At 39.8% G+C, this 144179-nt stretch overlaps 6 protein-coding genes and 2 long non-coding RNA genes across 23 annotated transcripts in view; 4 read left to right on the forward strand and 4 right to left on the reverse strand.

Annotated features, from left to right (window-relative positions):
* The first annotated feature begins 4776 nt into the window (after positions 1–4776).
* map7b (microtubule-associated protein 7b) lies at positions 4777–31051 on the forward strand. Of its 9 annotated transcripts, none has more exons than XM_051408121.1 (20): positions 4777–4919; positions 17752–17916; positions 18042–18119; positions 18846–19009; positions 19960–20077; positions 20617–20718; positions 21182–21292; positions 22147–22242; positions 23457–23576; positions 24894–25066; positions 25994–26133; positions 26371–26600; positions 26737–26887; positions 26988–27147; positions 27388–27492; positions 27573–27623; positions 27719–27752; positions 27895–28012; positions 28103–28281; positions 29134–31051. In XM_051408121.1, the coding sequence occupies exons 1-20, from the start codon at positions 4874–4876 to the stop codon at positions 29142–29144; spliced, it is 2352 nt and encodes a 783-aa protein (XP_051264081.1). In that variant the 5' UTR covers positions 4777–4873; the 3' UTR covers positions 29145–31051. The 9 variants fall into 9 exon arrangements, with proteins under 9 accessions (XP_051264081.1, XP_051264076.1, XP_051264075.1 ...); XM_051408116.1 differs by lacking the exon at positions 4777–4919 and adding an exon at positions 9188–10234 and having other exon boundaries at positions 27898–28012; XM_051408115.1 differs by lacking the exon at positions 4777–4919 and adding an exon at positions 9192–10234.
* Positions 31052–31143: 92 nt separating this feature from the next.
* armc1l (armadillo repeat containing 1, like) lies at positions 31144–34324 on the reverse strand. Its single transcript, XM_051408147.1, has 7 exons — positions 34217–34324; positions 33541–33719; positions 32886–32977; positions 32502–32685; positions 32279–32395; positions 31936–32010; positions 31144–31807 (listed from the first exon to the last, which is right to left on the reverse strand). The coding sequence occupies exons 1-7, from the start codon at positions 34275–34277 to the stop codon at positions 31616–31618; spliced, it is 900 nt and encodes a 299-aa protein (XP_051264107.1). The 5' UTR covers positions 34278–34324; the 3' UTR covers positions 31144–31615.
* Positions 34325–34393: 69 nt separating this feature from the next.
* mtfr2 (mitochondrial fission regulator 2) lies at positions 34394–40362 on the forward strand. Its single transcript, XM_051408144.1, has 8 exons — positions 34394–34556; positions 35767–35953; positions 36269–36373; positions 37054–37178; positions 38112–38320; positions 38449–38755; positions 38935–39115; positions 39776–40362. Exons 2-8 carry the CDS (start codon positions 35882–35884, stop codon positions 39818–39820), a joined length of 1044 nt encoding a protein of 347 aa, XP_051264104.1. The 5' UTR covers positions 34394–34556; positions 35767–35881; the 3' UTR covers positions 39821–40362.
* Positions 40363–46470: 6108 nt separating this feature from the next.
* LOC127367909 (uncharacterized) lies at positions 46471–50287 on the reverse strand. Its single transcript, XR_007885561.1, has 5 exons — positions 50012–50287; positions 49191–49225; positions 48985–49056; positions 47684–47768; positions 46471–46971 (listed from the first exon to the last, which is right to left on the reverse strand). It is a non-coding gene; the product is annotated as an uncharacterized LOC127367909 (long non-coding RNA).
* A 3714-nt stretch (positions 50288–54001) lies between these two features.
* LOC127367908 (uncharacterized) lies at positions 54002–67029 on the reverse strand. 3 transcript variants are annotated; one of them, XR_007885560.1, is made up of 14 exons: positions 66749–67029; positions 66582–66648; positions 65715–65801; positions 65559–65605; positions 64259–64333; positions 63123–64022; positions 62248–62329; positions 58961–60397; positions 58470–58549; positions 57757–57804; positions 57607–57635; positions 57383–57475; positions 56383–56463; positions 54002–55656 (listed from the first exon to the last, which is right to left on the reverse strand). It is a non-coding gene; the product is annotated as an uncharacterized LOC127367908 (long non-coding RNA). The 3 variants fall into 3 exon arrangements; XR_007885558.1 differs by having other exon boundaries at positions 66582–67028; XR_007885559.1 differs by lacking the exon at positions 58961–60397 and having other exon boundaries at positions 66582–67009.
* A 3927-nt stretch (positions 67030–70956) lies between these two features.
* Positions 70957–91707, forward strand: LOC127368479 (cAMP-specific 3',5'-cyclic phosphodiesterase 7B-like). Of its 3 annotated transcripts, XM_051409329.1 has the most exons (14): positions 70957–71257; positions 74395–74455; positions 77976–78596; positions 82240–82329; positions 83298–83461; positions 83590–83653; positions 84131–84226; positions 85355–85455; positions 86631–86762; positions 86885–86976; positions 87457–87601; positions 87711–87807; positions 88204–88284; positions 88398–91707. In XM_051409329.1, the coding sequence occupies exons 3-14, from the start codon at positions 78269–78271 to the stop codon at positions 88613–88615; spliced, it is 1608 nt and encodes a 535-aa protein (XP_051265289.1). In that variant the 5' UTR covers positions 70957–71257; positions 74395–74455; positions 77976–78268; the 3' UTR covers positions 88616–91707. The 3 variants fall into 3 exon arrangements, with proteins under 3 accessions (XP_051265289.1, XP_051265293.1, XP_051265292.1); XM_051409333.1 differs by lacking the exon at positions 77976–78596; XM_051409332.1 differs by lacking the exons at positions 74395–74455; positions 77976–78596.
* Positions 91708–122878: 31171 nt separating this feature from the next.
* myb (v-myb avian myeloblastosis viral oncogene homolog) lies at positions 122879–132064 on the reverse strand. Of its 3 annotated transcripts, XM_051409266.1 has the most exons (16): positions 131898–132064; positions 129682–129799; positions 129378–129449; positions 129082–129174; positions 127870–128090; positions 127396–127621; positions 127209–127277; positions 126978–127082; positions 126191–126469; positions 125843–126019; positions 125421–125539; positions 125206–125320; positions 125005–125100; positions 124632–124730; positions 124388–124471; positions 122879–124292 (listed from the first exon to the last, which is right to left on the reverse strand). In XM_051409266.1, exons 1-16 carry the CDS (start codon positions 131918–131920, stop codon positions 124179–124181), a joined length of 2010 nt encoding a protein of 669 aa, XP_051265226.1. In that variant the 5' UTR covers positions 131921–132064; the 3' UTR covers positions 122879–124178. The 3 variants fall into 3 exon arrangements, with proteins under 3 accessions (XP_051265226.1, XP_051265225.1, XP_051265224.1); XM_051409265.1 differs by lacking the exon at positions 125843–126019 and having other exon boundaries at positions 131898–132063; XM_051409264.1 differs by lacking the exon at positions 125843–126019 and having other exon boundaries at positions 122879–124289; positions 131898–131935.
* A 5916-nt stretch (positions 132065–137980) lies between these two features.
* hbs1l (HBS1-like translational GTPase) overlaps positions 137981–144179 on the forward strand; it is a 20162-nt gene continuing 13963 nt past the window's right edge. Inside the window, exons 1-5 of one of the 2 annotated variants that reach the window (XM_051408466.1) lie at positions 137981–138163; positions 138805–138873; positions 139020–139151; positions 139311–139562; positions 140449–143095. In XM_051408466.1, coding sequence (XP_051264426.1) covers positions 138121–138163; positions 138805–138873; positions 139020–139151; positions 139311–139562; positions 140449–142004 — 2052 coding nt within the window. In that variant the 5' untranslated portion in view covers positions 137981–138120 and the 3' untranslated portion in view covers positions 142005–143095. Of the gene's footprint in view, positions 138164–138804; positions 138874–139019; positions 139152–139310; positions 139563–140448; positions 143096–144179 lie in introns of those variants that run through there. The other variant, XM_051408467.1, reaches the window with a different exon arrangement.

Genomic DNA, 144179 nt, shown 5'->3' on the forward strand with positions numbered 1-144179 from the left:
ATGTCTCTGCAAGCTTGTTGAGATTAATTTTTTGCAGCCTATGCATTGTTTACCTCATTATCTTCTAGATTTTTTTATACTTGCTCATCACCACATAATTAGCTGCCATGCTCTCCATCAACTGCGTTACAGAGCATGCTTAATTGACCTAGTGCAAAATGTAAATGCAAAGTTTAATTTACATGACTCTGGCTTGACATGGCTTGTTTTTGAATGTTTCTTGATTGTTGCTCATTTAGCCATTTGTATTTAATGTTATATAGAGAAGACTTATCTATAATACTTGAAACCAGGCTTTAAGGGGCTTTAATGCTATGTCTCTCTGGATATAAAAAGATGCAGTTTGTCTCTGGATTGTTGATCCTGCTTGTTAAACCAGCCTACTTAATCTAGAAATGTATCTGACTTCCACCCTGATGCCTACAGGCCCATGCTCTGGGTCCTGTGCACGTGCGCACACACAAACGCATAAGCACTCAAATTAATCCAAATAAATGAGCGAGGAGTAAAGCAGCCGCTTTTCCTCAAAATCAATCAGTTCCTCGATCTGCTTATTCCTCAGCCCACCCCCCCAGCCTTCGCTGATCTTCCATGAAGAGCCCTGAGCGTTAATCAAAAGAGGATAAGCATCCCAAAGTGGAAAAGTCTGACATCCGTTCCCTTAAAAATCTTGTACACATTTAGGTCAAAATCTTTGTGTGTCTTCCCTCCCTTCAGTCCAGCAGGTAAAATACTCTACGCCACGCAGAGACTCACTGTGTATATTCTTCTGATGATGTGGGTTTATGCGTGTGTAGGGAGAATCTCAAGACCCCTCTCCCTTGGGACCCAATTACAGACAGTTCGGGTAGGCTTTCATCACGCACATGTGAACGCAGTCAAACACACACGAGCTTGAACGTCACCCCAGGCTTTAACCACCACCTACTATCTTAACCCTTTACCTCATGACTGACCTTCACAGCTTCTGACACAAACAGCAAAGACAAAAACACACATTGAACACTAAAGAGGAGAAGCAATGTGGCTTTGTCTGGAGGGTGTTTGGTCTGAAAAATAAGTAGAGGGGGTGAGGGGCTTGGGTTAAACCTCATAGGAGAGGGTTGAATGAGTTCCCTGCTTGCAATCCCCAACCCTGACAGGAACTACGCAGTCTGTGTTTGTCTGTCTGTCAGTGTCTTAGTCTGGAAGTAAAAACAAATATATCTAAGTATTGGCCTGTAGCCAATATCTCCTCCCTCCACCTCCTCCATCAGAGGAATTGCCAAACAGCTGGTTGCCATGGCTTCAGTTTTCTGTGCACCAATCAGTAGCCATTTTACTGGGGGTCCAGAGGGGGGTAAGCCTGCACAGTCTGGCAAATAGCAGTGATATGAGCGGAGATTAGCATACATTCAGCCAGGAACAGTAAATCCTTGCTCAAATATCACTGGGTTAGTTGAAATAACAGTGGTCTGTTTTATTTTTGCTTCACGTCTAATTTTGTCTAATTGAAGTGCTCCTTTGTTGAAGTGAAATGTCTGTTATATTTCTATGTGCTCTGTTATTCATTGACATTTGTGGCAAACACCAGATTTTGGGTTTGGTGAATTGATAAATGTATGGCAATGTGACATTCATGCTTAAATATTCTGGGCATTAAACAATGCTTTTTAAATGTTTAATAGGTCTGCAATTAGCTGATAGTGGTGATTTAAACATTGTATTGATGTATCAATGAAGCCTAATAAGAAAGGTATTGAACTCCCATAAAAGCATTGAGTAAATTTTTGATGAGTCAAAAATGTTCAATGTAAGCAGAGGGCGACCTCTGCTGGTCATGTAATAATAATACATTCAACATGGAGAGAGTGATTTTAGGGTTGTCAGTTTAGCTTTCATTGTATTACTATAAATCTGTTCTCACTGTCAAATGAAAAGCATGTATCTTAAAATTGATGACTTTGAATTGTTCATACAAACTCACAGATAAGCTGGTCCTTTTTTGGTTGAAAAAAATATCCAACTTGTTAATAACTAGATAATAAAACAATTTGATTGACAGAAAGCTGCATTGTCACAAAGCTGAAAACGGGGCTGTTACTCTGGGAGATACGGTTTCACATTACAGCGATGACTTCACATATACACAGACGTCCGCTGAGCAGATGATATTTACAAACATATCATATCAATATCAATCAATCATTCATAATTGTCAAGATAAAGCTGTAACAGAGCATATCTTTATCTTTAGTACTGGAACACAAGACAAAGCAATGTGTTGAAACCCCAACACCCCCCGGTCTGCACACAGCTGTTTTCACTTATACTGTCTGATTAGACTGTGCTTGACTGACTACCGGACTCTCGCGTTCACATTGTTGCACCTGGGGGGACGGGACTACTTACGCTGTTACTATAGGTCCTTTTCATGGAGGACATTTTGACATTTCACAGTAGAAAGAGCACAGGTGTAAATAATCAAATTAATGATGTCTGAATTCCATTTAGCTGAGTAAGCTTCAGGATTCTGGTATTGTGCATGCTGGCCCACTGTCACGGCTTACAGAGACACTTAAATAGAACAGAGTCATCGTTAATGTTATTAGCAACACCTGTGCTTCTCCTGCTATCGGCTGGAAATGCGACAGTGTGGCTGTGTGGGCCTTAAAGTAAACATTTCATTTAAATTTCACCATTTTTTTTTGATAATTCCCCTTTTAACCTGTTCTGATATCCAGCCTGCTGTGTATTATGAGTCTGCAAAATGTAAATTTTCTTTGCTTACACTGTGTGAGATAATAAAAAAAGGAGGAGAATATAATGACTGCTGTAAGAAGTATTAATGTGTGGGTTACACTGAAGGTTTCCTATGGTGAACACCAGCTATTATTATTGCAAGGAACAAATTTTGGCCTTTTGTGTTTTTTTCCCCCTCTTGTAGATGTAAATTGCAGCCATTAAAACATTTGAACTGAAAAAACCTTTTCAACTTTTATTATCTTTTGTAAATCTCATATGTTAAAGAATATTTTGGGGCTCTCATTAGCATATACTTGCTGTTAGGATTTGCAGGCAAAGTTGAATTCCTGATTTTAAAAGGCCCTGGGAGGCCTTTGAGTTTGTGTTAGCCATAAATAACAGATTTGTCCTTATAATATTTCTAATATTCTACTTTCTCCTTTTTGTTGGTGCTATACGTTTGTGTCATATGCAGTGGTGGATTGTAACTAAAGTATATGTTCACAAAGTATTGTACTTCCATTTTTTAATATAACTATTTCCATTGTGTGCTACTCTCTACTCCCCTACAATTCAGTGGGAATATTGTACTTTTTACCCAATTACATTTATTTGATAACTAGTTACTTTGCAGATCTAGACTAGTAATACATCTAGGCCCAATTTATTACTATAGGATACACAGTAGTATATAAAGTAGTTGATACCAGCCCAACCTTTGCAAGCTGCAACATTATAGTGATACACATAATGCATCACTATTAATAATCCAACAATATAGGCTACATTATTCTGATTGGCTATCCTGCATAGTGACACTGTAACAGTGTATTCTACACTGTGGTATTTATACTTTTACTTAACACATCTGAATACTTATTTCACTACTGGTCATATGTTTATTGTATGAGTTTATGCTTGATTTAGTGTAACAGAGCTGTCTTCTTTTTGGCTCAATAAACTAAATGAATAAGTAAATTACATTGATGGGTGAATTAAGGGTGATTGGGACAGTTTTAGACTTGTGGAACCTTTCTTGCCGTAAATTAAAACCATTAGCCCAACACATGATATATTTATGTAATACTGAAGATGTTAACTACCCATTTAAAGATGAAATAAGGTTATATCATATTCCAAGGAAGCGTGGCATACCATTTTGTCTAAATTGACCCAATTTGTTTTTGGTGTAACATTTGGGTGATAGCACATCTTATCATTATTTAGGCTAGTGTAATCATATAGGTCACACAATTTAATTCATACTTGATATAATTTCACATGCACTGTCTTCCTGTTCATCATTATGAATGAAGACTCCATGTTCATTTCTGTTCAGATGTATTACTGGCTTCAGGTTTAAAAATACGTCCACAATTCATTCAGTATAAAGCTACCTGACATCACTGTCATCACAACCCCCGTCCTCCCACTCCCTGCCTTAATTTATTCCCCCTAATTTCACATTTAATTGCAGTAAAAAAATATCCTGTCTTCCTGCATCTCTCTTTCTGTCTCACATGTGCTGCTCTACTGCAGTAAATTACTCAGGATTAGTTAATATGGGTTCAGAGGTCAAGGCTAAATTTAGTGTTAGGTTTGGTTTGTGTAGCTTCAACAAAATTCAGCTAGTCCATGAACATTTTTGTTTTGAAACCAATAATCTACAGCCTGCGGAGCATAAACCTCCCACAATGCCAGTAGATGTCAGCACAATAGCCTACTTTAGACAGACCTGAGGCAATGTAGTTTCACTTATGCGCCTTGCTCCATCTTAAATTTACCAAGCAGTCTTTTTTTTTTTAAAGCAGTACTACTATCATTATTCAAACAGAGATTAGCCAAATATCTTAGTTAGGTAGGCACAAATACAAATTCTACACTTTAACAGGTAACACTTATTGGGTTATAAGGTGCCTTTAATGCCCAATATGAAGTAAATGTGGGAATGACTGGGACTAATAGTGGGAGAAAAGTTTATTTGGCCTCTAACGTGAGATTATAAACACACTATTGCGCTTCCTAGATTAAGTATTGGCCGGTGTCGTCCCCCACCTGTCCGGGGGAGGGTGCCCGGCCTGTCTCAGGATCCCTCCCGCAGGTCCCTCCGGTTCCTGCCGTTGATCCCTCTCAGCTGACGTCAGGAGAAATGGCGGACCAGGATGGCAGCGACGCATCTCCTCCCGAGTCCCAAGGTGAGTTCCTACCGACAGAAAAGTTGACTGTATTAAACTTTTTACCCAAACAAACTGTGATTTAAAACTATTAGGCACTGCTCAGCGCAGGGTCTTCAGTTCGGCTTGTGTTTGAACGCTGACGGTGAATTACAGAAGAGACTGAAGTACACGGAGCCGGGACGGTCACGGGAGTGGGATTAACGATCAACCGACTCACCCAACCGGTTGCTTTACGTTCAATAAAAACACGACAAGTTCTCTAAACTACCCACATAACTGTTTTTAGTTTGACCGTAGTCGTTAAAAGACATTTCGAGCTCCTCCTGCGCTGACAGACACCTGTTGCTGACATTTTGTCAACTCGTCGAAGAGCGCTCCTTCAGCCGACGTGACAGGTGAATTCATGGAAATGACCAGAAAGCTGGTTCTTCGGGTGGCAGTAGCTGGCTTTATAATGTGTCTTCAGGCTACAATTTTGTTCTCAGACTTTTTCAAGTGTTTTTAAACATGTTTTATTCTGTCCACAGTCTGGACAAGCGTGTTAACTCCTCAAACTTTAGTGGAGCACCGGACAACCGCACACCTGTGGTCCAGACTGTTAATTTATGGTTTCGCGGCTGTCGTCATTTATTGTACTGATGTTAGGACTGAAAATGGCTACTCATAGCTTCACTACTCTCCGTTTAAGCTGCTTTTTCTATTAGCCTTTTTGTCCGGTGGCATGTCATTTTAATCCTTATATGTTATATAAAAACCTAAAAGCAAAATAAAATGGGCGTGTTTGGTTTGGTAGCTGCTGTCAGTCTAATCATTTGCATTTTAAGAGCAAAGCCTCAAAGCATTGACCACTTATCACCACTGGTGTCGCCAAAATCAAATAAACAAGAATAATGTGAATAATTTTTTTTCTTTAAATTATATATAATTTAGTGCTGAATCTAAAAAGGGGCAGGTGCAGTGGTGGTGCACAATTCTCAGTTATTTGAAAAGTGGAAGCCTATTTGCATGTTTTGCCTCAGTTGTATACAATAATGGCACAACAGGTGTTGTCCATTAGCTGTTAATGGCAAAATACCTGCTGTGACATCACCCATTGGGTTTGTTATCAGAGCAGTGCAACAAGCCTGACTCTGTACGCTGGTCTGTTGTTGTTTCTGGGGTTTGAGCATTTGAGCTACTGACTGGAAAATGTTTTTTTTTTTTTTAGTTTGTTTAACTTTTGAATATTAATCACCTTTTATTTAAAAAAATTTTCCTATGGTAGTGAAAATCTCTGACATGTGATAGTAAGAACTAGCTTCACTATTGCTTCAGAACTATAGAAAGTGAGACTAAAGTTTGAGATGAAATGTTAAGATCGTATTTTGTCAGGGAGTCTTTCATATAGATGTATTAGCCTAGTTCATGATGGGAGAAGAGCGGTTTCTGATTTGAAGATCCCTTGTGACATTCAGTTAGGGATGTGGAACTACGGATTATTTTCATAATCGATTAATCTGTCGATTGTTTTCTCGATCAATCTATTAGTTTGGCCCATAAAATGTTAGAAAATGGTGAGAAAAGAACCTTGACCACTGTTTCCTAAACCTAATATGATGTTCTTGAATGTCTTGTTTTGTCCACAACCCAAATATATTTAGTTTACTGTCATAGTGAGCTAAAGAAACCAGAAAATATTCTATAAATATGGAGTAAATAAAAATATTGTCCGTCTAATTCGACTCTGCTGCCAACCCTTGGCATCCATTTTCGGTAACATGATGCTTTCAAGCTTTTCAGTTCTGTTTCTAGCTTAATATTCATAAACAACCTCCACATGCATTATTTATCTTATATTCCCATGCTGCTGTGAGCTTTAAGATTCACAATGCGCTGCACCACTGCACCTTTTACCACAAGACTGAACCTGGCTCTGATGTTGTGATCACGGTCCTGAGGGATTATCAGCAGTTCTATCAAAACTGCGATCTTCCACTCACACAATGCTTCGCATATCTTTTCTCACTCTGTGGCAAAACCGGTTTCAATATCTCTTTCTATATCAGCTGTTTGATTTCTTACTTGTTGCTAATGCAGGACACATCTGAGCTTGGTCATGTTACCGACTGTGAATGTATTCCAGTTTACCTGCATACGCCTTCCCTTCAGGCATGGCCTTTTTTATTTTTTACCATTTCATTAAATGGCCCTTGTTTACGTGATTAAAAAACTTTTACATATCTTGTTTCATCCTGCTGGTGTGTTCTGCCTACAGCAATCTTTTCTTGAACTGTGTTGGTTGAAGTTTTGAGATCTATACTGAGCCCCGAGCCTTTCTGCTCATTGTTTCACCTGTACTGTAACAGTAGTACTGCTCACACATGCCCTGACTGGCAAGAAGGACAGCCTTCCCTGCAGCCCCTCTTCACCTGCACCACCATGATGATAATATTTCCTAATCCTCTCCGTTTAGTCATCTTGTCCACATCATGTGGGTTGTTGCATTTTCTTGCAATCAGCACTAGTTAGCCCTATTTGTAATACAAGCAATACGCTTTTTGGCTGGACGACAACAAGTGGGCCAAGCCCTACATACGCGACAGTCCGTGACTTGAGATTAAGTTACATCATTGGTCCAGTCGAGTGTTGGAGTTTCCTGTTTGGCCGTTGCTCTTTAAAAATGAATATGCACGAACGAGCCTGGCTGTTTATATCAGAAGTACAGTTCTCTGTCCCGGTAAACAAGCGATGCTGCTCCTTTACACTATACTAATCACACATACAGTGGATCTCAATATAACCTCAGAAATTATGTATTCATGGAGCAGGTGTCGCTTCTTCTGTAGCAATAAAGTTAAAAGGAACATCCTGTGATGATTCAGATTTTGGTATTTTATTATGATTATTTGAAAGGTGTCCTGTGGCACCTTCTGTAACGATTTGGTGCTTTACAACTAAAACTGAATTGTTGTATTTTATACTGTGTTAAACATCATGTCACTGAGGGCCCCAGCTTGGGAAACGCAGATAAGAATTTGCTTTTAGCTAGGTCTGTATCTCACTATAAGACAAACTGATTAGCACTACCAAATACTAAAAATATGCATGTGGCAAAAGCTTTTTTAATTCATTTGTTGACAGTGGTGATTAAGAAGTAACAATAAACTCACATTTATTAGTAATGTCAGTATGCATCTGTTTAGTGTTTATGCAACAGTCAAAATATTTGATCTGTTCTCGTGTCTGCATCTTTCTTATACACATAGGTGTGAGAAGGGTGTGTAGCCTAGCCTATCCGGTTTAAGTCGGAGTGTAGGATTACAGCATTACTCTATCCTGTAGGGACAAAGATCAGATTGCTCTTTCATGAATACGGGTATGTGTGTTTGTACAGCATGTGTTCCCTAAGGAGATAAGGAACAAAGTTTTTATGATAAATGTTTGAAGGGTCTAAGAATTGGATGTGTTCTTTAGTAAATACTCTGTACCAAGATGTTGTCTATATTGGCATCAAAAAAGTTGACCTTAGGCCAACTACAAGAAAAAGTGCACCTGTAATGTTTCAGCTAAGGTCAGTGGTTGTGTCTGCAATCATTTAGTTGCCCTGCTGTCTTCAGCCAGAGTGTCTTGGTGGCATGAAGATCTCAAGCTGTCATGCTGGTTGTTTAGTCTCTGTGTGTATTTGTTTAAGTAGATGGGAGATAACGGCACAAGCAAATGCCACATGGTTGTTCAGGCTGATGTTTGCACTGTTATTGGACAGGCCTCCTATAATATGGCCTGTAATGATTTCAATAACTTTATTGCCCCATCATTTCTCTCTTCCTTCCATGGCACCTGTCCTACTGTGTGTTTCTGCCAGGTTCAAATGCTCAGCACGTCTTCTCTTTTTGCTTTCTTTATTTCTCACCCTTTCAGATCCAGTGCATTTACACATGCAATGTATGAAATGGAAGTAAAACAAGACTTACATATCCATTAAAGCATTGCAAGTGCAACAATACTGCTCAGTGCTCAGATATAAACACTGATGCACTGCATATTTCTGTGTGCTATTCCTGTAAAGAGCCAGCAAGACATGAATGAAAAGGTTTCCATATTTACTGTACAGCTGTGGTATGGCAAATAGCTGATGGCTCTTTAAGTGCAGAATGGGGCGGGGACATATAGCCTACCATGTGCTCTATGAACACACCCCTTCCACAGAGGCAGCTCCAGTACTGCATTGTTTGCTTTGGTGTGTGCATAGGAGTGCATCCCGAGTTGCGTGTGTGTGTGTGTGTGTACATTACATTAAAGTGTGCCCGTACTCTGCTCTTTCGCTTTCCCACTGCGTCATTGGTCCATGTGCTGCTGTTGTCAGGGAAACCCTTTACCGGTACCGGCTCACCTTCCACCGCTGGATTTGCACTGAATATTTTAACGGCCCTGCTGCCCTCTGTTACCCGTGTGTCTGTGGGTCTGTGTGTGCGTGTGTGTGTGTGTACTGTACAGTCAGTGCCTGTGTGATGTGATGCTTCTGACAAGTTTGCATTCACAGAATAGGCCTAGCAATAGAGAGGCGAGGAGGGAAAATGGGGCTGCAGTAACAGTAGTGACAGCAGCAGCCGCATCTCTTGAGGAGTGAGGAAGTCCAGAGAAGGGCAATTTTTCCAGCTCTCAACCGAGCCAGTCTTTTGGATTAAGTCTTCTTTTCTAAGCCAGACTACAAGAGCTCATCCTCAGACTCGGTCGCACTCTCTCTGTCTTTCACTCTTTCTCTATGCCTGGCACTGCCATCGCAGTGTGGACATGCCACAGTGAACAGCTCTGTTTGACTGTTTCTCCACTGTCCCTCACCAACTCTGCACGTTTTTCTTTACTCTTTTCTTTACCTACCTCATTTCATAATTTCATTTCCTCCATCTCTCCTGCCATTTTTGTTCTGTCCTGTTCCTTCTCTCTTCCTCTCCCTTCTTTCTGTTGTCTCAGACACAGAGCAGCAATGTGCATCCAGTGGAATTAGCTTTTAGCAATAGCTGTTAACTGTCCACGTCTTCACTGAGAAGAAGGCTTTTAGGGGTGACCCCATCCACCACCATCGTCTGGCATCCACCACTTGCCCCCCCACCTACCACTGCAGGGTGAGATGGGCAGGGGTTGGGTGAGTTAGCCACAGGCTCGAGGGTTAGCAACAGGGCAGGCGATGCCAGAAAGTAAAGGACGAGAACAAGGAGGAGGTGGAAGTGGCTGCACACGGGGCAAGCGGAAGCTGAGGAAGGGAGGCAGCCGTTCAGCAATCCCCGCTCTCTTCACCATCACTGAGGAAGAGGAGGGGCAGAGACGGAGAGATGCTTGCAGGAGGAAGAAAAGAGGTATGGAGGGAAAGGATAGAGGGCAACTGACAGGGTTGTAAAGTGGAGATCACAATGAATTTGCATGCTCTGGTACTGGTGCTGCTTGAGCTTCATTTAAACTATTACATTTTGTGTGTGTGTAAGTGAGCGAGGGCATTAGTATCTGGGACAGAGAGGCAACTGGGCCAGAGAGATTTTTAACCTGTCTCTGGAGACTCACAGGAGTATTGAAAACAGATCTTTATTTTGTGGAACCTTGAAGACAATTGTACATGTGTATGTGTTATTGGGATGTGATGAATATGTGTCAGGAGCTTGGACACTAAGAAGTAATTGCGTTATACTGCTATGCATCAGTGAGCGTATGTGTGTATCTATTTGCGTGTGTGTGTGTGTGTGCGCGCACTGTTTGCTCTTGCAGAGGAAAACTCCTCTTAACCCATCAAGCTTAGCCATCTGGAGACAGGTGGCTGACAGGTCTGATGAGAAAGCAGTGTGTGTGTGTGTGTGTGTGTGTGTGTGTGTGGTGTGTGGAAACCAGCTGACAAGGCAAGATTGGGTCAACACAAGGGCAGCAGATGAGAGTGAAGGTGCAGTCCACTTCACACGTGCATGTGGTTATAATGCATCAGTAAGCAGAGCGGTCAGTCAACCGGACAGCTTGTACCTGCAGTCACAGCAGGTATAAATGTGGAAACTAATTTAACTGATCTTCTGCTGTTCTTTTGGGTTTATTCTAGAACTTTAAATATCTCTATTTATTTACATTTTCATTTATTTGTTCAGTTACAGTAATCCATTTAGAGTATGTATTAGTAGTGAACTAACGGGAGTGAAAAAGCTATAGGCAATGTTTTATGGGTTTGTAGTATTACAGACTAGATCTGAAAGTCACTGGATTTATGGTTTGGGCAAATGTGGGTCAGCTAACACGAATAATAAATTGGTCAAGGTCCTCTGAATCTACGATATGCTGCTGCCCTTTAAAACTCTGGCAAACAGGTTGTGCAGTGACACTTTAGTGACACAATTGAGCAACTGTAGTTTAACACAATTCTTATGTACTTTATGTTCATTCATCCTCCTTTCACATTTTTTTTAATGGTTTTCTGTTGGTTCAAGTGCTATTATAAAGTTTAACGTGTGAAATAGATTGATTGAGGAAGGGTTGGTTCTTTGACTCAGGGAGACAGGAAGGTGATCAGATATTAATGTTTAATGAATTTAATCAGCTTTAGTCATCCAGTCTTACTCAGCTCTAAGCCAACCTCATCAAATGAAACAAAATTATTTGCCTCTATACTAACAACTAGTATACAAAGAAAAATATAAGATAATTGGTCTGATTATGAAACTAAATAATTACATTTCCTTCTAGCGTAAGTGTATGGTTTGTCCATTCTGGGTTCCTGTATCAACATGGCGGCCTCTGTAGATAAGAAAGCTAATTTTCAGGTAACAAAACACAATGGTTCTTTTATTTAGGTGATTGTACACTAATTAAAACGTATCTTTGAATATTATATTCCGTTTCTGCCAATAGATCCTCCTAAATGTTACACACTGGACCTTTTTTTAAATGTGTGACACTTTATTTAAAAATGACAGTTATGCTGTGTTACTGTCTTTATTTCAAAGATGCCAAGTGAATGTATTATGTGTCAGGCTGTTTTGTCAAGTTCAACCGTAACCTACATATCAAATGATCTGGATAGAAATACTGCAGTCTTTTTCCTCAGCTACAAAAAAAAAAACACTTTTATATGTATAAAAGCATGACCTGGTTTGCAGTGTTTGGATGGATACATTATGTTAATAGTTGCTTGGATGAGCTGAGATGTAGTTTTGATTTATATTAATTGAGTAAACTTGCTTTTTTTGTGTCTGACTTGTCTTGTCTTTTTTAGTGTTAAAAGCCATACTGAGTGACTCTATATATACCTCCTATCATCTGAGCTGAAACTTGTACCTGTCCTGTGCAACAAATGCAGTAGCACCCTCCTCTCAGACAGGAGGACTCCTACTACCCCCTGCCCCCTTTTGCGTCTCTGTTGGCTGGAGCTTAGCGTTTAGCTTAGCATTAGCAGCAGCTAATCCTCTCAGGCTGCAGGGGAGGCAGGAGCCGCACAGTGTGCTCGCCTGCTACCCACTGGCCTGGACAGCACAGCATTAATCGCTAACTCTGACCATTTAATCTGACTGCCAATGAAGGCAGATAGATTGGGGGTGGGGAGCGTGTTCGCGCTCACACACACCAGCACTACGGGAGGGAGGGGCAGATTAAACAGTCACACTCTCCCTGTGTCCCACTCTCTGTCTCTTTTACACACACACACACACACACACACACACACACACACACACACACACACACACACACACACACACAAACACACACACACACATAAACACACACACACTTATGGACAAAAGGATGGGGGTTGGAGAGTCGCCACAACCTGTCTCACACTCAGTCGGCTCTCAGCGACAGTGACACCGACCAGAGCTGACCCCTCTCCATTTCTCCCTTCCTGCTTTCCCCTTTACTCTGAAAAACTTGAGTTTTCGGTGTCCGTTTTTCGGGGTTGTTGTTTGGAATTTCTTCTTTTAGCTTTCTCCTTCATGCCCTTCACTGCACCATGGACTTTGGATTCGAGCTTATCTTCCACTGTGTAGGATGTTTTCAGGAAGTAGGAATGTTGATTCTGGCCCTCCGATCTGACTAGTCGGAGTGGGACGCCAACCAGGGGTTAAACAGGTCTCATCCTGGGATTGACACCCCTGAAATCATGAACCAAAATCCAGGTAAAGACTTGCGAATTGGTCCCAGGACTCCTGCATATTTTATTGATCTATCGACACAGGTTGAACATTGTGCCGGGTAGGAAGTGAACACGAGTACAGTGCAGTCTGTAAGTAACAGGACCGTTTTGTTTTGGCTCTGTACTCTGAAATGACTTGAAATAAAACATGGCTATGGCGTTAAAGTACAGGCATTCATCTTTAAGGTAAGGGTGTTTACATCCACTGCAGTCCTTAAGCATCAGACAGATCCTACACTGTCAACCCAATATAGATTTGAAAACCCCAAACACTCTTAAGCTATTGTTTGTTACAGTGTGTTGTGAAAGTTTGTCTAGTTTCTTTTTCTCATTAGAAGAATTTGGAGTTTCAATATTGTTGCACTTGTTCTGTGGCATAGATAACCACGTATTTCTTTGGTTTATTAAAAATGGAGGAACCTCATGTATAAGCATGGCAAAAGGTGGTCAAGGTCTTTAGAGGTTCACTCGTGGACATTTCTCACAGCTAGCACTGTGCTCCAACTGAAATAGTCTTTGGTGTTTGAAAGGTTGTTAAATGGCTGTCTAGTGCTTACAGGCAAATATACTCGCTGCTGTTTGAGGTTTGTGTGTTTAATGACCTCTACAACAGATGAATGAGGCTGTGAGAGGCAGCAGGAGGAAACAACTGCACCAGAAACAAGTTCACCACATTACATGATGGTGTATTAGGAGACAATGAACTGTTATAAAAGTATAAAAATGCTGTCCCATTTTGCCTGTGCACATGTTGTAGAGATATGGAAGCAGATAAAGGAGAGATGATGTGGAAAAATGACTCCTAGATCACTCCTAGTCTAATCCTGCATTCAGAGCATTCATCTCTGTCTTGCCAATACACAGCTCTGCCTAATCTGCACACAGCCTCATCTGCAACCCCGAGCCACAGGACACCATTTGACCTCAACTGACCTCCTCTCCTGTATGTAGGAATGGCCTCAGTTCTGGGTTTTCTATGTATTTGGTAGACTCTGTTTAGGCAATGTAAAGTGATATCCGCAGACTTCGTTTTAAATTCAGAGTGGGAAGCACTTGGCACAGAATGAGTAAAGCAAAGCTGAAATGGCTGTAGGGTTGTTACACACAAACACCCACACATTCATACATCTGACATGGCATCATTTATTCAACATACACATACTGAGAATAGCCCACATCTAGCTATTCAAAGATAAAGGAAATCATTATCCAACACAATGTTGTACAATAAAAGTTTGCAGTCTTTTCATGCTACACACATAGAACAATAGATTTATTTTAAATTTACATTAGAATAACAATACAATTTCATTCATAATCATAAACATACATTTTAAAGCAGCACAGGGCATACGTCTGTGAACAATGACAGTGACAGTATTTGGTTACCTCCCTAAGAAATTGAGAAGTGCAGCCCATCGCCTGCAACTCTACCTGTAATCGCTCACTGTGGTTGCTCCTTGTTTCATTACTTCCTGCTATATTACAAACTAATCAGCTGTCAAAAAAATTTGCATTTCTTGTGAATACTACTTAATAATAAAAGTCAACTTGTGGTTCACCAGTTAAATAGCTCGATACAGCATTTTCCTGTGAGTTTCGCCACAGACACCCTCGTAATATTTTAAGTATAAAAATATTTAAATACTTTAATCATTTCATTCTGCAGGCTGGATGGGAAGCTTTGGTTGACCTGATGTGGCCTACGGGCCGCCAGTTGAGGACCACTGCTTTTAAAGCACACACCTGCTTTCATTGGTATCCCTCTTTGTTAGTCATATGTGTGCTCTGTTTTTCTAGATGTATCATATTACTACTGCCTGCTCAAAAGATCCGAGGTTCCCACAAGAATTTGCAGACAGTTTCTGTGGGAGTGGGTCTTTAGATTATATTGACCATGAATCATTTCAGTGCTAGATGTATGCATGCTGCTTTTCTAATAATACTGTTATATTTTATGAATTCATTGTAAATGTAGCAATTTCTTTCTTTACCAGTCTCCATTTGTCTATATCACGCTTGTTCTCTTCTGTGTCCTTGTGTTTCTGTGCCAGACGTTTCAAAGAAGGGAACTGTTCCTTATTTGTGTGGTTCAGAGCATTCCCAACTCTTTTCACTGAAGTGCTCCAGTTCAAGCTGTCAAATTGAGGAAAGTAGTTCTGCCCTTAGCCTGTCACCACTAGCTTATTGTGTAGTGGCCCTCTCAGCTTGTCAGAAGGTGCACTTCATCAGTCACTAGAAGTTAACTTGCATAAATGGAAAGAGCTCCTCAATTTGTGTCTTTTTGTTATGGCTTTTTGCCTTCATTGAATAGGACAGCTGAAGATTGGAGAGAGAGAGAGAGAGGGGGGGGGGGGGGGGGGGGGGGGGGGGGGGGGGGGGGGGGGGGGGGGGGGGGGGGGGGGGGGGGGGGGGGGGGGGGGGGGGGGGGGGGGGGGGGGGGGGGGGGGGGGGGGGGGGGGGGGGGGGGGGGGGGGGGGGGGGGGGGAGAGAGAAGTTTGGATTCAAAACTGCCACTGGCTTGGTACATAGGGGCCAGCTCTACCAGACGAGCTATAGGGCACCCCAGGGTGTGTCTTTTTGATACACGTTTCTTCAAATTCCCAGTGTAGTATTTGACTGCAGCACAATAAACTCCTCTCTCCATGAGCTAATCTTTTGTTTAAGGAAAATGATTTTAGGGAAAGGAATACATTGACCAGACATTATTATAACCTGGCCCAGCCCCACCTTTCCTGTTATAACAATAGCCATTATGAAACCAGTTCCAAGGCTTGTGCACCTGAGGCTGGGTAGACCTGTTAATACTTGTGCACAGACCTCTGTTGATGTCCCATAGACTGCGACATGCAATACCACTGCAGCTATGACCTCACATCTTTTGTCTTTGTCCAACATGTCCTTTGTGAAATTACCGTAAAACATCTCTTTTTGCCTTTTGTTGGTTGCAGCGGCCCAAAAGTCCAGTAATTTCATAACTGCTCAGCAGTGCAGCAAGTAAAAAAAATATATATAAAAGTGCAAACTCCATCCACTGTGATGAAGGCCAGAAAAAAGGTAGTAAGTGTACTCTTGAGTTAAGATTGTTTCGTCAAAGATACAATTTGAATACAGATGTTTGGTCTGTCCTCCTAGGCCTTCATCTGTTCCTAGCTTTTCCAAATTTCGATTCATTAACTCGAATTCAGTTAAGATATTATTTAGTCTATATGACAAACAGCAATAGCAGTATATACAGTATAACACATGACTCAGTACAGCAGTTCTCAGTCCTTTGTGTCTGAATACACTTTAAGTGACGCATAAATATCTCAGGCTAATCTGATCAAACAAAACTCAGCTGAGGGTGAACGTCAGTAGTAGCATTTCATTATGCATAATGGAGATGCAGTTTACTTTCTGATTGTTACATTTAAACCCAGTGCACTTGAGCTTGTTCATCCAGGTGTAAGAGTGTCCACTGTGGATATGAAACTTGAACTTTGCTCCTCTTCTATCGGCATCATTAATTCCCCTGCTGAGCTAACATGTCACTGAAGTGAAGAGATAAAGAAACCATGTCTAAAAATAAAGAATAGGGTGTGTAGCTTGTGCTATTTCAGGTAGATTCCACGTGTTGTAGTATGTCGGTTTAGTCTGGCTCTGGGGAAACCATTTAATTTAGTCTTCGACTTTCTGGGACATATTGGTCTCTGTGGAGACCTAACTCTCGCTGACATGTCAAGAACCCTGTCTGCAGATTGTGATAATGTTTGCCACTATAATACCGTTTGGCCTTGACTAATTAAGCCAGCGTTTTACCCCATTTTACAGCATTTGGGAAAGGCTCATCTGTTTGTGCATTAGGCCCAATGTTAAGCTCTGTGCCTGTGTCCAGGAGGCTGCCCTGAAAGTGCTGAGTCACCCTGAGCCTGATACCACCATTAATCAATAGCCTCGCTCTGAGCTGAGTGAAAACACTGCAACACACCGGGAACGTTTGAGGATACAGGGAACACAATATATATCATCTTACCCCATTTTGTTTCCTGTCAGGTTATACTGCACAAGCCCTAAATGTTGCCAAAAATAGAGCTTGAGAGTACAGTAGAGGCAGCACATGCCGACTGCCAGGCTGAAGGTGGTTTACTTTAGGTTTGTTTGGGCACCCTCTTCTTAATCAGTATTTTTCATTCACATAATTTGTCTTGTTCAGTTCCTCTTTTACTCGCATATTGTTTTTCTCACTCTTTTTTTTGATACATCACACACACACACACTATTCTAGACCTCCTGGCACCTTATGGCCTGTGACAACACATATTGTAAATTTGTATTTTCATCTATGTTCATATTAAAAGAAAATGATCCAATAGCTAAAAGAAGAGGTTGATACTGTATAAATGATCAAACACTCTGTATTCTTCCAGTAAAAGTATAACTTTAGAGCCAGAAGTGAAAGGACATCAGTCAGCAATTGCTTTCTTATTTATATTGCAGTTATTTGTACAAATCAGTTGCTAACAAGAAAGAGATATCCCTATGCTGTATCGGAGAGACAGAAGTCAATAGCATTGAATAAATACTGTCTTCATGTTCGAAATGATGCATTAACATTGTCAGTGATGGATCTTCCTAATGTACGGTTCTCTGTTGGTCTCTTGTTTCCCCTCGTGGTTGCTTTCTCAAAAAGTTTTTGTTTTTGACACTTGTCTGGTTTGTCTTTTTCCCCAGCGTCTTACTCCCAGTATAAATCGGAGGATGGCAGAACGTCTTCAGCCACCCGCCCCAGCTCTGCGGGCTCTGGGCAGACCTACACTCCCACCCTGACCCCTACCCCCACCCCGACTCGCACCACCACCAGCAACAGCCCCAGTAACAATGCTGCCACGAAAACAGGCAAGTCACACTGGCATAACAATATACAGGGAAATATTTCTCTGAAGTTAAAACAATCATAATAAGACATTAAACTCAGTTGTGGAGTAGTTGACTCTGCTGTTTAACAGTTATTTGTGTTGCAGACTCATTACTCTTCAACAAGATTGACGAGAGACAGAGATTAGCGCGTGAGCGCCGAGGGGAGCGTGAGAAACAGAATGGTGGGTATTCTTTAACTGTGTGTGTGTGTGTGTGTGTGTGTGTGTGTGTGTGTGTGTGTGTGTGTGTGTGTGTGAGAGGGGGGGGAGAGAGTGTGAGTGTGTGTTTGAGAGAGAGAGACAGAGAGTAGACTGTATGTTAATGTGTAAAAGGCTTTAAATGCATCCCTCACTTTCCTTTTTGTCTTTCTGTGTGTAGCTGTGGAAATGTGCCCGTTTCTCTGGTTGTTACATAAAGTCTAGGCAGAAGCCAGGCACCCCCCCGTTGCCATGGCACCAATGTTACATAATGGGTCAGGCCATGGGGCAGGGTTTAGCGAGGCTAATGTTTTGGATGTGTGCAAGTGACACATCCTCATGAACAGGCTAACGCATATTAACAACTGGGTTTTTAGAAGGTCTTGGCATATTTATGTTTGTATGTTTTCATTTTTGAAGTGTGTTTGTGTTCATAGTATTGTGCAGTGGTCAAACCTCTGGCCCCAGCTGAGGGTCAGAGGGATTTGTGTTGAGAGCTCAAGTCTAGTCACATGATCTCCAGCTGACCCATCACACTGTTGCTGTAAGCCTGTGTGTGTGTCCATGTGGGATGTGTTTGTTCATATGTATGATTTCTTTTCTTTTTTCTCGCATGCGAGCCCATGTGAACACACTAATGCACGTGCATCAAGTCATTATTAACTGTGTTTTAACTGTGTTTGTGTGTGCTTGTGCATGCACCATGCTCAGCTGTCAAGGAGGCCCAGTGGCAGGCGCGTGAAGAGCGTGCTAGGCAGCACTATGAGAAGCAATTGGAGGAGAGGAGGAGAAGGCTAGAGGAGCAGAGGATAAAGGAGGACAAGAGACGGGCTGCCGTGGAAGAGAAACGACGGCAGAAACTGGAGGAAGACAAGGTCTGACTAACATGGCCTTTTACACACTTGTGCATCATGATCTTGTCACTCCTCGCGTAAACACACATGCACGGACAACTTCAGTGCAACAACAATAATTCTCATCGTCACGAACAGGCTAATAAATGTCTGTATTTAAACGCTTCATGCACCTTCCCTCAGTGGGAAACTTATACAGAAATACATATTTCTTGTTTCTTGTTTTGTTTTTGAACCTTTGATTTGGGCTTGATTTCAGAAGTTAATGAAGCTTGTCAAAGGCTATAAGTTGAGGTGAGAAGAGCAGTTGGTGACCACCATGAATTGAGGCTTATGTTTTTTTTTAAGTAATTATCCTAAAACTTCACCACCAAAACAAGGAAAAATTATTATTAAGGCAAGGCAAGGCAAGGCAAGGCAAATGTATGTATATAGCACATTTCAGATCCAAGGGAACCCAAAGTGCATTACAGAGTCCCCGAGCAATGGGAATAACACACTAAACACTAGAATATTTCAAGTGAAAAGTTGGACATTAACTGTGTGGAGTTTTGTTTAGTCTGAGGTTTTTTGGAGCCAACAATGCCTTTGCATAATGTCCTATTAAAGGAGTTTTACGTCTCCTGTTGGGGAGTTTGGAAATCACGTCAGAGGGAGTTCATGCTCTAATTAGGTTATTGATTTAATGAACTTTGGAACGATGATCAGTTGAGAGACCCACAGAATAGTTCTGACGTTAGTGTGTTGTCGCAGTGTTTTTTGGCATTGCAGCAGCCTAGAAAATGTCTTAATTCTGGGTACTAAAAAGATAAACTGCTTTCCTTTTTAGCATGTTGCGTAATCACAATTTGATTTTATCTGCCAGGTACTTGTACAACTGATGTCCATTCAGAGAAAATGATCAATAATCTGCTCCAGTCTTTGTTCATGCTGATTACGTGACAGTATTGTTGTTGTTTTTGTGACTGAAGGCTCGTCATGAGGCGGTGATACGTCGGACATTGGAAAGGAGCCAGAGAACCAGGCAGAAGCCCAACCGATGGTCTTGGGGAGGGGCACTGAACACAAACACTCCCAGCACACCAGCCGGTACTTTCACACATCACACACCTACGTACAGTATCTGCAGTACACTACTCTGTCCCACAGGTATTACAGTACGTTGACATGTAAGTGACATGTTGCCCTACAGTCTTCCAGTTTGTTTGAGAATATTTTTGAGTATTGTTGAGCCAGTATTGTGTTCCTCCTGAAAGTACCAGTGCTTTTAGTTTTATTGAACACTTATGATATTTCATCTCCCTGATCACTGACAGTGTGTCTCCTGTGTAAATATGTCTACCAGCCTCTGCGTGTCAGAATTGTTCTGCCATGTTTGTATATGAACTTTTCAGATCCCCTGGCCTCTGTTGTTACTGCTGACTCACACCCTGCTCTGCCTCTCCCCCTCTCTCTCTCTTCCTTATTCTCAAACTCTCTCTCGCTCTCTCTCTCTCGCTCTCTCTCTCTCTCTCTCTCTCTCTCTCTCTCTCTCTCTCTCTCTCTCTCTTACCCCCGCTCTCGGATCTCCCTCTATCTCCTGTCCACTCTTTGTTTCTCTGCCATTGTCCTTTCCCCTCCTGGTCCAGGTTTTGTCGAGTCGGCTTTCCTCTATCCACTCGACCTTGCTGGACTGGAGCACATGCAGAGTGCTTTCAGTCTCTACCGCAGATACGGAATGACCTCCCAATGTGAATATTATAGCACTGTGTCAGTTAGCCAGCCAGTGTTAGACCGCTGGCTCTAGCACTGTAACTGTCCAGCCCCGTTTTTAGCTCACTGGCATTAGTGTAAATGTAGGCCAATGTGAATGGCATGATTAGTGTTTGTTGTTTTATTTGCATGTAGCAATCCAGTTTTTACTTTAAAATTATATCCCGAGACACAGGATCTGTCATTCAAACCATTTTAGCTTAATTTTTAGATGACATAAGACCCATTTAGCACTAATTCATTTTCTAATATGTTTCTCCCTTTAGCAACACGTTGGTAGATTTTCCATTTCTAACCTGATTTAACCAAAATAGACTATAGTGACCCTCCAAAGAGAGATTGCTGGCTCTAGCTGTCTTTCCTCCCATGTTCTTTATCTCTAAGTCCACCTATTTAACATGCCATTCAATTGCTTTTATCATGTTTCTTCTTTGTCTCTAGATGCTGACAGGCGGTCAGTGTCCACGATGAATTTATCCAAACACACAGACCCTGTTATTACCAAGCGTCTCTCCTCTTCCTCTGCCACACTCCTACACTCACCAGATCGAGGTAATGGAAATGAACATTACACAAGTAAATGTAAAGAAGAGTAGTAAAGAAACACAAGTATTATTCATTATAGTATCCACTTGTGATGGTCTGCCTTTGGCTGCACCTTATGTAATTTGTGTTTGTTGACTAAATGCGATTTAGGGGAGCAGTGACATTGATGTGGACAAAAAATGGAACGTTGGAACAACAGTTCAGCATTTTAATACTTATTCCCTTTTGTGCCAAGAATTAGATGAAAAGACTGGTATTACTCCTATGTATTTATGGTAAATTTAAAGCTACAGACAGTTAGCTTAGCTTAGGATAAAAAGGGGGGGAAACTGCTAGAGTCAACTTAAACCTGAATGTAAAAAAGCAGCCTACCACCACCTCTAAAGCGAGTATATCAATGACAAGTTGTGGTTTTATGAAGGTCTTGTGAGATTGCCAGGCAGCTGAGTCTCCAGGAAGTCACTGTGCCCAGCCAAGAAATGGTAAACCCTCTAAAACCACTACCTGCTGTTTTTACTACAACTTTTGTACGGATTAAATAAACAAAATATAATTTTGTAAATTAGTAAGTGGCAGGGGTGCTGGTAGGTTTTAGTTACCTTTAGACTGAACCAGGCTATTTCCCGCCTTTTTTTCTTTATGCTAAGCTAAGTTAACAGGGCCTCTGCTGAATCTTCATATTCAACGGCAGTTATAAGACCTGGTATTCTCCTCATCTAATTCTCAACATAATTCCCAGAATGTCAGACAATCTTCTTTTTCTTTCTTCAGTTTCTTTTGAAATATATATATATACATTTTTAAATGCTACTCTAACAAATAGATCACATATTTCTTTAATTTTCATATGTTGCTGACAGGCTTACAGATGAGAACAGCCTCCTCTCCTGTCATTAGCAAAGCTCAGTCCAAACCCCGACTACACCAGGGAAAGACCACCCAGCACAAAAACACAGGTGTTTTCTGGGAACTTTTGCAGTTTGGTCCCACATATTCTGTGTTACACACTATGTTGCAAAGCAAAAAGATCATGGGCTAGAGACTGTTGAGGAATTCCAAAGAAACTGTGATTACCATGCATACTGTCCAACTCCAATTAAGAAAACACTGGTAGTCCTAAGAAGACCTACATACAGAATGATGTGTACAATATTCATAGTATGATAATCAAATCCAGGGTCCCCACTCGGCTAATAGCATATACTATTCCGTACATGTGCATGCGTTAGCACTTCTCTGTATTTCATCAGAGGGATCAAGTTTTTTTTTTCCTCTAGCGTGACCCCTTTCTCTAATCCTCTGTAGGATAATCTTTTTGTTTTTGTGGGAACACTGTAACGCTGTTTTTATCCCAGCTGACAAATCAACACCCACATTTCAACAATTGGACATACACATAATTATACATGTAAAATGTAATCATGTGCCACATTTTATGCTGCCAAGACAAATTCAAAGAGAAACATCACACATTTAATTAGTGTAACACAAACTCTGAACTTCTTTGCACAGTTTCCAGCCCATTTGTATCTTCCCCTCTCACTCTGAAACCTGCAACCTGTTCTCTGCTTCATTATCAAAGTGAGCAATGCTGCATGTTTTGCCTGATTATCTGGTTATCAAGAAGATTAATTAATTGTTGCTTTGTCTATAGCAGATAATTAGCTATACATTATGTGCACTATTACAACATCCCTACCCAGGTACCAAGGACTCTGCATGGCCAAATATTTGAACTTACTTGCATAAAAGCTTTCGGCCTTCCTTAAAATTTTTTGCCAGGTTAATTCACAGATTTCTTGAAGCAGGCTTAAGTGAAGACTATTGTCTTAAAAAGCAGATGCAATATGTCTTTCTTTCCTCACTGTTTTTGAATGCTCTCCTCCCTGTGTTTGCTCTTGGTTTGTGCTTCACTCGAGGCCTTTTGCTTCCTTTTTATAATTAACAAACTGGTGCATGCAGGTGTAGGTGTAACAAAGCGGCCTGTGCATGGTTACCACTTCACTTTAGCCCTTGCCTACACTGCTATGCAGTGTGGGGGAAGGAATGGGTAACAAATACAGTAATTGTGCATCATTTGTAATCTGCTTTGACTGATTGCTTAGGCTAATCAGTGGGTGGTTAATAGTTTTAGTCGTTATCAAACCTCAAATGTTACGTGTGTGTTCAGGCCTGCGCCGTCTTCCATTGACGCCATGGGAGAGCAACGTGGTGAACCGCCTGCAGCAGCCAACACACTCCTACTTGGCTCGTAGCCGCAGTGCCATGAGTCTGTCTGGAGACCAAACAGGTAATGTATACACATCCCATATGAGAGACCCCTCCTGGCTCTTACGGCCAGTAACCAGTGAAATGGATGAGTTTGTCAAGTGCGCACAAAACAGGGAATCACAACTCATGTGTTTGTGCTGCTTATATATTTGGTCTCTTGACTAGAACCGTTTTGGATGTTAATCAGATTTGGCCAGACTTAAAGCATTACACCGTCTGAAACTTCCTTCACCAGCCTGTATCAGGCACTCAAAGCTCACACACACACACACACACACACACACACACACACACACACACACACACACACACACACACACACACACACACACACACACAACAACAACACACCCACACAAGCTGTTCAGGAAGTATTCCCCTATAGATATCATTCCCTGTCTCCCTCTATTGTTACCATGGCAACAATGACTAGATTGTGTGTGTGTGTGTGGCGTGCATGCATGCGTGCGTGCGTTCAACCAACTCTTGTGTATTTCTAACTGTTTCCATTGTTTAAAGGAAGTTTGTTTTTCTTGTGTGTTTTTTGGAATAATCACACTCAACTACACAAGATCACACTCACATTTACTCACACAACACAATCATATGTCTTTCTCTACCCTGCGCATGTATATATTCAAGACTGTCTGCAGTGTGTGAAGTTGCACTTCTTGCGTATGTTTTGTGTATTTTGCTGCATGCTCACTTCTGTGTGGTGTTGGTGTCTAATGCATCCATTATCAGTATTTTTGTCTGACTGAATGACAAAGTAGAGATGCTTCCACCACTGGGAGTTTTTAGAGTGAGGATTGGTTTTCCAAACCACTCCTATCTAGATGCCTTAAAGAAGTCATATAGCACAAAGTGAATGGAACATTTTCCATATTGTGTTGTGGTTTTTAAAGTTGGCAAAACAACATTTTCTCAGTCTTTAACCTGACCAATCAACCCTACTAAATACTTCTCTTAAAACACAACGTTAATTTCTTTGACCTACAATTCCCAAGTGATGGTTGCAGTATATTAGCTTGTATAGTTGCTGGGCTTCCAGTCAGTAGCACTAATGCCTTCTTTTTCTTCTTCTCTGTTTCTACCAAACATCTTCTTTTCAATCCTCTCAATCCTCCGCTGGTCCTACCAAACTCACGGCTTCCATTTATTAATTCATCTGACATCCTTGTCATTCCTGCCTCTTTCCCGATCGCTTGCTCCGTTCTCCTGCTCCATTCTCCTGTTTATCAAACCCTCACACTCTGACGTTCCATAAATCCTCACACTGCCCTGATCAATGCCTTCCTCAAAACGCTCCGAACTCCCACCTCGTACATCACCCTAGCCATGCCTGTGTGTCCTCGCTCAGTGTCCTGCCACCCCATGGGCTCCATGTCCTTCAAGGCCCTGCAGGCCCAGCCACTTCCTCACTGCCGCAGCCATGAGAGAAACCTTAGCAGGGAGACGGCCTCGTCTTCCTCCAAGACTGCCCGCAGGAGGACCATCGGCGGCCCACAGGTGGGTTATGTCATCAACCTGCATCTGCGTTTGACTGAATATTTTGATAATGTAAAAATAATTTAACCTTATCTTATAACCTCCTTGATTTTATTTGCTTTAAATATCTGATCTTGATGTTGACAGATTGTCTCTGTGAGCCTGTGCATGAGCAACTGTGGTGCACACACATCATTTTTTGGGCGTTTTATTATGCGCACACTCACAATTGATTTACTGCTTTTTGCTCCTCTTCCTCTTATTCATCATTTTCATGTTGATGATGTCCCAAATCAGTCAGACACAATATATCAGAGTATCTGTATTGCTCTGCTCCTTACACTCACACACCACTGTACCCACTGTCCATCTGTCTGCTGCTGTGTCGCAGCTTATTCCATTAAGGTCTTAGAAGGAGGACATCTTCTGTACTTTCTATTCCACACAGTGACCACACAAACACATTCCTAATCTAGACCCAATCCAGCATACCTGTGATATACCGGTTATACCACTCATACCACTCATGTGCCATAATGTCTAGGCACAGTGTACTGTAGGTTAGTAATGACGTGAGTGAGGGTTTGGTTCCCTTCACATCAAACTACAATCGTTTTCATCTTCTCTGCAAATAGGAGATAATAGATATCTTGTGAGTGGGAGTGAGAAAAGGTTGACTTTTTAATTCTGGCAGTTACAGTAGGGTAATTTATGTTAGTGTCGCTGCTTGGTGCCAGAGGTTATGCACAGCCAAAGGAAGGATGTCTGAGTCTAATCCTGTTACTGATCATCTTCCTCTACCGTTAGTAGGGCACCTGAATCTGGGCACCTTCTGTACTACCTGATTACTTTGTGTGTTGCGTAGGACACTTCAATGAAGAGAAATCCTGCCCATTTTGAATAGTAATCTTTCATCTCTTTGTTTCCCTCCATCTCCTGTACCAATAGCATAAGGACCGTGATAATGTCAGGAAGTCATGGAGCAATCTGTCACTCCCATTGGCTCCCATATTGACTTTGCCCCCCAACAAGCACTCCTCCTCTCCAGGCAAGAAGAACAGCAAAGAGACAGCACCCTCTCCTGGCAGGTAGGAGAACGCCCATATGACAGCTGATTAAGTGAGGTACATAAGCAGATTTGTGATATACTGGAGCAGGAAGAGGGTGTCACAGCTTTGCAAGGTTTTGGGCAAGTATATATGTGACTGTTTTTTCATGCTGAGCTTATTTTACTACTGTTGAATAAAGGTAAGATAACAAAGTTCCATGAAAACTATTTTAGCCAGTAATTTGTAGCCAAATGCTAATTTCCTTCCTGCACACAGGCCTCCACAAAAGTCAGCAGGGCGGCCCCCGACCCCCAAACTGCTGAAGTCTCCGGGGCCAGAGGACCCTGGAAACCTTCGACCTTTCAGGATCACACCCGAAATCCCTCAACCCACCAGAGCTCAAGAAGAGGAGGAGAAAGAGCAGGTCCTCAGTCCTCCTCAGCCTCGACCCCAGCCACTAGGTCAGAACAAGACCAACAGTGAGCAGACACCAGCAGCAGCCAGCGGTCAGTTACCACTTTCCAACACCTAATGTGCAATTATCACGGTTTTTACTGGCTGAATAAGCTGGGAATGGTAAACTGCTTTTTCTAATGTTCGTTAGGATTATCAGCTTATAATTTAAATTAAAATGCTTTCTAGAGAGTGTAAGCAGTCCTCCAGCCTACAAGCCCTCAGCAGGCACCACAGATCCAGAGGAGGCGAGTCGTATCATGGCTGAGAATCGTCGACTGGCCCGCGAGCAGAGAGAGAAAGAGGAAGAGGAGCGCAGGCAACAGGAGGAGCAGGGAAGGTACGCTGACATGTCAATATGTGTGACAGTGCAAGGAGTTGGATAATACTGGTGTATGTATCTACATCCTTGGCTGTGATTCATTTTCGTGTCTGTACAGGTTAGCGAAGGAGGAGATGGCTCGCCGTAAGGCAGAAGAGCGAGCAAAGAGAGAGGAGGAGGCGCAACGTCAGGCAGAGGAGAGAAAGAGAAAGGAGGAAGAGGAGAGAAAGGAGGAGGAAGAGAGACTACAGAAAGAGAGAGAGGAGGCAGAGAGACAGGTCAGAGAAAGTGTATAAGTGAACTTGGCAGACCTACCCTAGAAATCTGTCAATCTCACAATAAAATAAGTGTGTGTGTGTGTGTGTGTGTGTGTGTGTGTGTGTGTGTGTGTGTGTGTGTGTGTGTGTGTGTGTGTGTGTGTGTGTGTGTGTGTGTGTGTGTGTGTGTGTGTGTGTGTGTGTGTGTGTGTGTGTGTGTGTGTGTGTGTGTGTGTGTGTGTGTGTGTGTGTGTGTTTTAGAAAGAGGAGGAAGAGTCTCGACAGAGAGAGGAGGCAGAGCGACTGAGGCAGGAGAGAGAGAAACACTTCCAGAAAGAGGAGGCTGAACGCCTGGAGAGGAAAAAGGTGATGCATGTTCACGCACATATGTAATATTTCATATTATTCCTCATGCACAGTGCATGTAAAACTCTTCTTCTCATCAGCGTCTGGAGGAGATCATGAAGAGAACAAGACGTTCAGACACAGCAGAGAAGGTAACGGCTAAAAGAAATACCATGAACTAACTAACCATGAGTAGTCTATGTTGTTCTAGAGTATTCATTCTCTTTCTATTATTTCCCATCTCTAGAAAGTTGTCCCTAACAGGAATGGAGACAATACAGGTAACTAATGTTTTCTATAATCATACATTTCTACATTCTTCCATTATTTTGATAAACGACTGCAGAATTATTACTGTCGTTCCTGTGTCATATATCCACTCTAGTCGTTCTGACTGCTGTGTTGATTTTCTCTTATCTTTAGCAGCTCCTAGCCCATCTGCAGTGACTGTGTCACCGACACACAATAGCAACAGCAACGGTCGCCAATCTGACCCCGACCCAGACCCCAACCCCACCGCACTGAGCCATCCTGACCAGACGTAAATGTTATGCAAATCGTCACATTAATCCATGACTGTAGTGAGGGTAACAGTTTGAATAATTCTCCTTTCCATCCTCTGTTTTTCCAGGGAGAACGGGGAGTTTGAGGAGGTGATTGTTCTGCCTTCACAGTCCAGGTTGTCTCCTCCTGAGGGAGAGGAGCAGCAGCAGCAGGAGGAAGAGAGAGTTCCTGTCGTAGCCTTCCGGGAGAACGGTCTCCTAAAGCCCCAAAGTGGAATAGAGGACATATCAGCCCAGCAGGGACCAGGTCTATAAGCATTCTCTTTCTGTCTCTTTCTGCACTTGCTTCTATTAATTTTCATCATCATTAATTTATTCTCTTGATATATTTACAGAGGATGTCGCTCACTGTGTTTAGCTTTTGGTGTGAGTTACTGCTGAGCCTGTGAAAATCTTTGTATTTTGTCTACTGTGGCTCTGGAAGGAGCTTTCCAGAGTTTGTGAAAATATCTTGGTGTGAGCTTGAGACTTATCATTTTTGCTAGAAAACCTGCAATAAACATTTCTGGTGTGGTGATGTGTGCCTAATCACATGGAGGATCTAATCAAACCATATTAAGTTGCATTATGGGAAATGTAGGATCCAACTTCTCTGGACCATCACCCGTACTAAAGACTGAAAATGAAGATACCTCAGCCTCTGCTGCATTGACTCAATAGACTTAAACCTTTGTTTTGATGCTTCTCACATGACAGGTGCAAGTTTATCACACATTTCCTGTTTTCTAACTGTGTGGCTTTTACTTTTATTTCTTCGCTGTTTCTCCTCCTGGTCTTCATCTGTCCTTTTTCTTAACTCTGAGCGTCACACACGGTACCTCCATTGTTAGCTGAAATGGGCAGTTGGCTTCATTTACATTGCAATTTACATTTGTGAAATTTGGCAGATGGTGCTTTCCAGAGCAACTTAAAATACTAGTCAGTGTTCAATTTTAAGACCATCAGACCAGGTAAAAAGAAAGACATTTTGGCAGTCATCAAATCATCCTAGTAACAAGTAAAAGAGGAGGTACAGGTTATGTAACATTAATGTGTTGGACTAAGTAGCTTCAGCGCATACAGTTTTTCAGCTGGCGTTCTTCTCTGTTGCTGTTTTCAGATGTTGCCTGATGCCCCGATAGACCGAGATGATTCCACGCCTAGAGAGACAGGAAGTGAGACGGTCAGAGAGAGGTAACACAGAGTTGTTGGACTAAATCAAAGGAAGGAGTCGCAGCATCACAGCCAAGACCCTCCCCACGACAGAAGAGCACTGAAGCCATTTCCCAAAGATGGTGTCTCCAAAGATCTACCTAATGCATCTCCAGAGAGAAGTTACTCGTCCCTCAACAAACTCTATGGGGGACAGATCCGTCTCCCTGTCTCCGAACATGATTACACTCGGTCATAATGTTCCGTGTACAGCCCCAACTACCCCTCATTCTGAAGCAAAAGTCCTGAAATCACAAGAGGGCTTTGAAAGCCTATTCCACCTTGTGACTCTCTTGTGATGTGTGCGTTTCTGTGTGTGTGTGAATGAGAGACTAATAATAATGTAAACTGAGATCAGCTGTAAAGTCTTCAGCCCTGATACTTGAAGAGTTTTTTTTCTGTCGCTGTTGAACACACTGTAATCAGACTGACAAAATCAGTGACGTTTATAACTGGAACTCGCACAACAGGCTCCGAATTACAAGGTCTCATTAACGCATTTCCTCTCTTTATCTGGAATCTCGTAATTGTAATGTTTCAACATTGCTTCTGAAATGTTACACCAGAGATGGGATGTAGGAGTGATATCAGTGCATGAAGTTGTATTAAGACTGCAGGAAAGTTCATGTCATGTAATATATTTTTGCTGTGTCTACAGTGTTTAAGACTGGAGGTTATTATTGGGGTGAGGCAGGGGCGTTGGAGCATCATGGAGTTTGAGTTAAATAATGAGAAAATGAAAATACTGTTGTCTCAGTTGAGAATTAGGTTGTAAACTTATGATTTTTTTGTTTAGTTTTATTTAATTGCTGTACAGATAAAAATGTGATTCTTTGTTTCGTCCTCATCCTTACTTTACTTTCTGCTCAAATTGAGAAAAAAAAAGAAAATCTGCTTTGACGTCAAGTCTTTCATTTGTCAGTGCTGCATGCTACGTCCTGTCGCACCGTGTAACCTGGTGGGCAGTGTTGGAGGACTCCACTGTAGCTTAGCTGCCTTGTGTTAATTTTTGTTTTGGCCAAAGTACAAAATGGATTAAAATAATTATGAATTATTGTTAACTCTGCAGATCTGATCTTTTTGATGAAGGATTTAAGAATAAATGCTGCTTATTTTGATGTTCCTTTGCCTTACCGCATCGTATGAAGAATGAGGTGACTTGTCTGTACTCATCCTCACTGAAATGAAGATATACGCATTCCCAGTATGGCATTCTGGCCACGCCCATAATCTCCAGTGGCTTTCTTTTCTTGATGTGTTAAAAGTATGAAAGATCATGCTAAAAATGCTGTGTGAGTCTGTCTGTTATATCGTCATACAAGAGCTATGTCATGTTCATACAGGTTTTCATGACAGGGATTCAAGTAAAACCCTGCAACCCAAACATTACACTTCTGTGATATTCCATCTTTTCTCATCTTTCTTCGCATTCTGTTCTGAAACTTTGCACTTACTTTCCTCTTCATGTTCAAATCTTGCCGTTCTACCAAAATGGAAGGAAACTTCAGAAGGATTAAGCATGTCTTTGGTTATGTAGTGCTGGTTTCTGCCAGTAGTACATAGCATTGTTATCAACATGGTAACTTGAAAATGTATTGCTTTAACAGAAGCAAAATCACTTGTAAATGACATTATACATAGATATCCTATAAATTGTTTAAAAGTTGATATATTTTACTAAGACTGACGAGGCTTTGAAAATTAACAAGCCCTTTACTTCCGAAGAGGGGCTGTGTATGAGATCATTGAACCACTGTAAAAATGAAATCACTGTACAACTGTTGCAGCCGTACTGTTTCGCAAGTTAGTAAAACTTTTTGAATTGATTACCTATTCACTGATGTTGTATGTGTGCAATGATTGTCATCCTTTATCCAAATACAGAAAAATAATGGGGAAATTCACAGTGCACATTGAATACATGTAATACTTTGTAGTTTTATTTTAGCATAAAATACAACTACTAACAAACACAGCAGGATACACAGACTTTCCCCAACTGTATAGAAAAGTAGCACTTTTTTATTTTACACGCAGATAGAAAATGGACAGTTTGAAAAGTCAGACAGAAAATATTTACATTTAATAGGAATTTTGTGTAGAAAACATTCCAGAGACAAAATATTTTTTCAAGTGTGTGTGTGCCTTCAATCCACTAAGTAAGCACCACAGAGGTAAAACGAGAAGTGATTTTGCACGTTGATAATGTGTAGTTTTTCAGAAGAATTGATGGCAAGTTGGTGAAATTCAGTCCATTCACACGTAGTCAGGATGTTTGCCTGCAATGTGTAAACATCCAGTAATGTCCACTCCAGTAACACACAGCAGTAGGGGAATTCTTATAACAACTTTGCATCACTGCATCTCCGGGAATCAAACTTGCACCGGTTTCACCAGTAGAAGGTTTTGGTGAGGAAGCTGGCAGCAGTGTTGAGCCAGCTTCCACTAGAATCTTCCTTGGCTGTTGTGCGGGAAATTGCTCGGTCAACCTCTCTCTCTGGGCTGTCGTCCTCAGGGAGGTAGTCTGGTATAGCCGAGTTTTGCTGCACCTCCACTCCAGATGAGCTCAAAGGGATAAAAACCTGAAGAGAGAAGTTGAAAGTTCAGTGTGAACACAGTTCCACAATTATGGGTTTATTCTCCCTTGGATAAAATAGTATACGGTCAAGTCTTTTACAGTCAAAAGGCATGCTCTATGAGCACTACTCACCTCTTCTCCTGCCTCATTCTTTACCACCTGTTGGGCTGACAACACCTTAGTGGCAGCAATGGCCGATGCCAGACTCTGCAAATTAAGAAAATCAGAGGAGGAGGTGACTGGAATTAATCAACCAAGGTCAACGAGAGATCAGGTATACTTTTTTCCCTCCACATTCCTGCATTGTGTGGTGTGTGTGTGTGTGTGTGTGTGTGTGTGTATATCAATGGCTTTGACAATCCAATAATACAAATGTTGAATATGACTAGAGGGATAAACTCATATTTTGACAGACCGGTTGCTTCTTGAGCTGACACTGATAATAAATGTTTGTCTTTGTGTTTTTGTGTATTACCTCAGTGGGCAGGTCTGAACGGATGCGGACGGTGCATCTCTTGGAAGCCATCTGGAAGGTGAAGCTGATCACCCCTCTGACCTTCAGAAGAGCCTCCTCACACAAGCCTCGCTGGTCCTTGATAAGCGAGGGTGACTGTATTAGTTCATTTTCTGGGAATAACAACAATCGCTACTGTCATGCATAGGAGAGAGTGAGTGTGTGTGTGTGTCAGCCTACTCACAGTGCTGTCAAGCCCCTGGATGTGCAGAGTGACAGACTTGGCCTTCTTGTTGGAGGAGTTGATAAAGAACTGGGATTTCTTTCTCTTCTCCCTCTCAGGTGTGCGTGGCACAGGATTTGCAGGTGCGCTCAGAATGTCCAACACCTCCTGGGCCAATGCTGTGATGTCAACAGACAGGCCCTCCCTATATGGAGAAATATTACATTAAATGTAGCCTGGTTACAGACCTCTGAATTGAACAGACACAGTTGACAGTTCAAGCACTATCATTGAAAGTTTCAGGTCCAATCACATAAACATGCAATAAAATACTCTACAGACAGTTCAGGAAAACACGAGGGCACATCTTGCAAGAGTCACCAAGATCGTGTAAAATCCCCTCACCTCCCAACTAGATTCTCCAAGCTCACCATCATACCCAGTTCATTCTTCATGGTAGGGATGTTAGGGGACAATTCAGCCAGGTAACGCAGGGTCTGAGGACAAAGGAAGACAGAAGAGGGATTAAAACGTACACTACATTTGTGCAAACATGCACACCCAGCCATATTAGAATTTACCTATTGCACAAGCTGCTCTGAATTATTATCTTATTTCATATTTAAAGTTTTTAACCAGCCATTAGTTTTCTTTTTTTTTAGTAAGGTAACGTTACGTAGATTTTTTAAGTCTTTTTCAGTCAATTTTATCTGAGATGAACTCTCAAATTACAGATATTGCAGCTTTAAAATTCAATCAGATTTCCCCCCAGGGATCAGTAAAGTATTTCTGATTCCAAACAGAACTTAGATGCAAGTTAACATAGGATTCAAAATAATCTTAGTCTTCATGTACATTAGTATGCCACAATCTTATTAAGACAACTTAATATTTCCTGTGATGGATTATCTGTCACAACAACCTGTGCAATCTCTGCCACAGTCTCACCAGTAGGAACATCACATTACAGAATATAATAAAAACTAATTAATTGGCAGTCAACGTACAGTTAGTAGAAGTTACAGCACTTCACCACACCTATCCTGCCTCTTTCACCCACCTGAAGAGTTGCAAACAGCACGTCTGGATTCTGGTGGTCCAGGAAGAGAACCAGCCCGGGGAGACAGCCCTGGTCCTGGACGATCACCTCTCGGTTCTGCGGCTCAGAAGCCAGGTCCCGCAGCTGACTCACCACCGACAGTGCGTCCATCATCTTCGTTAACTTTACCAGACCTGAAACTGAGAGTGGTAACGCTATTTAGCTGAGTGAGTGACATTATTTAGTCGGATTTTAAAGTTAACGTTAAAGCCATGCTCGATAAAAAAAAAACGACCGTAACGTTAGAACTAACGTTAATTAAACCCAGAGGAAGCGAACTGTATCTAACTGGTTGTTTTTTTAGATTTGTAACATATGTAACGGTCTCTAGTGTACGTTTAAAGCTAGGAACGTCCAGGTACAAGGTGACGTTATTTTATAGACGTTAACGTTAAGTTGTCCTGTCAAACAGAAGCGCGAGCGTTACCGTTGCGGCTACTTAGCTAAAGAAGCTAACTGTTAGCTACTTTTGAAACGTGAGGAAGCTGGCCAACTTTTAAAATAAAACAACATTTTCATTTGTTTCGTTGTGCCGTTTGAACTTCAAACTGTTTCGTTGTTACAACTACGAACAATATAAACGCGTTGAAAGAACAATAAATGATGTTCAAATTAAGGTTTTGCGATGTTTTCTTACCCAGGACAAAAAGAAGCTCGTGTACAAATACAAACTTGGTGCTAAGCAGATTTCCTGACATGCCATTGGTCAACCAGCAGTTCCCTACACTGCACGGTCGCCCACTCCCATTGGCTCCTCATGCTCGTTCTGCATTTACAGCCAATCAGAGGAGGTTTTGCTGCTGCGGCTTTATTTGACTTTACAGTCTTTGCTGCCTGGATGCGTGAGCTTGAGGGGAAGCTGCAAGTTCTTAACGCTAGTGTTTGTCTGCAGTTTCAGTTTATAACACTGGTTATCATGAACAATTGCGGACGAATGTAGCTACTAATTCACGTTTCGACAAGAAAACGAGTCTAAGGTAAGTACACACATATTTCCGCTTATCCCGCATGTTTCCTGGCGTGGAGCATTTTTACTTTTGATGAGCCATGCAGCTTCAGAGGGGACACACTGCGGTTCCTGTGCGGGCTAACGTTACCTGCGCTGTCCTCAACAGAAGGTTACTCTTTTTAGCTTCAAACTAAAATCCACTTTAAACCTTAAACCGTTGTGCACATCCAGTGCGATTGTAACGTTACAGCAGAGTCAGCATTCAGCGGTGCAGAGGGAGAAAAGTGCCTCCCTGAGCATCAATGTGTGATGCCACCAGGTGACACTTTAGACAGTTGTAATACAATAATGGACCCCAGGATCCATATGACATTGAGTAGTTTTATTTAAATTTAGCGCCTCCAACTCTGAAAATGTCCTGATTAAAACCACAGTGGCTGTTTTCTGTGCTTTCAGCCGTTATATTATTACATCATCACCAACTTACAGTGCAGCTTCAGGGGAGGCTTGTTAAATTCCTACATTTAGTTGGATGTTATCATTAGGCATTGCACAATATGGACATTTTGGCCAAACTAATTGTGATACACAATATTAAGATAAGACTTTATTGATCCCACACTGGGGAAATTCACTTGTTACAGCAGCTCCAGATATAACATAGCAGATAAGAAAAAAGAAATGCACATTAAATAACAAAATAAAATAGAAAAATACAAGATATCAAGAAAACCCTAACCATATGCTTCACACTTGCATACAAGTTCACTAAAACATACTGGAATCACTTTACCTCACATTCTGTTAAAAGCACATACTTATTGCATCACAGATAGCCACCTTATCTTCCTGTTCTTTATTTTGGAATCTATACTATTTCCACACATCTAGTAGTAGTTTTTTTTTTGTGGGGGATACAACGGTCAAGCCAAGCTTTTAGCCATGGTGACAGGCTAAGGATTTTGGGGAAAGATGCGGGCTCCCTCTTGTGCCCTAGTTCAAAATAAATCCAGAAATCAATATAGGACCGTACGCTGGCGAGCTACACAGCTTTGTCAAGTCAAGCCATGTGAGGATATTTACGATTATCACAATAATGGAAATGTTTTTATCACAGTACACAATATCATATATCAGGTGACAGTAGTCTGATTTGGAGACCATAACTAGTCTCAAGTACTGACTTTCAGTGGTTCTCTTTTATAGCATTAAGTGTTGTATGTTTTATTTTGTTTCAGGTGTAAAGTATGTGACTTAGTGGCAACTATTCTGTGTTGGCGTCTTATCAAGTCAGTCAGCAGAAAAAGCTGCTTTGCAGTCATCAGCTGGTGCACGAAAAAGTCCTTGTCTGCAATGTCTTTAGTGGAGGATATCCTGGATGTGCTGCGTATTGTCCTGGAATACTTTGGAGTTGCTCCAGACATGGTGAGTTCAGTGCACACACACACACACACACACACACACCTCTGTTATAATTAAGTTACTAATTTTTAAACTGCCATCCAGGGATATCAAGAGGCATGGCAGTTGTTTTCATTCCTGTAAAGTCACCAGTATTGTTACTTCACTAGTGAATCTGCAAGAACGGCAATTTTCAACCAAGGTTGTGTGTGTGTGTGTGTGTGTGTGTGTGTGTGTGTGTGTGTGTGTGTGTGTGTGTGTGTGTGTGTGTGTGTGTGTGTGTGTGTGTGTGTGTGTGTGTGTGTGTGTGTGTGTGTGTGTGTGCCATCTTACCTGTAGCTGGTTCCAGTGTGGGACAGTCAGCTGTGTGGTCAGTATCGCAGCATTGTGCGGATGATTGGGACCAACCTCCCACTGGAACCTACACCGCGGGTCCACTTTCAGGTACCAGCACTGCTGTTTTCTTACGGACTCACTCAAAATCACTCTATTTTATTATGATATTGATGATCGCTTCAATAAAAAAATATAAAACTGTAGGTTGGTATGTATATAATATTAGTCTATAATTGGTCAAATACAACTATGTGTTTTTTGATAGCTAATAGCTAACATTGATAAAGATGATTCAATCTATGTTTGTCACATAGTACTTCCTAAACAAAAGCAAAACTGTATGCGGTATTTAGTGGAGCTCAAGTGTATTTGTAATGTGTAAACTTTTTTGTGGGGGGGCCTTTTTATTGCCTTTATTTGATAGGGACAGCCAAAGATAGACAGGAAAGGGGGGTAGAGAGAGAGGGGATGACACACAGCAAAGGGCCGCAGGTTGGTTTCGAACCCTGGGCCGCTGCAGCAAGGACTCAACCTCAGTACATGGGTCGCCAGCTCTACCCACTGAGCTAACCGGGCGCCCATGTAAACTTTTTTTGTTTCAACCTGACACAAGACATTCAGTTTTTGCCTCATCCTCTTACTTCTGCAAAATCACATTTGCATTTTGACACAATTTAAGCCATCAGTTACTATATTTGATTTAATTAATAACTTATGCAATTGTCTATTATTTGCCATGCAGTCAGCATCGCAGTGTGTGACCCTCCTTGTCCATGTTTCGTTCTTAGGTCCCTCTGCTCAACTATAGACCCCATGGTTATGTCGACATTCCCGTGGATACTCCTGCCATCCCCTCCTTTGCCGACGTCCTGTCGGTGTTTGAGGATGAGGGCAACAGCTTTGCCAAGACCAGGTAAGAGCACAAATGGACAAAATGCAAACAAAGGTTATTCAAGTTCACAATCTTTATTTGTTGCCAAGGGGCAATTCATTTTTGCTGCAGTAGCAATAAAAAATAACAACAACAACAACAACAACAACAACAGCAGCAGCAGCAGCACAGGGTGAGACATACGGATGGATACTGTTTCCTAGTGCAAGTTTACAGTGAAAAATAACAATGAAATCTTTTGTCCTAATATAAGCAAAACTGTTGATAGAATATTTCATAAAATGCAATGAGTCAAAGAGTACATGAATGAGTCCAGTGTAGCATTGGAACAAGAGAGCCAGAAGCTCAGGGTGCCACTCCAGCTGCTCACTATTACTGCCACAGTAGCTGAGACTATAAAGGCCAGCAGAAACCCGGGTGCTTTGCTGCCGTCAGTTTCACCTTGGACAGTATTTTTTTGTTGGATTCTGATGCCAAAAACAAAAACAATTTCTACCCAGAAGAAAGAAGTAAGTGTTTCTGCCAGGTAATGTTTGTGTGTATACTGTGTATGGCTAGCGAGGTACTAATTTACTGTATACGTTTTCTGTGGTTAGTGTAGCTGCTAAGTTCCCCTCATAAAACTCTTATAGAACTTAAGCTGTTGGTCAGTCGATTATTGCATTATTTCATGAAATACATATTGTGTTTTTACTCGTCTCAAGCAAGCAGAACAGCTTGATTTCTTTCGACAGATGTAGTACGTATACTAGGTTGATGCTGCCAGATAAATATAGCCATCCTGTTCTAATCAAAACGTATTGTGAACTGGTAACTCATAGACAGCCTGTCTGAGCAGGAGAACACTGATTTCTGTGTATAAAAAAATCAAGAATGAATTGGCCATAGTTTTTGTGTACTACAGAGGAACAACGGCACTTTCTTACTTCACACAAAATAATTTGGTCTCCGTAGGAATCATTTGCCTCCAAAGAAGCAAACATCTGTAAATCAGGATGTGCGGAAATATCCAGGACCAGCTCTAAAGCAAGTGCAGAGAGGAGGCAGATCGGTAAGACAGACAACAGATCCAGACGCCATGAAGAAGATCACAGCACTGGAGAGCGAGCTGCTCAAACTGCGAGCTCAGATAGCTATGATTGTTACTGCCGCTCCAGGCTCAGGTTCGTATTCTTTTTACTGATGTGTCGCAACGTCTTTGCACATGTCCAACATGTTACACTGTCATTTTTACAAGTCAAGTAAATTACATAAATAACAACCCTTTTGTGCTCTTTCAACATTTTATTAGGTCTGACCGAGTCCCAAAATGCACCAGGTACGCCTTTGCTGTCTCCTCCAGCTTTTACCTCTACGCCACGCAGTGCTCCTCCTCCTCCTCCTCCTCCTCCACCACCACCTCCACCTCCTTCCTGCCCTGACTCCTCCACTAAGACTTCTTCCGTATTAGAGCTGATTCGCCAGCGCAGGAACACTGAGAAAGACCTCAATAGGGGGCAACTCAAGCCCCAGGACCCAGGCTCAGATGTTAAAGGGATCCCATCCATGCTGGATGTTCTCAAGGACCTCAATCAAGTTAAATTACGTTCAGTGGAGAGGTAAGTGGTAGTACAATATGGGTTTGTCTGAATTTTTGATTTAGTTTTACCAATATTAATATCTTTAAAATATATGGTCCTAATTTATTGTCTGCTAGTTCATTTTCTTGACCTTATTTCATTTCTCTGTGTTACCCTATACTGCAACTGTTCTTGACAATCCCTTCTTCTCTGTGTAGATCACCAGGGGGCACACCGGTCATAAGGAGACGCAGTAAGGGTAAAGCATTGCTCAGCGACCCAGCCGCTCTTATCGCTGAAGCACTAAAGAGGAAGTTCGCCCAGCATCGCCATAACAATTCCTCTGACAAAGAGAATTCACTAGAACTGTCACCATTTGGCAGTCCAGAAACACCCAAGGTTTGTTTCCCAGATACACACCCCATACTTACAAACCTCGTTTTAGGGGTTGGTTATCAGTCTTCTAATTCACGTTCTAAACCGCAATCTTTTTTTCTAAATTTGAAATGTCCTGTGGACATATAGCCACAATTCAAATGTAATTTTAAACATAATGTTGAATTCACAATCTCCTAAAATCGTCAGATTGCCCAACTCCTCTCTCTGTTTAGTAAAATATATTCATCGATATTAATTTATTTTTGGAAACTTTCAAATTGGTTTTGGAAATCAACATAATTGAAACTTCATGAAAGAACAAGATCACTAGTGCAGTACGGTGCCTTTCAGAGAGTCTCACTGCTCCTCAACTCAAAATGTGTGTAGACCCTTTTCATAGAAGACATTTTTACTTCTCAAAGCAAAAGAAAGGTGTAAATGATCAAATTTAATTCCTTTTAGCTGCTATGTCTTATGTCTTAATACAGGCAAACTGACAGTAGCCATTCATCAAAATGAGTTTTCAAAGAAACACAAAGCAGCTAAAAGGTGTACAAGGGTCAGATCAGTGTCTTTAAACTATTTTTTTAATTGTGTCCACCCTTGTATTTTATTTTAAAAAACTGAGCGTTCAAGATTTAAGCTGTCTGCAGCTGTATTAATCTGATGCTTCTGTTCTAGGTTCCTCTCCACACCAGACGCAGTCACGGGCGCCGTCACCTCTGATCCTGTTAAATAATAACTTCTGACCCCAAAATAGTCAAAAGTCGGACGTCCCTTTTACAATCGCAAATGCAGCTTCCACAGATGTGCCTCACAAACGGATTACTACTGCAGCTACTGACTTACATTTCATTTTTTATCTTTGTTTGTCTGTTCTTTCGTTCTTGTAAGAGTGTTTGTCTCACAATGAACAACGTGCTTGTTTCTGTTAAGTATTTCTTGGTTGGGAGGCTTGAATGTATATTTTTGTTACTAGTGAACATGGTTTTGGTACAGTTGTTTTGTTTTTGTGCAGTGGTGTCTTATGTTTCCAGTGTTATTCATACAATAGGGATATCTTTTTAAAGGACATAATGTGTTTAAGCAGGTAGGCACTGTAACTTGAAGCTAACTGCAATAATGTTATTGAAGTCACTTTGTGAGGCCTTAATTCTTACCTCAGCCAGGTGAAATGAATAACAGTGGGTATCCACACAGCTTTATTCTATGCAACTGCTGTTTCAAGTCGTTTTATTTTATTAAAGTGTTAAAGTGCACTGATCCAATTTTTTGTTGTTGTCATGTTTCTCAATATTTTATTTTATGTAAAAAAGCAGTTTTAGTTGAAATGTGTATGTTTTTTAAAGTATAATTTTTTCGGCCTTTATTTGATAGAGAGACAGCTGGAGATGGACAGGAAAGGGGGGCAGAGAGAGAATGACATGCAGCAAAGGGTCGCAGGTCGGATTCGAACCGGGCATCCTGAAATGTGTATGTTTTACAGCAACAAGACATTGAATTGATCTTGAACGCCAACAAAGATTGCATCACAACCACAGTCATGCATGTAATGTCAGTATTCTTTGTGTGAACAGCTATCTCGCATTATTAAACCAGTAGATCCGCAATTCAGTAGTGAACTTTCATAAAGTTAAGAAAAGACTAAATTACCAAAGAATGAGGTCGAGGTATCTTGAATTTGAATTCAGAGTATGGATCAAGCTCCAAAGACACTGGGTCCTACAATTCCCATAATGCAACTGGCACAATCTTTCATTAGACCCTTATTTTGTCATGTTTTGGAAAGCTCTTAAGCTGCAGAAAACACAAGACCAATTTTACAGTGTGAGTAGTTCTCGTGATTAGTGAACTGAGCTTTATGTGTAAGATCTCAAAACTACATTATTTGGCTCATTAGTGTTCATACTACACTGAAATGTTATTTTTTTTACCAGTACTGAGTGAGCAGCTGACACTTCATGGTAGTGGGTTACTCTACTTCACTTCCCCCTGTTTAGCAAGTATAATTATACAAACATTTAATGAATGGATAACACTATAATGTAGCAATACACACCTATGAGGACATTTTTAGTCTTTATAAATGTATTATTTTAAATAATTAAAGAATATTAAGACGGCTCACTTACCAAATTTTAGCTTTATTTTCCCTTTTAAAAGAATGAATAGTTTTACCTCTCAAAGCTTCTAGGAATTCCCCTTCAAGTATAAATTGCTTCAATTTAAGAGGTCATAAAGGCTGGTTTGTGTTTCTGTTTCCTTTGTTTCATGGCAGATGCTCTCAACAAGATATCCAAATAAAGAGACGTGTGTGTTTATGCTCAGTAAAAAACAATGACACAAAGTAATGCTTATTTCTCTCCCATCGTTGGCAAACCGGTGAAGTTCAATGAAGATCCTCTTACTCCTAATAATAAACAGATTTAAACCTGGTCTGTAGTAACCAACAACCAAAAGCAATACTGAGCCGTGCTGAGACTAAACCATCCTATATATTTAAATGACTGAAACAACAGATTAATATTACTATGGACAGACACAGGGTCCTGTTATAGCTGTTGAAGCATTAGAACAAAGTATGATCAAGTTTTTACTCCTAAATGTATGTGCAGCTTCCAAAATCCATTGTAAGCAATCTTGTGACACTGTAGATATTAACCTTACTCTGGTACTTCAGTGCTGTTGCCTTCTGATGCAACAGGAATTGAAGGAGCTGAAGGAGAAGCTTTTCAGATAGTAGACTGTGGTCTATTGAAAGAATCACCCACTTTTTTTAACAGATCAATGCAGACAGAATTGCTTACTTAACTGCCACATTAACGTTATTTTCTGTGCTTTTTTGGTAAATTAAACTATTAATTACATGTAAAGTATTCATATTGCAAACATCAGTCTAATCCATTGTTGCAGTACACAGGCACCTGATAGTCTACTGTATCAGTAGACTGTGACTGTGCCGCCATATGACTAGGGATTTTATGAATTATAAATAACTTATATACAGGTAGGCGATCCTTCTTTCTTTTTGCTTTCAGGTCATCCAGGTGTTTTCCTAACCCATCTGCATTTAGGGAACAAGTGCATATGTCAGTGCATATGTCAGATATGGCCACAATATGCTCTTGCGGACATTATCTTGTTTAAAGGCAATAAGTCTAAACTACTGCTACAAAGACTCCAGTCAACTATAATGTGGCATACTCCCTACATTCTCTGAATATGGGACTTTCAACTTCTCTTATAAGCATCTGGCTGTGTGTAACTGCGTAATACATTCATTGTGTTTGTGTACACAGGCTGAATATTTAACCATCCTGCTCTACTGTGGTTTGCACAAAATATTTGTGAATTTGAAGGGGATCAATGAAATATTAATTGACAAATTCCTAAAATTCTTTACCACTTGTCCTATGGCTTACTACCATAGTAAGCATCACCCATACTACTAGAGTACTATTACAGTACGTATTGGGTGTAAATGCTCAAGCACACATTCTGAAAGTCAGCTCCCCAAACTGCAACTGTAACTTTTAGTTGTTTTTTCTATTGCTCAGGAGTTTATTAGAAATTACTGAACCATTTATGTGTAATATTTCCAACCCTTTTTCTTGTGAAATAAATGATTCAAAATTCAACAAGTTGGGAGCGGCTTTTGTAAAGTTTTATCCTTTCAAGGTATGCTCTTCATATGGCGTGACAGCAGTGCAGGGAATGAAACAGACATTAGGATATATTTTACTGCAGTCAAGTACCCTACTTTAACTGCTATATTAACTCATCAGCAGCCAGGTGCATGTGGGTTCAGTGTCAGGCTAGTGGAGGCTGTGGCTTTATGTCATTTTCGACCATCTCTTGTCCCTGTGACTTGATTTATATATATATATATATATATATATATATATATATATATGTTCTGAGCTCATGAAAAGTTTACTTTTTAGAAACAAGTGATTCTCGCTGGACAGCCAGGCTGCAAACATATGATGATCTTAACATAATATGCATTCCTATAGATTTGCCACTCAACAGTAAATATCATCATCAACATCATATATTAAAAAAACAATAATCATATATTTAAAAAAAGGATACTCTACTTGGGTGGTATTTTGGAAGCAAAACTGGATCAGTGATTTGTCAATGAAGCTGACAACAAAATAGCCATTTGCTTTAAGCTGGTCAAAATGGTCCATCCAAAACTGGGTGCATTCACTTCTCAAGGTGCTTCACCAACGTTTAATCCTAATCAGACTTTATGTGGACATCCATTGTTTTCGGTCACCCCATTTATAAAATAACCTGCGATAATACTAGGGTCATTGTTGGTTTTGTATGCTTTCAGCCATATCATTTTTCTTGAGAAGCCATCTATGCAACCACTGATACATATGCCATTTGGCTTTAATTTGTTATATCCATCTATATGCCATACATAGTTTGGCCCACGACTGACGTTCATACTACATCCATCTGTAGCCGCACTGTCTGCCAGACATTTGTAACTACTGGTCAATGAAGGATGCTACTGCAGCATCTGTCACATTTTGTCGCTTTCTCTCTACTTGACTTAGTTTGATATTATGTGATTCCTCTAAAACTGCCAAAATCTCACAATTTGTGAATCTACATCTAAAGTAGTCTTCAATGACGGTATCCATTTAGTCTGCCAAACTTTGTCTCATTCACTTGCTTCTGTTGCTTTGGAGCATATGAAGAAACAACACACAGGCCTATTCTAATTCAGGCTTTTCATTATATTGAGATACTGTCAGAATAATGTGATACTAAGTCATTATTTGTATCTCATTATAATTACTTTCTTCATATTCATTCATCATATTGGCGGAAATGGGCTTCCATAAGTTTCACCCAAATCACTGATAAAGTTGTGCTTTTATACAAGTGATAAAGTTTTGTTTTTGTACAGTAATCACCAGTGAGGCCCATCCCTAAGAAACACTCCGACTAAAAGCTATTTTGTTGTTAGCTAGCTAACGAATCTTCACTCTGTATCACTAGTGTTGAAGATTGATTGACAGGTGAATGTCATAATATTGAAATCGGTTCATAACTCCATAAGCAAATTGTTGTTTTATTGTACTTAACCTCCTAGGGCTTAGCGGTCACATACATGGACAGCACCTTTTAGCTCTTATGTCCACAATTGTGTTCACTGCTGAATTGGGGGTGTTATGGTACGTATGTGGGGTACTTACACTACCATATGGTGGTGTCAGAAATTACTAACACACTACGGTGCCAATTAAAAATGGCGGGAAAATTCAAGTGGTAGCTCCATACACAGACGTCGACAAGGTAAGAAGTTCTGTCATATTTCATGGCTTATTCTGATTTAGATATTTATAAAAGCCTTGTACATTTGTCATGACATGCAAATTTGAAAAAAAAGTGTAAAAATAGCAACTTTGTAGGTCGCTAAACATGAAGTACACATAAGTGTACTTACGGACTGATGCTCCTCAAAACTAATATGCTTGCACACATGTAAAATAAGAAAAAAGCTAACTCAGGTGCAGCTAAAAAGCTGTACATGATCCCAATGAAATAAATAGCAATTAAATCACTAAATACGTATACATACTTAAATTAGTTGGGTTGAAAATGTTAGTAAAAATATGCACATGTAAATTAGCTTACAGCTAACTGTAGCTAAAAAGCTGCATATTGTCCCATTGGAATAAATAACAAATAAATAATGCAAACCTACATACATAAATTAATTTGTATTTGATTTTGTCATGTTTTTATTTACGGAGCGTTTTTCTGTGCAAAGAGCATTGGAGCTACCCCGTTTTGGTCGTAAAATCAGCCGTCCCACTCGGGGCTCCTCACAGTACACCGAGCTAAACGAGGGTGAACATACGACTCGCAAAACAAAGATGGCAGCGTCCGTATTGAGATGTATTTTCTTTGTATTTGTCCTACGTTGGTCGTTTTAATGTCGATTTTAAATGCTCCTACACACTGTTTACATTGCTGCTTTAGTCCGGTCACCAATTTATGCATTGCACGGTGTTGCTGTGCGTGCAATACAATGTCAAGTTTTGTTTTCTAGCTGGTTTGCTAAATAGGCTAATGTAGCTAACAATAACACTAGCCTGCCCCTGGTGGCCCCTGGAGGCCCCTGGTGGCTCGAGACAAACGCCACAGCACTTGTTGACATTGAAATATATAGGCGAAAATGGCAAAATATTATTGAAATGTAAGACTTTCAAATAACGGAATTACTTGAAATGTTAGTGTTTCTGTAGAAAAACCTTATTATTTCACATTGAGCTTGTTTAGATGAGCCACAAGCAATAACAACACAGCTGCTGCACTGGTGGCGTCCATGTTCTTTCCGACTCGTAATGCCCAAAGACAAATGGAACGCTATAAGTGGTACAAGCCAGGCAATAACATCACGTTCTTGTGTCAGAGCATCTCGGGTGAGGGATTTACGAGACAAATGGATCGCACCATAAGTCACATTCCTCCTCCAACTCCTCTCCTCTCAAACTCTGTGAAGGTCAATCAATCAGGTGACCTCTGGGCCTCTGTAAGCAGACCTGATCCTTCAGTCCTCAGTGATCGCAGCCTTTAACATGTTCCCTTTTTTACATTACCAATTAGAGGTGGGCGATATATATCGTTTGCGATAATATCGTCATCGTTGTTTTGATGATGTGCAAATTATGTCCATTATCGAGTATTTAAATTACTTCGCCAAAAATATTTAAACGCACGCGGAAACTCCTCACATCCATTAATACGCGGTGCAGCAACGCTCTCTACAGCATGGCATAGTCACACGACTAGTGTTCACGTGACCTCTCACTAGCGTCCTCCTTGCAACAGTTTAGCAGCGCGTTGTGATGGTAAAGAGAAAATGCAAGCACCTCCAGTCCCTGAAGCTACCGGTACTTCAGATGATTTAGTGCCGAGACGTGGGTCTACCTCTCTGGCATGGAAATGGTTTGGTTTTGAAAAGACTGATTAGGGTCTGTGTCCACCAAGAGACGTTTTTAGCGCAGCGTTCAGAGCGCTTCAAGTTGAAATCTGTACAACTTTTAACGGCGCTGGGCGCTCGGAAAATGAGTTTTTGAGCGCTCCCAGAGCTAAAAACGCGTTTGGTGGACACAAGCCCTAACTTAGACAATTCCAATCACAAGGATATCGACTGATTATCGTTATCACCAAAATCCCCAAAAATAACAAGATATTATTTTTTGCCCATATCGCCCACCCCTATTACCAATGCAAAATTTCACATGAGCTATTCACCTACTATGATGTTTTTTCATTTTTTTTCCCACTATGATGTTCAAAACACATTAGTAGCTAAATAGTTTTTTTTAAAAAAACAGTAACCATTTAAAATGCTTTGAATGTTTTATATTTTGATACAGACATACAATGTCATCCTGCAACTGTTTTAACTGTCCAAAATGGGCAAAAATGCAATGTTTCCATGTTGTTTTTACTCTCTGATATTCAAAAAATGTTCAAAAAATATGTGTGTATGTGTTAGTAATACATTAAAAAACAGTCAGGAAAAAGCATGTAGGAAAACAGCTTGGGCCTTAGGAGGTTAAGCCAACAAATTACAGGGCACTCATTGCTTTTTGAGCATCAAGGATTGCTTGGGCCTTGCGCCAGAGGTAACGTTCATAAGTAGATGGCGATGATGAATGCCTTGACCGTTGAGACAGGAGCTGTTGATGCTACAGTTGTTGCTGCTCCTATGCAAAAGGAATGAGGAGTGTAGCGCTCTGGAGGAAGCCTGCTGGACTGGCAGAGAAGGTGAAGAAGAAAGGCAGACCAAGCCCTCCTCCGTGGAAAATAGAGGCTCCTGTTTGCTGGCTTGGGGACAGCTTCTCAGATATCGAGTCATGGAAGACAGTGGACAAAAAGCAGAATTCAATTCAAATGATTGATTTTCCATTTCTATCCCTGTCACTCTTTTAAAGTTTTAGTAATATAGAGAAGTGGTGAGGGTTAATTGATACATCAGCTATAGTGAGGTCATAAGAAGGATCAAAAGACCCTGTGTGTGTGTATTGAACTCACCACCTGTGAGGAATCCATAAAAAGCTATAACTAAATAGTTATCTTAAATCAAGTGTTTGACATATTGGGAAAGTAGCTTTTTTGCTTCCCAAATGTCACTCTGTTGGTTGTACCTGAAATAGCCAGGAGATGGTCAGCTTAGCTTAGCATGAAGACTGGAAACAGGGGGACACAACTAGCTTGGCTGTGTCTGAAGTAAGAAAATCCACCAACCAGCACCCAAAGCTCACTAATTTACATATTATACGTTTTAATCCACACAAAAACCAACGTGTAACAGCAAGTCATTTCAGGGGTGTGTGAAGACTTCTTTTGCTAAGCTTACAATCTCCTGGCTGTAGAATCATATTTATCTGACAGAGTGGTATCAATCTTCTCATCTAATTCTTGACAAAAATGTGAATAAGCAGATTTCCTAAAATGTTGAACTCTCTCTTTCACAGTTTTCACATTTGTGGGAACAGAAAGCTTCATAATTATCATGTTGATCATCATTAGTTCATTAGTCTGACATACCTTGCCCAAATGAGGGTTTTCTTACTTCTGGTCAACCTCCATTGGGATCTCCTCTTCAGTGGAGGAGTTCGATGCTGCCACATTTCTGCATGGAGAACAATGTATCTTTGTTCAGTCATTAATAAACTAATAAGCAGTAGTGGAAGAAGTATTTTGATTACTTTACTCCACTACAAGTAAAAGTCCTGCATTCAGAATTTGACTTCAGTAAAGGTGTGATATTATTATTAGCTAGATTTAGAAAGTATCAAAAGTAAAAAGTACTTATTGTGCAGAAGAGAAGAATTGTCACTGTTAGAGTTTTACTATTATATAGCCTATTATGTTTTTGGATTAATATTACTGCTGCATTATCACAGTATCTTGCATTTTGCTTATAGATGTTTATGGTTGAGCTAATTTGAACTACTTTATATACTGTAAACTACTGGGTAGTTTAATCTACAGCAATGCATCATATTTTGTCCGTCAGTGGAAATTGGGCCCTTGAGTATGTATATTTCTTTGTCCTTACACATATTTAGTTTCCGTGCACACGGAGAAAGACATGCACTAGGTCCATTTAATGATGAAGACCACAAGATGATGAAAAAGCTTGTAAAGGCACTAGGGATGTCATGATACCAGAAATTTGGTCGTCAATACCAATGCCAATTCAATACCACGGTAAAAATGTCCAAATCAAGTGTTGGTCTCATTCATTTATAGTTTGACAGTATTAGATTGGTCTTATTTATTTTCTGGTTTAAGATGGGTCTCAAGTTACTTTCAATGTGTCATTTTGGGTGATTTAATGCTCCAATTTTTACATAATTAAAATATTAGCATGTGTTGATTTAATATTTATATATTTTGTTTAATTCTAATCTTGTGACATTACAGTAGGTGCCCAATTTCTTTCATTTAATATTTTGTTTAGTACAGTACTTGCTCGGAGTACTTTTACTTTTGCTCAGTTACACATTTATATTATAGTACAGTAAGCTATTGATGGCAAACCACTACAACTACCATGTACAGTATGTGACTGGTGCTGCTGTGCTGTGCTTGTAGGTTTTGCTATGAGATGCTGATGAAATAATAAAAGTAAAAATTTTTCTACATGTTGTCGCAGTCTGAATGCTGTAACGTTAGTCTGTAACAAGCTGTTTTTGCTGCCTACAAGAGGTGCATATGCCTACATTTTTATCTTGTTTTGCAAGTTGCATAAAGGGAACTATATCTTAATTTCATTATACAACCCTGCATTGTAAATGACTATAAAATAACATTGAACCCTTGAAATCATTGAATGTCCTTACCTGGCATTTGAAGAGCTTTGATTTTCCGGAGGATCCCACTCCATTGGAGTTTCCTCACATGGAGATCTGCCCCTGGAAGTCAGGATGGCATTACGTAAGAAACTTTTTTTGTCCAGCACCAAAAGCAAATCTCCAAGCACGCATGGAGAAGAAAAGACATAAATCAAACTACATCAAAATATATCCATCTTTTAAAGCACACTTACGTCACTTGATGAGGGTTAGTAATATTCACCACAATCTGAAACATAATAAAAAATGCATTGTGAGCGAAATTGCTAATCTAGGCTAAGCTAACTTCTTAACGTTGCTCATGTTGCTTCCCCACATGACTGATTTCACCAAGTTTACCAATTCAGCACACATGAAAATACAAACCGTAACTATTCAAGTAGCAGTACTTGTACATACAAAGTAAAATGTTAAACTGAAATAAACATACTTTCATGTGGATTAAAAACTTCATCGTGGCATCCATTTTTTTTACAATTACGTAAGGGATCAAGTGCTTCCGTGTCGTGAAAATAGTTACGTGTTAAGGTTAAAACTACATGAATGGCTGTTCCATTATTTACCCATTGGGGAGACCAATGGCATTCTTTCACAGCTGGCCCAAGAAACACTTAAAGGTGCTGTAAGCAATATTTCTTTTGTTAAATTAATATAAAATTAGTAATAGTTCTACATTCTGGGAGAATAGAGGACTGGTTGAATATAAAAACATAAAACATTACAATTCAGTAACTAATTTCTGACATTTTCTTAGAAACTATTATACACATAGTTAGTGCTATTAAGAGGCTTAATAGCTTAGCTTCCCCCAAATTAAAAAACTAAAAAATTAAATTATTTCCCCAGCTACCTCACATAGCTAGATGTGTTAGTATCAAAGTGATCTGAGTTCAGTAGCAGATCCACTATTCAGTATCGACAAATTGGTATTCAACATAGTTTTACATATATACATATATAGTACATATATTGGTTCACAAAAACGACTGTGTTAGGGGTAGAATCACATACTTACTTTAAGTAAATGTAGAAATACTTTAATGTATTATTCTGAAATAAGATACACAAAATTGTTATTAATTGTTGCAGTTGTGGCTCTCTTTTGGATCCATCGACTTTTTCCTTGGTTGGTCCTCCATCTCTAAGAGAAAAATCTGATACCATTGTCCATCCTTGTATCCATCCTAGAGATTATTATGTTCTAATTCACAGAATGGGAGTCCTTTATAAAAGACTCCTCACATAGCAGAATAACAAGCCTATCATTTTCCCTTGCAAATGAGATCAGGCTCCGCCTAAACCCTTTCACAATGACAGGGAACTTAGGTTATGCTGGTTTTTCATATCATCATATCTGTAGCTTTTGTACTTCCCTAATATATATACACTTCATATATATATATATATAATTGTATATTCATTCTAAATATAGGACCAATCAAGTCCTTTTTAAAGAAGACAGTGGAGCACTACCACTTGTTGTTGCAATACACTTGTTTATCTTATTCAAGAAATTTTTCTCTTTCTTTCTTTCTTTCTTTCTTTCTTTCTTTCTTTCTTTCTTTCTTTCTTTTTTTTCCTGATATGCTGACTTAAGACTTAATGGGAGTTTCATTCTATATTGTAACCACACATCATGAGTTGGTGGTTTGCTTTTTACAGATTAGGCATAATAAGACAACTAATGAAACTAGAACTTGAAAGTAATAATGACATGTTTTTTTTAAATATTTAAACAGTGTGTTATCATTATTAAACTAAACTTTAATTCAGTTATTTAAAGTTTGCTGCAGTGCTGCAGTAAAGTCTTCCTGTACTTACATATAGTTTACATGTTCCACAAACATGCAAACTATACAGGGATACTTTTTCTGCTGATGACCTGCTCTGCCCTGTCTTCCTGTTCCTGGTTGTGTGGCTGCTTTTGTGCAGGTCATCAGCAAACTGGCCACACCTAGAGCCTGTGTGCCATCTTCCTTTTAAAAAGCCTCTGGGAGCCATTTGGTTTTGATTCGAAGGTTAGATTGTGTTGCTGCATCTTACTACAACGCAGCACTCGTGCACTTCTCCACTCATAAACTCACTTACACTATTGATCTCACATACTACAGTTAGTTTAGTTTTATTGTGTAAAGCATATGTGTGAAACTGCAGTTAGTTGAGAAAGGGGTGCTGGTGGCTAAGCAAGAGGGGCCTGATCCATTGTTAGCAACACAGTCACTTTAAGTTTCATGGGGGAACTTAACCAAACAGAGAAAATAATTGCTTTTATTGCAGTTCTCTTACAATAAAGAGAAGCAAGAGTTGGAACTAGAAAGTCAAAAGATTGAGATAGAAAAGCACAAGTTGGAGGCTGAAAAGCAGGTGGCAATTGAGCGTTTGCGGCAGGAAACCGAGCAGGAAAGGATAGCATAGCAAACTGCTAAGTTGGGGATAGTCAGAGATGGCAAGATTTCTGGGGATGTGTTGTGACGGGAAGAAAGTTTGTCTTCGCAGTAAGGATCTCCAGATGTTGTCAGTAATTTTCGTCTCTTACCTAAATTCAATGAAAGTGATCCAGATGAGTTTTTCTCTGCTTGAGCAGATGACGGAAGCATGGACTTGGTCAGACTCTGAGCAGGTTTTGTTGTTGCAGTGTGTGTTTGTCAGGAAAAGCACAGGAGGCCTATGCATCTTAACAATAATCTAACTTATGAATCAGTCAAGGCTGCTGGACTGAAGGTGTATGAGTTCCAGAAGCAAATCGTCAGCATTTTAGGATGAAGGGAGACCGGAGTTGTCGAGGGAGCTGACTAATCATTTCAATTGTTGGTGTATGGCTTCTGATGTTGACAACTTTGAGAGTTGTGTAACTTGGTCCTCTTAGAGCAGTTCAAAATTCTCTGCCCAGCCACATACATTACTGAACGTAAGGTTACAACTGTTGCTGAGGCTGCAGCATTGGCTGAGTATGTACTCATTTATAAAAATCGAACCAGTTAGCCTTTGCAGGAACCTGCGGTAGGGAAAGATAGCGGTGGTAGGTTGCCTGGTCGACATGGGGGTTTTTCGGGTAAAGGGTCTTGGAGCACCTGAAAAACAGGACAATTACTGCCGTGAGGAAGACAATAATTTCATATTTTCCTGTGTTTTTCAGTCAAAAGTCACTACTATCACTGTATTATGCAAGTAATCTTGATATCAATAATATTACTGTCTGAGCACTGGGTACTGCAGGTGGAGGAGCAGTGATACTGCAGCCCACCTCCCCAGCCTCTGTTTTGAGTGGTAGTGTGTAAACCACTGCACTCATTTTAAATGTATTTTTCTCCAGATGCATCATTCATAAGAGCTTATGCTTGTTTTTGGTAACCCTCTACTTAGTATTTTTTTATTTTGTGCTTTAGACGGCTGTAGAAAGACCAACGGCAATGTTTACCATGATCCCATGTACTGATAGTCCCAGTTCCAGAGAGTTAACCTCTCTGAGCCATTAACTTAGCTACAATACAGACATGGGGCTTTTAATACTTTTAATTGATAGGGATAAAATCAATCAAGAATTTTGATATTTTGGCCCAACTCTTATATCTCACTGGCTCTGATGCAAATTATAGGGATACTTTCTCCTTTGTTCAGTTAGATTGCACTGGCAGTATTCCAACTATGACTGTCATCTGCCTACATATACACACACACATATCATTGTTAACACCTGTGTTTACCTTACTATTTCATACTAAAATGGCTGCAGTGAAAAGGTCTATTGTCTGGCCTTCCCCACCTGGCCCAGTATCTCATTTCCTTATCAGACCTACAGAAACCAGCCCTTTGGTTTCCTGAATGTTAACCTGGATCTGCACTTCCTGTCTACCTGCCTGTCAGTGGCAGGGAGTGGAAAATTGCCTGAGCAGGGCTTTGCCACATCCAAACAATTTCAGCAAACATCCCAGTATGATTTAATGCAAAAAAAGTGAAGGTAAAACATATGAATTTGTTGCAGTTTAATATTTAACAATTATTTTATTGCATCATGAAATAAAGCCTTAAATAACCCCTTGACAAACACATCAGGACTCCTTAATATGGCGATCTTGTGGCATGAGGTTTTGATCCCTCCTGCAAGAGGGAAGTGTCTCCAAGAGTTGGTGTCTGGGATCGGAGGGGTCAGCCACAATCTTACCTGCACTCCTCAGGGTCGTGGAGTCGTACATGTTCTGACGTGGGGAGAATGATATGCTGCGGTCTGCCCTTGACCTTGGCAGTGGCAGCAGCGTACCATATGGTGATGGAAGCGGTGAGGATTGTACCGAATATTTACTTTATTAATTGCCAAAGGGGATTAGGGGGGAGGGGCATCACCTGACTGCCCCACCCATCTACATACCTGTTCCCAATTCCCTCATCTGCTCAGAACCCTGCCTGCCTCCTCATCGGCATCTAATTTCCTGAAATATTTAACAATTATTTTATTCCAACATGAAATAAAGCATCATTCAACATTCATCATCAGGTCCTCAGTGGCCTTTTAATTATCCCTAACGTCACAACAAAAACCCACAGTGAGGCATTGTTTTATCCCTATGGTCCATGCCAGTGGATCAGCCTTCCTCATTAAAGTAAAGATATTTTTAAAAGCAAACTTAAGACCCACCTTTTTAGTCAGGCTTTTAATTGATTGTATTTATTTGTTTGTCTATGTGTGTATTTAAAAAAGTCTGTTTATTGGTCCTTTTTTTAAACCTTTATTACATTTATTTAAGCTATTTATACATTTGATGTTTGAAGCTTTATGACTCTGTATAGCCCTTTTCTTATTTTGCGTTTTCATCTTTTCCTGATCCTGCCTCTGGTGGTTTCCGCAAAAATGAGATAGCGTTTCCTCAGTTCATGTTTTCATTGAGGTCTGTTATTGAGAGAGGTGTTGGACTCGAGTCACTTACTCCACAGACTCAAGTTGCAAATTTGAGTACTCGACACTTGCTTGACTAACATTGATAAAAGACTGACATCGACTCAAGACAAATGACTTGAAGGGACTTGACATTTTTTGATTTATTCTCAATTCAATTCAGTTTTATTTGTATAACGCCAATTCATAACAAAAGTTAACCACAGTTCCCACCATGACCAAGCACTTGGCGATAGCAGCAAGGAAAAACTTCCTTTTTGGGGCAGAAATCTCGGACAGACCCCGGCTCTAGGTGGGTGGCTGTCTGCCTCGACCAGTTGGAGAGCGTAGAGAGGTAAAGACAAAGAGACAGAAACAAAGGTGCACAGCAACAACTATACTAATAGAAGATGATGACGAAAACAGCCACAACAATGGGGGACAATGAACAATAATAATAGTAATAATAGTAACTATAATAATAATATGAGAAATATTAGCAGCAGGTACCACCAGAACCCATGAGAATCCATGAGATTATGTTGTTGATAATTACTGTGAAGGGAATATATGAATGTATGATCAATTGCATTAGAACAAAAAAGGGTAATCAAATGTTATTTTTATGATGAGTGTTACTTACGGGCTTTAAGTAACACTCATCATAAAAATAACATTTGATTACCCTTTTTTGTTCTAATGCAATAGCTGCACAGTGTTGCAGTACTGCCACCTCACAGCTGCTCACTAATGGAGCTGATGCAGAGATGTGGTTTGTAAATGTTAGTTGGTTAAGATTAAACCTAACTGCAGTTCATGGGTAAAATTAAAGGCACAGAGGTGGCTTCTTAATTTGTTCCACTTTAATCAGTGCCACAACATTCAGAGAACAGAACAGACATGACATGATTGTTTTAACTTTTTCAAAAGATCATGTCTTACAATACAGGAAATGTGAGTAATTAAACAATTCAACTTGACAATGTGACAGAGTGGAAGATGACATTTGTTAGAAGCAGGGTTCAAGTTACATTCTGAGCTTGGTGGGGGGTCCTTTTTGGTGTCATATGTAAGTAGGTGTTATTATTTAAGGCACTGCTGGCGGCAGGGGCAAAGTACCCTATCCTATGTATGTAAACGGACTTGACATTATAAATACATAATTATCATAAGAGGCAAACCCATCTACAGTACTTCAGTCCCCACTTTTGCTTGTTACACTTAGCCACATCTCTGTTAGCCACATCTTAAATCTAACTGCATTGTTTACATGCAAATCAGCATAAGCGCCACAATACAGCCTAGGGGGTGGTAGTTATGCTCCTGAAGCAGTTTGGCAAGTTCAACAGCACATTACCTCCTCTCAATGTGTGGAAATCCCTAAAAATGCTTTCTGATATAATCAAGAAATATTGTTGAAATGTTACATTCCCATATTCTCTGTTACAGTAAATTATAACAGGTTCATAGTTTTTTGTTTTGTTTGTTTCAGCCACACTAGCATCTCAGGACATCTTTGGTCCAAATCAGCAACCATTCAATAGATTGTCATGACATTTTACACAGACATGGTTGTCACAATGAATTGGTGATGTTCTGACTTTACCTCTAGTGTCATCGTGGAGTTGACATTTGAGGTTTTGTGTGAAATGTCTTAACAGCTATTGGTTTATGCTGCAGTCCCATATGTGATGGTAGAGATGGAAAAAATGTTCAGCGTCACAGAGCTGCTAATGTTGCTGTAGATGCTGAAGTCTTCAGTAAGTTTTCATTGCCTCTCTTCTTCAAGACTGCAAGAAATACCAGAAAAGTTTTGAGTTACAAAATCTTATAATAATCTTATATGCAGTCATATGTAGCCTCATGAAAAGGTACCACTACACCACTGCTGCAATTAATCTGTAACTCAGTCCACTGCTGTCTGACAAGTCCTACAGTATGTAACTTAGTTTTCCTATGCCTATGTAAGTATGTACAAGGTGTGCTTGTTCTACATTTAAATATTGTTTAGTAAGACAAATAATGCATGAAAAACAAAAAAAAATTTAAGTGCACAAAGGAAAGCCAAATTAACACCTGAAAGGACTATAACATTTCTATATTTCTGTCAACTTTCACTATACTCCACTTGATTTCTTAAATAATTTCTATTAAGCATTTTCTTTTGCTTGGTAGCCTAACTCAGATGTTAACATTACTGGCTGAGAGCCCTTAAAGCAGCGGTTAAGTTTTGATTTCCACTCTCAAACCCAGGCCTGTCAGAGGGTCATAACTACATGAGTATAATTCCACTTGACTATGGGACAAAGTTCATGATGGAAGCAGGTTGTTAGTGTTGTTGAGATGATATTGGTTGGCAGTGTCAAAAAATCTGAGGCACTAATACCATACGTCATTACAGTCATTGTGAGTGGCATGAGTGTGAGTGATCAAAAGTAAGTTGCATGAGAAACTGGGAAAAATGCCCCTAATGTATCATTAGCCATTGATGTGCCATGGCACAGAAAATAACTTACCTTTGGTTTTCTTACAGCTGTTAGTCTACCTCCATGGGCACTTCATCAGCATCAGTGGAGGATCCAGGTGGTGCCACATTGCTGCAAGGGAAAAATCTGCCTTTAGTAAGCCATTCATAAACTAAACCTGTTAGTATGATGATGATCCATTAATAGTGAATAATGTCTATCCCCAGTGGAAAGTGGGCCATTGAGTATGCTAATGTCCATACATATACATTTTAGTGCACACTTGAAACACCTGCACCAGTTCCATTAGCTGATGAAGGCAACAAGGATCCATTAAAGGTGGGGTAAGCAATTCTAGAAAATGCTATTCTAATCCAAGACATGCTTTTTTATTATCTTAAGCGTTTATTTTTAATATGAAAGATGAAGATAGGCAGAAAACGGGGGAGAGAGAGAGAGGGGAGGGGCGACATGCAGCAAAGGGCTGCAGGCTGGAATTGAACCCCAGCCCGCTGTGGTAAAGACTCCTCTGACAAGGGGTGCACACTCTACCAGGATAGCTACTGTGTGTAGCCACACAGCAGCAACTTTAGCAACAGTAAGCAAATCCACAACATAGCTAATGGTAGTTACATTACTTGCTGTGTCACAAGTTCAAACTATATATATAGATATATATATATGTACTATTTGTCATTATATTGAATTTCTCCAGAATCACTTACCCCATCTTTAACTCTAATTTAAAACCATTATCAAGTTGCAACCACCTGACACCTTATATATAACTTGACCAATCATTGTGCTAGGCCTTTCATTAACAACATTACAACTAAGTAACATTAGTCTATAACTCACTGTTACTGCTTCCTACTTTGGCCAGAGCACTATTCTTTTAGAAAAAAAAACAATGACACCTTTTCTTATTAAATAAAGTAATAATAAAATAAAAACATGCATGCATAGATGGAATCAATATTTGTTAAAAAAAAAAAAAAGGTCTAAAAAATAAAATGTACATTTATTTAGAAGAGATTCAATCTCATTTTACCTGTTCATTAAATGACTTCCAGTCTCTGGAGGATCACAGTCCATGGCAGTCTCCTCATCCTCACAATTAGGGGATTGGATAGGTGCTACATAACTATAGTACACAGAGAGACAAGTAGCCTAAATCAAATATGTTAGTGGCATCAACAGGTGACCAGACAAACAGTAATTCAGGAAAGCATTAAAGTTGACAGTATAGTGGATATGTATGTAAATTACAGTTACCTGTGAGGTCCAGAACCAAAAGCAGCCCCCTAAAAATGCATACATTAAACTACATCAAGATTTATCAAACTACATCAATATGTATGTATTGTACTGGAAGATATTTTAATTTTACTTTTAATGTGCACAACAAAATGGTTGAAACCTTACTTGTTCAGGGGGAACGGTAATCACCACAACATTCCTACAATATTGAATCTGCAACACAATCAAAAATAAATGCATTGTAACTATCTTGACGGACATTTCTTAATGTTACAATGACTAGTCTAACATTCGTTACAACGTTGCTACAACCGCAACTCTGATTCAGACCAGTTTTGCAATGCGGCACACATGAAAATTCCTACTGTAACTATTTAAGCAGCTTGGACTTGGACATAATTATAAGTCTTGTAAGTAATATGTAGTGCTGAAAGTAACTTACAACCACGCTTGGCTTTATATTGTGACCGGCCGCCATTTTAAATTTGGGTACACACAAAATAGGCGACTCACGTTATGCGTATCATGTCATGTGACAGAGATGATACGCTTCTATTATACAAAAGGTATCTAAGTCTCCTGTCAAGATTGAACTTGAATGTATAGGTGTTCACTTAACAGAAATGTGAAAACGTTTTAGTTTTAGTCTTTATTAATTTTATCTTGTGAACCACAAAATAATTCAGCCTTATCGTTTGGAGTTAAGTCTATTTGGACTTTTGAAGACTACTGAAGTTTTCTAACAGTTTGTTCACAAGCTGTCTGACAGGGAGTTAGCCCCCCTGGGATCTAATTAACCCCAAACATACATAACATCACCATGTAGGACAACATATTAAATATTTCTTTGTCTGTAAATGAATTTTGGCAAAACATACCTTTTCATGAGATCCTTGTAAAAAACATTAATCGGACTTTCCCTCTGTTCGTGTTGGTCTGCTTAAGTCCACTGTCTCAACTGAGAGATGTTAAAGATCAGTTATTTCTATACATCTGATTCATCCAGTCTAATCTTATTCACACCCAAAGACGGGAATGAGTAGTCCTACTTCTGCATTTTATGCACTTAAAAAATTCAAGGAACTTAAACTACTGCATTTGATCAAAGTTAGAAAAAGATTTTCTTCATGAAACAAAATCGATATGTTAACTGTTAGTAGGAGATTTAAATTGAAGGCTCACAGCCAAGTATGTATGTAAACATACAATTAATCTGCTTTCAATATACTTGCGCAGAAATAAACATACAACTAAGAACAAGTAAGACGAATCGGAACAAAGTTAAGCATAATTAGCTAACTATCATACACATACAAGTAGTTGAAACAATCTATAAATATATATATATACAGGGATGCAAACAACTCACTTTTCAGCGAATGTCACCTCTTTTTCATGTCAATTTGGGTGACTTCTGTGAATCATCCAAAATATTAACTTAATTTGACTCTCCCTCCATTCATGTTGGTCTGCTGTCTGGAAATTATAGATAAATAATGTCTATACTTTTTGGTTGAAATTCTTTTTTCTGGTTCATCCCATCTAAACTTGTTCACACCCAAAGGGATGAATGAAGAAATGTCTGTGGGACAAATACTTCTGCATTTTACCACACAAAAAAACAGCCTTGCATAATAAATTCAGGAAACTTAAAGTAGTCCACTTGTTCAAGTTTAGAAAAACATTTCCTTCCTGAAAAAAATCCAATATGCTAACTGTGAGAGATGGGATTTGAATTGAAGGCTCATGTTTTGAAGTCACACTTATTTTGTCTGAGTTTTAACAAGGTACAACCTTGTTAAAAATGCTTTGTGTCTTCACTTTAACCTTTCAAAACTACGTTAATACAATTCAAATCTTTCTTAATGTAGTTCAGATTGAGCAAAGATTTAATATTGAGTTTTACCAGTAAAGTAAAGTATCTTTACATGGAGTTCCTTTGGTGCCAGCAGACCAAAAACCATTATGAGGTAACTCCCAAATACTACTTCAGTGAGAGAAAGTTCAACTATATCTTATACACTCGAGGAACTTTAGCTTTTCAAACTCAAACTAGATTGAAAAAGTTCCATCCAGACTATGTTGTGGAAAAATACCAGGGAGTGGGAGCAGGAGGGTGTTTTAAGGAGGACATTTTTTGACACTGCAGTCATTGAACTGCCTGTAACCACTATCTAACACTGCAGTTATGTTAATTTTCTAATCCTGTAAACACAGAACTTAATTTTATAATCGTCTCATATTGATCTGAGTATATTAAATAGAATTTCCTATTTATTTAAGCACATAGCACAGGCCTTTGTCACATGGTTTTTTGACAATGACAACACAGACCCAAAGCACCCCTTTCAATTCTTTTCTAAAGCTGAGTTTGACATGATTTCTGCAATAAATGAAATAAGCCATTAATACTGCTGTCAATGCACATTACAGTCAGTATATGTAACTGCTAACAGAATATCAAGAAATAATTCCCTTGAATACAAATAAATGTATTTCAGTATGAATGAATTGTGAGTTCAGTTACAATGAAAGTATAAAAAGAACAAATGTGTCCTTTAATCTAGCAAGAAAGGCAAAGGAACAGCAAAGAAAAGAGAGGCGTCCATATAAGTGGAGGTACTACATGGGTTAGCTAAACATGTGAGCTAACTTCCTAGCTTGCTTAATTAATGCAGTCAGAGAATGTCTAATAAGGAGAGAAGTTCCACTCTCTGTATACTTCCGGCTTCTGAACTGTTGCAGTTCCACTCTGGCTCCATATGAGGGCGCTCACAGGATGAGTGCAGAATGAATGGCATCAATTCTGTAACATTAAGAAAATTAATCATGATGCACTTTCCTCAGGTATCAGCTGTCTCCTGAACACTCACAATTCATCCACCCCAATGACTTGGCTTCCCACTACAACAATGGCCTCAACACCATTCTTAATTCTCTCGCTCCTATGAAAACCAGGTCTGTCTCCTTCTCCACCTCTGCCCCTTGGTTCACTTCCACTTCTTCACTTCCCACCCGGGCCCCAGGCCTCTGTCCTGGGGCCCCTTCTCTTCATCATCTACCTCCTTCCCCTTGGCAATATCTTCTGCAAATACAACATCCATTTTCACTGCTACGCGGATGACACTCAGCTCTACCTCTCCAGCAAACCCAATTCCACTCTCCCACCTTCCTCCCTTACTGACTGCTTCACCGAGCTCAAATCCTGGTTCTCCTCCAACTTCCTCAAACTAAACAGTGATAAAACAGAATTCCTTCTCATTGGCACTAAATCAACCCTCTCAAAAGCTCACCATCGACCACTCCTCTGTCTCCCCCTCCCCCCAGGTTAAGAGTCTGGGTGTCATCCTTGACGACACATTATCTTTCCAATCCCATATCAATAACATCACCCGGTCTGCATATTTCCACCTACGCAATATTAATCGGCTCCGCCCCTCCCTTTCTCCCCACTCCACTGCCATTCTTGTACACAGCCTTGTCACCTCCCGCATCAACTACTGCAACTCCCTTCTCTTCGGCCTACCTCACAAAAAACCTCCATAAACTTCAACTGGTTCAGAACTCTGCAGCTCGAATCATCACCAGAACCCCCTCCATCCACCACATCACCCCTGTTCTGCAGCAACTCCACTGGCTCCCGGTCAAACTCCGCATAAACTTCAAAATCCTCCTGTTTACGTTCAAGGCCATCCACAACCTTTCCCCTCCTTATCTGTCCGAACTACTCCACATCGCCACCCCTTCCCGTTCCCTCAGATCTGCCTCCTCTGTCCACCTCTCTGTCCCTCCCGCCCGCCTCGTCACCATGGGGAGCAGGGCTTTCAACTCTGGAACTTACTCCCACCGGACCTCAGGAACCTGGACTCTCTCACACTCTTCAAATCAAGACTAAAATTATTTATATATTATTGTTATTTATTATTATATCAGTGTGTCAGATCAGAGATTAAGGAACTAACTGTGATGTTAATGAGTGCAACTAAGCTGTGCTGTTGCATCTAGAATCACTGCCATTCAAATCAGCACCAAGGAAATCTGACTGGCATCAGTGCAGACAGGAGAGAAGATCCCTAGAACAGACAGGGTCCCTGCCCCATTACTGCTACCCCCAGTAGCCTCTTCTTTCTCCTGTTAGGCATGGACCTACTGCCTTGTACAGTAGACCCCACCCACACCCAGAAGCAGGCTCCTAGGGATAGCAGCACTAAAGAACTGCGTTGTATTCTGAATAACTGTCCTGGAGCCCACACACAATAAGTCTCGACTTAATCGTCTCCAAAGGTTTTAACATTTCTTTCTTTCTTTCTTTCTGATCATCACTGTGTTTTCTAGTCAGGGGGCTGACACTAACTTTACACTAAATTGAATGGAACTTTAATTAGTTATCATTGGCAAAACCTGTGTTTACCCGACTATTTCATGTCAAAATGGCTACTGTGAAAAAGGTCTATCCTCTACCAATGTAGTCTGGTGAGAATATAGGAATAAATAAAGTCTATTTGGACTTCTGTTATTTAAGTTTTCTAACAGTTTGTTCACAAGAGGTTTAACTCACTGGTGTATAATTAACCCCAAGCAGACATCACCATGTAGGACAACATTATATAGCTATATTTCTTTGTTTGTAAATAAATTTTGGCAAAAACAACATACCTCTTTTCCTGAGATTCTTGTGCAAAAGGTTTAAGAGACTTTCCCTCCATTCATGTTGGTCTGCCTTGATCCACTATCTCAACTGAGAAAGATTACAGATAAGTATCATCTTCACTTTGTGGTTAGAATTCTATGTTCTGATTCATACCGAATAAACTTGTTCACACCCAGTGAATAAATAAATGTCTCTGATGGAAACATGGACATATACATGTCAAAATGCAAATACTTCTGCTTTCCCCAATTAGAATTCTAAAAATCAGCAATTTGATCTGTTTCAGTTCTCAACCCAACTGCAGAAAACACTTAGGCAACTAAATCAGAGTTCATGGGTGGGGTATTTACTGACATATTTTATGTCATAGAACAAAATTAATGAATGAATTGATGCATTTAATAATTAATAAATAGTTGAAAAAAAATTGTATATCCAGTTATTTATATACATACAGTATATATATACAGATATACACCAAGAAAATATTCTGCTGTGCAATTTTTAAAGTCCACATGAAATAGAAGTGTGCTATTTGCTGTCTATTAATACCTAATATAGAACACCTACTCAGTAGTTCAAGTGAAACTGTCTGTTCACTGTTCTAAATGAATTGAATGAAAACTAAATCTAGCTATATATCTCATAACAATGAGTGTAGTCCTTCAGTGGCTCATCCTCTGAACACCACAGGATGGCGACACAAGCACCTACACAGCCCCTCTGAACTTACTTTGTTTAAATAATCCTCTCACATCCCGTCCACTTGCTACTTTAGGCTGTGGCTGTCAGTACATGTCCTGTTGTCTGTGAAAATCTTGATATTGATTTGGGGACAACAACTAGGTAGTTTTGTTGGTTAATAGTGTCTTATATTTACCATTTATCAGCCATACGCAGTGTAATTGGCTTTCACTCTTGTTCTGTTAGCTCTCTGGCTCGTAGCTGATCCAAAGGGTTCTATGAGCGGAGGGAACAAGAAATATCTCCAGTAGTGAACAATGTTTCCATTGCATTAGAACCTTATGGAATGGTAATGATTGTTCCAAATATTAGTCCAACCAACAAGTGCTACCAAAGAGTTATGGCTTGTAAAAAAAATGTATGATTTTGATGTCCTTTGAGGTGTCCATAATCAGGAATTAATGGACTCTGCAGAGGCAACTGTCCCCGCACACTAATTCCTGATAATGGACACTACGCCGTTCGTTATCCCTTAATCCATAGGAATGTGTAAGTAATCAGTTGTGAATGTCTTACTGTGTGGATTTTGAGTGGTTTGCCCTCCATAAAATAAAGGCTCTTGATGAGATTACAAGCAACATTTATTTACATTAGTATCTTGACATAGAGTTTCATTGTTTTAACAGATTAACCTATTTTAATCTCAGAGAGCTTTGTATGCCCCAGTGCCTTTAAAGGTAATACTTTACATTGTTTGTCACAATAAATTGGCTGTAATTGGCCTTTAACCCCTTACACAATTTAAAAAGTCAGGTTTCATGAAGCAGGTCTGAGTTACCTGAATAACTCTACTGGGATCAACTCAATAAGCAAAGTTATCCAGATCACATAGTAAACCAGCTCCTCACCATTAATTGTAGCAATTACAATATCCCAATAATAAAAAAGAAAGAAAAAAATGTAGTGAAACAAAATATAATATATCAGAAATTCATTAAATACACAAGTTGCATGTATGCCTGGTGGCTGTAGCCTTCTCCACTCATTCTCTTCCTCCTCCTCCTCCTCCTCTTCCTCTTCCTCTTCCTCTTGAAGACTGTGGAAAATACAACATAGAAGTTTAGAATTAGCCTACTTTCCACCACATGTCCACGACCCCTTTTGGACTGACAAATTGTCAAATACTTTACTTAACTGTGTACTGTGTATTAAGAAAAAGCATAGCAGAAATGGAATTGACTCAAAGCAGTAAAATGCAAGACAATGAATGACTAGCCCCCAGGAAAAGCCTATATCTGATTGTAGACTGAAAGAAGACCTCTTCTTTTTTACCTGTATAGTGAATTAATGTCAGCCTCTGGAGGATCCCTGTCCATGGCATGGGCGACTTGGAAGGGTCTTACAGAACTGTACAGTGCAACAATTGCACAGAGATAGTTACATAAGATAGGTTCAGTTTAGTATAAACATATATTGATTAGAATATTACTATTAAAAATCCATATTGCATGTACAAGTGTGTATTTAGTCTATCTAATCTATTTTAGCTTTTTTTAAACCCTCAAATACTTTTACTTTGTTTTAATCCATTTAAATTACATTTACTGTAAAACTTAAAGACAAAGCAGGGTCCCAATTAGATGCAGGTCCTATTTACAAGCCAGGAGTGGGTATTCGTTTTGACAAATAAAATAAGGTCTCAATTAAATGCCTGGGGCCAGATGTATAAGTGAAATGTACACACAAAAACCATGTGTAAGCCTTTTCCCACACATAATTTTTTTTTTTTTTTAAAGAATGTGTGATTAAAATGTGCCAGTTGGTTTATAGGTACATGAGTTAGTGGTAGGGGTGCTATAAATCGCCACAGACGTGTCTAATGGTTGCATGTAATGACAGCTGTCCCTATATTCTTAGAGAACCTCGCCAAATGCGTTGCGATCGCTTTTTTTTCTCAGTGTTCCTTTCATCGGTCCTTTCATTGACAAATGAGTGATGGACCGGGCACAAGTATCAGTATGCAAATGGTTGGTTTAAGGGAGTTTCTACTTCCATTTATAATTGTGGGATTGGAAATTAAGCTCATTTCGACCATGATTGAGATTTATAAACAGAATCAGGCATACATGCAGCTTTATAAATCGGACGAAAAGAATACATATGCATATTTCTACCTTTGTCTTTACACACAGTCATAAAGCTACAGAGTTTTATGCATCTGGCCCCAGGTGTCACACCTTTTTATATCAGTTAGATTCTCCACAATTAATTGTTCAATTCATTTTACGGAAACCATAAACACCAAAGTAGCAAATGTTTAAAATAATGATTCGTAATGCATAGTTTTCAAATTTTGATACAAGGAATATTAATACTGGTTTAAATAAACAATCTGATTGTATATCCCATCTTTACTGATTAAGAATTTTGTGCAAAAGGAATTAAGCACATCCTATATATACACCTGTTTCAAATGGCTGAGTTCAGTGATTGAAGCAAATAAAAAAACATTTAATTGAAGTTTTACGGTATGCGTTTCTTTTATATGTGGTCTTAATGCCTTTAAGTCTGAAGGCATTTTAACTTGCCTTGTTGAAAGTTGCAATACAAATATAAATTTGCTTTTCTTTACCTGTAAGGGCCTTGTCCATCATCAGAAGCAGCCAGCCTGATGCCATCCTGGCCATGAAGGAAATAACAAAACAAAACAAATAACACACATTACACAAGACCAATTATTTAAATAGCTTTTGACTGTGCACTTAAAACTAAATGGTATAAACCTTACTTCTTGAGAAGAAATGGGGAATGTTTTATCGTCATAGACAATTATACCAGGAAGTCCATCAGGATTGTCCACACACTCGATAGAAAACTGCAATATCATCAAAAATGTATTATGAAAATGAAATGTATCACATAATGCCCATATTATGATACCAATTTGTACCACGTTAACAGCATTTTGCATAAATTAATGTTGAATTTGTCAACATGCTAGCAATGATAGTGTTTCGATCAAATGAACAGACTTGACTCTGATCAGGACGGGTCAAAATTAATACACATCCAAATACAAACAGTAGCTTCCTAAATTGTTGTACTTCCACATACTTTACAAAGTTCTCGTACGGGTACGTTCATTTTAGTTTAAAATGTTTAAACTTACACGGTTGAAGGACGCCATTGTTTCTTCCTTCTTTCACTCAAACGTATGACGCATTGCACCAACGTGGTTTCGTCAGACCACGTTAATTTTACGTACCGTATGCAATATTACATTAATTCATATTTAGCAATGTTGAACATTTAAAAGTGCTGTTTAATTAAATTACACTTTTCTTGGCTTAGGTTTTTTTTATTTGGTATTTATTAGAGAAGGAATAATCGATCTATATGTATTTCTCTTACAATGGCAAATATTAACACCGTTAGCAATTAACACATTAACACCTAAAATAATACTGTGAAATATTGCCTATTAAGTACCTTTCTCCTTCCATTAAAAATACCTTAACCACTAACTTTAAAGGACATTTCCGCCCAGATATCCCCTATATGCTGATGACATATGATTTAACATGTGTTCCCAAATTAACTACATAAAATTGTTTTTCATCACCCCCTAAAAACCTAAAATGAAAAACATACATACCTTTTCTTAAATACAGAACATAGGTTTTCCTCTGTTCAGGTTGGTACATGTTGATCCACCCTCTTAGCTGAGAGAAAAAAACAGAAGATTAACATCCATCCTCATTAGCTGGATTAGAGACGTCTATGTCTATTTGACGTCTATTAGAGATATCTTCTGAATTATACCATCTAAGATCATTTCACTGCCCAACAAGAGGCCAGCTCCTTTCCTATGGTGAAAAACAGAAATGAAGTCTGGCTTCTGTATTTTCCCTTTTTGCATGCCACAGATGAGCAAGTTTCTCTGTTTCAGTTCTCAACGGAAACTTTGCGATGCAACCCACAAACCAACCCCTTTTGTGAGGAGATGTGACTTTTTAGATGTGCTTTTCACACCTAACGTTCCACCATCACCTTTTACATGTAATAGCAAATTCATGCTTCTGCCTTTGCTGCTTACACCGATCAGCCATAACATTATGAGCACTGATAGGTGAAATGAATAACAGTGATCATCTCGTTACCATGGCACCTGTCAGTGGGTGGGATACATTAGGCCAGCAAATGAACATTTTGTCCTCAAAGTTGATGTCTTAGAAGCAGGAAAAAGGGACAGAGTAAGGATTTAAGGACTTTTGACAAGGGCCAAATTGTGATGGCAAGAATACTGGGTCAGATTATCATTTTCCTTGATGATTTTTGGATAAATACATTTAGAATAGCATAGTATAGTATGTCCTAACATACATCCCTCACAAGCAGGCACACACAAACTTGTTCACTGTAACTTTGTTACTGGAAGTAAATCTGAACTTATTTCCAAAACACACAATTTTGCTATTTAAAAAGCATCTAATTCAAATTAAAAACATATTTTGTGACTGTGTATACATTTACCATACTGTGCATCAGTAATACAACCAGACTGAAGTGCAGAAGGCATGTACAGTATTGTCAGTGCATGGGTGGTAGCTAAGGTTATGCTCTGTTATAGATTCAATTAGAGCTCTTGCACAAACACACCCAATGATGAACCCCTTACAGGATGTTTGAATGACATTAAAAGTCTTAGATTTAAAAATGTTAAAATCCATACCAATATGCCTAACTTACTCAACTCACAAGACACTTAAAGTATGTGTTGAAAAGACATATTCTCTTGCACAGTAAAACCAAAGATACAAGAAACAATATAATGTTTAAAATAAATCACATTACTTTATCACTTATTTGTACTACAGGACACTAGTGCCACTAATAAAACATTGATGTACATGAAAGGATTGACAAGAAAAGTATCAATAAGACAATTTTTTGCCCTTTCAGCATTTCATGGGCTCTCTATGGCCCCTTATTAAAAAATAAAAGCATCTTGGTCATATTATTTTAAACCTTTCTGCAAGATTTATCCAGTAATTACATTTTAATACCTTCATATTTCCTGTTAAATATTACATTTAACACCTCACTCTCTTACAAAATACAGCTCATACAGCTTTTCTTTGTATTTCAAGGTAACAGGATATAAAACAGCATAGGATCATCAGCAGAACAAGTTTGCAGCCTGCAAGTTTGTTACCCACATCCTGTGAGGATATTTCTTGCTGAGCTGTGTTAAATATTATTATGTATGATATTATGTATGTTATACAACATACAAAGACATAAACATTCACCCAAAATGACACTTCACACTTCCTATCTTCATCACTTCCAAATCCTACAAATACGAGGTAAAATATATGCACAACTAATGCACATCACACACACATATCTACACACACAGACATTTTCTTCTTCACCATTTTTAGCCTGCTGTCCTGAAATGGGTGGATAACTTCGTCTGGAATAACTTTAAGACCTGTGAAGGCTTTAAAAATGAGAGAACTAACTAGAATTTGGTCCAAATAGTCAGTTAGAATAAGGTTTGTAAGTAACATTTGTTGGCTCAATTACATATGATTCTTTCCAGGGCACAGTACTTTACCGTAAGTAACTCCTCTGATGTCTTCCTTTCACTGAACCCTCTGGTGGACAGAATATGTGACATATGACTAAATCCAAGACAAGAAGTGAATTATTTGTAAGGGACACTATGTACAGCACTAAACATAACATAAATGCTACTATTTAATGTATAGTACATTAGTAGTATAGTAATGTATAGTAGTAATAGTATAGTATGTACCAGAGTTAATGGTGCAGCACGTACATGTGTTTTACAGTTTTAGTTCTTTGAATGACCTTGCCTCACTCATGTACTTCTATTTTCCAGCAGATGTCAGTATTGCCTATCAAGAGAATACTTTCATGTTGTTTTATGACTGCATTTAATCTATTTTACAAAATAAAACATTTTTTTACAAAGCAATCATGTCCATTATAGAAGGTTTTCTTGATGTCTTGACTTTTTCTGAAATTCTGTTGTTCATAGGCGTCCCAAAGGTCAGAGTGAGCAGTTCTTTGCTCTTCACCACAATTGTGGTGAAGAACACCCTAACCCCATATGTGCAAACTCAGCATATGGTGGCTGGATTTTTTTTCCTTTTAAAAAATATACTTGCATAATAAAGTAATGGCAATCTGTTCACTATCCAAAAGCCCATTGAAACTGCAGTACTAACATCTCTGTGTTCCAATATTGCGTTATCATGTTTAAACAACTGTTGCTGCAGCTTCTCCCTGTATTTAATTTTGATCTGGTTCCATAAAGGTACTTAAACTATAAGACAGACAGCACTAATCAGAGATTACACTAAACAGTGAGGTTAAAACATCTCAGATAATCTTTGCTATGTATATCTGTTGCATTAGTGGAACTGTTTTGCAACATTTTTGAGATACATCTTGACAGACAAATAAAGAAAGGAAGACAAACATACACAGATACACTCAACTCTTTCTTTCTTACCTGCAAATAAGAAATAAGAACACTACATGTTGCTGATGCATACTAATGTTGTATGATACATACTCTGCAATGGAGCCCACGGCCATGCTGTATTTAGTTTCATCAAACATACATTTCACATTATATGGGATTTTCCAAAGTTTTAAAATATTTAACAGACTCTAGTCTGGTTAATGTAGTTGGGAATAACTTCTTCTAAAACGACTTCTACTGAATTAATTAAATTAGTTTACCAAATTACTGTGTTTTTGCTTTGCCTGCAGAGCCAGATTATGAGACCTTTTCTGTTCCAAACATGGATATAAACAGTTGCCTGAACTATATGGACGTTTGACTCTATATTAACACATTTCGCTAGAAGCCTGTTTTTTTTTTTTCTTATGTAACGTGATGATGAGTGTTATTTCACTAAACCTTGACAGATTCACTCTGCCATTTGGTCTACTTAGAAATAAATCCTGCTAGAATTTCTGCCTTTCCTGGGAACAAAACTGCGCCAATATGTGCTCAAAATCTACATGATGAAATGAAGGTTGAGTTCAACAAATGTGTTGTGAGCCCTTGGGAGGCAGAAATCACAATGAAATGTCTGTGTGTGTTGATTGTTTGAACACAACTGATAACTACCACAAGATATAAAATTATTCAGAATAATAAATTAGATGGAAATTGCCAAATTCCATACACATATCGATCATGTTCATAAACACATAGAATTTTGAGAAAAGTTTGGACAACTGTGATCCTTACGTAATAAGAAGATCCATGACCACCTGGTTGTTAGGTAGCTTTCTTGTTAAAGCGAGGGTAGGTGATGTATTTCAGAAGCATTTTTTGGTTAAATCTTGGCAGCACTCAATAGGCCTAAATCAAATATTCCTGAAAAAAAAAAAAAAAATCTGGTATCTGTGGTTGTCCAAGCCTGTAATAAGCCAATCATTTAATTTGCCCATAATAAAATAATTGGCTGGCCTACCTGTCTGTCTACCATTCATTTTATTTTCATTTTTATTTCATTTTATTTTATTTTAATAATTTCCTTTTAATTCACCCTTTTGTTAGATTTGTTCTGGACCTAGGCACAGAAGAATTACAATATCCTATAGTTTGTCGTGTGTACACAGTGTTGTTTTTGTGACAATAAACTTAATTTGATTTGATTTGAACAATGTACAGAGAATCTGAGAAATAATGGGATGAACAGGGGCCCACAGCTCTTTTGCCCCCCCTAGTGACTTGATCTGGCCCTGGTCGCATGCCAGTAACAACCTTTTATTTGGGAAATACCCCTTTGCAAACTATCTCCCTCACGCTCTGTCTCATAGTAAAATATTCAAAAATAAAGCACTATTTAATTGAGAACAACCAATTGTTCTCAAAATCGGTGATTGTACCGAGCGCTGATTGGCCCACCTCCCCTCACAGGTCCCTCCCCTGTGATGCTTCACGCAGCCCCTCCTCTCTCCTCTCTCTGCGGCTCACAACCAAGCACGCGGACCCTGGCGCGGCGGCGGCGGGCGGAAACTTCACCTTGCCTCATTTAGAAAGCCGACACTGTCCTCACAGTGCGAGTACGGGCACACACAACCGCGGGACGAGGATGAAATAGAAAGGTTTTTATTAACAGGTGTCAGTCGGGGAACAGTCACCTTTCGTCCTGCTGTATGCGGCTCACTCGTGCGCTTCCCGTGACATGACAACACTCCGCACGCGCCTCATTCCGTCGCATTCACTTGCTGTCCACGAGCGGCCACGATGGTTAAATGTCCCTTTTAATGGTCGAGGTACGTAGACTGTGTCTTTACCGCTATATGGACCAGAAGGATACACACACACACACACTCAGGCTTGTTGTACACACAGAGTTGTATTGGAATAGGCCTGTCAAAACGAAAAACCATTCATTACATTCATATAGTGTGCCTGTAGGGACCTATAAAGTGGCTTTAGTGCCCCAAAGAGAGTTCATAATAACCGAATTGTAGTCTACTTTGTGCGTGTCATATGCTATGGCGTTATTATTATATGAATGTAGTAGCCTGGTATTGTCATAGGGGCTAAATGTTTTGATTCCAAGAAGTGAGTTTATTGTGACCTTTGTTTTTTATGGTATAGGAATAGTTTTTGGTGCACTCGTCTTCATATATTGCCTCATCTTTAAGCTGCAGTGATGGGCTACAGTAGGCCTGGTGTATTATTGCAATGTGTCACGTCATTGGATAGACCACATGTAGACAATGCTACAGTATACTTCTAAAAACAGTTACAAATGCCTTTTAAGATATCTTAATATACACAATATGTACAGGAAGTATATGTAAAGTGGTTGTGCAAGAACTTGATTGTGGAAACAAGGGAGTTTGTTATTGTTAATATTATTTTACAGTGTAAGTACATGTAGAGTGGCTTTTCTGTCTAAAACAAATGAGCATATCTGAGCATTAAATGAGCTGAGCTTTACACATCTCAAGTTTGCTTGGTTGTCATGGAGATGGCTGGGGTGTCATCGCTTGCCTATTGTGTACCATAGGCAGTATTTACTTACTACTATCAACATTTTAAATTAGGGCTGCACGATATGGTAAAAAAAATAATTATTTTGACAGTTACTGATGTTGTGATATGATTCATGATTAGTGGGAATGATCATTTTTGCATCACAGGTTTCATTTTCACTGAATAAACTATTAAAATCATGAGGATGTGACATTAGTTGGGGTCTGTACAAAACAAGCATGACTTCTTACATCTGGAGAACAGGATTTATAGGCCAGGGAATCTCTATAGCACTACAGCACTTCATTATAATGTTGTTTTATCACACATTTAACCTTTATCTGCTCTTGTCATTTGGATATAACTGTGTTTCTTTCTGGAACATTTTAAATGGGAGTTTTAAAAGGGGTCTACAATTTATCAACCTAATTTAAATCCCTGTGTAAACATTTCTTTTTTATGTGTGTGTGTGTGTGTGTGTGTGTAAATAGATAGATATTTTTGTGTTTACACATGTGTTTTACAGCAGCAATGTGCACTATTTTCAGCAGATGTTTAAATTTAAAGTTTGTTTCTGCTGCACACACATGCATTGTAGTAGCAGTAGTATATAATTTGTCAAAAAACCTCTTCCAAATCAATTTTTTGCATCCTCTGGTGAACATACAGGATAGAGGGAACAGACCTGCCCAATGTAAACTGTTTGACAGCAGCTGGCCATAAGCAAAGAGAAAGAGAGACTTGGACTATAGAGCTGTCCACTTGAGGTGAATAATGATGTGAGCATAGAGCTAGAGATCATGGAAAAAACATTTCAGGGAGGGCGTCTCATAAACATGCCATAACCACGTGGGCTGGATGAGTGAAGCGTCATTGCCTCTGGTTTGTCTCCATCCACCCGTTTCCTGCCCGCCAGTAAACAGCAGTGTGCTAATTCAGACGTAAATCCGCCTACTCAAGGTACACTTTTATGACTATCTTTCTCCAGAGGGCAACACTGAACACTGTAAGAGGGTCCAGTGTATATAATAAGAGATAACATATGATCTGTTATGTGTCTATGTCTTTACTTTCCTTCCTCCTTTCTTCCTCTGCTTTCATGTTTCTCTAAACCAACTCTGCTTGGTGCACTCAGTCCACTATGCACACAGATGTTGAGCCATTATAACTATTATAGCCATTACTAGCTATTATAAATAGATGACCTCAATTGAAATGTACCGAGCTGAACTGCAGCACAGGACTTGGGTTGTGATTGGGCTTAGGTACTCAGATCAGGGTGCAATGGCTGATTACCACACTGCGGACGTAATTCAATTAATTTAACTAATCAAAAAGAGATGGACAAGGTATTGCTGGTGATAAGCCAAGGCAAGACTTACAAATAGAGGATTGATATGAATCAGAAGTAGAAGAAGTGAACCCATTAGTGGATTAATCAATTTGTCGATCATTGGATAAATTAAACTGTAACACTTATGAAATTCAGTTTACCATTACAGTTATTTTTCAATGATGCTCAATGCCAAACACTTGTAGATTCCAGCTGCTCAAATGAACTGATTTGGACTGCTGTTCTTTGTCATATGATAGTTAATTGAATATTTCTGGAACAAAACAACAAGGAAATATAAAATGTCATCTTGATCTCTGGGAAATGGTTAAGGGCCTAATTAACAGTTTTCTGAACATTTTATACACAAAACAATAATGAACATAATTTTGTTGCAGTCCCTAATTTTAGTTCACGGTTATATAACCAACTTTCAGTAATGATGGTGAATGTTTCACTATGAACAGCCTTTAAGTAGGATCAGATTATGATCGAAAAATGATTTATCTATTATAGTATGTCTGTTACCAGTATTTTCTGAAGAAAAAAAGAAAAACACGTGAGTTAAACTTGAACACAAACACACCTTTGATAGAAAATGGCTAAAAAAAGATGACTTATGACCCCGGGCCATGAGGACCAACCATGTGGAAGCATGTGATTAATGCCTAAATTGTTGCCAGTTTATGCCAGCGTGTTGCCTGACCCACTTTTCCAGTGTTGTTTGCCAACACAGACAAGTCGTTACAGAACCAGCAGATGCCACTGTCGCTAAATGCACCTAACCTTTCTTACTCGCTAAAATTATGAATAGTCTTTAAACAGGTTCCTTAAAGGATGAATTACACTGATTTATATGCTACATTTAAATGATTTTAATTTAATAGCCACAATCATTTGATCAGAATTAGTACCCTGTATCCTCGAGGTTTCTGTGTGTGAAGCCATGCAAAGAGGGTCACCATGACTTTTCACACAGTTTCTATTTATTAGTGAGGTTCATTTATGCTCTTTGATAGCAGTGGGTATTTTGGGGTGTTGTAATATTAATCTCAGCCTCTCTTTCTCTCTCCCTCTTTCTCTCGGCCACAGAGGTGTGGAGCAGTCGCATTTAAAAGGTCGGAGCAGAATGCCATACAAGTTCGCATGCTGGGTAAGAACGCTAACTGACCTGAATACCTCAGTGGAAAAGGTTGTAAAGATATATAGTCAGCTGCAAATCGATAGTGTAAAATGTGTCCAAATATTTGGTGCTTCAGGCTGTCGCTAACCTTCGGTCCAGTGTAATATCTGTCAAACACTGACGCAGATTTCTGCTATCTCTGTATACACTGTCCAGTTGAATGGCTCAATACATTAAGTTTCATAACTCTGGAAAAAGTCAAACTTGTTCTAACAGTGTTGAGGTTTACTCCAGTCATATTTTATGAAGTAGTGTCTGGACTTGAGACAGTGAAATGTAGCTGTTTATCATAACATTCTCAGACCTTGAAGACTTAAACCTTGAAATGTAGCTAAAGCAATTTTTTTCTCTCCCCATATTGATGTCAAAGTTGTTTAAAAGTTCCCTGAAAAAGTGCTTAGTTGCATGCAAGTGTGAAGCTACATTAAAAAAAGGTACAGTAAGACAAGGTGTAAATTACCAGGGCAAAAAAAGATCTGCACACACATGTTCAAATACTTGCGCGTGCACAAATAAATCAAGTGAAAAGGTAGATACAATGTGTTTTTTTTTTATGAACAGGCTATTTCATTCACTGGCTGACCGACTTCTGTACAGCGACCGGCCTGAAAACGGCCAGTGGCATCATTAAAGAGAATCACAAACACACACAGCACAGAGTGGAATCTCAGTTGTACTGTAAACTGTGCATTGTGTGTGTGTGTGTGTGTGTGTGTGTGTGTGTGTGTCTGAAAGGGATCCTTAGGAGCCAGCAGTCCACTGGCTGACTCCCAAGTTTACTCATCCAGACTCCCACTGACCTCGTTGACTCGCTGATATCTTTCTCTTATTCTGTGCCATTATCACTGTTTCACTCTTTCTTACTTTCTGTTACATGACTTTTTTTCACACATTCACAGTTTTGAATCTTGGCACCATTTGTTTGCTGCTGTTATTTTGTTGCAGCTTTATTCACTTGTTCTCACCAGTAAAATCACATACAGTATGATTATGTTCTGGCAAGACGTGATCTCTTTGAATCCCCACACATTTTTATCAATTACTTGTGAGTGAATAAGAATAGTTTCCCTGTTGCTGCTCCGATTGGAAGTATAATTAGGCATCATGAACATACCAGCAACAATTAAAGACATGCAGCATGTTGCTAGTCGGAATAATTGCATAATCAAGGTCATCAGGTTTGTGTGCAGAGACACAGCTCACCCGAAAATCACCTCATTCTTAAAATGCTCACCTCCACTTCCAAATTTAAACCTGGTACAAGGAATTTTTAACTGGTTATGTAGCAGTCTCAATTTAGTACTAATGCCTCTAATATGACCTACATCAGCACACCTTACATCAGTGAGAAAATTGGCTATCTATATATAATTATTCCTAATCCCTGTCACTGGTTAGATTACCCTTGAAATCAATTAAATGAGACACTACGGCTTTTGTCCAGAGGGGCTGCCAGAATCAAGAAAAGTTTCTTGTTGCCTGTCATCCATAGTGTTGTCTATATTTACTCAGTTGTTTAATATGTGAAGACAAAAAATAAAAACAGTCTGAAAAAATTGTTTGGTCTGTGGTATATAGTCATTATAGTCATTTCAGTATAGTCAGTTCAAAGTTATGTTCACAGCTTAAAGGGAGAATTTGGGAAGAACTTGTTGAACGTTTAAAGTCAACAAGTCTAAACCAGTTCTTGCTGTTGGATTATAGATTTTGCCTGGCGAGTACAAAGTAAGAGACATGCCTTAAAACTCATGATATCACTACACCTAACAAGAAAATCATATTTTATACTACAGTATCCACTGCTACACAGCTCCAACAAAACAACTATACATCGAGTTCACAGCCACAGTGAATTTCCACTGAATCACCCTGCTGTACATTATGTCTCACTGCACATTTTCTCACAGCCTCTATCTTTTATCTTAATGCTCTTTGTCTCATGATTTCTTGCAATCAGCTTCTTGTGTCTGATATGTGACGTTCAAGGCTATGTGACTGTCCCTGCCTGTCTGTGCCGCTGTGTGTGTGTGTGTGTGTGTGTGTGTGTGTGTGTGTGTGTGTCAGTACTTCTGTCTGCATGTGACTGTTTCTCAAGGGAACATTTCTCTGGAAAAATTTTATGGTTATAGCACTGCATCCTTCATGATTATGTGCATGTAAAGAGGAACAAATATGTCTTATTTACTTAAATTCACTTAATTATATTCATGTTAATTAATATGTTGTCAGCAGCCACAGGAAAGCCTTTGTAACACTGGAGGACAACAGGAAGAGAGTGGTTCAGTCCCAAACAAATGTTCAGTTGATCCGAGTTAAACCCGGCTCAGTTAAGGCCATTAAAATCATTTAATTTTATGAGGCTCAGTAGAGCACAAACAGTGCAAGATGAGGCAAGTATGAATTCATTTTTTTTTTTCATTCTTACCATAAATTTGACGATTTTGTCGTTTTCCTTTCACATTTCCTTGAACATCATCCAAGGATTTATCGTTTCTATCACATCTTGTCCTGCTTCTATCAGGAGTCCAACTTGTGTCCAAAGCCAAGGCTGGTTAGTCGCCACGCCAGGGGAATTCAGAACAAATAAATCAAAACAAATCCGCTGAAGTGTTTCTATGCCAGCGAAGCCTTAATGAGGGGTGACTCACAGCATGTACCTCGTTTTACCTTCAAGCAGAATAAGTTGATTATTCTGTTCTGTCGGAGTCTGCACCTGTGACATTTTGTCTGTGCCTCGGAACAAGGCGTTTGTGTAAACGTGTATACTCAAAGGTTAGATAAACTATGCGCACAATAATACTGAAACAATTCATTAATTAGTTGATCAATTTATCATTTATGTAATTCATTGAAAATACCAAAGTGTTGCTCGTTCTCAAATGTTGCTACTTTTCTCTGTTTTATATCATTGTTGAAAACGTTTAGGTTTAGGTCTAAACTATATAAAAAGGTTGCGTTGGGCTCTGGGGAATTTTGATGGACTTCTTTCACTATATTTCATTATTTTCTGACATCTTATTTTAAACAATTAACTGCGTCATTGAAAAATCAATTTGTTGTAGCCCTGTATCAAATTCTGATGCTCTTATCTGCTTTTAAATGCAAAGTCTATACAGATAGACTTATGTTGAATCCTAATTTTCATATCTCTGTGCTATTTGCTGTTTTCCCATAGACCTGACCATGACACAGAGTCTGTGTCCATGAACCCAGAGCTCCACAGGCTTTCACACAAATCCTATTGGTCTGCCATCGGTGTAGCAGCATATAGGCAGAGTGAGAGAGTGTGTAAGCGAGCTGCGAGCGGGGAGGGGAGGGGCTTCTAGACTCCACAACAACGTTGGCGCGAGTGAGGCTGTAGAGGGGAGAGAGAATGCGGCAGAAGGAAGGAGCAGACCATCAGTGGCTGACTCTGGGAGGGAGGAAAAGAGACGGATTCTCACTTATTTTTTCTGGCTTTTCCCTCCTTCCTTTCCTTCTGTTTTTTTAGTCTTTTTTATCACTCTGCACTCATTTCTCTCTGTCCTTCTGTCATTCCTGCCACTGATTCTGTCTCTCCCTGCAGTCTCTATTCCTCTGTCCTACATCCCGACTTGCTACTATCTGTTCTCCTCTTACTCACCCATGGCTACCTGACAGTAAGCTTCTCCTTCTGCCATCTCTCTTCCTTTTTCACCACCATCCTTCTTTCTCTTCCCTCCCTCAGTTTCAACCCTGTGTTTACTTTGATCTTTCCTTTCCTTGCACCTGTCTGTCATCCATCTGTTTTCTTTCGGTGTGAGGATGCCAGTGCTGGAGGGGCTTTGGGGCCAAGATCTCAGGATGCGGGACTCTGGTCTTGGTGTTGGGGTTGAAGTCGGGGTCTGTCCAGATGAGGCCCCCCGCTCGCCAGTCTGGGGGCCTCTGAGGATGCCTCCGGTGACCTGCGGGGGCCTGTCGCTGGCCCTGGAACTTCCAGCTCTCATACGGCAGCTCAGGGCAGCCTGGAGAGCTCGCAGGGGCGGCCCCCTGGGGCCTGAGAGAAGTCAGGCGAGCACTTGGGTAGAAGAAGAGAAGGATGAGGTAGAGGAGGTGAAGCATGACATAGAGGACAGGAGCGCTCATCTGGAAGGTAACTTACACATAATGCATGTTACAAGTACAATAAAGCCTATGGGAGTCGGATGTCCAATAAATGTTTAATGTCTGGTGTTTGACTGTGTATGCTACACATTCATGGTAGAAAGCAGATTTCTTTCACAATGTAATTATTTGTGTATAATTTATTTATCTCTTTAAAATAGTGGTCATGTTTTTTGGCACAGATCATGAATATCACGAATGAAGGGTTTCTGGCCTTGTCTTTGTATGTGTGTATGATTTTATGCATCAGTTTTTGTATTTGAATGTTCAACCATGCCTGGGTGTGCATTTTAATTTTAGACAAGTGTTTGTTAATCTTTGACAAGCATGCCTCTGGCCATATGTTTAACTTGTGCGTGTGTTTGTAAGTGTTGCGGGCTGAGACAAGGTTCACAGCAGTTTAGACACCTTGGCAGAGCAGACAGTGAAATGAGGGATTTGGGCTGTAAAGCCCAAGAGTATCCATTAAATAAGCTGTGTTACCATCTGCTGAGCGCAGCTGTACTGATGACACTGACGTGACACCATCAGTCGATCCTCGGTCCGTCTGTTTGGAGTGTAATACAAGACCTGATGATCTAATCTTAAGCTCTGCTGCATACATTGATATCATTTTGTTCTTAATGTCAGATATAGGATATAAGGACTTAATGATAGACACAAGGACTGAAGCTATAAAATGTTTGATCTCATGTACGCATTTATTCATCTCGTGAAATTAGTATGATGCAGTGACAACTTGACTGATACTGGCATATAAACTGGCGTAATGAATAAATAAAAAAATAAAAAGTTGACAGCAAAAATTGAACTTAGCAAATATAAATGTTTAATGTGTTTTTAAAAAGTTATGATGAAGTGATGATTCACACTGCGGGGAATTACCTGCGTGCAAGCACTGACTCATAGGGTGGAAAATGGACAAATGTACGCTGTTCACTGCCTGTGACTTTCCCTTTGCACCGCGATGACCTCATTCATTTGACAAGGGCTATAGGCTATCTGCCCAATATTTGATTTCACCACATACAACATGTGTCGAGACACTGTGAAATAACTTGTTAGTGGTGATAGTGAGTCATCCTGATATTTACCATAATAAGTACTGAACAGGGCTGAAAAGATCAGCATTTATAGATTAATCTACATAGAAAAAGTACAACAGACTGTGTTTCAGAGTTCATCATTTTTTGCCTTTATACAGGTGGGAAATCTAAAATAAACCATTAAAAGAATCCTTCATTTTTAAAAAAAAAAAAAAAATGCCCAAAATTAACTTTTTCAAATGTGACCATCAGCTAGTTTTCTTAATTTCCAGTGATATAAACAGAATATCTTGGCTGAATTTGGTACTATCACACATCCAAAACATGGGTTTTCAGATCTCAGTCTCTGAACAATGCATCAAACTAACATATATGTTGGCTGCTTCTGATGCCACCTATGTTTTATGCACCTGGCGGCTGTCACTGTTAAATCACTAGGTAAAAGAAAAGTACCCCCACTGCCAGGGAGTGTACTGTATCTGGACACACTTTACGTATCCATGTGTCCAGATAAGTCACAACTGCAGTCAGCAGGAAACATAATCTGTCACTGTGTGTTTAAAACTGTTTGTATTTAAGTGTTGGCGATGTGTCTGACTAACTAACAGCCCCAAAGCACAATTTGTGCCGTAAACACCCACAGATTCAAGCGAAGCCAAGTGAACATATTCATATCAGTGCCCCATGTGTGAGTGTGTGTGTGTGTGGGTGATCATGTTTTCGCATTTGGAATCAGGGATTTAACCTCATTTGCAAGTGTGTGTGTGCATATGTGCAGTGAGTGTTTGAACGAGGCGCGTGTGCATTGCCGCGTCTTTAAACACCCTTTCCAACTGATTCACGTTTTCATCCTAAATGACCCAGTTCTGCGCCGCACGGAGACAATGACCTATTTACCACAGAGAGAGTTAAAGGAAGAGAAAGGGAAAAGAGGAGAGGGGCGGGGTGAGACTAAAGGATGGATCAGATGGGGAAGAGGGGGTGTTGTTGTTGAACAGGAAGGAATGAAGTATGATAGGAAGGTTGAGGGGGCAGTAACGGAGAGCGATAAGAAGAGACATAAGTAGAGGAGGAATGACGGAGGGAGTGACATAAAATAGAAGTATGGAGAGATAGCCCAAGTGCAGGAAGAGGGTGGTGTGTGGTTGTCTGTGTTGGAGGAAGGTTACTGCGGTGGTTTTTTCCAGATGATGTATTTCCTCCTCTCCTTGCCCACCGGCATGCTAGATAAAAAAAGCAAAGAGGCTTTCCCCCTTTTTTCCTGTTCTTGCTCAAACTAGGCCAGCTGGACTCCTCTGCCTCCCTTTAACAGGCTGAGTCACTTCCCCCATGCGGTTTATATTTGTTTGTTGGCCTATAAGATGCATAAATAGGGAATGATGCCACTTTTCCACTGTATGTTTTATGTATAGCCACCTAGCACAACACACACACACACACACACACTCACAAACACAAGGCAAGATCTTGCAAGCCGGGGGGACGCCCAGTGAGCCTGACCCCATTAACAGGTAGTTTAGCTGCTCTCGTAAGCGGGAGTCACAGAGGTGATGTGACATAATACGCTCCAGTTCCTCACATCTGACCTGTGAATTATTCAGTATTCCCATAGTTTTTAGTTTATTCAACTGTAAATTGCTTGTGTGTGCATGTTCTCTGTGACTTAGTTCTGTTGTGTCTTGTTGTCACTGGCCTCAGGGTTTGTGTGGATTGCACATTTTAAACAGAGGCAGTATTCGGTATTCAAGGATCCATTGTGCTGCTGTGCTGCCTTCTCCATCTGATAGGTGCTCACACAGCAAGGATTAAAACTCAAAAGATTACCCCTGGGACTCTGCAGACATGGAAAGAATTTATATTCAGCATGTCAGAAATACATGGGCACTTCAAACAAATGAGTAATACACACTTCCTTTTCTTTGCAAGAACACATTTGCCAACTGTTTAAATGGTGGATATCAAGTTGTAGAATGAAACCGTTGCTTTGTAGCAGACCTCCACTCCTTTTTGGTCCTTGGTTACAAAACACTTTAGTAAAAACACGAAAAGTATATCTGATATGAACGTATGCTCATGTCAATGCAGCACCAGTCTGATGTTCAGACATACTCCATAACAGCTGCACTGTGGCATGAAATCCATTCTCCGTGGGCAAACTCGGACCAGATGCATGACGTCTTGGTGATTCAGCGATGTCAAAGATCCTCTTGTTTCACAGAGGCTGATTTAAGAACAACTTAAAATCTGTTTTTATGAGGCTGATTGTGTTGAACATCACTGGTGGGACATGTACAGCACTGGGGAACACTTTGCTCCGTTGTCCTCTCATCACCCCTCTGGCTGCTCGACTCATCGTTCAGCCATCAACCTTTTGCTTGCTGTCTTCCTCTGTCTTTCCCTCTCCCCTAGTATGAACATTCTCCCCTTCCTCCGGGAAAGATTGATTCAGGCCCCTTGGGGTCATGTCTGCCAAAAAATGGCTACAACAGAACATTAGTAATTTTAAACACCAAAAATTTATATTTACTATTTATTCTCTTTTTTCCATCCTCTCCTTTTCCTCTTTCTTTCTCTGTCTGTGTGCAGCTGATGGCAGACTGAACACTGGTCATGCTGGTGTGTTGCTGGTTGAGAGACGAGGCTCCTACCCGCTGATTGACCTGCGCATCCTCAAAAGTAAGTCTCCAGACACATTTAAATACAGAACAGTATACCATGACTATGTCAACAATTCACTAACACAACTCTCCTCCAATTCATTCTCCTAGAAAGTAGTTAGTATTTAGTCAGCAAAAACAGCTACCTATAGCAAAAGAGCAAATAGCAATCCCATTCAAACTTTTACGTGTTTGAGAGAGGTGTTTTGTTAGCCCACCATTGCTGTTGTAAATGGGTGGACAAAATAATAGCAACACCTGTCAGTATAATGTAATACAATTCAACAGCCCCTGAAACTGCAGCCTCCAAAATTACCATTAAGTTGAATCAACACCTCTCTGAAACAATTGCAACAAAAACTGAATATTATAACCTTCATGAAGGTAGGATTATTGCAAGACTGTTGTATTAGACTGTATTTGCTTTAGCTAGGTGTACCTAATAAACTGGCAACTGAATGTAAATAGATAAATATCAGTTGCTTTTTAACATAAAGGGAGGCTGCGAAGTATAAAGAAACATTCCCTTTTTATCTAAATCACTGAAAGATTATATAATGACCCATTTACCCACATGTATAATATTTATTGCAAATTAATTTTGTTGATGTGGCTAATGATGTGTGTTGTAGATAAATCAGCATTTGTTTGTACACTGAATCCAACATGTCATGAACTTCTTTGTGAACTTCCTCTGTGTTTTGATAATTATTTCCAGTGGTAGACCTTGATGAAATATGGGATACACTTGTCAGAATCAGAGTAATTGAGCATTAAATTCGGGTTAAAAAGCGTAACACACATTTGTCTACTTACCTGATGGAGCATGATCTTGCAATTATGTGATCAAGACCAGAAATCTTAGTCCTGGGACAGAGCCACATGCAATTCAGGAAATATTAAAATAGTTTTTAAGATGCTTATCTGTGATTCCTGCACTACTCTGCAGGGTTTGTTAAAGAACATTATTTGACATTGTAATTTCAGCCAGTGCCCAGCAGGGGGAAGTAGAGTCCGGCACCAGGAGAAAGATTAAGCGTCTGCTGAGCTTTCAGAGATACTGCCACGCCTCCAGGCTGCTCAGGGGGTTGGTGCCCCACACCCCCGGGTCACTACACCTACTAGACGACGACTACCTGGGACAAGCTGCGGTAAGAACTCTCACAAGCCAACAAATGTGGAGAGGCACAGGTAGACAGTGTCTCCAGCTCTTTGTGTTGTGTATGCATCAACTGTGAACCATAGATCGCTTCTTAAAACAGTCTGTCTTTTGTTACAGCACATGCTATCAAAAGTAGGCACATGGAACTTTGACATTTTCCTCTTCGATCGTCTTACAAATGGTAAGACAGCCTTTATTTATTTTGTTATTAAAAATTGACTAATGTTGTCCCTCACCTACCATATATCTTCACCAATTTAACTATTGTTTGTTATCATATGATGACATTGTTGATTTCTTTTTGTTACTGTTTAATTTTCAAGAGATTTTAAAGGACCAGTATGTAGGATTTACTGGCTTTTAGTATTGAGGTTGCACTCGTTTCTATATCTATCTTAACTCACCCCTCCCATTCTAAATGTATTGGATGACCTATGGTGACCTTTAGGTAACCTAAAAAGGCAAAAAGCAGTATTTGGTTCTGTGCTACTATGGAAACCATAGACTGTATTGATAAAAATGCATTTAGTCTCTGTAATGTCACCAATAGGTTTTTGAAGCACTGCTTTGAAGCATTGTGTACTGTAAAATGTGATTCTCACATAGTTCACTTACTGCACAAAAAAAACAATTTCTTGAATGGATTTGTGTGCTGTAGGTAACAGTCTGGTGACTCTGATGTGCCATCTCTTCAATGTCTACGGTCTCATTCACCACTTCCAGCTGGATATGGTCAAGCTGCACAGGTTTCTCGGTAAGCTGCAAGGAAGGGACTGCCCCACTTTGTTCTACAGCAAGAAGAATTTGCTTAAATCTTTTGAACCTTATACATTTTAAGACAACCTCTGTTAGCTGAATCCAGTAGTAGTTGTTCATTGCCTTTAAACTGAAAATTTATATTTACACGCACACATATTCTTTTAAACATTTAAATAGGAGTTAGGACTACGGGTGTATTTACACATAGCATTTTCCCCTAATCGTCACCACTACATAAAAAGCATTTGCTCTGTAAAACGTGCACCCGGCGACCTTTTTGGCGGGGCAGTATGCTCTTGAAAGCTGAGAAGGGTTTAACTTTTCAGAAAAGCCCAGACTGACGTCAACTGGTTCAGTCATCACAAAAGGGTTTATGTTACCCGCTATAAAAACAAATATGGATAAAGTGACCGTGTGGACATTGTTGTACTGTAAGTGAATATTAATCCAGTATCCATAGCATGCTAAATAATACAGCAGAACAACAATGAGCTGTGTATTGTTAAGGAAATTAAGTACGCAATCAGCATTTTTATGCCTCTGTGCCGGCAATAGCCATGGCTGGAGGCATCATGTTTTTGGGTTGTCTGTACGTCTGTCTCAAGTAATTTGCCTGTTGTTTACAACAATTATCTCAGTGTTTTTTTCTCTTCAAACCTGCTCCCATTAAAGCCAGCTGAAAGCTGAAAGATTGTAACCATACACTTCCTCACAGTACGAGGTGTAAAGACAACCTACAGTAACATGATTATTCTCTACTTCTCATTGGACAGTGGAAATTGGTCGAAACATAAACTTTAAAATGATCAATTAATTATTAATGTTTATGTGGTATCATCACCTAGGTACATTATTGTGGGTTCAGTTTGTTTACTAGGCCTTTGAAGTTGTTGGTCAACATATGCAATTTGAAGACCTTTTAAATAAACAAAATTCTGTGTTTACACGCCTCTGGGGGAATAAAAACAGGAAAACCCCTGCTGTGTAAACTGGATTATACTTATTGCACATAAGACTCTGCTCTGATAATCAAATTAAGACATGACTGATTCAGCAGCTCAGATAAAACATGTGAAAGCTGAGATTGTTTAATAGGGTTTAACCTTGTCCCCTGTCTTGCCAGGCATGGTGCAAGAGGACTACCACTCCCAGAATCCTTATCACAATGCTGTTCACGCTGCCGATGTCACTCAAGCCATGTACTGCTACCTGAAGGAGCCCAAGGTAATAAATAATACTGGATTCACATACACCCCTTTCCCTGCCTCTCTCCATCTCTCTCTCTCTCTTTCTCACACACACACACACACACACACACACTATACGGCTTCTCCTTGACATGTCCTATTAGCGTGTCTTCCTGAAGGATAATTCCTGCTCATTTAGACTCGACAACACTTCCATCCACAGGAGAAATCCCCGAAGCCCTCTGACCAGATTAAGTGTCTCTGCATCTTTTCCCTTTATACAGTAATTGCTTTTGTTCCCACTGTTGCTCTGTAAAGCACTTTGTGATGCACCTATTTTGTTAAAAGCACTTACGCAATTAAATTGAATTCAACACAGCACACATGCGGGTGTGCTCTAGATAACACACACTCACAATATGAGATATCAAGCCTGCTGCTTATCCGATCAATATACCATTTTGTCCTTTACTGACCATTAAGCATTTATCTTCACCCTGTGACTCACACCTAGCTCTGTTATTAATTAAAATACATACTTTTGAGGCGCATTTGAGAATGGAGGCACCGTTTGAGGTCAATGATTCAAATTCTTATGTATTTGGTATTTATAAAATTATCCAAAATGTGTTCTCTGCTGTACTGAATTTAAAAAAGGCATCTAAATAGAAGATCAAAACAGTCAGAACCTTCCTTAATCCTAATGTGCAGTGTAGTTCATAAGTATTAGGACATATGTTTTATTTATTTATTTTTCAGCTCAACACTCCAAAACAAATTTGAGGACTCATCTGATGATCTCTTTAGAAATTGTAGCTGTTTATATCTAGTATATCCCTCCAAGGATTAAAAGGGCTCGAGTCCTACACTGTTCACCAATATGGATGCAAACACCCACAAACACACTTACAGCGTGAAAGTCTGTGCTTTAACCTCACAGTCATTGTGTCATTCAAAATTTTGTGTTTTGGAGAAGAGCCACAAAAATAAAAGATAATCACTTCCTTAATACCTACTGACTTCAGCTATCTTTGTATCCATCATCATCAAGAAACTGACAGGGTGACAATATTGACGGAACTGGATACTAGTGAGGATAAACGCTATAAATTCAGCTCTGTATGCCGTCTCTCCTGATAGTTTGTTTTAAGTGCAAGTGTCCCTCCTACATAAGGAACAGCTATTACCCTGTGGTCAATTCGTGTGTTATAGCTGGCAGAGCAGCTGAGTCCTCTTGACGTGTTCCTGGGTCTGATGGCTGCAGCCGCCCACGACGTGGACCACCCCGGGGTCAACCAGCCCTTTCTCATCAAGACCAGACACCACCTGGCATCCCTCTACCAGGTACACAGGGGTGTGCTGACATTTAAGTCGCTGTGGGGGTGAACATGTGCCGTAGTTTTAGTGTCCAGCCTGTCACTGACTCTGTTTCTAACACATTTTGGATGTCACCTCATCCTCCACAGAACACGTCCGTGCTGGAGAGTCACCACTGGAGATCCACTGTGGGCATGTTACGAGAGTCGGGACTGCTATCCCATCTGCCTGCTGACATGTCGTAAGAACTCACACATAAAGAGCCTTACAGACAATGGATGTTAGATTTATTTGTACAGGAACACATTAACCAGTTGTAAAAAAAAACTTGTCAGTGCTGTGCAATAGACGTACTGTGTAATGGCAGCACTCTTTTTGAAATCAAAAATGACTGCAAACATGCACACCCAGAAATTCAAAAACCTTTACACACCCACACATAACCACACACATCAGCATGTTTGATTCTGTAAAATAAGCATGCAGCATTTGGTATCATAATCTCCTTTCATCTACCAGCCTCCACAGAAAGGTCAGAGGTCAATTATAGAACACCAACGCAGGAGTACTACGTTTAGCAAATAGCTGTAAAAGGGTAGTATTGCCTGTGATGATTTACTAATAAATACATTCCCAAAAATGAAGCTGTTGCTAGGGTACAGGTTTTATCAAAAATTAGCTTTTTGTTTTGGCTCAGTGGTGCACCCCCTCTACTCTGCAGGCAGGACATGGAACAGCAGCTGGGCTCTCTCATTCTGGCTACAGACATCAGCAGGCAGAATGAGTTCCTGTTGACCTTCAGAGAACATCTGGACAACCAGGACCTGGACCTTCAGCTGGCTTCACACAGGCACTTTATACTGCAGGTATGCTGCACACCCACCGGACACTATCTCTGTGCATTATTCTCAAACATTCTAACTTTAACATGCACTTCGTGTGTGAATCTCTCTCTCTCTCTCTGTTTGCCTTCAGATTGCTCTGAAGTGTGCGGATGTCTGTAATCCGTGTCGGGTTTGGGAGCTGAGCAGACAGTGGAGTGAGAGGGTGTGTGAAGAATTCTACAGGCAGGGTGAGCAAAGTGTCCGCTCAATTCAAATCAAGATTAAAAAAAAAGAGAAAAGGTCATTTGTTTCTTGTGACAAGGACTGCATGTGCCACTTTTAAGCTATAGCTTAATGTTTTTCAAATAAATACTTAAATACCATTAAAATGATTGTTTGTTCCTTCAGAAATTACTCAATTTTATGTTGTAGTTATTAATTAAGTGGTTGATACCTGAAAATGATTATGGCTGTTACTGATATTTGAAAAAAAAATAATAATACTTGTATTCCCTATATTTTTTTGGCTTTCATCAGCATACTAAGATATTACCCTATTTATAATAGTCTACATCAGCATCATCTTTGTTAAGGCTTCTCTCACATTCATGTGGTTTTCTGAATGTTGACTGTTAACCTGACAGGTGACCTGGAGAGAAAGTTTGACTTGGAGATCAGTCCTCTGTGTAACCAGCAGGCAGACTCTGTCCCATCCATTCAGATAGGTGAGTACACACATGCATACACTAATTAGTTTATACTCTGACATCGTGAATATAAACCAGTGATGTTCCTCCACTGATTTGGAGATGATCCGCCTTTGTTGTGTTTCTCTCAGGGTTCATCTCTTACATCGTGGAACCCCTGTTTGAGGAGTGGCACCGCTTCACCGAGCCCAGCCTGCTCAGCCAGACCATGATGGGTCACCTGCACAAGAACAAGGCCCGCTGGAGCCGCCTACGATATGCACACACACCTTCAGACACGCAAACACACTCCCATGCTGAGGAGCCTGAGCCTGAAGGAGGCGGAGGAGAGGGGGAAGACATCCCTTAATCCTTCTCCTGTTTCCTAAGGCGTTTCATCTTCCTTTGTGAACGGAGGAGAGGAGTGTGCATCCACCTCCTTGTTTGTCCTCCTGCATATTTTCTCCCACTGCTGGTTGTTCACAGGCTTTGAAAGTGGGAGCCCTAAATGGGAGATGGCTTGGATTCATGTGAAATGGCTCCCTATGCTGGAGTGGAGGACTGAAGCCCTGAAGGGGGAAAAAAAGAAGATTCATAGTGGGGCTGATGGATGGACGGATCTTAGTAAATATATGCCAATTTGACAAAAAAGTCATGCCTTTCTCTTTAACCCTGTGATATCTGCTTCAAAGTATCTGAGAAAAGCAGGGACAGAATTAAAAGGTTATGGCTGATGGCAGAAGAGGGATCGATGAAGACAAATATTTATCTGTTTGCACAATGCTGCTGGAACAATAAAGAAATGAAAAAGCCAAAATTATACACAAGTCAGTGGAAAAGAGTACATAAAATATATGAAATAAAAGAGGAATATATGAATATATCCACTATATGATGCTTTTTAAACTTTTAGACAATTAAGCTCTTTACACTTTTTTCTCTTTTTGTACAGCTTGCACTTCTATTGGATGCTCTTTCATACAAGTGTCTCACTTGTCTACTTTTCAATGAAGTGTGTTTTTAACTCAAGCACTAAGTTGGTATGTCAAGGTACTATTAACTGTACTTCGTATTCTGTTTTAATTGTGTAACCTGTAAGACTGACTGAACTGACGGACACATTAATGACTGATGCAAAGTGGCTTTACATGGATGTTTTTAGACTGATGTGGAGAACACAAACGAGAGCCATTTTTTAAAAAAGTGTTTGTGTTCATGTATGTAATGTTATGTATGTAATGTTATAAACAGTATAATCTGTACATACTGTGACCTCAGCACTTCACATGCCAAAATCTCAGCAATGTATCAACCTTTCTACTGGGTATGGATATTGGGAAACATAACTCGTACACTGGTGTTACCTTTGTAACAACTTAGTGGGTGAATTTATTTGTCCCGTAACCTCACTTTACAAGCTCATATACAACAAAGCCTTAACAGCAAGTTGGTCTGTCTAACACATTTTATTATGGTGTTATACCATTTTCTGGACAAGTTTTCTTACACCTACAGTTTCTGCCTGTTTCTCTTCAGCCATACCAGCAACACACTCATAGTACTGTAGCAGCTTATTTCCTGTTTCATCTTTCACCCACTATCAGGGTCAGATTGGGTCTTAATGCCCTTTCAGCATTGCCAAGGTGCCAATGTACTGTTTTGACACATTAACTCACTGCTCTGTTACCTCTATAAGGCGTTTATTACTTTCTTTTTTGCACTTGCTGCAGCTACTGTGTGCACTGTGTCTTATGTCATGAACAGACTTGGGCCAATTAGTAATTGCAAATATCTCTAATACTAATATAAAAGTAACTATATACTGCAGTGAATATCATGGCGATTAAGATGTCTGTTACAAAAAAGTATATACATTATTAAAAATAGAATTCATCGTCTTAAATGTTACTTTTATATCTGCAACTGAGTAAAACATATAGAGCTGATAAAACCTAAAAAGTAAAAGTATATAAAGTATTTGTAAATACTACTTGGTCCAAGTGTAAGTAGTACTGATATAAAAAGTATTTTTTTTAACACTCTGCTCTAAATATGTATAGATAAAGTTGTCACATTTAAGATTGGCGTCTGGTATGGTCGAGGCTGTGTACACGGTGCTAACAGAGGCCCAGGCCCCACGTCTTCCCTGACATGTAGAGGAATAACCTGAGTTTTATGATTCTAACAACCCAGCCAACACAGTACACACAGTATATCCTCCATACATCACAGCTCAATTATTATATATTATATATATATATATAAAATTAATTTCTTTTTTAAAAATAACTGATATAAGCCTCTTCTATGGGGTGCCTCTATAATATGTATCTATATTTCTGGTAATTATAAGAAAATTGTTCATATGTAGCACTCCATTGGCTTTGCTGAAACTCACACTAAACTCTGTAAGTCTGCTGCTGTAGTGTAGACCGAGTCGAGACAAGAGGCCTCAGGCTGCCTTTAAATACCTCTCAGAATCAGCACTGAAACAGGGTCACTGAGCCATACTGGTTTCACTATTACAGTAGTGTACAAACATGTACTGGATGTGTTTAATAAAAATGTGTATGCCAGAGTGATTATTATACTAGACTCACAATAATTATCATTGTATTAAAAAATCTGTGAATTTACTGTAATGGGAAAAGAGAAACTGGTACAGTTTATAACATTAGACACAAAGAACTGACAAAATTCATGCATGTTCAAGAGTAGCCACTGTGTTAAATCAACTACTCTGATGCAGTTCCACCCCAGATTTAATAGTGTTGTCCAGTAGTATCATTGTGATCAATCGCCTGATGGTTTAAAGGCAAACTTGAAGCAAGTCACTGAGACTGATGCACCATTTGATAAACTGAACATGCCACTGTGGAAAACAAATCTCACCACAAGGTCCATCTAGCAGTGGCTCTGGAGCTTTCCCTCATGATCCCAGTCGTCATGGAGTTGTAAATGTTCACCTTTCCAATTTCTCCAAATACTTTGAGCACTTGTTTTCCACGTTGGCTCAAAGGTTCATTCTTAACCAACAGTTGTTTTTTTTTCTTCATCAGCAGATGGAATTTGCCATCTGTGTAGGTGTTTAGATTTCCGTACAGATAGCTACTGATAGCAGCAGAGAGCTACAGTACATGCCAGCTACCATAAGGACTATTTTGTCGAAAAGTAATCTTCTGCTTAGTAATTATAGAATTTTTGAATGAAACCCTTCAAATGAAGCCTATGCTATCTCAAATGAATACTGACTAACTAACAGTGCACCTGAGTTATTAAATATGTTTGCACTATGTTCATCAGTCAATCCAAACAAGTCACACTGAATCTGAATCTCTGTATTTTGGTGTTTGTATGGGTCATCTGACATCTTGACTGTATATTTCTGTTCTGACAACCAACCTCTGAGCACTGTGAACAATAAAATAAATGTTTTTTTCAGTTAACATCCAATGCACTAAATATTCTGTGTGGTTGTGTGTGTTGACCAAATTTAGACGGACGCAGGGGCCCAACGGCCCAATTTTCAAGAAAATGTTGCAACTGTTTGACCACTAGAGGGCAGTAAAAGCATTTCAGTAATATAAAATCTACAGGAGACACCGTCACTTCTCATGCTAGGGGGCACATTATGGGTGCCTCTCCCTGCTGCTTTGTTTACAATATACATACAAAAGTGAACCTGTGAATCAACATGATCTTCTGTGATGTAAGCATGGCTGGGGGCTATGAGCTCATATGTAAACAACAAAAACCTAGAGAAGAAATACAGGTTGAAATCAAACAGCACAAAGTTGCGCTTAGTTGTAGTTTGCAGGACAAACAATGGAGAACATGAAGCTGAATGAGTCACAATGTTGAATCATGAAACTATACCTATTTAAAAGCTGATTTTTTTACAGAGCACAGAAGGCGCAGGAAGCAGAATTTGATCAAGATTAAAAAAAGAAAAAGGGAGGGAAATGTAAAGTGAAAAGTCAGACGAAGGGAAATAAATGATAAGAGGATTAATGGGGATTCAGTAGAATAAAGAAATGTGAAACTATTGCAAATACAGGGTTGAAAAAGAGGGAAAGCACGTAGAACGAGAGATGGCCTGCTGATAGTGTAGTGAGGAGAGAAGTAGTACAGGCAGCCTGTGTTTCCCTCATTTGCATATTTCTGATTTGCAATGCAAAACGAGGCTTGTAGATTGTGACAGACGCAGAGTCCACTTGTGATTGGTCACCTATTCAATCTCATAACATTGTGCTGGTTGACTTCTCTAAACTATATCTTATCGGCCTGTTTCGATTGCTACAACTCAACGTTTTCCAGTGCTCTGTGCCTTTTTCTGGGTGTAATGCTTAAGGTAGATGAGAGCTCACATGTTCCAAACAAAATAGATAATAGTTGTGTTTTTGAGCACCCAAATCTGTTCATCAGAGCACAACAACAGCTCTAAAATCCATTCATGCTGATAATTCTGTCTTACCGACTTTCTGTCTCTTACTCAAACACACACACACACACACACACACACACACAGACACACACACACACACACACACACACACACACACACACACACACACACACACACACACACAATTCACCTCAGTCAGTCAGTACTCATCCAGCATGTGTCACTGTAAATATTGACACTGCAAACAGAGCCCCCTCTTTTGCCTCTTAAATGTCATCCGACCACTCCCTCTTTAAAAACATGCACCCCATCAGCCCATCATGCTGGATAACAATCTCCCTCCAAAATGCAAAGTTGGAAAAGATGGCTTTTTTCTTTTTAACATGTCTCACCAGTATCTGTGTGAGAGTAACACGGATCACACAGAAAAGGTGGAGTTACAGAAAATGTCACGTTAAGTCTGGAGGTGACACCTTACTGGCCTCACTGCTGTGAGATAAAGATTTACGTCTGTGTATAGAAAGTGAAAAATGAAACTTGTGGTGTTCACAAGCTGTGTCTGTCTCACTATGTCTGTCTGGCTACTGCACTGAAAGGGTTAATCTTCTGTTGTTAGTCAGTATCCCTGCTATATTTACTGTATAGGCTTCCTTTCTTTGCATTATCTTTCTTTCTTTCTTATGAGAAGGATATCTATCTCTCTATCTTTGTCCTGTGCCTCTTACATACAGCACATAATGTACTGTATATTCATATAGAGCAGATCAGCCATTCTATTTTCAAGTTTAGAAAAAGAGGAACTACTGTACTGTACTGTAGTGTGGGAGTAGGGTACCCGTGCCCTTTTTGCACAGAGAAACAAACTTAAAAAAAACTTTTATCAATCTAAGATACATCTGGGTATGAATGGGAAAGTTCCCCCTTGGTTTGCACTGTGGTGACCATACAGCAAAAACAGGCAAACAAGAAATACTAAACTTACATGTAGCCTTAAACGTCCAGTATGTAACATTTAGCAGGTTTTATTGGAATATAATGAAATGTAATATAATATTCAATAAAGAACGAGCTGTTTGTATCCACAGAGGGAGCGGGTCTTCTTCCACGGAGGACGCCGCGTTGAACTGTTATGTTTCCACAGTAGCTTTTCTCCTACACGCTTGGAAGGCCGAGCTGTATTAAAATGGTTCTTCTTCACCTCTGGCTGCCACTAAATCCACAGACTTTAATCCTGTGCGCAGTAGATAGTAGTTCTGTTTTTTTTGCTCCTGACCCTTGAGATCCCAGAAAGAGTCTGTGCACTCCCTTTTCCCCAAAGACTCTTTAACAGATCTATCATTAAAAACAAGTGTAATATGTACAAGCAGTATGTAAACATAAGATTTTTCATTTTAAATTGAACTCAAGATCACAACGGTGGCTGCGCCACCGCTACCTCAGTTAAACCCTGTCTACCACAGTGCTTTGCACTTTATCACTAGTGACACATTTTGTAACTATAATTGCTTTCTCTATCACAAAGTCACGTGGGCTTCCTTACTAGCAAGAATGAGTAATTAATCTCATGATGTCTAAATCTCTACTGTTACAAATTATCTATATATTCAACACTGTATGTACAGTGCGCATAGGACAGGACTAGTTCCACATACTACGCACCTTTAACTGCACTTTTATTAATTCTATTTGTCGTATGTGTTGATCTTTTATGCTGGTTTCTTGTTTTCAGGCTCAGAATTTTAAAATGTATAATTGTAGGTAAATATTGGGAAATGTGGGTTTAAGTGGTTAATAAAGAAAAGTAAAAAAATTAGTAAGAAAATATGAACTACAAACACTCAATACTCAAAAATCAATGATAAAAGTTTTGCATTATGATTTATACACTGATGTCAGACTAAAATTCGTTGTAAACTATATTTTGGCGGCTTTACACTCCACTACATCCCTGCATTTGAGTGTCTCTGTGCAGCAGGTGGTTTCCAAGCAGCACTCTGTGTTGTGGAATGACTAAAGCGTACACTTAGGGGAAATAAAGGGTTAATTTGTCATGCAGTATTGAGAGCTCTGACACCCACACATCCACAAACAGTCTGCAAATAAATATGTACATGATCAATATCCAGGAGAAAACCTGTTTGCACCTCTGACTTTGTGTCTGTAAAGGCCTCTTATCTTACTTTCTTAACCCCTATCTCTCTGCTGACACAACCCGCAGGTACTGTCGAAGCACACCTGCCACATTTCACCCCTAGTCCATGTCTTGTGTGTGTGTGTGTGTGTGTGAAAGATGGACCGTGAGTACTGTACATCTGAGCACAGTCATCTGTGTTCATATTTTCATTGTGTGAGGATTTGTGTGTTTTTAGAGGGTTTAATAGATGCGTGTGCATACAGATTTGTTGGCTGCTTTCGGCAATTTGCATACTGCAAATATATGTAAGAATGTGTGGGCAGACGAGAGGGCTGTTAGCAAGTATGTGATGTATTTGGGTGTTTTTCAGTGTTTTCTGACCATTTGACACAAGTCTCAGCATCAGATTAATATGCAGGTGGCTTTAGAGGGATCGCACTGAGGACCTGGTTTGATGTTCATGTCCAAACATAAGGTGCAGCAACCTGCTGTGACTTGTTATCACACACAGTGAGAGTGTTTTTGTAATTTGTCGCAAAAAGTGGGTTTTATGGTTTCCTGTCTTTGTTATCTTGATCAAATTTATAACCTGCTAGTGACCTTCGACCTTTACAATACAACACACTAGGGGTGGGCGAAACCACAAAGTTTGGTTTGATCCAATTCCAAGTAGGGCCAAGATCACTGATATTAATACCAACATTGATACATTTTATTGTTAAAAGCAGCTAATGTACCATCACTTAAAGGAAGGGAATATGATGTATGTAATCTATATTAATCTAATTCTGAATATATTTTAATCACCACAAAATACTTAATCACATGCATGTTTAAAGACAGTTTTTGATAGTGAATAAAGAAATGTTCATTGTGCGAAGGATTACTGCGCGCATACTCACAACAGCAGCAGCAGAGTTGCAAATACTGCAACTAAGAATAATGTTCACGTGCCCAGGATGTCATCAAACATCATTGATCCATTTTTTTGTATGGATTCTACGCTAGTATCAATACTCAAAACAAGACTTTGCAACAGTAGTATCGATCCGCCCACCCCTACAACCTACAAATTTGTTGCTGTTCCCTCTGTGGGGTTGAACAGACAAACAAACTGGATTGGATTGGATACTTTAATGATTTATTACTGCATTATTGGGCTACTCAAAAGAGGAAAAAGGAGCTGTCAAGATCATGATGTAAATATGCAGGATAGTAATTCCCATGATGCAACTGAATAGTAAAATCCATTATGATGACATTATCAGGGTTATTTCTTTTTTTAAAAAACTGTATTTGCTCCACTAAATTAGTGCAGTGCCCTTAGCAAGGCCATTAGTGAGTCTTTATTATAAAACTGTGAACTGTGTTTGAGTGAAGCTCTTTTTGTAAACATCCAACCTCTTTTTCCCCTTTTATTTTTTTCTTAAATTGAAGACAAGTAAGAAAAAGAAAAAGCAAAAATACTTTTTAATATGATTTTTCTTGTTATTTATGTCTCAGTGTTGCTGGTAACAGGGGCCTGTTTTATTGCATATATTCACATGAAGACAAATGTCCACTGGTTAGTGCAATTCCACTTTATACCCGCTGAGGGAAAAGCAGCTTCCTCTAAGTCACGTCTCCACTTGTTATTACAAGTACAGTCCAACCTGCTCGGCCTGTTCCACCGGCTCTGCATCATTAGTCAAATCATATTGTTATCAAAGTCACAATTATATGGGCTCAGTAATATTGTTGCTGCTATAAACAAGGCATTTAGTTTTGGATTAATCCATGCGTGCCAGTGTTTATTTTGTCTAGATTTGGGGGATCTGTGTGTGATCTGTTTGGGGTTTGCATGGCCAAATTTTATGGTAGGGGTGTTAAACAACCTCCCACATAATTTCCACCTGGAGAATCTCAAATTAACCTTGTTTGTTTTTTGCGATTTGCATTAGAGATTCATGATTCTGTTTTAGCAGAGAGCTGTGTTCACCTTTATAGCATTGATAGGAATACCCTGAGGAAAACTGTGATATTTCTTAGTCTGAGGGATTTTCTCCTGCATGCTAAATCGCATCATCTTTGAACTGATGGTAGACGGGCAGCCAGCGCAGAAGGCTTAAACAGGAGACTGATATGGAGCCTCTGGAGAAGCTATATATACTTAATTACCCAAAATAGAGTAAAATTTGCTTAAATAGTATTCTAACTTGAGGACCAAACAGGCTACAGGGCAGGCCCACACATTTGCATAGTCAAAATGTCACCTAGTCAATTCAAAGAGGTACGATTTACATCAGGGCAGTGAGATTTTTAGAGTGATAATGTGTTTCCCTTTAACTTGTTTGTTTCCAACTCTTGGTTCAGCATATTTACATTACTGTAACATAAATGTATAAATGTACAAATATCTGTTCATTTAAAATTTAGACAAAGAGTATAGTAGTTGTTTTCAGTTTATTTTTGGATATCCAGAATGAGTCATTATACCAGAGGTAGCATATGTTTAGGTATTGCAGTGATATCCAAGGGATACCCCAGAGGAGCTCAGCTAATAATAAAAATAGTTCGCTTATAGTTATTTATAAAGAAATTATTAGCCTACAGTAATGTACAGTAATAGTTGAAATTGTAAAATAGATAAACAGTTAAAAATGTTAGCTTAAGGTAAGGGAATTTCCGATAAAAGTAATCTATAAACAGTTCAAACGGGTAGCTAAAATCATTAGCTAGTAATGTATAAATGGATAAAATATGTGGATAAATGGTTGAAATGTGGTATTAGTTTGAATGTGAAGTTGCCCAAAACAACCAAATCATGAAAAAAAATTCCACGTTTATAAAGGTAATAATGTTAAATAAAACACATTAACCTGATGAATATTGAGGTGGTATTTGAGCTTGTGTGTAGAACTGTGGGGTTATGGTTGACAAATGTTGGGAATCCCTGATTTTACTGTTACTATTACTCTGCTTATGAGCACCAGAAAAGTCCAATATGCATCTTGAAAATCACTACTTTCCAGAACCTTAAACCTTAAAAGCAGGGTCATGGTCATACTGGTGGTAAACTGGGTGTTAAATCAAAGTCTGCAAAGGGCAGCAAGGTCTTGACCCCTCAAGGATCAATTAGTAGAAAACAAAGGCCACATTTCCATCACAGTATACCTACAAGCAAAACAAATGACAATGACAACACTTCAGGAATCTGCCCTGAGGCTGAGTTGGGTGAGTTTAAATGAGAATATCAATACAGTGTTGGGTCCGAAATCATTTTGAATGACGGCACAGATGTGTGCATGAAAAGCTTGCTATAATGTTCTTGTGTCTTTGTAGCGGTTCGAAAGTTCTGCATGCATGTGTGCAGGTGCAATGCATCTCTTCGTGTAAATCCATTTAACCAATCCCGGAAGTCAGAACGATTAAGCATTTATAAGCATGTCTGATAGCTGTACAAGATATCCTGTAATCCCGATTGACCTTTTTCTTGGAAGTGATTTTGGAGTCTCCCAGAAGAAGGGGAATTCTGGGGGAGTTTGCTCTCCAAAGTTAGATTCCTACTTTCCCATGCATCTCATTTGACTGGCAAATTTCTATGCAAATCGGCGTTGCCAGCGAGTTGGACGCAGGGAGAGGTGAGTCTACAGAGTGGGGTGGGTCAGTTCAGATGTGTGTGTATGTGAGAGTGTGGATAGAAAGAGGGATTCTTGCTTGCGTGCTCCATCTTGCCCTCTCAGATCACTCATTGTCCCCACAGCTAACAAGATTTTATTTGTAATGAAAATGTACTCGGGCGATACATTATATTCTGCAAACAAGACTGGATTAAGAGATAACACAAGCCTGTGTGTGAGTGTGTGTTCATTGAGTTGTCGTGTTGCATCACAAAAGAATGAGTGACACATGTGCCTTCCTCTTTTTAGTTGCAAAACAACTCTCTTCTCGTTCTCTCTCCTTCTGTGTGTGTGCGCGTGTGTGCATCTTTCTTCATTCATATGCAGCCTCTAGTAGTGAGCTAGTAGTGAGAACTGTGAGGAAGTTGTCACAAAGAGGGGAAGTGTGTAGTAAAAATATGTCAAGATATGTTAAGTATTGTTCACCTCATCGAAAGAGAATTTCCCCTTTTTCTTCCGTGCATGTGCCATAGGGCATGTGTGTGTTTGTGTGTGTATTGTTCCTGCATTTATGTGTGTGTGTGTGTGTGTGTGTGTGTGTGTGTGTGTGTGTGTGTGTATTGCAAAAAGATGGATGCACTCAGCGCTCCACAACTGATGTGACATATGCATAAAATAACTGGATATTGCTTGTGTTGTTTCCCCCTGCATTAAACTTCCTCCAACTGAGTTCTCCATGTGGTGATTATACCATAAAATAAAGAAAGGTTTCCCCTTTTTTGACCAAATAGCTTCCCAGTACAAATTAATTTAGTTTTTATTTTCACTTCCCAACAACACACACACTCCTAAATACTTAATCTGACCTTTGCTGACCTTACCCGCTAGCAAAGAGAAAAAAAAAAGTGCTGCAGTTTACATCACGTATGTGAAAGACGGCAAGTATGCATGTTGGTGTATGGGAACATTTTAAAAATGTGTGAAATAATAGCGGAAACAGAAAACACCTCCTATCATATGTGAGTGCGTATGTGTAATCGTGGTTATGTCACCGTTGTGTCGCTTACATCACAATGCATTAGTTTTCAAACGCACATGTATGCATGTGTGTGTTTTTGTTGTGTGTGTGTGTGTGTGTGTGTGTATGTGTGTGTCTGAGTGACCCAGGAAGCTTTGCTGCGTCTCTCTCATGCTCTTCCTTCAGCTGATATCGCTCACTTCCTGCTGTCTTCTTCCGTCCACTCTCTCTGCGCCCGTTTGTTCAAATTCAAGTCCAGGGAATAATATGGTTTCCTGGAGTTTCCATCTCCACATAACGGAAGCAAAAGGACATCGGCTGTTGTGTCATCTCAGTGTAAGTCTGCAACTGTTTGCTTTATTCATTCTTCTTGACCTCCTTGTCCTTGTCCTTGTCACCACTTTATGTCCAGGAGTTTGAGCACATGGCACACAGATACCCTAACCTGTCTCTATGTTTTCGTCTCTGATTGGTTGTCTGTCCTCATGTTATCATGGCTGATTTTTGACATTTTGACACAAACCAAAAGCTGAAAGCATTGTATGCTGCTCTGCCTCATAAATATGCCTATATCTATGTGCTTAAATTTAGGTTATTTTTCACAATTATCCATCAATGGCTAACGCTTGTGATTTTGCTCTTTAATGTGTTAAATTCAGCAATGACAGACTCACTGAGAAGTGAGAAATATGGCCCAAAAGCAATCAGGATACTGTGCACCAGGTTTGGCTCACAGTCTGTAAGGTTGACTCTGGTTATGTTAAAATACACACACACACACACACACACACACACACACACACACACAGACACACACACACACACACACACACACACACACACACACACACACACACACACACACACACACACACAGACACAGGAGTTCTTCCTTGTTTTCAAGCTAATCCTGTTTCTTTTTCTCTTTCTGGGAAATGGGGAAAGGAGAAGAGGAATGAGGAAGTTCACAGGAGATGTAATGTTCTTTTAAACTTTTGTTGTTGAGTTTTGTTGTTTAAGATGTGTCCAAGTCATGTTTTAGATACTAAGAACCTTTCAGACACAGAAATGTTTTCAGGAACTTTCTATTTGCAAAATTAAAACCCAGCACAGGCCACCTAAAAATGTTTGTCTGTGAAATGACTTTCATGTCTGGATATAAAAATGTCTCCCTCAAAGGTAACAAAAACACAACAATTCTCACTTCCAGGTGATTATACATAATGGATTGTCTTAAATGTTACACACTGGACCTTTAACTACCTCATTCTTTCATTTACATGAGCACAGTTGTGGTGAACATCCTAAAGTGTTGTCCAAAACAAAAGCGTTCATCCTCTAAATTTTAGTTCAATCTGATCAGATGCCTGTCTCCTAGAATGTATTATTTATATACAACTAATATGCAACAGCAAATGTGTATTCTATTAACATTATAAGAAAATGCTGTTAATTAACATTAATGTCAAGACGCATAAAATGTTGAAACTGAACTTATCAGTGACATGTCCGCTACATATTTCATTTGTTTCCCCCCCAAAGAGGCTATACTACTCATAGTGACGACAGCAGATGTCAGCAGTGACTTGAGACGTTATTGATTAACATTTAACAGAAATCTCAATCTTTCCCTAACCTTAACAGAAGTGCTTTTGTTGCAGGTGTCTGGAAGCAACCGTGCACTGTGGTATGACTGTTGTCTTACTTTGCACTTTGTTCCATAAATGTAATGTTTCAAAAAACACTGAACACATGCATCCAATAATTTCTGAAACTGACAGTCCACTTACATATATATATCCTTCTTTGCTTTTCACAAAAAGTAGTCTCTCAAGAAGGTATATTAGGTCTACTTAATGGGAGGTAAATCAGTGTATTATAAGGTTGTTTATTTATTTCAGCCATTGTTCCACATGTATGGGAACATTTATTTCATAATTCTGCACAATGAGGGTTTGCATGCATTTCGCAACTTCTTATAACAACCTCTAAATATTGTATTTGCTTTATTTAAAATATCCTTTAAAAACCATTATAACACAACCGTCTACAATTAGTATTAATTAACTAAATGCACACACAGCTGGAAAGCATACTTTCCTTTCTCACTGTTGTTTTCCCTCTCTGAAGATGACGCCACTTACTGAAAATCATGTGACTTCAGGAGAAGTCCTTTATTTGACTTGACTGGTAAGTCTGATTAGTGCAGTCTGGCAGCAGATGTACAGTAGAGACACAAATGTATCACTTTTTGATTATTAACACTGCTTTTATTATGACGGTTTTATCATCTGTTAAAAACACAGTTAAAGAAGTTAAATATTTATCAACCTTAATGAAGTTTATCAGGTAGTTGCAATATTTAAATATAGATGTCTTGCTTACATGGAAAAGGTGCACAGATTCTTCTGTATCAAGAAAGATAAATAAAATAAAGATTGATGAGGAAAGGAAGAATGATTAAAAACAGAGTGATGCAAGAAAGGAGCAGAAGAGAAATATAGTCAGAGTGAAATAGAGCTTACATGCTGTGCACAACCAAAACCCCAGGATCCGGCTGAGCGAGAAAGGGTGAGAGTTTCCTAACACTGCTGCGAGTCCTGACACGATGCCGATCGTGACACCAAGCCCGGGATGGGATCGCAGAACAGCGAGTGAGACTAGACCCAGAAAAACGGGATTCCACGCTCACTCCCTGCTCACGGAGCAACATACCTCTCCCAGAGTTTCCCACGAGAAAAACCTCCGGCGTTTTTCGGTCTGAGTAGAAAAGAAAAAAAAGGACAGGAGAGACAGGGAGATAGACGTATAGATACAATATGGAGCAGCATGGGAAAACCGGAGCCATGTTTCGGTGTGTTTCAGGTGTGAGTGTCTGACAGCAGACATTCAGACGGCTTAAGTGTGAGTGCCATGAGAAAAATTGCTAGATAGGCATCAGCTGGCCACCTCTGGGCCACAACGTTGTTAGTAAGTTGTGGTGATAGGCGCCTAATGCCTAGCGGATGCCAAGACAACACATGAGTCAGAGTTAAATCCACCTTTGTGGCTGTTTACCATGTGGACACAATACAGACACATTTGTGCAAAATGCCAGGGTGTGGTCCATGTCTTGCTTCTCACATCTCATGTGACCCATTAATTTACCTGGAATTGCCAGTGATGTGACATTTTTTTCTTCTCTTCGCTCTTTCTCTTTCCCCTCTTCCTCCCAACGCCTCCATCCATCCCTCGCTGTCTTTGTGAGGAGAATACAGTCATAGCTGTCAAACCTGTTCTTTGTCTTCATTTATCAGCTGGATCTGGAGGTTTTTTTCTTTCATTGCCACCTCTTCCTGCTCTTAAGGAACATACAGGGGATGATTATGAGATAAGTAAGGATCTAAGTCACTTATTAGACCTTTAATCCCTGTATATACCTTGTATGCCACATAGTTTATGTACATACTGTTCAAGCTGGTGTTGACAAGCACCTGCTCAGCTCAGATGCCCTCAAACAAGATTACAAACTGTGTCTGACCCCGAACTTTGACCTCCCTGTGGAGGGAGCAACTGAAACCAGAACTTTGCATACAAGGAAAACAAAAACTGTATATATAACATTGTAACATTGTGGTAACATTGTAACAGTGGTGGGAAAAGATTACTTGCTCTAAAAGTACAAATACAACAATCTAAAAGTAATGCATCCAAATTCCTACTTAAGTAAAAGTACTAATGCAACCATATTAAATATTACAAGTAAAGGTCAGGCAATCAAAGTTTTGCTTAAGTTAAAAGTACAAGTATTATGTACTTAAAGTGTCAAGAATGGTGGCTTCCACAGTTATATATTTAGCATATTTCTAACTGAAACATTATTACTGAGCCATTAACATGAAAACTACTTTATTTACTTTTAGGTTCTTTATCTCTAACAATGCGTCCTATTTTGGAAGCTGCTCTTATATTTTAGATGAAACCTTCAATCCGTATGACGTAACATAAAAATGAAAAACTTTCTCAACTAAAAAAAGGGCTGGGAATGGCTGATTTAATACAAAATATCTTATTTAAAAAAACATATTGTGTTATTTATTTAAATCTAAAAAGTATAACTTTAGCTGTAGCTGAAATAAATACACAACATGCAGTGGAGTGGAAGTGTAAAGTAGCACAAAGTTGAAATACTCAAGTAGTACCTCACAATTGTACTTAAATATAGAGTAAATGTAGTTCCTGTTATTACTGTTGTTTAATCACGATTGAAACCTCAAGACCAGTCCCATTTTATTTACTTATAGTGAAAACGTATCGCTGAGCCAAGAAGAAATTTTCCATCATAGCCCTGACTCACTCTTTGCATCTCATTTGCATAGTTTTGCATTTGACAGTGTTGCTTGCCAACTTATCCATTCAGCTGTATATTTGTAAATGATCATGCTTTTTTGTGTGTGTGCCTGGAGGTCTACATCCCAAACTGAGATTTTTATCTGGTGGTAGCTTCTCCTCCCTCAGACTGACGGGATGACAGACGGTTGTGGTTAAGTCCCAACCATAGGTACATTGCGGACCTGAGGATTACAGGAAAGGATCTGTTTTTTTTTTTTTGCTTCTTCATCTCATGTGCAAACACAAGCAAAATAAGCTTTTAGGCATTTGCACTACAACAGTACATCCTGTTCCAGAGAACCCCTCCACACACACACACACACACACACACACACACACACACACACACACACACACACACACACACACACACACACACTCCCGTACTACAGCATGTACACTAAGTAAGTTCCCCATAATAGCAAGAATAAAACCATACCTTTCATTGTGTTTCTCATTAGCAACAAGATAAATATTGTCTCAGGCTCTAGCTCCTACAGGGGGTTTCTGGAGTTGACTTTTTGAGTTTGATTTGTGCTGTAGTGGTTTGTATGTTATTTTTAGGGATAAAGAAACCAGTTCGATTTGAATAACTGCATTTATAAATAAGATTCAGGTTTAAAGTAGCAGTCTGTGCTTGGTATGACTGTAGGTGGAACAAAAATATTACTATTAGTCTTTTGTTTAGTGTCCAGTTATAGCTCATTTCGCTCATTTGTGCCATCAGCCGTCTCCACAATGCCACAGCACCCAGTCCCTCTTACCTCCACTGACTGAGACTTAGAACCTGTCAACCACAACTCTTTTTTTACACAAACATTGTACATGTATAAATATACACAGGCTAACCATATTCTACTTCATATAGCATACATATTTTATTTTATCATATTGTATTTTATTGTACTTTATTCTCTTATTTTACTCTTTGCACTACATTCCCCTGTGCTACTGTGCTAAATTTAATTTCCCCTACGATGGATCAATAAAGGAACATCTTATCTTATCTTATTTCAAAACCCCAATGGTCTGAAAAATGTCCCCTTGGATGAAAGCCCACTTGTCTAACAGCCCTGTTATTCCCCCAAAAAAAGTCACACTGTGGTATCACCTACTTAGGTAGTTAACTTAACTGACATATCTAACATACTTATTTTAACCCAAACCATGATCTTTTTCTAATTATAACCCAAGTTATTTTGATGCCTTAACCTAACCAAACTTTAACCATGTTTATTATTGTTACCATGACAAGGCTTCATCCTTTCCTGCATGTTTCCAACTCTAGGGACAGTTTCTATTTTCAGAAAAGGGGCCTTTGTAGCAGTGAGCTTCGGGATACCGGATTGTAGGACAATTAGGATTTCAGTCTAATAGGAATGAGTATTTTGAATGTTGTAGTTTCAGAATACTGGGCCAGTGGAACAATGGGCGTATAATAATAATAAGCGAATTAAGAAAAATTCATGACGGCAGTCTCACTATGTAGGACCTAATACTGTTTCCATATCACTTTCAACACGGGACAAGTCTGAATGTAATGCTGTCAGGCCACACCAGCACAAGAGATAGCATGCACATCTTCCATCTTCTGAAGAGCACTGTAATCACACCCAATTATAATTTCTTTATGCACAAATATATTCAGTTTAATAAACCACAGACTTTTTTTAAGCTTTGAAGCTCCTGTATGTTATTTGAATGGCAGGAATGAGGACAAAGGTGTAAAATATATTTCTGAATAACAGCAATTCTGTTGACATAAAAGAAATAAGAAAAAAAGAAGGCAAAGAAAAAGGTGCAGGTGTTTGAGGATGTGATCAAGGAACATTTAAAAGTAGCTACATTAAAGATTTATTTTATGCCAACAGGAATACAAACAAACTGGTAGCTGTATAACTATGTGTAATTAAGATGATGATCTTTCATCACAATTATAACTGCAGCATTAACTTCCTTGTAACACAACCCTATCATATTTCTGATGAAGTGTTACACTACGCTTAGTGCTGGTTCGACATGTGTGCACTGTATGTGTGTTTAAGTCATCACGGGCCAATGTGCGTGTTCAAACTTGTCCGGGATTCACACAAAAGACAACACCGTGTTGAATATGAGTGTGTGTCTGTGTGTATTAAAGTGAAACAGATACAGAGAGAGATGAAGAGAAGGACGTACCCATCCATCTTAATGAGTGCTTACTCATTTTACTCTTCCTTTAGTTTTGTTTTTGATGTTTTGCCTTCATGTTTCTTTCTTTTCTTCACCCAGGCCTCCTTCCTTTGGTACCTGTTAGTCCTGCAGAGCAACTGAAGGCCAACTAGCTAACAGCCTCATTTCCATCAATCACACCTTGTGATCTTGCCTCAGACCGTGAACCCTAAACACATCTTCAACTTCACAACTTGCACATACACACATCCTGTACATACTGAGGTGTGTAAAGAAGAGCATCAGAAGGGGCCCTGTTGCTGTGACACACACTCTCTTTTTCACTCAAACCCATTTCCAAGTGCCCTGTGCAACATGCCTACACACTTTTTGAATGTACAAGGTTGTGTATGTGTGTGTGTGACTTATCAAGGCCCTGTGTTTCCTGTTTTGCAATCCTCACCATGCCCTCCCAGAAAACGTCTGCCTTTGGTTGATTCAGGAACAGCCTGTTTTCTGCCCAGCTCAGAGGGGGCATTCAACACCGAGGCATATGTATGTTGTCTTTTAGAGATACTTAGCATACATATACATACAAGTTTGAAACATTTTAGAATTTTAGAGTCAGATTTTATTTTATTCTAAAATAAAAGTTGAGAAAGTTGTTGGAAAGTTGAGGAGCTTAGAAAGCCACGTTAAGACAGAACGAGCGCAATTCACCATTCGTAGAGCACCAACTCCCTTGGTTAGTCTTAATACAAGATTTTATTTCTCATGCAGCACATTTATAATAACAATAGCTGATTTACCACACGAAATTATTGATCATTTTTGAAACACTGGGTCATTAATTGCAGACAGAGGGAGACAAAAACAGGATTCTCGTTTCTAACCTTTGAATTGACAACTGTCACTGGCAGATTTTATCACTTGTAGCTAGTTAATGTCAACTCTATGAGTTGGTTGAAAAAAATCAAAAATGTAATGACTTTTTAATGTTTCCAGCTGACACGTTTTAAAATAACAAACCCTTCAAAAGGAGTCTTAAATAGTTACAGCACAGCACAGTCTGGAAAAACACAAGCACATATAATCTTTGAAATCGTCAGAAACATTTTGAAAATTTTATTTCAGTCTGATCTCACAACTTTCTGACCAAAAACGCTGATCTGTGGCATAATACAGTGCATGGCGTAGCTGGCCTTAGGCATAAGAATACGGAAGTTCTGGAAGTTAGTGTCAAACATTCTGGAAAGGTAAAGCGGTGACAATGTTCTGTTTTATTTGCTTAAAATAAGTTATTCTGCCGCCCCCTCCATAGCAGTACATTTCCCTGCTTCTTCAGACTGTTTGTCTGTTCTGGGGTACTGTAGAAAAATGGCGGTTCAACATGGTGGACTCCATAGAAGGGGACCCACTCCCTCTGTAGATACAAATGGCTAATTCTAAAGTAATGAAAACACAACCATTATTGTTTTCAGGTGATTATACACTAATGAAAACCTACCTATGAATATTTTATTCCATTTCTACCAATAGATCCTCCTAAATATTACACAGTGGACCTTTAACCCAGGCTGTAACCTCGCAGACAAAGACTGAGAATGTTGTTAGTCAGCTATAGCTAATGTCTGCACCATAGACTATACTGCTTGACTGGACTTCTGGAAGTGCCTTAAACCTGAATTCTTTCTAATGACCAACAGAGGGCAATTACACTGGTTGCAAAAATAATTTGAATTGTACGTAAGCTTTCAAGAAAATGATGCTACTTCATTCATAACGAGTTTATGGCCTCAGTCGTTGGTTACAAGTCTTCTTCCATACAATACAATGTTCTATTCATAAATTATGAGTTTATTTAGAGTAAATTGGACGACAAAGCAGGTGTGTCTACCTTGTGATTTACAAGTCACTGCCATGGCGTTTCCTTGCGTTCTCAATCAGATCCAATCGTGATAGAGGGGTAGCAATGTATCTTCTTGTCCAAATATGGTCACTTCTGTTTTCAAAAAAACAAGATGGGGGAGGGCCACTTAAAACTTCAACGGGGTAGTCCACAAACCAAGGGGTGACATCACATGGGTGGGTTTACACCTGGTTTGTGCATTGGCTGTGCAAACAATCCAGTGGTCAGATTTATGCGATGAATGCAGGGAAAATTTTGAATTAAAATTCCTTTAATTAAATCAAAAGGTCCTATCATCATATGCTGTAAATTGGCAGAAATGCAAAAAATTTAAATATATTTGACACAGTGTGGGTGTTGGGAGTGGTTGTCTTTATGTTGCAGTTGAGAGATCCCCCTTAAAAGACATTGTATCGTCATCCCGGGTAATAAAATTGCATGACACTGGGTTATCTACCTGGATGCACCTGTGGGTGTGTGTGAGTGCATGTGTGTGTTTGCAAATGAAAAACTCCTCGCCCTGCAATTATCTGTCCAGAGGGCTGTGCACCTGTACTTTACAACTCACCTCTCTAACGTGCCAACAATAACACTTAAGAGAACTGAGTCAGGCCAAATACCTGTGGTGTTACTGTTACGTGTAGCGGTGGGGGGTTTCCTGTACATATATACTACCATTTTGTGTATTATAATGAATGATCAATTTATCTAAGGCCATGCCCATTGGGGTGGATTCCCTTGAAGGCAGGTGTGTTCATGTTTGCATAAGTGTGAGTGTGTAAGAGTGACTCTGCAGCCGGGAGTTCCCCAAAGGTAAGTAATTCACAACTTTCACTTATCAATATCACACACTGATGTATGCCTAAATGACTATGTAAGTGTCATATTTTTCATACAGCTATACACCAAGTCAGGGATTCTCAGTATAACAAAAACACTATACCCTTAGTGTGTATGTGTGTGAAACAATTGTTACCTCTAATTTAACATTGGTTGTCTTAGGATACATAATAGCAAGGCTGGACCAGCACAGACCCTCTAGGTGTGGTTTGTGTTTGATTGGAGTCAATTGTGGAGAGAGAGCCACCTTCTGAAGTGCTGATACTTTGTCTTGTGCGTGTGTGTGTGTGTGTGTGTGTGTGTGTGTGTGTGTGTGTGTGTGTGTGTGTGTGTGTGTGTGGCGCATATGTGTGTGTGTGGTTTGTGCTCAGGATGGGTGGAGCTGGGCTAGGCTTTTTGCTCATATCATACCCACAAAAGAGTGGGGCCTCTTTACTGAGAGATTAAATGATTAAATGATAAAGGTTAAAGCAGCAATGTGATGCCATACAGTGTTTGCCATATGTATTGTTTAGGATAGCCATGGATAATTTGGGTGCAAAGGCCTATGTCATAAAATACTGCACTCTTTAGAGTTCCTCCAAAAAGAAAATACTCAACCAACATTTGTTTCAGCAAAAACCCAAAGCACGCACTCATAGAGCAAACACACCCCTTTTATCATTTGGAGCTAATTGACTTACAACATAAACACACACATGATGTTGACACAAGCTATTCCTAGCATAACAGCATTCATTTTTGATTGATGTTACATCATTTACATAAGATAGAGGTATGAATCTATAGTTTATGAGCCTTCACACGATAGCCTATGTACACATGAAGTTGACCACATTTGAAAATGTAGTTTATGTGTGAAAATGAGTAGTTCTAGTGGAGTTCTCATAAAGATCTCTGTCTACTCTGAAACCTTCCAATAGACAAATGGCTAAATCTTTTCTTCTTCATGCTCTGCTGGTCTGCAATCAACAAAACTGCACACAACATCTGCTCGTCAGTAGGTCCCTGTAACATTTCTGTCCATCAGGTGTGTGCCTTCTCTGCGCAGTCTGGTCTGTCAGAGTGGAGGCAGCATTGCTGTGCGCTGTTGTGTTTGTTGTTATGGTACAGAGGTGATCCCTCATGTCTCTCTCAGTGAGCAGCTGTCACTCCCTGCACCTCTGCTGTTGTTGTTGTCTTGATGAGGTACTTTCCCTCCCTCACACTTCCTCCCACAGGACCCTTTGTTATGACAGGGTAAGTGTGTGTGTATGTGTGTGTGTGCGTGTGTGTGTGTGTGTGTGTGTGTGTGTGTGTGTGTGTGTGTGTGTGTGTGTGTTTGTGTCTGTGTACAGTGTGCGCATAAGTGTGTCTAATACATTTGGCACATGTATCTGATGTGGGCCCGTGGATTCTCAGAATATGATTTAAACCGAATGTACCTTCACTACAGGTGATTACGCGGGCCCAAACACACACACAAACACACACACACAAACACACACACACACACACACTGACACGAACATGTGCACAGACACAAAGTTATTTCTTTCTCTTGCACAAATGCACATTAATTGTAATCTTCTCCACTAACAGATACCAGTAATCACACTCCAAACTATTCACCAGCTAGTGTTTTTACTGAAGAACTAGTATTGTTAGGTTCTGGTTAGTGACGTAGTCGTGTCGTGTGATTGTTTTTGCATAACTCCTGCTTCTCTTTTCCTCACACACTCTCTCATCTCGCTTCCTTCGGTTTCCACTGATATGGTGTCCACTGTACCAGCGTGTGGACGTCTGTCAGGCTTTTTTTCATGAAAGGTACTCTCTGTGTGTGTGTGTGTGTGTGTCTGTGTGTGTGTGTGTGTGTGTGTGTGTGTGTCTGTGCGCATTTAGAGGTGTGAGCAACAGTGTGAGCATAGATAGAAAGCTGGTTCTAACAAGACAGAGACAATTTGCTTATTTCAGCTGAGCCGTCCTGCGGGTGTGTGTGGTGAGAATATGTGAGTGCCTCCTCAGAGAGAATGTGTGTGAAAGTATCTAAACAGCTTTTGCTTCATTGTTTGTCATATTTTTTTTCTTGTATAGCTTCACCGTACATGTACATGAAAGGCAGGTGTGAGACGGTTTGTGTTCATGCATAGGTATGCAGGGTGTACAGTAGCTACATATGTGAGCTTCCCTGCATACATGAATGTGTGGCCATGTATTTGTAGCAAGAGTGTGAACACGCATGCGCTACCTGGACAATAATCCTCACCGCTTATTTGGGTATCAGTGTCATGTGGAGCCGCAGTCAGGCTCTGGCCCTGCTCTCTAACACTGACTCTTCTTTGAGGAATATTATCCAACACTGACCTTTCACCTTCAACCTTTTCTCTGCTTTTACTGGACTTCTCATCAACAAATCGCAGGAATAAGACTCTGGGAGGAAATTGGGAATCCCCTGCTATAACGGCTTCTTTGATAAAAAGAAAGGTAGAGAGCTGCACCCAGCAGATGGTACGTGGTGAGTGGATAAGGGCTCAGCATGACAGATGTACATTATTAACTCAAGTTCTGCAGAATTAAAGAGACTTTAAACATTTATTAGAGTGGCGGGGATTCTTGATACAACTGTTTGAACATTCTGTATGAAGTTAAATATAACACTCATCATGCAAATCACATACTCTTCTTCTGTATTTCCACTAGTGTTCGAAACCAGTACAAAGTGTTGACATTGTGTTTCTGAGCTTCATGCTGACTGTTACCAATGTTTTTCTGTTAATAAAAGCAACATATTTGTGATCATTAAATGTTCTTGGGTAAATCATGTAAGTGTAACTGCATCCAGCAATAAATATTTTTTCATAAGGAAAATTAAATTAGTTATTATTTTGAAACACTTCCACTTAAAATGCAACCTCCAATATTGGCACCACTGCAATGAAGTTGTGGTACACAGACACACACAGACACACAGACACACACACACACACACACACACACACACACACACACACACAACAAACAAACACACACACAGTCTCTATATCCATCTGTTTTCTCTGTTTTTTTCTCCCTCTCAACTTGACAATCCCACAACTTCTTATCTCTCTGCACGGCTGTGCTCCTACCACCCTAAATCCTGCCCCCCCCTCCAAACCCCCTCTCACACTCTCCACATCCTCACACACACACACACACACACACACACACACACACACACACAGACCTCAACCCCCAATTTTTTTTGCTGATGAGCTAAGGCGCCTGTGCTTGGTCACATTACCCCAATGTTGCATCCAGATAACTAACACTGTGAAGCCTGTGGTTTTGAGTGTGTCTGTGTGTCTGCGTGTGTGGACCAATTTTCAAGGTGTGTATAATATTCCTAATTCTACTCAAGATGCTGTTAAAATAAAACATGAATAAACAGATTTCAATTGCAAAACGTTGTTATTTTTGTCTTTGCAAAATGCATCGCATAAACATGTTCACATACTCAAGCCCACAGTATCTATTTACTTCACCATATAAAATAGATTTTTATCGCTTTAACAGAACAGGTAACTGTATATGGAGATTTTTTGTCTATTAGTTTATTATTGTGGTAATGTATATGATATTACACTAGCATATAGCTAGTAAACCATGTAGTTTACAGTAGCATTGTTTGTCAGTAGTGGAGATAAAGGCAGCTAAACATTAAGTAAGCGGACAGATGAGATCAGATCACAATCAGTAGAGTTAATAATTAATTAACAACTAATTAGAAATGACCAGAAATTAGGCTGACACTACTGGTGAGGCTGTCATGTGAATAGCTTTTTGTGTGTAAGAAAAAAAAAATTCCAAAAACACATTGTACACTTGGCTGCTGGTTCATCAGTCTTGATGCTGACAATGCAAATGTTGAAAAGCGCTGTGACGCAACATTTATATTATTTTATTTTTCTTCTTTTTTCATGAGTGCTGGTCATTGAGCACTGGCACGTTGTCCATGTCCATTCTTTACTGCAGTGAATCATATTCTTCTGTTGAATTTTTTTCCCATCATAGTCTGGAAAATGATAATAATGGTAATAACATAAAATAAATAAATAAAAATACAAAACAAGAAAAAGCACTGGTGTAGATCAAAAATAATCTCCGCTTTTGAAATAGAGATCATATGTTTGCTTGTAACTAATAGATAGATAGATAGATAGATAGATAGATAGATAGATAGATAGATAGATAGATAGATAGATAGATAGATAGATAGATAGATAGATAGATAGATAGATAGATAGATAGAAATTGCATACTCTTTTTTGCTGTGTGTGTATGTGTGTGTCAGCACTATGCTGCCATACCCATCTGACTTTTCAAGATACATTAGCTCAGATAAGACCCCTGCAGCACACCTTGCCAGCTCTCTAGTATCTGTTGCGCTTATCTTTAGGAGGACAGGTGTCTCAAAACCTGTCGTCTGCATTGCTCAGTTCATTTATCGTACACCCACCCACGTACACACTCACACACACAAAACTGTTTGCTCAGAGTTTCGCGCCACTTATAACATCATTTCTCCGCAGCCACTGGAGACCTGTGGATGACCCACTAAGCGAAACAATGCTGAGTTGTAGTAATGTTTATATTCATCTGTTGTTGATGATCATTTTTATAAGATGAAAAAATATGTATATTGCCATAAACTTTTTCCACCTTTGTTTGCGTTTGTGCCTCTTCTATCACAGTGACTGTTGAGCCCATAAGCCTTGCACAACTTTTGCTAACACTAAAAGTTAAAAAGAAAAGCCTTATTAGCACCATTTGTAAACAGTGAGTGTGCATTCTCACACACAGAGACTACACATGTACACTCAGAGACATTTTCGTAAGTGTATACTATGTCAGCAATTTGCTTCTCTTCCTGTCTTCCATAGAAGAAAAATTACATCAGCATTCGCACTGAACATTGATATAAAGTGGGTCAGAAGTTGTCACTTTGCATGTATGTGTGTGTGTGTATTTGTATGGAATGCAAATGTACCTGCCATCCTTTATGTAGCAAATTTAAGTGTGGGACACATATGACGGTCAAGTGTTTTGGCACCGACTGGGCGCATGTGGTTCTGTGACAACAAAAGAAAAATAAAGGCATTCCATCTGCATTTGTGTATGTTTGTAAATGCTCTTGAACAAAAAAAAAAAAAACAATAAAAAAAGGGGGTTAAAACAACAATAAAGCTTTAATATTACAAGTTTATTAATTATCTTTCAGCCATTTTTAACAGCTTCATATTAACTAACTTTGTGTTTGTGACTCCTGACGTGTCTAGGAGCGCTACACAGAAGGGTGATGCATGAATCATTAAATTGAGGATAAAAGTCCTGAAGTCATTCATGATGTGGCGCCTTATTAACAGTTTCACATAACTTTACTTTGTGTTGTCCTGACTCCTGACCGACCAGGAGCAGAAGTACCAAAGAGAAGGGTGATACATGATGTATCATAAAAAATGGGGGAAAAGCAATAATTTTCAGATTAGTCATCCATGATGTTATGCTCTTTCTTACAACAAGTGGCATAATAGTTGTATGTAGAATTAAAAAAGAGAGCTTAAGGGGGAAGTTGAAGCAGTACATACTTTCTCACCTCCACACACCTGTCTTAAACGCACCCGTTGTCCCTCCATTTTCAAAGTCAAGAAACGCAGCTTTTCAATCTTTCGTCAAGCACTTTGCTTAAAGCACACTGACATCTTAAGTCAGGACACAGCACAACCTGGCCCTGACTTGGTGTGACTTTTGGAAGAAGTAATGAACCTTACGTTACAGCCCGGGCTTGCATTGTGAAATATTTATATATACGAGTTTCTGCACTTCAGTATGAAACCTAATGAACACACATGCTGACGTCTGTGACCTCAGGTCCACAATTGAGGTCAAACTGTTTCTTAAGTTATAGTAGGCAAGTTAATTTATCTGGGTTTGAAGATTGTTGGAAACATTTGGAATAACCTAAGTACACAACTCATCAAAATATATAACACATATACGTAAAATATATTATGGAAATGCTACATATCATTTTAACTCCTTCTGGCGTCTTAAAAAAAACCTCCTCCTCATCACTCACACCATGACCATAAATTTAGTACTACTCATACTCTCTCATGGCTGGATCATGATTGTAGTAAAAGCTTAAATAATTTGTCAATTAATCAATTAGTTGATCTATAGAAAGTGTATTTCTATTATATTTGATTGAAGCAAAAATGTCAAATATTTTCTGGTTCCAGCATCTGAAATGTGAGGTTTTGTCTTATGTGATAGTGAACTGAATATCTTTGGCAAGTTGGTGGCAACCACCATTTTCTGACATTTCATAAAGCTTGCTTATGTTTATGTTTAGCAGTCTGCTCCTCTCCTGCTTCACACCTCTTCTGTCCATGCCTGAGTCCACGGTGTCTAAGTCATCCCCGCAGTCAGAGTCTTGGCCGGAGCCGCTATAAATCGCCTGGCAGTCCAAACCTACTACGCTAGTGGAGTGGGTGCCCGGATGGCTCAGTGGGTGGAGCTGGCGGCCCATGTGCTGAGGCTGAGTCCTTGCTGCAGCGGCCCAAGATTCGAATCCGACCTACGGCCCTTTGCTGCGTGTCATCCCCTCTCTCTGCCCCCCTTTCCTGTCTGTCTTCACTTGTCAACTATAATAAAGGCAATAAAAGCCCCAAAAAATATACTTTATAATCCTCCCCCAGTGCTTTAAGCTTGCAGTCGGGTACAGTCAGCTAATAGGGCCACTAACTACCTGATACTTTTGTCCCGGTGACATGGCACAACTCCTGAACGGAGTTTAACCTTGTTTTGTTTTTCCGACTATCCGACTAATGAAAAGTGGGTCGACTAAGACTACTAACAACTTAGTCGACAGCCCTAATGTAAGTATATCACAAAAGTTGTGTGTTCAAGTGTTACAATGTGTGTGTCCAGAGCAGCTTGTCATTCTTAATGACCATACCACAAAACACTGAAATACTGTCTAGTAAAGCTGCATGATGCATACACTGGCAGCTGTACTGTTGTTGTTTGTACACTTTTCCTCCCATATGTCCTTTCCAACAGTTGTATCACACACACACACACACACACACACACACACACACACACACACACACACACACACATACACACACACACACACACACACACACTTACAAACAGGAAAGGAAAAAGACTGTACAGAGGAACATTTGCTTGGAACTAATGATGTCAGAACATGACAGTCGTCGCTCTGTTCACCAGTTTATTTCGTAACAGGTGTCATGCATACAAAGAGAAAGTGTGTGCGCCTATCCACCGTGTGTGTGTTTGCCTTTTCAGCCTGGCTGTTTTTTGGACTGCAGACCACAAACAAGCCTGAGGTCTGAGTATTGTTATCTCATTGGTGCAATTATGCCCATTCCTGCTTGCTCACATGCACAAACACACACACACACACACACACACACACACACACACACACACACACACACTTTCACCCCATTACCACCAACCACACCCACCCTCCAAATGAGTTCAAGGACAGTAGGGGGTGTATCTGAAGGGGGTGTGTGTGAGTGTGTTTTGGAGGGGTGGAGGGCGGATCGAGGGCAGATTTATTGACGGCTGGGGGACCTCGGGGACAAGTGTCCTAAATCTGGGCGGTCAGGCGTGATCATGCCATGTGAATCAACTTGTCAGGATCACTTAGAGACAACAATGGAGTGGACAGACTGAGGAGAGGTTTGGAGAGGAGAGGAAACGAGGAGAGGAGAAGCAAGGGGAGGAAACAGAGGAGGATTTTAGGAGATGTACATATGTGTATGTGTTAATGGGTGTTAGATTGAGGAAGAATTGAAATGTGAGTGTTTGTGTGGAATTGTAGTGATGGCAGTGCAGGGCGGGGTTATGTTGAATGTGTGTGTGTGTGTGTGTGTGTGTGTGTGTGTGTGTGTGTGTGTGTGTGTGTGTGTGTGTGTGGGTATGTGTGTGTGGTGGGCTCCATTGAAAGGCCCTTCCTTCTGCTCTATTTACCCAGGTGAATAGGGAAGCTGGACCAAGCCTGAGCGGGAAATCATGTCATTTTGTGCTGTGTAAATGTGTGTGTGTGTGTGGGGGGACTTGTGACTGTATGTAAGCACAAGTTCTCAAGACAAAAAGTTAGCAACACGACCCCCCACTCCCCGAACCCAAATAGAAACACAAGCTCATGCACACAAATTAGAAATAGACATTTACAAACTTGTTTTGGATTCAAAGCACCATCTTTTAACCTCTCTCTCTCTCTCTCTCTCTCTCTCTCTCTCTCTCTCTCTCTCTCTCTTTTTAGTTTAGTTTTAGCGCCTGTAATGAAGAAAACCTAGACAGAGCCAGTGTGAAAGTAGACAAAATGAGGTCTGGAGTGTGTGTTTGTGTGTGTGTGTGTTTAGAGGTGTTGCTGGGAAAAGGTTTTGGCCTCAGCAAGTCAGGAAACTGGGTGACAAACCTGACCACACACTAGAAGGTTGTGGGCATGTGTGTGTGTGTGTGTGTGTGTGTGTGTGTGTGTGTGTGTGTGTGTGTGTGTGTGTGTGTGTGTGTGTGGGGCGTGTGTGTGTGTGTGTGTGTGTGTGTGTGTGTCCATATCTGTGTATGTGTGTGTTTGTGGTTTTTCATATAGAACCTGTTTAATTCATGACACCTGCTTCAATGAGGTAGATTTATTTAAAGCTTAGATACATCTTTTTTTAAATATTTGTATTTGTAATTATATGTTTTCTATTTACACAAAGAAAAAGTCATATATACTGTTCTATATACACAGTATGCAGTATAACCCCTAATACCTATTGTGAACACTTTAGAAGTACATTCTTCTCCAGTCCACATTATTATGTGAATGAAATATAATATATATAATACATTTTTGCAATCTAACAAGTACATCTGGGGGAAGATTAATATCTTTCAAAATGTTTACATAAAATACAGTAGAGTACAGATTTCCTGTGCAGTAACACAATATTTTCTGTGTAATCACAAGCCCTATAATGAATATTGCCATATTAACCCTGAACATAAGTAAGTACTGTATGTAAGTATGAGCAACTATTTTTGGATCAGTGATTTTCAAAGCTTAATCTCCATTTGGTTTTATTGAGTTTCACATTTTGTTTCACTGCATAAAGTAAAATGTTTTGTTTGTCTCATGCCATTAGTCAAGAAAGCAGGATGATGATAATCTATAATTCTTTTTTTTTTTTAATTGCAGACTCTATTCTGAAGCTCACTATTGAGCTTGATACAAAATGTGGGAAAATTCTTTTTGATATCTGCTAAGGAACTCATGGTGGAAGTAATGTCTGGGTTATGAGTCTATTGTTTTTATTTTGTAAGTAAACAAAGACTTTCTTCTTCTGCTGATCTCCTCCCTTATATTGTTGTTTATTACCCTCTTTGTCAGTCTTTTATCAAATGGCCAAATGTCTGTTTTTTTGCTCTTTGACACTGTTGGCACGACTCTGGCAGTGCTGACCCACTTTTTGAAATGTTTACAGTTATTGTTTTGGGCTATCTGCAGCAGGCACATTGATCTATACATTTTTCGGTCCTGAAAAACAACAAACAAACGGCCAAACGAATGGCAGCCAAATCTGGGTAGACAGTAACTGTTACAGACGAGTCTAATCACCTCAGCAGCAGCTTCAACAGTCCCCATCTCTCTCTCTGTCTCTCTCTCTCTCTCTCTCTCTCTGTCTCTCTGTCTCTCTCTCTCTCTCTCTCTCTCTCTCTCTCTCTCTCTCTCTCTCTCTCTCTTTTTTTACCTCTCTTACCCTCCTATCTCAGTCTCTCTTTCCACATAGCAAGGGTCTATCTGTTCAATCTGTGTGTTCTGGTTGTGTGTGACCATATGCATGCATGTGCATTTTGTGATTGTGAGTCAGCGGGTGCCTGTGGGTCATATTGTATAATGTCTGTGTGTTATGGTCGTTTTGGGCAGGGGTCCTGCACCTTTACCTCTATCTGCAAATGGACAACTGAAAACATCAAGTGTCTATTCTGACTCTGGATGAACAACACGCACACCTTTTGAGATACATACACACAGGCCAGCAGCATTTGTTGTAATAAAGTGATCTCTGTATATTAGGTATTAAAAGAGTATTGTACAGTCACTCATGGCCAATTTAGAGTAGGCCTGTCGCATGTTGTTTTTATTTTTTCATATTTTCCTTTTCACAGTAAGGACTTCTGGTGCTGCCGAATTCAAGCTCCTATTTACTACATGCTGTAAATATCCATGATGTGCAAAATCCATGATTTTTAAAACTGTTAAAGGGTAACTTTGGTATTTTTCAACCTGGACCTTATTTTCCCATGTTTTTGTGACAATGTGACCAAAAGTGACGTATTTTGGAGGTGCGAAATTGCCCACAAGGCAGCGCTCTCACTCAATACCGGATTAAATTCAAAACACCGACAAAAAACATGGAAGTTACCCTTTAAGCCAGGTGATTGATTGTACCGTAACTTCTCCTTGAGCTCTGATGAAACAGTTCATTTCACTTTATTTTAACCTTCAAACCATAGGAAGTTCTGTTTTCTCTATTTCCAGTCCTTAATGTTTCTTTACATTAACATGTGTAAATCCTGACAGAGTAAGTCAGATTATATAACTATTGAAATAATGTCGGCTGACAGTTTGGCAGATCTCTGCAGGTATTCTTTCGTGGTGCTGTTATTTTGTTCAACCAGATTTCATTGGGACTCCATCACTCCATGTATCCAACCCCTGTTTACATTTTCCAAATGTAAATGATGTGCACACAGATATCCTCACAGTAATGAGAGGAAGTTACAGCACAAAATAAGCAAACCAGTGAGATACAATACGTTAATTAGTGAGTTTAAAGGTCTGGTAGGCAGATTCTTAAAAATGTTTTAACAGAGGCAGGTTAGCCCCTCTCACTCCGTACTTAACACACAGACATAAGATCTTCTTGTTTCCACTCTCCTTTTAACAGCTTCTGTTTCACTTATTGACCTTGTTGGTGCCGAATATAGAAAGAAACCAGACAAATGATTGATTTACACAAGTTTAAACCTGTTTCAACCTCACTGAACCCCCTGGTATTTCTCTTTCTCCCTGGCTCTTCATCCCTTGTCTTCTTCTCTGCCCTCCACTTCTCTCCTCATCTCCGTACCATGGATGGGTAGGGTAGTTATCAGGCTCGGCCAGCCCAAGCCCAGCCCTCCTACCTGACCGCTGCCAGCAGGGAGCGGCTGCTCTTGCCTGAGTATCTCCGACCACAACAGCACCCAGGGAATGAGGAAATCAGGCTAGAGTAATCTATGCAGGCCCAGAGCACACTGGCCAGCACGTGAGTACATGGAGTGTGTGCATTTTGTGAGTATGCATGCGCGTGCTCAGGAGCCCGCCACTTCTGCAACATCCGGCTATAAATCTATTGTGACACGTCAAACTGAATTTATGAGCCAATCTGCTTGCGACAGACATGTTTGATTTGAAAAGGGAAAGGAGGATGGAATAAAAAAAATTTACTACTGAGAGTGAACTTCTTCTTTGACTCTTAGAGCTGAATATTTCGTAGAAAATGTACCATTCTCATATACAATGTTTACATTTTTTTAGCCTGTAACCTGTAACTTACCAAATAAATAATAAATAAAGAATTTTAACAATAGATAAAGTATACATCTTAAGATAAAGTCTGTAGCTCCTGTTTGCTTTCGAAACATTTTGTTTACATGCTGCACCCTACATCCATAAGTCACCATGTGTTTTGTTGACTTATCTTACTTTGCTGCAAAGTCTTTACATCCTTGTTGCCATGGCAGCTCTGGACCAAAAGCTAAACCATTGTCCAAGCAGAGAAAGGCACAATCACACCAATGCTAAAGTGAACATTGTGGAGGCCATGCATTTGGGCCTGTGACAGAGGTACCTGACATTTTTACATTTCCTCCTTTGTTGAAAGGTCAGAGCATATTTGTGAGAGGATATAAAGAGGAGCCTTGACTTCAATAGCTGAACATTTTTAAATTTCCGAATATTGTTGTCTATCCATTATTAAAAAAGTAAAGTATTTAAAGTTATTTAAGTGTCAAGTGCCTATTTTAACTTCAGTGCAGTGTGAGGATTTGTTTTTTGCTTTTTAAAATACTTGAATTTGCCTTTTACTTGCTCAAACTGCACTTTCACCTTTCACAAATAAAATACTTAGCTCTCCTTTGCTTTTTTACATGTACTTTAATGCACATTAAGTATACTTACTGTGTAATTATAATGTCTGTTTTCCCACTGGGAACAGAAAACACTCCTGAACTGAAATGAACTCGACAAAATGTGATATCTGCATGAGTGCATTGTAACCCGATGTTTTGATGATATTGTGCATTATCACACTCTCTTGTTGCCTGTTTCAAATGATTGCTGCACTGCACTGTTGGTGATAACACAGTTCCTCATATACCGCCATACCTTTCACTTGATTAAAGGAGCAAAACTTCAGAGCTGAGAGATTTATGGTCCAGTCTACAGTATGAGCATAGTAAAAAGGGAAGATCTTTGATGACTAACTATTCACACTATAGCATATTATGTCTTATAATATCCATCTGGGTCTTTATTGTTTTTGTCAATAAACCACCATCCATCCACACACACACACACACACACAAACACACACACACAGACACACACACACACACAGGCAGCTGCCTTCTCTCTCAGTGGAAGCAGGTGTCTGTAAATCTCGTGGGGTTTGGGGCTTTGGGTTTTTTTTTCTTTTGGGTGTAGTAGAAGATGGTGAAATTCCCAATGTGAAAGTCTGCTTCTTGCTCTGGCCTCTTTCCACAAGACACCCCACCCACACACACACACACACACACGCACACACACACCCACACCCACACACACACACACACACACACACACACACACACACACACACACACACACACACACACACACACACACACACACACACAAAACCACACACACTACAATTGCTGACAGAGAATTTCAAACCCATCTTCTGAATTTGAACAAACCTCATCTCACCTTCGCTATCGTCTCTTTGCTGTCTGTTTACATCATTATTGTTACAATAGTTAAAACCACAGCATGTGCTTTTAAATATATGAATATATACAGTATGTGTCACTTAAAGCTGCAGTAAGCATGCATGCACCCCCGAGGAAACTATCTCTGTTTGGCCCTGCCTTAAATATCACAGTTCCTGTTAGCTGTGTCTGTCGTGATGAATGTCATTTCTGTTTATGTATCCCTCCGAGACTCATACTTGAGATAGGAATCTATATTTGAGGGCACTGTGGTAGACGAGAGTGAGGTGGGGGTGCAGGTGGCTGGAGAGTGAGAGGGAGGGAAGGGGTGTAAATATAGCTCCTGGTCTGAGTCTGGGCCCCTTGGCTTTCGTGGCCTCACCGGAAAACAAGTCTCCTCAAGAGACTAAATGTGGAGCTCATACATATGTGCATGTGTGTGTTTGTGGAGAACAATGAGGATTATGGTGTTTTATGCACTTATTATACACAGTATATTCACATGTACTGTTCACACAATTGCGACTGAAGTCTCAAGCTCTGTTTGAAGGAGTTGAGAGGCCACCAGAGTAACCTTTCTCTTTGTAGGTATGGAACATTCATATTCCCCTTGTCCGCAGAGAAAGAGGGAACGGTTGGGTACATTTGCTTATTACCTTCACTGGCTGGATTAGAAAATGTATGATCTGCTCTGAACAATTTTATGACAACAAACCTTTGTATCTGCAGGATTGTCAGTGTGTGTGTGTGTGTGTGTGTGTGTGTGTGTGTGTGTGTGTGTTGGAGGGGGGTATTTGAATACTACAGTCTTCACAAAGATTTGAATACTAGAGATAAATTACTTTGGAGACACCGGAGACCAAATACTTCATTCACTTTAAACAGGAATATCTCTAGACAATAGTGTGGCTTCACAGTGATATTTGCACTTGGAACTTAAACCGCTACAGGCTATTTGCTCTAACGTTATGACTGGTAAAAGTATATTTACAACTTAAATATATGGAAATGTTAATGTTTATCTTTGAGGATGAGCTTTTGAATTGCTTTCACCATTACTATCTTCAACTTTATGTTATGTCCTAAAATAATAAATATTATAATAACGTTGAAATAATATTCCCAAAATGACACTGAACACAAGTATGTAAAAAACACACTTTATTTACTAGGCAGTATATAAAAGTATAAAAACTTGAAAACTTGGCATGTAAAAATGCTTTTATAAAATCAGTTTGCTCAAAAGCTAGTACAAAAACAAGGCATTAAACGTATAAAAAGATTGTCTGCTAAGTGTTTGACATGGGCTACTGCAGTCTTAGTAAAAAAACAAAATGCTGATTGAATATGCGTTATAAAACAATACAAAACTATTCAAAGAAATGGTTAAAAACAACAAACATACAAAAGTTTAAATTGGGCTTTTGTTTGTAGTATCATATAAAATATCAGTGTTTAGAACTCTCACTTTGTATGGTGAATATAAAATTCAAGTGCAGCTTGGTCTTACTCTTACTGGGTGAAGCTCATGCTTTCAAGCATATATGCTCGTTATCATTTTTTTTTTTAAATGTATAAATATACTATATGTATGTGTATATATACATATATATTAGGTTAACAAATATGTTTGTTCATTTATTGTTTCCCCAAACAGGGCCAGAAATAAATTGAAAATTGAAATGAAAACTTAATTTTTATGAAATAAAGGTGCCAATGTGGTAACTGGGTAATACTAATAAGGCTGGCCCCTTCTGTTGTGTGAAACATGATGATTGATAGTTGAATAATGGCGTAAGAACAGATGTAGCTGTTCTTGTTCATTAGTTAAGTGTTTACATAAGGTGGCACACACCAAACACTTGAAATTCTCAGTAGACCCATTGTAGCCTGTAAAAAACAGAGGAAAAGAAAAAAAAAAGAAAACAAAACTTTCATGACTGAAATACAGAGGTCAGTTTGAATTAATTAATATGCCTTTGGATTTACGATAATGCTAATAGGGCTTAAATACTTAACTTACAACACTGCTCCATTGGCCAATTGTAAAAAATAACAACAACAACAACAAAGTTATCATCAAAGAAAAGAAATAAATTAATCAACTTGTTCTTTATATTAATATTAAAATTCGGAATTAATAATACAGCCCAAATGCAAATTATATAGCCACCGTTTCCCATTTATAATACAACATTGATAATAATACATTGACAAGACCAAAAGTGATAGGACAAACATTTCTAAAAACCAAAAGCAAATTTTATATAAAAGATTTTAAAAAATGTATAGTCTTTGGTTGGTTGAAATCCAACAAGTGTGAGTGTAAAAACACCAATGGCATAGAGCCTCTCCCAACTGTTGTACCACAACAAATATGTAACCTGCAACGCTGCGTCCAGCGCAGGGATTGTTGATGTTTCCACATCAACATGTGTCTCTGTCTACATGACCAGTGTCCTCGTAGGGTAAGTGTTGATGTACTTGTGGCTCTGCTCCGAGGCCAAAGAGTGCTCCTCTGTTTTCCCGCAAGTCACCTGTTCCCAGGAACTGAGCTGCTGACAAAGAGGATGATCAAATTTTAGCCTGCAATCACCACAATTTTAGTGTTCTTTTTTAAAACTCAGATCAATAAATACAAATGTATACACACCTGTAGTGGGCTGCCCATGCCTCTGCGTGTGAGGTGGTAGGCTTTGTGTCCATCTTCACTCAATAATGAGCTAGTAAGTAGGTCCTGAAGAAAAATGTAGAAAACGTATCTTAACAGGAGAGGTCACACTGATTTGAATCAAATTCCACAACTGTACAGAAAGTACAATGGCACAGGAAGCAGGGATGAATCTTAGATGAAGATTAAGGGTTGAGGACATTTAGGGGGACAGTTAAGTACTTACAGGTACTTCCTGTGCAGGGCCATTGGGGGAGAAGAGCTGTGTGTGAAGATCTTGTCCTTCCCACTGCATACATGGGCTCCTCTCACATGGGGATTCCACCTAGGACCCAAAACACATCATGGTCACGTATCGTACATAATTACCATTAATGATCTTCCTTGACTACAGGACGTTTTTCCCCATGTTGATCAAGAGTGTGTTGCAAAACTGAAAGAAACTGCTTTACCCACATTTGCTACCACAACTGCAAATTGAAAGTACACTCCAATTTTAACATTTGCTTTCTCAACATAAAAACTAAAACTTAAGTCTCACGTTTGTCTGAATGTTCTTTGTCACATATGTGTATGTGCTTATGCTGAGTGGAAAGTACCTCTTGTTTTATCTTCTTCAGAGGCGGCTGCTCAATGGCACACTCCATTGGCTCCTGCTTGATGGATTCTACCATCTGCTGCTCCAAAGGGACATTCTGGAAAAGACACAAATCCTCCAGTGAGTCTCAAGGACACTATAGTGAGCACAACAGAGGTTAACATAACAAATTTAAGACCCAAGATATTTTTCTCTTTCTCACCAGTAGTTTGAGGGGTCCATACTTGGCCTCCTGCAGGGCCAGGGCTGACCTGAAAGGTGTGGGTGTACAGGGAGATGACTCCATGATCGAACGACGAATGTTTGGAGTTCTGAACCTGAAAAAGAGAGAGAGAGAGACGATTGTTTGTAAAGTCTCCTTTAACAAAAACTCAGCCTAATGGCATAATAAAATACATCCGCGATAGAGCTACTCACATTTCACTCTCTTTCTGGGGCCTGAGAGTGTGGTCGATCAGAGGCTTGGAGTCGACAGGCGAGCTCATTGGTAAACTGTCGTTGTCGGAGTGTTCTGAGCTCATTGACTGGTTGAGAAACTGTGAAACAGAAGGAAGGAAGCAAATCAATCAAAGTGGCTTGACGGGTTTATTCTAAAGCAGTAACAATCTGGCAGATCATGGGGGCACACTTGGTTGAAACTACAGACATGGAGGGGACAGAAAAGGAAAGGAGAAAAGCGGACTGGTTCATCAAAAGATGAGTTATAGATGAAATGACTGAAACAAAAAAGATGGAAAACGACAGCAGAAAAACTAATTCTGAATGATTGGTTGTTGATATCGTCAGGTGGCAGGTTGGTGATTGGATGGATTCTGATCACACGCAGCTACTTTAACTACCTGTGAGGGTGAAAAGGGCAGGTTTCTGCCTGGTGAAGGCTTGGGAGTGGAGCAGCTGAAACCAGCCCATGCTCTGTGAGCAGTTCTTGAGCCCTGATTGGGCAACACCCTGTCTGTTCTGAGAACACTCCTATCCAAGAGCCCACGGGTAGTGGCCTCATCCACTGAGGAGAGGCTCTAGGAAAGGGGTGGGAAAATATGGGTCAAGGCCCACTAAAAAATTGGTAAAATCTATGTTGCTAATTGCTACGCTATCTTTTTTCATCTTTACACAGTGGGTCACACAAAAATGAACAAAATGTCATCTTAACATATGACCCTAAAGACAAACTAAATAGAGATACTTACCGAATCAAGGACAGATTCCATGAACTCTGGCATAGTATTTGAGAACGCCGGACTGCTGTGATGTCTATTGCTGTTGCTGCTGTTGTTGTTGTTATTGTTGTTGTTGTTGTTGTTGTTGTTGCGGCCGTTATTGTTGTGGGCACTCTCCTCAGGTAGGCAGCTCTGGTCGAGAGGCAGGGCAGGGGCGGCGGCCTGGTGATGAGGTAATAACATTGGCACACCCTCTGAGCTGTTTGTCAAAGAGTTCTGGCTGGCCCAGCTTGGATACGGCAAATTCATCTGGGGGAGAAAAGGATATAAAGAGTGAGGACTAGAACTAACAAAGCGATAACCATCTGAAAATATGAGGTTGAGTGAAAAAAAAAAAAGTGTCAAACAAGCACAATAGAGAAAATGCAAGCCTGACAATAAGGGAAGAGGTGTAAAAATTAAATGAGAAAAAGAGAAGGAGAAAAGGAACTTTAATGTAAAGAGTGACAGAAGTGCTGGGTTGCACAAGGGGTCATGCACACACACAGAAATTGTGATAAGGTCTTATTTCATCACTTTTGCAGAAACAGACCCCCCAGATGTTTCCTCCTCCCTGTTCACACAAACACACACATCCAACCACTGTCCTTAAAGCCAGGGTCAGACACACATGCACATAAACTGTGCTATCACACTTTCTAAGCTCAGCCACACCAACACTTAGACAGACAGACAGACACACACACACACACACACACACACACACACACACACACACACACACACACACACACACACACACACATAAAAAACCTACTGGTAGTGACGGCTGGCCTCTCAGCTCATCTTCTGTAGACATAAGTAGCAGTTCGATTTCTTTCACCCTCTGCTCCTTCTCAGGGTCCTCCTCACTATAGTGTCTCTGAGGAAAAGAGAGCAGGAGACGGATTTTAGTGACAATTCAAACCTCTTCAGCTCCTCTTCTGACAATACCCCCCGTTGCCTCACTATAGCCAGCATTTACACTGCATTTTCTTGCTGTTCTTACCTGTATAGCAGCGGTTCCATGCTGGGGAATGTTCAAGATGTTCAAATGCAAGGCCATGGGGAACGGTACCTGTAAAGCCGATCAGAAACACGTCCACGTCAAATAAATGAATGGCCTGCAGCTACACAATCAGCATCATTTAATTTTCCTCCCAGCCTCCCAAGTTTTGGTTTAAAGCCCCACTCACTCGGTGTGTGTCGATGTAGGTGTAGTTGAGTGGCGACAAGGAAGGCAGCTGCGCGTGATTGGGCGAGTGGTGAGGGAAACCCATGATGTGACTGTTGGTCTTGACGTAGCCATGGCTGATGGAGAGTGAGGAGTTGTTGTTCTTTGACGAGCTCTGAAGATAGCCCTCCTGTTCCACCTTTCGCCTCATGGTGGAGTTCCAGTGGTTCTTTATAGCGTTGTCAGTCCTGGAGGACATGAGTAACACATGTTAACTCACAGGTTATTCATTATAAAACAATGCATGCAGAATGTAAAAAAGTCTTCTAGGCTGTTGTCTTTGTTTCCTCTCTTTTCATTCCTCCTCCAGTGTCCTCCCCTCCATTTCACCCTCTCAACCACAGCATTGCACAGTCAACCAACAAGGGTTCAGTGATTCATCTAGCTTCTCCTTTTCCACCTTCCACCTTTCTCTCTTTTACAATCTCTGCCTTACCTGCCAGGGAGCAGCTTAGCAATTTCGGCCCAGCGGTTGCCCAGCTTCTCGTGTGCCTGGTAGATGATCCGGTCCTCCTCCTCAGTCCACGATGTCTTCTTCACCTCTGGGTTCAGGTGGTTGTGCCAGCGCTCGCGGCACTGCTTGCCGATGCGGCCCTTCAGGTGCTTGGCGATGACCGACCAGCGCTTGGCTCCATACTTCTGGACCAGCTCAATCACCTGGGGTGGGCGTGAGTTTGTGTGTGTGTGTGTGTGAGAAGAGAGAGAAAGAGGAAAGACCAGAGGGGAGGAGGAAGAGCATTGAAAAGGAAGAGAAGTAAATGGTAGTGGAGGGACATGAGGAAAGAGGAAGGAAGGAGCAATAACAGGGAGGAGCGGGAGAAGTAAAGGGGTACAGAGTAAGAAAAATAACAAGGCAAAAAGATCACAGGTGTATGAGGGTAGAATAGAGATAGAAATGAAAACAAGAGAGAGAAAATGACAATAAAAAAGTTAGTTACCCAGGAAAATCGCAGAAGCACATACACTGTGTCACTGTCACAATGCTTCTCCTCTCCTCCCTCCTTCCCTCTTTCTTTATCTTTCAAGTTGGAGAGGTGATTGAGAACACCTGGTGGTGAGCAGTGAGGGAGTTTCCATTGGAACGTTAGCCACTCTGCTAATCATTACAGTGGCATCTGGGTGGAAATATAACTCCTTTCAATAAATACCTCACAGGTTGTAAGAGACTAAACATGTTACTTGTTGAGTAACGGCACCTTTTTGGGAAACTAAAAATGTGCAACAGCAGCGAAGGAGTTGCTACAGAATGATTGCTTTAATCACACAGGAACATAAAGTAATTGTTTTGGGTTTCTTTTCTTTTTTTTACTCTGGATTACACTTGATTGCCTGTTTCCTGTGAGTAGCGTACAACCACAAAATATCACCAAATGCAACATAGCTCTAATAGTGTTGTGTCAAAAGGTCATTACTGATGTCTCTTGAGTGCAGAAGCATCTTTATGTAGATATTATGAAGTTGTTATGATTAATTTGATCACAGCTCCTGTGCTACATCACATGTGGTTCTCTGTTGCTATGTAAAGATTTTGCTATAATCTTAGATAAATGTGGTTTCATCACTGGTTGTCAATATTGTGTGTGTGATGCATTAAGTCCTGTGTGCATTTTAAAGCTTTCATTAAGGTCCTAAAAGGCTGTTTTCTTACCCTCTGGTCCTCCTCTTTGGTCCACGGCCCTTTGATGAGTTCTGGGTTAAGAACCTTCTGCCACCTGTGCTGGCACTGCACATCTGTGCGATTCTAGTAGGTCAGACAGCAGGCTGGTTAGTAATCATCATTGTACTATAGGAGGTTACATGCATATAAATAACAAAAAATATATAAATAACAAAAATAAAATCTCTTGGTTTGTCACCACTTAGATTATGTTTTCAAATGCTGCTTATGTTTACTTCTTGGTCTCTGTATGCATGCACATATGTAAGCACAGACCTAATACTTACAGTTAGTAAGCTTGCAATTACTTTCCAGTCTTCTGATCCATGAAGCTCAACAAGTTTTTTCAACTTCTCATCCTGAAAAAAGTGAATGCATATTGTAGTTTGTCAGACATAAGATATTGCAATCAATTTAAAATCAACGTAATAGTCAGTGAATGTAGTTAGACCAGACGATGATAAAAAGGTTCCCAGGAACCTTGGAAGTGATCTCTCCTGAGGCCATTTCTCTTGAACATGTGGGCTGTGTCAAATATTGTGTATTGAACAGCAGGTTTCGAATTGTTTGGACTAGTGTCTGCGTGTGTACCTCTTCTCGTGTCCAGCGTGTTTTGCCGAGGTGGCGTTTCCCTGCCTTGGCCAGCGATCCATCATAATCATGTTCATACATTTCAGTCTCCTCCTCATCCTCCTCACTGCTGTAAACACTGCGGCAGAGAGAGAGAGAGAGAGGGAGAGAGAGAAAGAGAAATTAAACTAGTGGTCTTGGGTTGTGTGAAAAAGAATAGTGGCAATAATAGCAAGGTAAATAATAGCACAATAAGTACCTGTCTATTTTCAAACTACTCCCTAATCATCTCTTTACAGAGTGCATAAAGAACTCAGCCCACTCTTTAACTCATCAGGTGTCAACACAGACAGAACCAGTCATTCTTGAAGGTTTGGGTGCAGGCTTTTAGCCAAGACACCCACAAGGGGAGAGAGAGAAAGAGAGAGAGAGAGAGAGAGAGAGAGAGAGAGAGAGAGAGAGAGAGAGAGAGAGAGAGAGAAGAACAGCAAGTGGGAGGGAGGGGGGATGGATGAACAGGTTCCAATGTTTTTGGTTTCCACAGATACTGGGATTGGCATATGTGATCATAATTTCGTGACCCTGGCGTGTTCAGACCTGCAGTGGCATTGTACAGCACAGCACAGCCATGCATGCACACACCACACACACACTTGACACCGACTGGTTGGTTAACCAATCAGAAAGTAGAGCATGGACAACGTGGGAGCTAGGTAGGGTACTGTGGTGTCATACAGAGCAACAGGTGAACAGGAACCCCACTGCGTGCGTGTGTGTCCTTGTACAAGAGGATATTTACAGTGGAATATCTCCCTTATTTTTAACCAAATGGACGAGTAACTCATTAACAACACTGACCATGAAGAAAAAACTATGTATAATAAGTTGTTTTAAGTTAATTAGCATGCAAATAATTTGTGATCTGTATGACTATTTTCTTCACTAGAACAAGCAAATGCTCACGCTTTTCAGAAATAAAATAATACAATTGAACATGCGCGCACAAACAAGCAAATAAAATACAATGAATACACAATACTGATCTTGAGAATGATGAATCAACTGAAAACTGCATCATGAAACATTATCATTGCTCTTATCTCAATCGGCGGGGTGGTTTTAATGCAACGCACTTTCGTTAAATTATCTGTGAATAAACTATGAGATTAAACCAATAACCCGCAATGACACTATCATTGGTAAAACTCGGAGAGAAACTTGTCACGCAAGTAACCAGGTTCCTTTCGGAGGGAGCTGGTGCTGATCCAGCAAGAAAGAGTACTAAACCGTAGTGTATCAAAACAAAGGAATACACAGAAGGCAGAATCCTCTCGAAACAAGTTGCTCGTAGAGGACGCGGTGAAAGCCTAGTTTCCAAAATAAGAGTGAGCGCCCCTCGCTATCAGAGATGCTGCGGCAACATTCAAGGGTGTAAGCGAGTTCCATCAAGGCGGGTTTAAAACGAACTGTTTGCCAGCTAAACGGGTGTATAAGGTCAAAACTGCAAGTCAAGAAAAAGAGCGTTTGAATGGAAATATCTGTGTGGGCTCACTGGGTGATGGCCACCGGAAAAAAACAGGCCAAATAAAGCATTTTGAAAACCTTCATTTAACTAAATTTAGGACATGAAATTGATTGTTGCAATAAACGATCATCTGAGTGCGTTTAGACAGAGGCAGATAGACGCCATGCTGCATTTTGTATTTATTGTAGGCTCCCATTAAAACCAATGTCCACGCACTGTGTTGTGCACAACGTGGCACGCGCCTGCCCACCCGCCTAACGTTATTGTGTGTGTGTGTGTGTGTGTGTGTGTGTGTGTGTGTGTGTGTGTGTGTGTGTAAGAGGGAGAGATACAGAGCGAGAGAGACCCCTTTCTCCCTCTCAGCACTGACAGCAGCGCGAGGAGCGCACATGCCAGATGACCACCACCTGTCATGGGCGCGCGAGTGAGACAGCCACACCACCACTCAGCTTTAACGGACAAGAAAACCAAACGGCTCACAATCATTAAAGAAAAGCGCGTGAAACAATAAAAAACTTCATTCAAATGAACATACTGTCAATAAAATGCACCCTTAACCCGTAAACTCACGTCGTATCCAGCAGAATTGATGGCTAACGTAAGAAGAAACACCCTAACGTAACGTAAGAACTACATAAAACATTCACATAGAAGTAAAAAATAAAGTTAAAGAGCATGCAAATTAAAGAATAATTTGTCCGTTTGAGCTTACCTGTTTCTCGGCCGCCGAGCCATGTTAGTATCTGTAGAGCGGCTCGCAGGTTGCGCTGAGCACGTACTTTCGCTATCTGCGCTGGGTTTGTTCTCCCTGCTAAAAGGCAGGTTGACATTAATTTAAACACAGCCGTCTCCACTAGTGCTCCTCCCCTCCTTCGCATCCCGGTAAATTTGGCGCTCTGGAACGCGTGTGACCGCTGGCGCATGTGCAGTAGACCAGAACCAAAAGAGTACTTTGGGTGCCGTCGGGCGTTTGGCAATTGAGGTTTGAACGTATCTGGGAAAAGTTGGATCATATCGAAGAGAGTGACTGAAATTATGATAAAACTACAATATGTTTTTAGAAAGCATATTAAAATGTGCTTCTCTGGCTGAGAAAATCCACTTACTGTCCAAGCAACATCGGCGTACAGTCCATAGCAAAATCTAACGTATACCTCAAAATTACATAATACAAATGTCATTATAAAAAAGGTCGGTCAATAACATACTGCAATTGAAAAATGAGTACATTGGCTGTTGGTGGGATAATTATGATGCTTCAATATTACACTGTAGCATTAAGGACTACTGTGTGCAAAGTAGATGTGTGCGAAAATTACCAAGCGTCCCCGAAGGCACCACAGGCTTGTCAAAGGCGCGTGTTGCCTGGGTGTCCGCGCTTCAGAACGCTTTTTTTTTGTCAACAATTTTCACGAGTTAACGTTACTTCTCTTCTGGTAAAAAAGGAGAAGGAAACTAATGAGTCTGGACAAAGTAAGCAATTGCGGAATGGGTTTTTTGGCATGGGAGGAAAGTGAAGTTACAATGCTTTCTGTGCTCGGCTACCTGTTTGGGGAGCGCCTGCTGGTGTTACAAACACAGATGTTTGTCAGTGATAAACCATGCGAGACCTTGGTCTTATCGTCCTGCGATAAAAAATGAGCTTTTCTACTCGCCCAGACACAGAAAGCTAAAGACTTCAACTTTTTTGTGGGAATATGTTGCGAATAACTCACAAATTTAGTTTTTTTTATCTGCAGCTTGCTGGTAATGTCAGAGCACCGCTTCAAAATAATCCACATTTAAATTAGGAACAAGTGGAGCCCGTTCAGCAACCCTCTTGTCAAGATGAGTAATAATAATGCTCCTTGCTCAGTTGTGTTGCATAACTTCTGCATTAGACTGTATTAAACCATCTGACCACCATGTATTATCATTATTATTATTATTTTGTTTTGGTTGAGTTCTCCATCCTCCCTGCGCGAGGACTGTCCCCCGCTCAGCCATTCATTGCAGGGAGGAGGGGGGTGCAAATGCTTTATTTGTATAAATGTGTCTTCTCATTGTATTAGTTCCTCCATACGCGACCGTATTGTCCTGGTCACTTGTAATTATCATCACCCCAGACCAGCCTATTGTCCCAGGGCAGTCATCATAATAGTGGGCTGATAAAGGGCTACACACACACACACACACACATACATACACACATGACCATGGACTGCAACTTTTACTATTTGAATTAACAGTGTGAACAGAGTGCTCAGTGAAGTGAAGCACTTGGACAAATAGAAATATAAAGATTTACAGGATTGGACATGTGTTAAATGAGGTACAGCAAGACAGCTATTTCTAAAACTTGTTATGTGTGCTTTATTATTCTTACAACCTAATGATTCAAATAGCTTTGTTTGTTCAGAGGCTACACATGTGTGACATTAAAGCTGTGTTACTTTTAGTGCCACTGCATCTAATTGCAGGCCTGTGATATAATGTATCACATGGTTGCCTGGTTGCAATCACCTGTAGCCTTTAAATCCTACACACCTGTGCACACAAGCATTGTTCCAGACATTTTTTTTGCCTCGAGGAGGTGGTACTTCTAATCTATTCAAATCAAATTTTAATTATATAGCAGCTATCGTGCAGGATTGCAATACACGATGCCCCACACAGAAAGAAGGTCAGAGATACCGCACAACCCCCCCCCAAGAAAACATCAGTAATAACCAGTGTCAACATTAATAACACAGTAGCAAATAAAACAACATAAAGGACCTAAATCATAATTCATATAGTTACACAAATATATGGAATTTTGTCTCCACTTTGTTTAAATAAGTATGTATTGTAAGAATTCAGGTTTTCTCTGCACAAGCCCCCAAAGTGTCTTTTCCCTAGAGGGTAATATTAAAAACAACATTTTGTTATCTGAAACCAAATTGAAGGAAGGGAGCCAGGGTATGCAAATTCCCCTATAGTACTTTGAGCAGGAAGCCTGACTCCCATTGACTTAGGACATTTGCATGGGCGCGATTGGACAGGTTAAGGGCAGGTATTGTGATGGCGGCCCCCTTTGCAAAGCATTGTGTGCACAGGTTGGTTCATTTGAATGATTTTTAATGATGGCTCCTGGGCTTGAGATATCACCCCACCGGGCTTTCAAATCCAGTGTTGGGAAGGCCAAACATGTGTATTGTTAATTCTCTGCGTGTGTGAGAGTGTGTGTGTCTGTGTATGTAAAAGCCTGTATTGGGGAAGGGTTGATCCCAAGTCAAATAGGTAGTGAATGTGATCCTCTATGGTTATGTGGTTAAATAAACCCACATGTTGACCAATTGCTAATAACTGGTTATAAATGTATATACGTACATAGGATTCCTGCATTGTTCTGCATTGCAGTACATTAAAATCCAGCAATCATTATTCAGAAATCATTTTTTAAAGAATATTTAAATGCTTTATGGAAAGAGTCAAGCAAATATACAATGTCTTTAATGTGATTTAAGAATGATTACCTTTTAATTTCACAACATGTCACTCTGACATGTGTTTCTTTATTGGCTTTAGTTGTTTGGACCACCTGTCAAAGACAAGGGTGTAGGTTTTGCATTTTCCCCGGGGGTGAGTTCCTGTGAAAGGCTCTTCCCATGATGCCATGGTGCCCTTGGCAAATTATGTAAAGCATTGCCTCATACTCACTGCCAACTTCTGGGATGGACTTCACCCCTCACCCACTTGCACATAGGCTTTGTCTTCTACGATTACACCAAGATTAATCTGTTTTCAGATTTACATGCTGTTGTTGAGAGATTTGCAATCCTTTGCTTTCACTTGATTCTGTAGATACCATTGCCACCAAATTATAACAACCATCTTGTGCTTCTCCTAAAATTTAATTTAATTCAATTACAGAGAAAATAATAATGGATGCAAAACATGAAGTGTATTAGTCATTCAGTGATATAATTTGTACATCATTCAAACAAAACACGCATCCACTGATCCGCTCATTCTTCTAGCAATCTGTCCATCCATCTGTTAAATCCATCTAATCAGCCCACCATTAATTCTCTCACAAACCCTTCGCGCCTGCCACTGATTCATTGATCAGACTTTCCTTGAACTCTGTGGCAATGTCGGCAGCACAGATTTGACCATAGAGTTCTTAAAAGACATTCAAAGGAAACAAATGTTCACATCCGGTTTAGAGGTGTGAAAAGTCACACCTCTGCCTTGTTGCTGCACAGAGGCATATTTAATTCATCTCTAAATCTGACTAGGTACGAACCCAGAAAAGAAACAAGCAAAAGAACAACAACATTTATTTGATTTCACACTGAGCTAAATGGTATGAATCAGGTGTTTGTTGGACAATGCAAGAGAAAAGCTGCAAACACTTATAATTGTAATATAATTTTGCCTTTTTCAAAACCAAACACACTAACAAACAGCCTATCACCACTGCAGGTTTAATGTTGAGACTGTTTATCACTTTTCACTTTTCACTCATATGTTCCATTTCCATTTCATATCAGGTGCTATCTGCTGCCTTTGGTTTTGAAATGTCCTAGAAACATTTTAGCGATGCAAAGGAAGAGTTCCTTCTCTGTCACCTGTGTGACCCTGTAAAGTGAGCATGTTTGTGTCTGTTTACTTGTACTGAGTGCATGTGTTCCATGTGAGCATGTGCAGTTGTTTATTTTGACATGTAGATGTACAACTAAGACTTCAAAACGCAGGAAGTGGAATTTTAGAGGGGAAACCTCCACCCACACACACTTAGACAAACACACACACGCGCTTAGAGACACACACTCAGGTAAAACTTGAGGCAGCATAAATAATAAACTTATAAACTATCCCCTCCTGATATGAATAATCCCCTTCTTGTTCTTACTAACCTCTGCCAATTAAAGCTGCTCTTTGTCAAACTGCCAGTTGAAATATGAGCCATGCATTGTGAAAAGGTCTTTACAATTACCTAAGCAGACGTCTTTCTTTATTCTGCTCTATTTTTAGATTGGGGAGACACGCCAAACCTCATATTTCATTTCACCGTGCAGATGTGCAAGTGTATACTTCACCTGCATCACTGGCGTCAAATTACTCTCTGACATTTTCATCATCTTCTCTTTCATTAGCACATAGGGTACTGAAGATGAGATCAGAATAACTTATTGTATCAGAAACCACACATGCATACACCTGCACACATGTAGATATGCAAAGACCAAGTCAAAGATAAACAAAAGCACAAACACAAGCACACGCAGTGGTGCAAACATCTTATTTCTTTCCCTTTTGTGGTAGACAGACTATAAGTGTCTTGTGGTACATAGATTGTAGGAAAAAGTGATGTCACTCATTGGGTGTGTGTGTTTGTACGAGGTGTTGAGTGTAGGCTTGGATGGGTTGGTCTCTCACCATAGGGCATAACCTTTGACAAAAATGGTTTAGATATTCACACCCCAAGATCATAGGTTGGTTTGAAAGATGTACGGGTGTTTTGTGCAGGCAGACTCTCTCATGTGCTTTCAGTGCACAGCTCTCGACCTCTTAAACTGAAATAATTTCTCTTGGTTGTGCAGAGAGGAAAAGTCTCTTAACCACTTTGTCTTTGTTCATCTGTTATACTGTGCCTCCCCTTTTAATTTAATAAAACATCAGCATGAATATGAATTTTGTGTTTCCTCACACATAAAAGAGAACAGTGGTTGACTGCATGCAGGTCAACTATATCCACATTGTCACCCCAGCCACCCTGACCATTATCGTCATGAAGGTCACTTTTTGTAAGAACAGGACTAATGACAGATTCAGGCCCCCTTTTTACTGTTTACTGTGTTCCCTAATCAATAGATCTTCATTCTGCTCTGTACTAATGAAACTTACATCTCTTATATTTCTCGATCTTAGTCATTCTAATATACATGTATTATTCAGCTGCTGATAATAAGCTCTGTAAGCATTAACTGATTCTAAGTCAGTTTCTCTCTGTCAAACAGAATGCAAATTGTGAAGCTTGTTTGGGAGATCTGATCTCAGGCCACATTGGTGTAACTGTGACAGAAGGTTGTCAGCACCCCCCCTTAAAAATGGACTGAAAACAAGTTTATTTTTCAGAAGACACAAATACGGTATAATTAAATATTTGTTTTAAGTATTTTATCTATTTCTGATGCTGCAGAAACTAATCTGATGTGCCCATGCACTGCCGGGTTTGGGGAGTAATCGATTACATGTAACTAAGTTACATAATCGGGATACCAAAAGTGTAACTGTACTCGATTATTGTAATCCTTTATAGTCATAGAAAAAAAGTTGAGTTGAGTGTTGTAGATATAGCTATATTTCTTTGTGTGTTTTTTTAATTACCCTTTTCTTTTCCTTTTTAACTTATGTGAAGTGTCTTTGAGTTTCTTTAAAAGTGCTCTGTAAATAAAATGTATTATTATTATTATTATTATTAAAAGACATAATCAGATTACAGTTACATTTAGTAAAAAAAGGGGATTATTTAGCAGGATTATAATTTTAAAAAACATCAGTTTATTTAGAGGTCACATTCTTTATTCCATTTTTTAAAATTTCCATTCCTTTTTTTCCATCTCCACTTTCTTTTTTTTAAAAAAGGTTTCATTGTTCTGTTGTCTTAGACAATATACTTGCATCAACACTTCTTAATGACATTTATTTTCTCTTCTTTTTTTATTTACACAGGTAATCCAAAAGTAACGTAAAGTGACCAAGTAACTTTACTTGAACATCGTGATACATGGTTACATTTTTTCAAGTAACCCTCCCAGCCCCGCCCACTGCTGTAACGTCACACAGCAGCAGCAGCAGGAGCAGCGGCGGCGGCGACGGCAGCCGGGCAGTGAGACACATGTCACAACAGTCTGTGAACCGATAAACATTTACCCTGGGGGCCGAGAGAAGACACATAAGCAAAAATGTCTCGGCACAGAAATGTTCGAGGTTACAACTACGATGAAGGTAGATTAACCAGGTGTTGGTGACGGTTTGAAAACGTCAAGGCAAGGCCTCAAACCGCTAAACTGGTTAGCCGCTAAGCTAACATTCACTGTTGTTGATTGTAGCTGTAGCGGCTAACGCTAGCTGGTTTAGTTGGCAAGATAACGTTGCTGTCGTGTCACTTGGCACCCGGTACGAGATACATTGCACTGTAATACAAGTATCTCAAGCGTTCAGGTTAACGTTATAATAATAAAACTTGACGTGATGTGACTCTAACTAACGTAGCTAATGTTTATGTTTACTAGTCGATAGCTGCTTAGCTAGCTTGCTAACTTTTCAGTGATTTGGAAGAAATGTTACAAGCTTTTAATTCATCGTTGGACATGGTATATTGGCATCCACTGACTGTATTAACGTATTAAAGCCTCCCACGCTGTCAAACCTAATGTGAAGTAGTTAATAAAATAAAATAAATAAAAGCGACCCGACTCCCAGTTAGCGGTTTGTTATGCTTTCTGTGAAGTTGCTGACAAGGCAAACTGACAGCTGTAACAAAAGACTGTTTCTCTTTACTGCAGCCACATTTGTCCATGTGTCTGTCTGTGTAAAGACTAGAAAGGGACATTTTTTTTTTAACCTCAATTATATTTTCTCTCTAGACTTTGACGATGATGACATGTATGGACAGTCTGTAGATGATGACTACTGCTGTATATCACCAGCAACAGGTTGGTATCAGTTGTTTTTACATTTTCATTAAAAGATTGATGTGATTAAATGTCTACTTAAACTATACACTATTATCCAGGCATCACATCTCCTAGTTTAACTTAAGAATAAGCCGATTAAGTAAAGATGTTTTTGGTTTATACAGCGAATCAGTTCATCTACTCCCGTCAAGAAAGGCAAGCACCAAAAGAGGAGCCTTTAGAAGAGGAAGAATATGAAGATGAGTCTGTACCTATGTCCCCTACAATCAGCCACAACCTCGACCCTCTTGATCAAGGTACTATTTGAGCTTTGAGTTTGAAAATGTGCTAATTGAAGACATTAAGATCCTGTTGGGTTGGTAATTTTATTTTCCATTTTCTATTGTTTTTGTCTTGTCATTTGTTTTCTGGGTCACAAATATGATGTCTGAGTTAATGTCTGTTGTACTCTGTAGCCAAGCTGTATTCCTGCTTGGACCACATGCGGACTGTGCTGGGAGATGCAGTGCCAGACTCTGTCCTGACCCAGGCAGCCATAAGATGTGGATTTGACCCACAGAAGGCACTGGATGCAGTCCTGTCTGAAGACACCAAGACAGCTGCAGTTACCAAAAGTACCAGTGAAGAGACGACTTCCATAGCAAGAGTTAACCAAGAGAAAGCACCGCTTCCACAAAGAACCAAACAAGAGGCCGTGGCTGAGAAAGGTACGCCCGAAGTGGATCAAATGATTGTCATTTTATTGATCATTATAGGTACATATAAAGAAATGGTTGTTGGTGGCATTTGAAAACTCATAAGTTAATTGCCAAACAAATGATTGAGATGTTTCATAGGAAGTGCATAATAAGGGTTTGTTTCTTGTTATGAAACTACTGATAGGAATAATAATTAATTAATTGTATCACCTGATCCACAGTTACATATAGTTCAGTATAGATAGACATTGCTAGTAAAGTGATTTTGAATGTCTCACATTTGAGCATTTGTAATTACATCTTGAATAATACAGTTAAGAATAATTGATAACAACAATGTAGTTAAAGAATAGGTAACAGTGAAGTGATCAACGTGTGGCTTTTACAGTCCGGTTGAGAGCTGAGATCTTATCAGTTTAAAGCACTGTAAATACAAAGAAGGAAGCTGTCAGTACTGTGAAGAGTGAAAGAGAATGGAGAAATTGCCCAAAAAGCAAGGTTATGGGTTTTGATGTCGCCAACTTTAATAAGGGCATTATTATAAAACAGGGCTGAGAGCCTAGCCTAGGTTAATAAATAAGAACTGGACTGTTGTTCTACGGTCCTGGATGGATGGATGAACGATTGATGATATAACTTGGTGATACTGAAAATATCTAAAACTGTATCCTGACATTTTTGACTCGAATAAAAAATAATTTCAAATAACTTCATTAATATTATCTACTTGACAACAGCCAGCGGCATCCATCTGTTTGAGTCATGCAAATGTTTAACAAAGTGCCCTCTTTCTGCTCTTGTCCCTCCTGTTTATGGTATGATTCATCTGACTTCTGTTCTGTGGTCCTCCATCTCTCTCCTCTTCGACAACTTCAATTGGCTTTTGTAAGGTAAGGAGCCTGCTTGTCTGCTTCTCAGACAGACATTACATCCAAGCAACATAAACCTCAGACTGATGGGTGCAAACATGCACAACCACGCGCGCAAGCATGTGCACCAAACTTGCGTGACCTCCTATCGCAACATAACGCTGACCCAGTGGTTAGCGGTTCTGAATATCAAAATTTGAGCCGTCCAAATGTTGGTCCAGATGTTGGTGGTACCAGTTTGACACAGCTCATGTCTGAGCATGTGCAGAAGAGTAAGACGTCAGGAGTAGTTGACATAGGGCGAGGTTTGGGTGTTCCCTCATTAAGTGCTCTAACCATAGGACCTAATTCACCACCGTCCATTATTCCTAATCAGAATAGTCTTTCGTTGGGAACATTGGCATCTTTAAACATGCCTTCAGCATCTCTAAGCTCAGCTCCCTCCCTCCTTCCAGTTTCACTCAGTAGTCTGTCGCTAAAAAACCCCAAGATGACAGCTGCAAGCTCTTCTCTGGCTGCTCCTCCTGGGTTTGGGAGTCTGAGTTCAGTCCTCCAGAGCACTCAGCACTCAGTAGGAGTTGGGATTGGAGTCAAAGCCACAATAGCTGATCCTAAGGGAAGCCCATCATTGGCTGATCTAATCCAAGAGCATTCAAACCGCAGCCCAACGAATCCTAACTCCTTCCCTACTCCCCAAAGCAGCATAACTTCTGTGCAGTGTCAGGGGATGCCTACACAAGCACAAGCACTCTCGCTGTTTGAGCTTGCTTCACAGCATCAAAACAAGAATACACCCATTCAATCACAGACCACTAAACAACCAGCAAACTCGCTCACATTTTCTAATCCAACCAACATTACTCCTACATGCTTAGGTGGAGCGGTCTCGTTGTCTCAGCTAGCCCTGCAGCATCAAACCAACAGTTCCTTAGCTTCCCCTCAGCCCCTCAGCACTGAATCTCAAGCAAATGCACTGAAACAACCACCTGGCGTCTCTGAGCCGCTCTCTTTGTCACATTTGGCATCTGCACACAAAGGCAAAACCTCAACCACCTCAAATGGGTCACATTACTCTCTCAACACGCTCCTCTTACCAGCAAAACCAGAGAGCGCTGGTGTTCTTGCAGAAAGTACTATAAAGGGTGGGACCAAGTGTAAACCCAACCACAAACAATACCATCAAAACTCCAGGCCATCTAATCTGAGGCAGACTATTGATTTGAGTGCGCTCATGGCCCAGTCAGATGGAGTGAGCCCGCATTACTTCGATGACTTCCCTTCACCATCCTCTCCAACTCCAGTCGCCATGGGGCTGGATTCTTCTGTTTTTGCAAAACCATCAGTGTTTGCACTCACTTTGTCAGTTAAAAGCTGCAGACAACAGAAGAGGATGCGGAATATACAGAGGGGAAACATCAGAGGTCAGAGGACAGGAAGTGGTTACCAGGCCGCCTTGTATAAATCTCAAGACAAATCCAAAGAGCACCATAACCCGCTCTCGCCAATTGCACCGTTCCGCTTCGACACGCCTTCACCTGACGACATCGTCCATGCTAATCAGCGCAAAGCTTTCACCAGGTAGATGGGGAAATAAAAGGTGCTTAATTCAGTTGCGTGCAAGTTGGTGCTAAATTGGGACGAGAACCTTTTTGGTGGCCTTTGCTCCGCCGATTGAACTAAACTAAAAGAGATGCAGCACTCAAGGTCATCAGTCCATATTATACTTTTTAACTCTGTTTCACAATCAGTCATGGAGAAAATAAACTTTTAGGACCAACAGTACAACAGGACAAACTCGCTGCTGATCACTGCTTATAGAATTCTGCTAGAATCCCTACAGCATTTATGTATCTCTTTTTAATGGAGACAAGAAATCCTTGCATTGCTATTATATACATACCAATTATGTTTAAGTCAAACAGGTTAAAAAACCACTCAGTCACTCTGGCAGCTTGAAAATTGCAGCTAAGTAAAATTTCTGCATTTGTTTAGTGTTTTAAGAACTTTTTAGAATAATTTTTTTCTCATTTACTGTAACATTTTTTCTACATTTTAAATTTGAGTCTTATTTTTGTATGCTTAGATGGCCATTGGCTTTTTAATTGAGATTTTTGTATAAAAGTAAAGTAGTTTAATCTTAGCCAGGGAAAACTCAAAGTATATCTCTTTTTGCGTGGCCTCTTTTCTAGTTTGGAGCTGCATGAACCCTTAAAAGAAGAAAGAGGTTGATTTTGTTTGCAGGTGTGCTGCTGCTATTGGAATATGGATCAGTTAACCATTGTACTGGTTTACTGCTGCCTGTGTTTGAGATCATGGGGTAGACATTTTGGTTTCGAGGACACCTGGAGATTTTCCCATGAGGGAGCGTGAACACACACACACACACACACACACACACACACACACACACACACACAGACACAGACATTTGAATTGATGTGTTTAATGTTGAAGAAATGAGTTCACTATGGGTGCTATCACTGTGAATAAAGAGCGTGCACAATGAATCAGAATGAATGCCTTCAGAGTAGAGGTAAAAGAGGTTTTTCCTGCTCTTACAAGCTTTTAATATTACAATGTATTACGATGGTTACACTAGGTGTGTCATCAAGCTATGCCAGAAGTTAATTTGTCAATTTTCAAATAAAGATGACTGAATTTATGTACTCTTAATGCACCTGTGTTCGGGTATGTCTCTGTGGTTGTGTGTGGGTGTGTTTTTGAGTTTCTGAGTGTGAAAATATCTGTTATTAGGGTTGTTTTATTGATTTAATTGTATGTTACCAGTTAAAACAGTGCCATATTCCCTGTTTGAATCTGAAATATGAGTAGAGTATGGCTTTGTACAGTACTCGAAGATAACCTATTGGCTTCAGTTCAAGTGAAATGTTTTAGAAAGATAACTGCATGATGTATCTGGTGAAGTGTAAGCATGTTTTTTTAGGCTTGCCCAAAGTTTCTTGTGAGTCATTGGTTTTGGTTTGAATGGAAAATTTTGCCCTTAAAGAAATGAATGTTTGAGACTTAAGATTGGACAAGGGTTTGCTTAAGACTTGGTAGTTTACATTATATACTAAAAGCAACAGCTGTCAGGAGACTTGTTGTATATACTGCCTAGTAAACCCTAAAATGGGTATTTTCCTACTGTTCTCATCAGGACATTGGTCTGTATTGTAGCTATGAGACAGGATGAGATGATGAGGGCTAATGTCATTGTTCAGTCATTCTATTGCTCTGCCTCATTGTTGTCTTAAATATGAGAACATTTGAGTGAAGGGCTAGATGTGTGAAAACTTTACAGGTGCAGATAGCTGACTGAAATGGACCCTCGGGGTGTCAAACATAGACTAGTAAGCCTGAGGGAAATGATTGATAATAAAGGGCAGATAGTGGAAATAATGACAAGTCAAACAGGTTTCTCAGTGTACGTGTAGTCTTGAGAGCATGATGATTGCTTACTGATTAGGTGCATTAGGGATATTGTGGTCTGTTTGGTGAGTGAAGATGTGATCCACAGCATTATGCAGTTCTACTCTGTGAAAATCTAGAAATGAATAAGTGCTATTAACAGCTGGGTTTGTCCAGTGACAGTTTTGTCCTCCTCTCTTAAGGCGAGTCCGTGTGTGTGTGGGTTTGAGCAGGAAGCTGCACTCTTGGAGAAAATGTCACCCCAAGCACACACACCGACTCGGCACAGCAGCCGATCATCTTACTCTGTGTCTTTTACACCACCTACGTAGGAAAATCTGATCATGTC

Source organism: Dicentrarchus labrax, unplaced genomic scaffold (genome assembly GCF_905237075.1).
Source record: "Dicentrarchus labrax unplaced genomic scaffold, dlabrax2021, whole genome shotgun sequence".
Lineage (NCBI taxonomy): Eukaryota > Metazoa > Chordata > Actinopteri > Moronidae > Dicentrarchus > Dicentrarchus labrax.

Excerpts from the sequence above, each read along its gene's own strand:
- map7b (XM_051408115.1), top strand. The coding sequence starts at position 10,066 with ATGCCAGAAAGTAAAGGACGAGAACAAGGAGGAGGTGGAAGTGGCTGC. Across the intron at positions 27,148-27,387 it reads GAGAGGAGGCAGAGAGACAG|AAAGAGGAGGAAGAGTCTCG; the intron begins GTCAGAGAAAGT and ends TGTGTGTTTTAG. Across the intron at positions 27,624-27,718 it reads GTTCAGACACAGCAGAGAAG|AAAGTTGTCCCTAACAGGAA; the intron begins GTAACGGCTAAA and ends TCCCATCTCTAG.
- armc1l (XM_051408147.1), bottom strand. The coding sequence starts at position 34,277 with ATGTCAGGAAATCTGCTTAGCACCAAGTTTGTATTTGTACACGAGCTT. Across the intron at positions 33,720-34,216 it reads CGAGCTTCTTTTTGTCCTGG|TTTCAGGTCTGGTAAAGTTA; the intron begins GTAAGAAAACAT and ends TACCACTCTCAG. Across the intron at positions 32,011-32,278 it reads GTTCAGACCTGCCCACTGAG|AGTCTGGCATCGGCCATTGC; the intron begins GTAATACACAAA and ends CTTAATTTGCAG.
- mtfr2 (XM_051408144.1), top strand. The coding sequence starts at position 35,882 with ATGTCTTTAGTGGAGGATATCCTGGATGTGCTGCGTATTGTCCTGGAA. Across the intron at positions 38,321-38,448 it reads TACTGCCGCTCCAGGCTCAG|GTCTGACCGAGTCCCAAAAT; the intron begins GTTCGTATTCTT and ends ACATTTTATTAG. Across the intron at positions 38,756-38,934 it reads AAATTACGTTCAGTGGAGAG|ATCACCAGGGGGCACACCGG; the intron begins GTAAGTGGTAGT and ends TTCTCTGTGTAG.
- LOC127368479 (XM_051409329.1), top strand. The coding sequence starts at position 78,269 with ATGCCAGTGCTGGAGGGGCTTTGGGGCCAAGATCTCAGGATGCGGGAC. Across the intron at positions 83,462-83,589 it reads ACTACCTGGGACAAGCTGCG|CACATGCTATCAAAAGTAGG; the intron begins GTAAGAACTCTC and ends CTTTTGTTACAG. Across the intron at positions 87,808-88,203 it reads TGAAGAATTCTACAGGCAGG|GTGACCTGGAGAGAAAGTTT; the intron begins GTGAGCAAAGTG and ends TTAACCTGACAG.
- myb (XM_051409266.1), bottom strand. The coding sequence starts at position 131,920 with ATGGCTCGGCGGCCGAGAAACAG. Across the intron at positions 126,020-126,190 it reads TGGAATCTGTCCTTGATTCG|AGCCTCTCCTCAGTGGATGA; the intron begins GTAAGTATCTCT and ends CCCCTTTCCTAG. Across the intron at positions 125,101-125,205 it reads ATGGACCCCTCAAACTACTG|AATGTCCCTTTGGAGCAGCA; the intron begins GTGAGAAAGAGA and ends TGTCTTTTCCAG.